Here is a 118485-nt window from a genome sequence, read left to right on the forward strand (position 1 = left end):
TGAGTCACTGTGCTTTATGAAGGCTGGTGACAATGTCATTTACAGCTGTTTAGCATCCCAGTCGAGCCCTCTTCCACGGTGCTCATTACATCAGGGGCAGTGAGCAGTGAGCAGGTGACAGTTCCCTCTGTCATCAGCAGAGCAGGCTCCAGGCCTCTTGAGGAACTGAGAAATGAGCTTGAGGGTTTGTCCCTGGAATATCTTCCAAAGTTGCCTTTTCCACCACTGGCTTTGCAGCCGGGGCACACCTGAAGGTGTCTGAGCTCCGAAGGGTGACTCAGACCTGCAGCTTTGGCATCCTTCTTAGTGTCAGCAAACTTTCCTCCCAGGCACGGGGGTCTGACTTGCCATGACATCAGCTCTTGAACGTATCAGCTGCCTCTGGACGTGAGGGGATGCAGAGGAGGCAGGATGCTGGCCAAGCTGGATTCGAATCCAACCCCTAGCACTCGCCCTGTAACCTTGGGCAAGGTATTTAATCTCTCTCGAAATGTCCTTTTCCTCTTCTGTAAACAGGAGTATGACTCCACTTCACTGGGTTCTTGGAAACATTCAATGCTTGACTCATACTGGGTGCTCTGTACGTTTATTAATAAGGATGAGGACGACCAGTAGGGTAATTCACTTTAGACCTGCTATGCCCTTGACCGTAGCATCGCTTCTGATATTCCTCATCCCTAGAGCAGTGGGGATGAAGATTTATCAGACAGGGTAACAGGAAACAGAAGGTACCTGCAGCAGTGATACTTTATTCCAAGAGAATTTAATAAAGGAATTACTTAAGGACATGGTTTTAGGCCCCAAGAAGGGAGGGTGAAGTGTCCAGAAACTAGCAACAAGAGGAGTGAGGACCACCCCAGGCCTGATGAAGTGGGGGGAGGGTACAGTGTTCCTGAAGCCCTTTGGACCGTGGGATGGGGCTGCAGACGCTGTGGGGGCGAGGGGTGTCCCAGCAGCAGCTGTGCTCACACAGAACTGCAGACCTCTCCGGACCACAGCACTAAGACGGGAGGGAGCAGCCTCCCTCTCCTCCTTCTGTCCCATCTTGCCTGTGCCTCAAATTGGAGGCCTCCAATCAAAAGCCAGAGGGCAGGGAACCTATTGATACCCATAGGGGCCAGCCTCCTCCTGGAGCCCAGATGAGTTTGGAGAAGGATGGAGAATAGATCTGGGGACAAAGGATGGAGAACAAGCAGCACGGACAAGGCAAAGAGGAAGAGCTTGCTGATAATCATCAATAAAACCAAGCTCAAGGGCTTCCCTGGTGGCGCAGTGGTTGAGAGTCCGCCTGCTGATGCAGGGGACGCGTGTTCGTGCCCCGGTCCGGGAAGATCCCGCATGCCGCGGAGCGGCTGGGCCCGTGAGCCATGGCCGCTGAGCCTGCGCGTCCGGAGGCTGTGCTCCGCAACGGGAGAGGCCACAACAGTGAGAGGCCCACGTACCGCAAAAAAAAAAAAAAAAAAAAAAAAACAAGCTCAGTTCATTAGCTCTGAACAGAAAGATGCTTCTCTGATCTGGGTTGTGCTGGAGTGTCTTCAGTTTTCTGTAGGATCCTTATGAAATCCTCAAAATGAATCAGGCGTTTGCTTTCATTTCCAACATTGAGATATATCCCTAGGTACTTTGAGGAAATGGGACTGAGCATTAGAAAATCAAATGAACAGTGCCAGGGCACTGAGACTGAACCAGCAGATTGTAGGGTAGAGTCCTGGCTCAGTACAGCATCCGGTCTATCGAGGAGACTTGTTGAATAAGCTGCTGAAATAGGTTCAGTGTTCAGTCAACAAGTAACTGGTTTAGTGTCTGGTGAACTTTCATTCTGTGTTGTTCTGAGCGCGTGTCTGGGGGCAGTGGGCAGCTGTGTCATATCAGCCAGGTGTACATATTGTGAAAATGGGAGAAGTTCATGAATACCAAGCAAGGCATTCTAGTGGTGGTACCCCAGGGACCCTGAGATTTTTTTGCACCTTCAAGGACTGTAGTAGATTAAACACGGAGGAACTTTCTTGGTGAAAGTAATGTGCTGTTGTTGAAAGAGTCCTGGGGTGAGAGCTGGGAGTGTCAGGTCGCTCCAGCAAAGATACTAACACTGGCCAGCGTTCTTCACACATTTGTTGAGGACCAGGTACTATGTTAAGTGCTGGGGTCACATAAGCACAGATTTTCCAAAACGTGGTAGATACTCCACTGGTGGTACCCATGTATTTATTGAGGTAAAATTTTTGTAACATAAAATTCATCGTTTTAAAATATGCAATTCAGTGGCAGTTAGTATATTCACAGTATTTTACAACCATCACCTCTATCTAGTTCCGAAACATTTCATCATCCCAATAGGAAACACCGTACCCATTAAGGATTGAAAACAATTGTTCAAACAAAGCTTGAACACACATGTTCAAAGCAACGTTGTTCACAGTAGGCAAAAGGTGGAAACCACCCAAATGTCCATCAACGGATGAATGGATAAACAAAATGTGGTCCATGCATACAATGGAATATTATTCAACTGTAAAAAGGAATGAAGTACTGATACCTGCGACCACACAGATGAACCTTGAAAACGTTGTGCTAAGTGAAAGAAGCTAGACACAAAAGGCCACCTATTGTAGGCTTCCATTTATATGAAATGCCTGGAACAGGCAAATCCATAGAGACAGAAAGCAGACAGGGAGTTGCCAGGCACTGAAGAGAGGGGGCGAAAGAGAGAGACCGCTTCACTGGTACCCAGTTTTTTAAACATTTTATTCGGAAGTAATTTTAGACTTATAGATAGAAAAATTGCAAAATAGTACAATGATTTTCTTTATTATCCCTTATCCAGCATCCCCTAATGTTATCATCATTCGTAGCCATAATGCAGTTATCAAGAGCAGGAAATTGACAATGGAATAAGAGTATTAACTAAACAACAGACGTTATTTGAATTTCACCACTTTTTCCACTAATGACCTTTGTCTGTGCCTGGGCCTTATCCAGGATTCCATGCCGCTTTTAGTGCGTTATTTCTCTTTCATCTTCTCTGATCTGTGAGAGTTTGTGACTCTCTCCTTGCCTGTCATGCATTTGAGACTAGAAAAGATTACTGGTCAGTTACTTTCTAGAATGTCCCTAAATTGGAGTTTGTTCAGTGTTTTCTCATGATTGGAGCAGAGCGGTATCCATTTTTCAAATTTGCTCATTAAATATTGTCTTGGTAATAGAAAAATGTAGCTGGCACCTTCGTACCATGATTTCATGGGTGCTCTTCCTTTGGGTGAAGCCATGGTATGTACTTAAGGGAAAAATGAGTCAACTTTAAGGAAAAATAGTAAATAAATAATTGCACAGTATGAGACCGGGGTACAGCACAAAGATGTGAAGGTGGCAAGACTGGTTGGCGGAACATGATATTATTTCATGGAATCGTCACGAGAGCCCCGCAAGTAGATACTATTAATATTTGCCATTTTCCATATGAAGAAATAGAGGTGCAGAGATGCTAAATGTCATGCCCAAAGCCACAGCCAATCACTGACAGAGCAGGATTTGAACCCAGGACCTACAATCTTAACCATGACATTCCCCCATAAGCCTTTCTTCCCACCTCTGTGATGCCAGCTAAGATGCTGTTCACGGTGGCATCATTCTCTTTTTCTCTGTGATTTTATTTCAGGGGAAAATTTGCAGAGCTCTGGCCAGTAAGGCTGCATCAGGTGGGGTAAGGCTGAAGCAGGTGGGAATGTGTCACTCAGTGCCGAGGAAGGGATGCCTTCTAGGGGCTTACCAGGTGTACTGGAACAACCGGAGATAAAGACCCAGTCAGCTCAGGTAACCGAGGTGGAGTCACTAAGGAAAACCTGTAGGATCTGGGACTGTGTATTCCCTCCAGTTGGAGGAAGGAGGCTGGTCTCCACTCAGATCTTGTTGGAATGAGTAGGCACAGACTGGCTTGACATTAAAAGCTCCATTTAGAGGAAAAGGTGTCACTCCATGAAGGGTTTTTGTAAAAATACCAGGTTAAGAGAAGAAGCAGATACGGAGTTAAGGATGACTGTTGTGTGAAGCTCAGTAGCTTTAACCCGGGGAAATGAAGACAGGGTAAGCGTCAGCCAGAGGGCAAAGGCTGGGACAGATGCAGAGAGATCTCAGGAACATGGGCATCCCATCAGACACCTGGACCAACTGGGAGCACCCGTGACAGGACCCAAATCACTGAGCACATCTGCCCCTTCATTGAGCAGGTTCTAAATGTGACCTTCCTTGTCTCTCTTTAAAACTCACTATCTAGCAGGGTCCCACAGGTATTTAGGGTCCCATAAATACCTACAGGGTCCTGGCAAGAAACAAATGAGTGAGGGGGCTGCATGGGGGCTGGGGGGAACTAGAGAGCTCATGCCCTATGGAAAGGGGGCATCACCTCTCACTCCAGCTGTTTGCTGACATTGAGGAATGCAGACCATGTATGAATGCACCTTCCAATAACCTAAGAAAGCCAGAAATTTGTCTTTCGTGTGAAACTTACAGTCATCTGTATGCCTGTGGGCTGTTGTTTGTAAAATCTGACCAGAGCCTTTTTGAAGCAAGTGATATCCTGGCTCTGAAGTAGACAATTTTGTGCAGAACGGTTTATAGTTGGGTGGAAATTGAAATTTCATTTGAAATTGCCATTTTTGTAGGTCACAGAATGGTTCAATATCTGCAGTTGTACATGGTTCAACCTGATATTACCACACTCCCTAGACTGAAGTGTTCTGGTTGAAGCTTCATTCGACTGCAAAAATGTAACACAGGCATTTAGCGGCAAACCGGACCAGTGTTTCACTCGGAGGTCTTCTTAAAAATGCAGATTCTGATTTGTAGGTCTGGGGTGGGGACTGAGACTCTGCATTTCTAACCAGCTCTTAGGTGATGTCTGTGGTCCATGACCACACCTTACATAGCAAGCCATTAGACCATGGCCATCATTGGTGATTTTAGAAGCTCCACTGAGATCCCCCCTCTTCAGCTCTCCTTTTCCTAAATCCAAGTGCTGTTATCCAAATATGTGAAGCCTCATTTATTTCTTCTTTCATTTGTAGTGGGCTATTTATCACTTCTCTGCAATAGATAAGAAGTGAACCAATCCCAGCCCTGCCTTTCTTCCTGGCAACCACCAGCTGGAATGGCCCTCTAGATATGGCATGGGCTCTCCAGTTCCCCACCATCTCCACCAGTCCCTCTCACCTCCCGCCTGGGCTACTTCATTCAATAGCTCTAGACTTGGAGATTGAGACTTTGACATATTGAGCACCTACTGTGTGCCCAGCAATTTGCTGTGCATTGAGGGTCCAACCGTAAACCAGGGAACTGTGATCTCTGTCTTCAAGGTGCGTACATTCTCATAGTTCATTAGAATAACCCTTTCTGAGAACAAAGTTGTTACTCGATAAAAGCTGGGTAAATGAAGGAGTTGTAGCAGGGGTCTCTAGTATGATAGTCTTAAGTTTTATTTTATTTTAAGAACTACATTATCACTTATGGCTGCCTTTAAGCAACACTAAATAAACTAGCTTTTTATCCTAATTATGAAATTGATCTATAATATTTACCTTGACAAGCAACTAGTATGGGGTCTGTGGACCCCTACAGGTCTCTGGGATATCTGAAAATCCTAGAATTATATGCACATCTTTTATGACAATTTGCCCCTAACCCCCACCTATCGGGGTATCCTCAGACCCCCCGTTATCAATCCTGAAGAGGTGAATAGTAATTGGGGACGGTTCACCAGGAGGGGACGGATGAGGAGAGAGTTGACTCCTTGGGCTTATTTTGAATAATCAAGAAACGGTATAGCCAGACAGAAAGGGCATGTACCAAGAAGGCTGCAGCTGACATCCTGAGATTAGCACTGCTGTTGAAAACAGGTCCCTGAGAAACTTTCCTAATTTCACAGGGAAGGCAAGGAAAATGAGCATGTAACCTGAGTTTGAGAAGAAATCATGCAACAGACCTGAATCCTAGTTCTGACTCTAAGAACTTTGGGCAAGTTCTTCCCCATCTATGAGCCTCAAACTCCTCATCTGTAAAATTAAGATTAATCCAGTAACTTCTACTCTTATTGCTTATTGGGTCAAGGAGTGCTTAGAAAATCGTATTAATGCTATGGGCCCCCTCCCCATATAAATTCACATATGCACTAATTGTGTGCACTAAAAGTTTTGCACACAATTCCAGGATTTTCAGGGATTCCTGAGCCCTGTAGGGGGCCCATAGACTCCATATTATGAATCATTGGAATGGAAAACTCCTAGAGTCCCTTTCAACTTCCAATTACTAAAGTTATAGCTGGTGATCAGGCCAGCTGAAATAAAAATACACAGTAGTACCTGGAAAGTGATAAAAGCAAAGACTTTGAGTTGTCGTTATTTGTAGGTGAAGTGATTGCTTAAAAACTCTGAAACTGAACATTCTTGTGGCTAAAATAGAGTTTAATATTTCTTTTAAAGCAAAGATTTTTGAGTTCCTACACACTTGGTTTGAATCCCTGCCATTGACACTAGCTGGATAAACTTCTATGACTTAATTAACATCTTTGAGCCTCAGTTTCAACACCTATAAAATGGGAATAATAATGTCATGTCCTTCATATGGTTGTTGCAAGAATGAACTTAAATAGTTCAATAAAGTTCTTACATATAAAAATGTTCATAATATTAGGTTGAACTCTAGGAAAGTGGAGAATTTGATCATTTACAAAACTGCTAATTCCATATATTTCAACCTAATTAATAAAAATTTAGTAAAAGATATTGCTTTGATAGCTGATCGTTTATTCAGTAAATATTTTTTCTGTGTTTACTAGGTGCTAACATATTCTAAGAAGAGAGTCAATTACATCTTTCAATTCAAAGCACACCTATCTGCCTTAGAGTTAAGTGACCAGCAGATGTATACCAAGCTCATACCTCCTTTGGTGAATTGTTTTCCCTCCTGTCCTTGACCCTTGGCCCTATGTCCATGCTAATACAGGGTAACTGCAAATGCATGTAGCCAATCTGAGAGTCTTGATCTTTTACTTAAGTTTAAACCATTTACATTTATTGTTATTACTGATGTATCCAACATATGTGAGTTATTCCTGCTATTGTAAGTTTGTGTTTTCTACTTAATGTATTCTCCCTTTGCTGAAATTCATTTTTAATTGATTCAAGCCTGTGTGGATGCTGTGATCTATTTACAAGGAACTTTTGAGTTAAGGGAGCGGATATTATCACTCCTCCCTTAAAATAATCATTCTTACTTCTTCTTCCTTCCATGAGCACCTTTTGCCCTCCTCTTGACCCAGCTTCCCTGCACCAGAGGCACCCAAGGATGCCAGGCATGAGGAGAAACTTGGTTGAGTGTCCATTACCAGTGAGTTGCTATTTGGAGGATACTGTTCTTGATGTCCTCCTAAAAATAAAGACTCAACATTACCATTGCAGTTGACATTTACAGTTTACAAAGCACTCTTTCCAGCATCCGTCTTATTTAATCTTCACAAAAATCTTGGAAGCAGTTGTTATTACCTTTTAAATTTCACAAAATGAAATTGAGATTCAAAATATTAAAAATGGCCTGCCCCAGATCAAATACCCAGTAAATGGCACAGCTGGGGAAATGAGCCAAGTCAAGTCTATTTGCTGTAATCCCCCTTAATTCTCAGAATTAAGGAAGTAATGGCATCAGGAAATGTTGACTCTTGAAATATACTAAACTAAATTATTTATTACTACTCAAGAAGGACAATTCTATCAAGTGAGTTTCATTCATTCTTATCCTTTCTTTCATCCCATCATGTTCTATCTGCTTGTAGAAACCAGAGCTGGAAAGTCCTTCTGGACTTTTCCTTCTCTCTAACCCCAGACATCAGTCACCAAATTTTGTTGACGCAACCTCCTAAATATCTCTTAAATCTACCCACTTTCCTCCTTCCTCCCTTTCACTACCCTAATTCTAACCACCATCATCTCTCATCTCTGGCCTGCAGCAGCCTCCTAACTGAGCTGCCAATAGCCAGACTTGCTTTTCCATCCATTTTCCATCCAGCATCTTAATAAAATCTAAATCTAACCACAGAACCTCTTTTCTCAAATCCCTCCGGCATTTGCCATCGCTATAAGAATAAAGTCCAAAATCTTTAACTTGACTCTCAAGAGACTGTCATGATCTAGCTCCTGAAGATCTCTCCAGCTTTGAAAGATGTTGACTTTCTTCTCCAACCACAGTGGACTTTGCCCAGTGCCTCAAACCTGCTCCCTCCCACCTCTAGTGCCTTCTCTCCTCCACCTTTTGCACCCCTTCATCTGGCCAACTCTGTATCCTAACTCTTCTTCCAGGAAGCCTTCCTTGACCACCACCTCTCAGACTATGTTAAGTGTTCTGTCCATGCTCCCATTAGCACCCTGTATTTCCACTTTGTTCTACTCACTATACTTGTCACTAATATCTCTCTCTACTCCCTGCTTCACCCCTGGCTTGGGAGATCTGAGGGTAGGAATGCTGTCTGTATTGTCTATTCTTACTTCCCAGTGCCAAGCTCCTTGCCGACCCAGCTGGGAGCTATGTAAGGGTTAATGAATGAATAGGTGATGTGAATGAAAAAAAAAAAAAAGGAAAGAAGAGAGGAAGGGAAGGAGAGAAAAGGGGAAAGAAAAAGAAAGTAAAAGAGGGTAAGTTTTATCAGGGGTAGAATATATGTGCCATCTCCTTGTAATGACTCTTAAGAACTGTTTCAGAGACCGCTGGTAATATGTTTCCTTTTTATAGTAATGAGGCCACCCTCTTGGTCATGATTATGTTCACATATCTGGGCTGAGATACTTCATTTTCCTCGAGGTGTCATCTAAAAGTAATAGGAGCACCATGCACTTTACATGGATTATCCCATCAAATGTTTTCCCATTCACTTAGCCCCTGTAACTTATTGCTTCTGCTTGACAGATAAGGAGTCTGAGGCTAATAAATGGTAGAGGAGGGTCACAAACCCTTGTCTTTCCAGCTTCAATGCACGTGCCTTCAACCCCTACATGACACTCAAGGTGATGTGGTGTGTCTGTCAAGAGTGGGGGCAAAGGTACATCTGCGAGGATTTTTGTGCCACTGAGGGGGTCCGTGGATGGAAAGAACTTAAGAACCTTCACCCCAAACCCTGGAATTTTCTGTCTGTGGGATGGATATAGTGCTGTACAGCTAGCTGAACTAGTTCATAGAAATGAGCTTTGCAAGATGAAGATGAAATGAAGTTTTCATAATTCCCCAGATCTATTCCAACATAGGGATGACAGCCCTGTAGCTCTCTCCTGCTGATGGACTGGACCACTAATACCCCCACCCCACCCTAGTGGTATTGACTCATCACCAACTTGCAGTGTCTGAGTTTCTGGCTGCTTCTGTTGAGTACGTTCCAACACACCAAATTCTGTTCTTTCAGGATTCTGAGGAGGAGCCGGTGACAGGCTCCCATTCCACTGAAAAGCAGGACCGATCTGTGTGTCCACAGCTCTTACCTGGTCCTTCTGCACAAAGTACTTGAAACAACATATGTCCATTGGGCACTACAGATGGCCAGTAGGATAATGGCTGCTTGCGTTTTAATTATTAGTAACAGGAGTGGGGAGAGTACCATTTATTGAGCACTTACCATTGCATATGGTGCATAGTAAGAACTCAGGAAATACTAATTATTATCTCATTCCATCCTCACACACACACCTGAGGAGATACTATTATCATTCCCACTTTATAGATGCAAAAACTATGACTCAGAGACGCTAAGTGACTTGACCACCATCACAAAGCCACATGGAGAAGCTAGGGTTCAAATCCAAGATAGTCTGACTTCAAAGACCTTGTTCTTTTTTTAAAGGTGATACAGAAACATAGTACAAAATAAATGAACAATATGAAAGAATATGTAATAAAAGTGAGCTTCCTCCTCCAACCCCACCCTTAGCCTCCCAGTCCCCTTTCCCAGAAGCAACTTCTGTTACCAATATCTTGGGTGTTTTTCCAAAGATATTCAGTGGATCTCCAAGCTTCCATGGAAATATAAATGAATACATACAATGGGTATGCAAATATATTTATATATTGGTGTTCTCCACCTTGCTTTTTAAAATTAACAGTGTGTCTTGAAAGATCATTCCCCACTGGTCCTTTTAGATCTAATCCCCCCATTTAATGCCTGCACTGTATTCCATTGCACGGATGTACCATAGTTTATGTAGCAGTTCTCTATTAATGGATACTCAGATTTTCTTAATCTCTTGATATTCTGAACAACCTGCAAGGAAGAGGGGTGTGTGTGTGTGTGTGTGTGTAAGAATGTTTTTCCAGTTTCTCTGTAGGGGAAAGTCCTAAACATTGAATTGCCAGGTCAAAGATCTGTGCAGGGCTTCCCTGGTGGCGCAGTGGTTGAGAGTCCGTCTGCTGATGCAGGGGACACGGGTTCGTGCCCCGGTCCGGGAAGATCCCACATGCCGTGGAGCGGCTGGACCCGTGAGCCATGGCCGCTGAGCCTGCGCGTCCGGAGCCTGTACTCCGCAGCGGGAGAGGCCACAACAGTGAGAGGCCCGCGTACCGGGGGCCTGTGCATTTTCAATTTTGATGTGGATATTGTCAAACTGCCATTCAAAGAGGCTGTACAAAGCAGCGATCGAGGAGAGTGGGGATTTCCCAAAGCCTCCTCTCAGGGTGTGCTTTCAAACGCTGAACAGTCCTTCATCCTCGCCCTCCTGACTCTGATGCTCCTTCCTGCCCCTGAGGTGTGGGCATTATTAGATCTGGGAAGATCACGGACAAACTGTAGCCATGAAACTGGGGGAATTATGTGGCTGGGGAGACCCCCTGGCAGCAGGGCGCCCGTGTCTCTGGGATCCCCAAGACACAGAGCGCCAACTTAACCCCCTGGCTTAGAGAGGTTGGCGGGTTTGTAGCTGTGATTTGCTGGAGTGGGAGAAAGCACGTCAGTTTGATTCCCAGGTGGCGCTCTCTCTGGGGAAAGACTGCAAATTAGCAGTTCCGGGGATGTAAGGAAGTTGGTTGTCTTGCTGTGTTTTGTTGTTTGGTTTTTTTTAAAGAGCACAGTCGGGTTACAGTTTTGGTCTTTTGTTTTTATTGGGGGTGGTGATATTTTGGTTTTTAAGACATGGAGGACTTGGGATTTGTTTTTAAATGAGATTGGAGGGAGATGGGAAACAGGGTCGTGACTTCATTAGAGATTTTGTGGGTGTTCGAACTGAAAACAGCCGGGAGTTCTTCACAGGCTGGATGTTGTTTTCTTTAATATTTAGTGGTAATACACATTAAAATGGTAATACCTGTGATTTTAAAATAATAATTTAAATGATATTCAAATAGGGAAAAAAGGTAGTGCAAAGTCTGTCTCCGTCCTACTACTGATGTCCAATATTCCTCCTAAGATGCAGCCAGTGCTACCCGTTCCTTCCAGAATATTCTCTACATTTACATGTGCAGAATGTATGCATTTGCACCTTTCTTTTTTCACCTAATGATATATCTTGGAGCTCATTTCCTACCTGTAAATAGAGATCTGCATCATTTTTTAAATGAAACATTCACTATACAGATGGGTTAGATTTCAAACGACATTCGAACAGCAAGATGTTAGGTCCTGGACTATTAGCCTAGGTGATCCCCTACTATGACCTCTCTCTTCACATGGTTTGAGGTGGGTCTTCTCTCTCCCCCACTCCTACCCCCATCACACCTAAAATTCCCAGTGGTCAACCTCAAAAAGTGACGAGACGTTTGCTCACTGTCTGTGTCATTTTTCTGGCTTCTTTAGAAAGCAGGAGTATCTTCTGCCTGCCTAGGTTTTAGTAGATGCTCGAGGGGACCTGAGGGACAGTGGGGTGGCAGGGAGGAGCTCTGGTCCAGGAGCCACGACAGTCAGACTCGAGACCTCCATTGCCCAATGGCAGTGCAGTGTGAGCACGTGTGTGGTTTTTAACTGTATAGTAGTTGCATTTAAAAGCAGCAAAAGCAACAGGTGAAATTAATTTTCATAATTGTGCTTAATCCAGTATACCGAAAACATGATCCTTTCAACACGTAGTCAACATTGGAAATTATTGAGATATCTGACATTCTTTTTTTCCTCCTAGTCTTTGAGACCCCATGCAGATTTCACTCTTTTTAAAATTTATTTATTTATTTATTTATTTATTTATTTATTTATTTTTGGCTGCGTTGGGTCTTCGTTGCTGCGTGTGGGCTTTCTCTAGTTGTGGCGAGCGGGGGCTACTCTTCGTTGCAGTGCGTGGGCTTCTCATTGTGGTGGCTTCTCTTGTTGTAGAGCACGGGCTCTAGGCGCACGGGCTTCAGTAGTTGTGGCACGCAGGCTCAGTAGTTGTGGCTCACGGGCTCTAGAGCTCAGGCTCAGTAGTTGCGGCACATGGGCTTAGTTGCTCCGCGGCATGTGGGATCTTCCCAGACCAGGGCTCAAAGCCGTGTCCCCTGCATTGGCAGGTGGATTCTTAACCACTGCACCACCAGGGAAGTCGAGATTTCACTCTTACGTCACATCTCAAGGAACCAGTCACAATTCAGGGGCTCCATGGCCACATGTGGCTAGTGGCTGCCCTATTGGACAGACAGCTCTAGACACCCCCAGCTCTGGCTGATCCACGTTGAATGAGCACCCTCCCCCTCGCTTCTCCAGGCCTCTGCTTCCTTATTTTTGAGTAGGGGAGCTGGGCGATCTTTTGGATTTTAATGGCTGCTCATCATCCTAACATGGGCCGACTTTCAGCGCTAAGAATGAAAAGCCATGGGCAAGCCAGGACAAGCGGTTCTCCCTATTGTAGCTCAATGTCCACATCTGTAAAATGGGGATGATTGAACGTGATGAGTCAGGGTGAGGATGACACCAGGGCAGCTGATGCGGGTGTGTTTGGGGGGAGGTATCATCTTAGGGGATTGTCTTTAGGATTAGCATCAACCCTGGTGAGTGCCCAGCACCCACGTGCTTAGAGCCGGGGCTGCCCTCTAGTTTCCTCCTCTGAACCTCAGTCACCTTGTCCTTCTGTAAAGTGGGGATAAAAATGACACGTGCTTTACAGAGTCGCTGTCAGGATGAAATAAGACACCCATGCAGAGGGCTCAGCGCTGTGCCTAGCACACGGGAAACTCTCCATCACTAGAAACTGCTGCTGTTACCATCCCTCCAGGTGCAGACACGGACCCAGGATGGGGAGTGCCACACCCAAGGTCACACAGCGAGACGGTAGTAGCAGATGCTGGTCTATTGTGGCTCCCTCCTCCCTGGCGGGCGTCCCCAAAAGTCAGCCGTGAATCTCTTCGCAGCAAGATAAATGAAATAAATACACCTGAAACCACTGAACTACTCCAGTAAGCCTGGGTCCAAGTACTGTTTCCATGGTATGTGCTGTGGTGCGCACATGCATGTGATGTGTTTAAAATCACGGCTCCAAAGGTCTGAGCTAGGTTGGCGGGATACCCAGTACCCGTCTTCCTGTATCCAGTGCCTCATACCATGACTGGCGTGAGATTCCGCTGTGTGCTTTCAAGCATAGGGCCCCCTTCTACATGGCACATGACGTACATTTGGAGAGGCTGTGACGGAGGAGAACGTGCACTGAATTAACAACCAGGAAACCCGAATCACTACATATTATGTAACGATAACAGGAAGCCATTTCTTCCGAGCATTTGCTCTGTGAAGTTACTGAAAGCCTTGCACTTACTATTTTATTTAATCCTCCCAGTTACCCAGGGAGGGAGGAATTACTTGACCCATTTTACAGATAAGGAAGCAGAGTTTCCGAGAAAATAAAGAACTCCCCCAGAAACACACAGATAGAGCCAGAAAGGACCTTAAAAATCTTCCCTGTGGCAGAAGGGGGGACAACCACCCCGGGCGGCCCAGGATTGAGGCGGCTCCTGGATACTGGACATTTGCAAAGAAGGACAAGAGGCTCTCCTTCCAGCAGCATAGTGTATTCTTTGGGGATATCGAACCTGATCACGGTCAGCATGAGGATGAACACAGGGCAGCAGATGAAGGTGTGTTTGGGGTGGGGGAAGAGGGATAGTGTCGAGGGATTATTATTAAGATTAGGATTTTGCCCCTGGTGAAGGTTCAGAAGCCACTTGCTTAGGCAGAGAGCTTGTTCAGCCCCACCCTGTCTCTCAGCAGACGCTGAATATCACTGCCTCTCCTAAGCCCTGCCTCTCTCCAGTTCCTTCCAAAGATCAAGCTGTCTTTCTAGGGCCAAAGTCTGAGAAACAGCACTTCAGTTTCCCAAGTTTCCCAAGCAGCCAACAGCCTCCTCTGATTTAGAAAGCGGCTGAGAAAGAGAGAGGAAAAGCTGGGCGTGGCCAGGGAGGTTTGTGGGTTGCTTTATTTCTTTTTTCTTTTTTTTTTTAAAATTAATTTATTTATTTTTGGCCACACTGGGTCTTTGTTGCTGCGCGCGGGCTTTCTCTAGTTGCGGTGAGCGGGGACTCCTCTTCGTTGCGGTACGCGGGCTTCTCGTTGCGGTCGCTTCCCTTGTTGTGGAGCACGGGCTCTAAGTGCACACGGGCTCAGTTGTTGTGGCTCATGGGCCTAGTTGCTCCGCAGCGTGTGGGATCTTCCCGGACCAGAGCCGGAACCCGTGTCCCCTACGTTGGCAGGCAGATTCTTAACCACTGCGCCACCAGGGAAGTCCCTATGTCTTTTTTCTTAAGCCAAGTCCTGGCTCTGTCTTTTGGCAAATTCTGGCCAAGCCAGTGTGGGGAAGAAGAGAACTGGGGGGCCCCGCCTCCCCAAGAGCTCACCTTCAAGTCCCTTCTTGAATTAAAGAACGGAGCCCAAATGCCAAACTTGGACACTCAGGAGAGATCTGGAGGTTCCAGCTGTCTCTGCCTGCAACTAAACAATGAGCATCCTGGGTTTGGTACCCAGAAAAATGGGGCTCCGGGAGAGTTAAGGAAGCAACAGCCGGGGCGGGGGCTGGGGCCCAGGTAGCGAGGTGGACCAGTCCTCCCCAGTGAGGAATGACATAGCGGTTCTGGATGGTTTTCTCTGCAAACCAGAACCCCGGCGGCAAGATGCTGAAAGACACTCCGCCTGTCAACACATGGGCCGCACACGCTCACACACACAGCAGAGAAATGACACAGCACGAGGGCGATGCATGAATATACAAAGAGAGAAACACACACACACGGCGACACCAGATGGAGGAGGCAGCCGGGCTGGGTCTGGGTGTTCATGATCTGCTCACCCACAGAGAGGGGCTGGCGGAGTTGCATAACGCAAGCTGCAACAGGGGCAGGTTGAACTTGCTAACCACCACCCGCCTTGAGGGCGATCCAGGAGGCAGTGCCTCCTTCTCAGGGTGGCATCTGCACCCACCCCCTACTCTCAGAGGCAGCAGGAGTTTATCAGCTGCCCCAGCCCTGGGGCGACCCCGGGAAGTCGCTAAAAGGAAAATAAGGGAGTGTCACTTTGTTATAGTGGCAGGTGGGGGCTCCCTCCTTGTGCGAAGGCATTTTGAGGATGCTGGCAGCAAGGGCTGCCAGGGTAGAGAGGAGACCGGGGCTCGGGCTGGGGGACAGGAAATGAGATGGAGGGATTCTCTTCCACCCCTACCCCCCAACCCCACCCACACACCACAGATCACCTGCCCCCACCCCAGACACGTAAGACACGCTTCCACAGCTGCCCGCTGTGCACGTGCCACAGGTGCACACACCTCACCTGGGCCACAGCATCTCCAACTGGCCTCCCTATGGGCCTTTGTTATCCCATTTACTTCTCTGAGCCTGGGGGAGCTGGTGGGAGTTGCAAAAATCACTAGATTATAAACTTTTTTAAACTAGAGTATCAACTTAAAAGCTCCTGCTCAAGAGTGGGGCAGATTTGAGTTCAAATCCTCCCTTCACCGTCATTCTGCACATGACCTTGGACAAGTCACTGAACCTGCCCACGTTTCAGTCTTCTCATCGGTTGAAGGGTTACTGTGAAAATCAAAGGAGAAAAAAAATTAAGAATGTGCGTGCTCAGCAAGTGCCCACTGTCTTTAGTCTTTGAGGCTTTTTCTTCTTCATTCCACAAATATTCGTTGAGCACCAGCTGTGTGTTTATCTAACAGTCCACGCTTCCTAACGTTTCTCCGTTAGGGTTTCAGACAGTCTGTGGTACACAACTGCTCTCCGGAGTTTGGTGTGGACTCCCGTCTTTGGTATTTATTATACCAGTTTTGGCTTATCACGGTATGGAATGTGGCCACGTCTGTCCTTTTGAACCTGGATTGTCGATCATTACAAAAATGGTCATAAAATCCAGTTGACATCCCTCATCGGTGGTTGCATAGAAGGTGGCGTCATTCCCTGTCCCGTGGGTTTGTTGTGGGCGGGCTTTGGGAGCAGCCAGAATGGAGAGCCCAGTGATCTCTGTCGACCGAGCTCCTGACCTGAGGATGGAAAACGCTGCAAAACTCGGAGAGCCAAAGGCTGCGTGACGGGTTGGAGTGGTGACTTCTTGCGGCGGGAAAGAGATAAGAGAGGTCTTCTGGTTCTTGCCATTTGATTTCTGGGGCTGACTGTCAGTGGTTTCCCCCAAGGAGCCCCTCGGTCTCATAGGGCTTCGATCCTGAGGTTGAAACCAGGCAATATGAAGCTACCTGCAAAGGTATGCCCCTCGAGGAAGAAGGATTTCATTTCTAGGTTGGCTTCAGAACTCCAGAGCATCTTATGGCTAGACTTCTCAGTTGGCTGCGTTTCCCATGTTAGTTTTGAAGGCGGTGTTGGACACTCCACATGCATCTTTCTCTTTTAATTCTTTTCTTCCCCTCCCTTTTTCCTCCTCTTGACCTCAGGAAGCCCCAGATTGGATCTGCGTCTGACGGGATGGCGATGCCCAGAGGATAGTGCCCGCTAGCATGCGTCACCTCTAGACACATCCACCAGACACGTTTGCTCCCCGGTCTGCCTGACCTGTTGCTTAGGGACATGTCCCGCTGCTTCCCCTGACGTCTGCCTGATCAACCATCTCTTCCTTGGAGAATAAGGAAGGAGGCAGACACAGGAAATCATGCCACCGACAGCCCAACGACAATGAGTGAGTGACGCTGAGTTGACGTCAAAGGCAGAGAAAACCAAGACCGAGAGCAGCTCGCTCTCCAGACTCGCCTTGGCCCCTGCAGCGCCGGCCCCCAGCTCCTCCTCTCGTCACAGCCAGAAGCCTGGCCGCTCCCGGCAACATCGTCTCGGCTTGACACATTTTGAGGTCTTCCGACCCTTGGACACTAGACACCATGGAGAATCACATGTTCAGCGTTAAGCAGATCCAACCCAATGTCATCTCTGTCCGCCTCTTCAAGCGCAAAGTGGGGGGCCTGGGGTTCCTGGTGAAGGAGAGGGTGAGCAAGCCACCTGTGATCATCTCCGACCTGATTCGAGGGGGTGCCGCGGAGCAGAGCGGCCTCATCCAGGCCGGGGACATCATTCTTGCCGTCAATGGCCAGCCCTTGGTGGACCTGAGCTATGACAGCGCCCTGGAGGTGCTCAGAGGTATCGCCTCCGAGACCCATGTGGTCCTCATTCTGAGGGGTCCCGAGGGCTTCACCACGCACCTGGAGACCACTTTCACTGGGGACGGGACCCCCAAGACCATCCGGGTGACACGGCCCCTGGGTCCACCAACCACAGCCGTCGATCTGTCCCACCAGTCGTCAGCCAGCAAAGAGCAGACCCTGGCAGTGGACGGGGCCACGGGTCCTGACAATGGGCCGCAGCACGTGCCAGACCAGGGGCAGGAAGCTGGCTTGCTCTCCCACACCAATGGCCTGGCTCCCAGGCCCCCAAGCCAGGACCCTGCCAAGAAAAGTTCTGGGGAGAACAATAAACTGCTCAAAGAGATAGAGCCTGTGCTGAGTCTTCTCACCAGTGGGGGCAAAGGGGTCAATGGAGGGGGACCTGCCAAAGCGGAGACAAAGGACGCAGAAATCCAGGTGGACAGGTAAGCTCCACAGGTGCATGTGTGTGTGCGTGTGTTGTACACGAGCAGGTATTGCGACTGTCTCACAGCCCAGAAGCTAAACTGAGTGTCTCAGTCTTCTGCACACGTACATCCACTCAACCACGCTTGCCTCTCGCCCTGAAAATTGCTGTTGCAGGAACGCAGTGGGCGTAATGTCTGGCACGTATCTCTTGCCGTGACACCCAGAGTTCATAATCCTGGTAGCTGAGGTCCTGTCTTCCAGCAACCCCACAAGGTGGGGATTTTTGCAATCCACATTTCACGAGTGGGGAGACAGAGGGTCAGAGAGGAGGGGCCTTTCCCGAGGTCACCCGGTGATGACAGGCACGTGTACACGGCAGGCTTGGGCGTGGGTGGATGCCGAGGCTCTGGGGAGAGAGAGGAAGCGCAGAGAGCTGAGAGCTGGGTAACCCTCAACCCAGACTAGCTCTCTCCTGGTAATGGCCGGTCCAGTGCAAGGAAGCTTTGAAAAGGAGGAAATGGAGGCAAAGTAGAGAATTGGCCCTGACGCCCCCCAAACGCTGGACTTGCTCAGCTTATATGGGAGCCAAGGCTAGCACTTGAAGAGCTGGGTACCAGCCCCTCTGTATTTGCCAGATTGCCATTTTCTGAGTCTCTGGGGAAGGAGAGCTGGCAACACAGTGGGTGATTCTAGCTCCTTCTCTGGCGAGGAGTCAGCAGCTGGACCAGGTGGTCGGGAACCAGTCAGGAGAGAGAGAAAAGTTTCTCTCCGCCTTCTTCCACTCCCATCTAAGGTCTAGCACTGACCCTACAACCCGCAGTGTTACTAGGCGGACCCTTCTTACTTACAGAGAGAGGCTCAGGTCTGAGCCCCCCGAGAAATCCAGGCCGAGATTTCCCAGCTCCCTCCTCAAGGACCCCTGAGTGTCCCAAGAGCATTTAGAGGTCACCAGGAAGTCCCTTGGGGGCCTGGATTAAAGTAGCTCCCCAAGCCCCTGAATGTATTCGTTTAACAAATGTCTGTTGAGGACCTACTGTGTGCCACACTGTTCTGGCACTGGGATAGAGCAATGAATAGACAAGTCCTCTGACCTTGAGAGTGAATGAAATTGACAAAACCCCTGACCTTTGGAAGCTTACAGTACAGTGGGGAAGATGAAGATGTAAACTGCGTAGACCGTTCGTCATACGTGCTAAGTAGATAAATAGAGCGGGGAAGGGGTTAGGAAGTGTTGGGGAGGGTGACATTTCAGATCAGAAGCTGGTGGGTCTCACTAGGAAGGCAACACGGGAGGACCCAGAGGAAGGGGGAGAGGGGAGGCTTGCAGCTTCATGGGGGAGGGGTGTTCCAGGCAGAGGGAGCGGCAGGTGCCAAGGTCCTGTGGTCAGGTGTGCCTGACACATTTGAGGAACTGCATGGGATCCAGTCCTCCTTCCTGGTGGGGTGGCCCCCACACTACCCTTTGGTGGGCGCCTCAGTCCGTGGAGCCCACCCCGGCCACCATTGCATCCTGGGGCTTTTCCAGCGTCTGACACCAGGGCAAAAACTGAACCAGTGCCAGGGAGACCCCAAGTAGGAAGGTGGAGGCTCTGTCAGAAGGCGTGGGCAGAGGGGAGACAAAGGGCATCTGCTGCCCATCCAGCCCCTGCCCTCCCAGCCACCCCTTCACACTCCTGTGAGTCCTCTGCACACACCCTGGAGCCTTTCCCACACCTTGGGTCCTGTCTCCACAAGAGACAGTGCATCTTGGGCCCAAAACATAGGCCACGGTGTGGGCAGAGCTGGGCGCCCCCAGTGCCCTGCTGTCCATTTCCAGAGCTGGGGGCCAGGATCAGTCCTCAGGGTTCTCCTGGTGGAAGGGACCTGGTGCCTGATTCTCCCTCAACTAGGGAGGTCCCCCAGGCTAGAATCCAGCCCTCAGAGCAGCCACCTCCCAGGGGTCCCTACAGCAACACACCCAGTGGAGATGACGTGTTGAGCCTTGAGATAGCTTCTGGGCAGCCAGCAGGCCCCCCAGGTCTCGCTCCGTGGACTTAAATTCTAAGGCAGCTGTATGGTCCAGAAGCAATCACTGGCCTTGTTTTCCAGGAGGCATTGGAAGTGTCTGTCCTCAGAGGCTCCTGGGCACGGCCTTGCCCCCCTAATCCTATACATGCCCCCCATCCTCAGCACCACCTCTCCCAGGAGGGGCAGCAGGGCAGTGAATGGGGCCATCGCACCGCGTGGGGCAGCTGAGCCCCTGTACCAATGTCCCATGTACTTGCTTCTGATTCTCAGCTGGGCACAGGGTGGGCGTGAGGTGTGAGCCTCAGAAGCCCCGGGGGCTCTATTTCAGTCCCACCCGGGCCCCGGGAGCCTGAATCGCCAGGTATGATGTGGAGAAGTCCCTCCTATCGCTGGGAGCTGGGCCCTCCATCCAAGGAGCCAGCGTGACCGCCTCTCCCAGCTGACAATCCGAAGACAGGACTGTCGGCTGCAAGAGGCCGGAGACAGGACACCAGACTGAGATGAGATCATCGAGTGCAACGAACTTTAATGGGAGCCCTCTTTGTAGCCAAGCCCCAAGGGGCTTCTCCAAACACCATCTCAGGGAAGCAGCCTTGTGTCCCCAAGAGTGAGGGAGGGACACAGCGGTCTGCTGCGGGGCCCTGCTCCCGCCAGACCTATGTTACCACCTCAGGAGGTTACATCTGAGCTCTCAGCTGCCCTCGTCCATTCAGGGTCCTGCATCCAGGGAGCCCACATCAGTCTCACGTGCAGTGTGATTAACCAAAAGTAGCCGAAAAAACTGCTTTGGGGGAGGTATGATTTGGGAGAAAGTGACCCAGGGCAAGTGTATGTCTCCACGAAACCCACTAAGACGAATGGTTCTAAGGTTGAGTAATACTGTGTAATAGCACGTATTCCCCCAGTTCAATGGCTACATGCGAAGCTCCCCCGCCTTTTTTTAACAAATATTTTTAAATGTCCCCTTCACTAACCAGAAGCTCATTCATGGAGCATAATACCTACCCGCACTTTACATTTTGTAAATCGATATAACGCCCTAACTATAAAACAAAGGAGATAGAGCATCAGAGTCAGTTATAATAAAAGAGCCTATAATTTAATATATCAGTGCACAGGCATGGCTCCACCGGAGTGTCACATGTTTGCACCTAAAGATAGACTTGCTGCAAACACGACGGCGTCAAATGCAGATTGACACAGGTGTGTTGTGCTGGCAACTCAAATGCCACCTACAGCGTCACCTTGGTGATGTGATTTTCCAAAATGGTGAATGATTCCTGATAAAACGATGTCCTGTCTTTCTTTGATTTACCCAACAGTTGCGTGCATGGAAAGTTCAGTGTAATTTAAAGCCAAATTTATACAGAAGCCCAAATTGAGATCTTGGCTGAGAAATTGAAGCATGCTTTTCTATCTTAGTGGGTGTCCAAAGTTTGTGTGGCAGTCTGGATCCTTCTTCCTTGAGTGGGTTTGTCGCTGGTATTGCAGGAGGCCCCTCACCACCCCCCACCATGCCACCTCCCTCCCGCTGTGATGCCTGGAGCACTTGCCATCACTGTAACGACCACAAAAGCGCTCCCACAGGTTGCCACACTGTCTGCTCACGGCTGAAATGTGTCTCGTTACGAATCAGTGTCCCAGTCCTCCCAGGAGCCTCTCCATCCAGGCTGCTTTCCAGGGTGGGGTCAGACTGGCATCCCAGATGTTAGATGGCAATGAGGCCAGCTGCCTGCCAGGCCCAGAGCCCCACATCCGGGTCACACTCAGTGTCCGCGGCATCTGGGTCCGAGCGGAGGCTGGGCCGTCACTGGTTCTCAGCAGCGACCTGGACTCTTCTGCCCTCTTGGCCTCATTTCCTTCCTCCGTCCTTCTTTCCTCCTGTCTGTGGACTGATTCCCCTGTCTGTCTAATCCCTTTCCCTCACGGGGCACCCCTAATCCTGTTGTGTGGCGTGTTGGCCCTTATCTGTGGAGAGAAGTGATATTTACTTTAAACACAGTCTCATCCCTTCATCCCAGGGGGGAGGTGGCCCTGGCAGGCGGTGGCAGCAGGTGAGGGATGGTCAGGAAGGAAGGTGGTGATTTGGGGACCTTCTGTGCTTGGGAGCGGTCACTTTAAAATGCTGCATGTCAGAGGATATCCAGGTTGCTCAGCTTGCTGCCCTGAAGGAGGGTTCTAAAGAGGCCAAGGTCTCCGGTCCAGCATCCATCTGGACTAGCTGGTCAGCCTCACCCTGTGCCCTGATAACTTCTCATCCACTCACAGGGCCCTTGGTTACTTACAAGAGTACCTTCAGAATAGTCAACTCTTCCGAGCCTGCATGAATTCAGCTCCCTAAGTAGCACCTGTAGTTTTAGCCCCCGTTTATATAAGAAGGAACTAAAGCTCAGAGAGGTGAAGCAGCTTGCCCAGGGTAACACAGCACTGGCCACAGGATTCTATCCAGGTTCTACCTAGACGTCTTACAGTGAGCGTCTACAGTTAAAGAGAAACCAGACAAGAGAATGTGGCTGGAGGAACGGAAGTCAATTTCAACCCTATAGAATCAGCTTAATCGGGGGAGGTGGCCTCCTTCTATGACAAGCCTGAGTTTTATCATCATCATGTTGGTCAGCCTCTGCTGAGCACTCCAGATGGGGCTGGCCCCAGGCTATGGTCTTTACATCAAGTAATTCACTTTCTCTGCATAGCACCCCGTTTTCCTGATAAGGAAACCAAGACTCAGAGAGGTGCAGTCACTTGTGCCAGGTCACACAGCCAGCCCATGGCAAAGCCAGAACTCGACCCTAAACCCATACTCTTGACCTCTACTAACTTTGTAGATTGCACTGCTGGCCACAGCGCCCTTGACCACTAGCCATCAAATTTCTGAGGACATCAGAATATTTTCTCAGTCTGAAGGGGAAACCGAGGCCCCGAGGTTGTCATCTACTAAAGACAGCCCCCCTGGAGAACTGATCTCAGACCGACCAATGACAGCATTGATTCCAGGACTGTCTGCATTAGAGAATCTCCTCCTAGGCTGCACTTGACATGCCTCATGGCTTTGAATCACTCTGGTGGCATTTTTCAACTAAGGCATTGACTCTGGTAACTTTGTCATCACGCTGAATCTGGGTTCAACTTTTCATTCTCACCCTGAACATTCGAGTGTGAGTGGCTTCCCCAGTCCATCCTTTCCTGGGCGGGGGACCGAGGTCCTATTTATAGCAGTTATTGCTCTTGTTCTGTGCCCTCCTCCCATCTGTATCCCTGCCACCTGGCCCAGTGGGCACCCAGACCCTCATTCTGGGGCAGAGCTATGGAAACAAGCCCGCCCACCTCAAACTGCATGTAACCAGAGGGCTTCTCTCCATCTCTCAGTTGCTGGATATTTATGGAGCAACTATTCCGCCTCAGATACTGTCCTAAGAGCTGGGGATCCACTGATGATCCATTATAGAGTCATATCATAGGCAAGAAATGAATAATAAACAAATAGACACATGCAATCATTTCAGATAGTGATACAAGATGTGAAGGAAGTAATACATTGACTTCAGGAGAAGTGGCTTGGGGTTGGGTAGCACATTAGATCGGAAGGTCAGGGAAGGCTTCTCTGAAGGCATTTATACCGAGGCCAGAAGGTGTGAACCATGTGAAATCTAGGGAAGTGTGTTCCTGGCAGAGGGTACAGCAGGAGCAAAGGTCCTGAGGCAGGGATGAGGTTGATATGTTCAAGGAACTGAAAGGAGGAGGCCCGTGGGGCTCGAGTTCAGCCAGTAGGAGGAGAGTGGGAGGCGGTGAGGTTGGACACCTGGGCAGGGGCCATCAACCATCCCACCACCGGCCACCCCATCCCATCCCCGTCCCTGTCACCCCCCACTCCTTGTATCAGCCATCGTTCTGTGGCTACTGTAACAAATGACCACAAACCTGGTGCCTTAAAACAACACATCTTTATTCTCTTACATTCTGGGGGTCTTAAGTCTGGAGGCTCTAGAGGAGATGATGTTTCCTGGCCTTTCCCAGGTTCTAGAGCTGTATCCCTTGCATCCCTTGGCTTATGGCCCCTTCCACCATCTTCAAAGCCAGCAGCACACCTACCATTTTGCTCCATGGTCACATGGCCTTCCTCTTCTGTGGTCAAATCTCCCTCTGCTTCCTTCTTTTTTTTTTTTCTTTTCCTTGCGGTACACGGGCCTCTCACCACTGCGGTCTCTCCCACCACGGAGCACAGGCTCCGGACGCGCAGGCCCAGTGGCCATGGCCCACAGGCCCAGCCGCTCCGCGGCATGTGGGATCCTCCCAGACCGGGGCACGAACCCGTGTCCCCTGCATCGGCAGGCGGACTCTCAACCACTGCGCCACCAGGGAAGCCCTCTGCTTCCTTCTTATAAAGATAGTTGTAACAACTTTTAGGACCCAACCAGATAATCCAGGATAATCTTCCTATTTTCAAGATCCTTAATTGAAGCACAGCTGCAAAGATGCTTTGTCCGTGCGAGGTAACATATGGGTTCCAGGGACTAGAACTGTATATCTCTGGAGGCTGTTATTCAGCCTCCCGTGTTCATCCACCAAGCCCCCTCCCCGAGCAGTGCTGTGGCCAGGCCCTGGACTGGCCGATAGCTGTCCCCGTCACCATCACCATCAAGTCTCACTGGACTGGGTTCAGTGGCCTTGCTCCTAGATCCACCCGCCGCCACTCCCCCCACCCCGCCCCCTTTGCCACTCACCAGCTACATATTTTAGGAAAACCCCTTGACCTCTCTGGGCCTAACTTAGTTCCTCCATCAGTAAAAATGGTACATGCAAAAGACGAGCCCTAAGATTCCTTCCGGAACAACCGTTCAGGTTCTTCCTGAAGGTCAACGGTAGCCATGCTTATTGCAGACCAAGTACCCGACCGGTCCACCTCCTGTACAGCCATACCTGGAAGGTTTACTGCTGCCTTCGACCTCTCTGGATTACCACTCCAGGAGGAGGAACTGCGACATCCCTTTAGGTCAGAGGTCACATACTGGGGGTTGAAGGTCAGGAGTAGATCTCCCATGAGTTTTATCTGGCCTGCAGAGTTTACTGAAAAAGTGAATTTGTGGCAAAATAGATAAATCAAGAGATTTTACATTAAAACCGATTTCGGGCCTCTCAAAAAAATAGATCAGAAGAGCTGTTAGCAAGAGGTCCACATCCTGGCGAGCCAATCAGCCATGGGAGCTGGGATCCAAACTCAGCCCCAACCCCCCAGCCTGGAGCCTATAGACACAAGCTGGAGAATCGTGCCCCGCTTTTTTTTTTTTTTTAAATAAATTTATTTATTTATTAATTTTGGCTGCGTTGGGTTTTCGTTGCTGTGTGCGGGCTTTCTCTAGTTGCAGCGAGCAGGGGCTACTCTTCATTGCGGTGGCTTCTCTTGCTGCAGAGCACGGGCTCTAGGTGCGCGGGCTTCAGTAGTTGTGGCACGTGGGCTCAGTAGTTGTGGCTCGCGGGCTCTAGAGCGCAGGCTCAGTAGTTGTGGCGCTCGGGTTTAGTTGTTCCGCGGCATGTGGGATCTTCCCTGACCAGGGTTCAAACCCGTGTCCCCTGCATTGGCAGGCGGATTCTTAACCACTGCACCACTGGGGAAGTCCCTGCCCAGCTTTGGTGACGTTAGGAATGAGAGTCATGGTTGTTCCTGAGCTCAGAGGCCCTCGCCTCACTTCTCAGCTACAGCACTTGCCATGGAATTCCCGCTCTGAAGAGCATACCTTTCTCTTTATCAAGAACTTCCCCACCACCACCCCAGGGCTTCCCTGGTAGCGCAGTGGCTAAGAATCTGCCTGCCAAGGCAGGGGACACAGGTTCGAGCCCTGGTCCGGGAGGATCCCACATGCTGCAGAGCAGCTAAGCCCGTGGGCCACAACTACCGAGCCTATGCTCTAGAGCCCGCGAGCCACAACTACTGAGCCTACATGCCTATAGCCCGTGCTCCTCAACAAGAGAAGCCACCACAATGAGAAGCCCCCGCTCGCCGCAACTAAAGAAAGCCTGCACGCACCAACAGATACCCAACGCAGCCAAAAATAAAATAATTAAAAAAAAAAAAAAAAGAACTTCTCCCAACTCCAGCCGGATGAAATCTAGCAGGAAAGCTGCAGAGCGACCCCACACGCACTTCCACCGCCCCCAAGTCTTCCAGCTTCAGCTCAGCTCCCATCATCCACAACCAGGTAGAGGCGGAAGCCAAAGGCCGCTGGAGTGTGGAGGGCGAGAAGGGGGCTGCGGGAGAGCGTGGTGTCTGCCGAGAGATGCAGGCAGGGCTTCCTGCCAGGGCCAGCTGCTCCTTGGCGGCCTCCTCGCCTGCCTGGGCCGGAGCAGGCCGGCCCCACCTCCAGGCTGCGCCCCGCACACAGGCCGGGCCCACCTGCTTCCCATCCTGGGTCCTCGGGGCGGGTTAGCGGTCAGCGCTGGGCCGACCAGCATACGTGCAAACTCCCTGTGGAGTCAGGCCCAGGACCCCCGTGCCCCCTGCATGAGAGATCAGGGGAGCCTCGGTTGGAAGGATCTGGCAAAGGTCCTTGGAAGGTTTAGAGATGCTAGACCAGCTCTTGGCTTGAGTATGATGATCCAGGTAGTCAAGTGGAAGAAAAGGGCTTTAGTTTAGTCCTTGCCAAAAAGCACAAAAAATACTCACCAGGTAGGAGGGAGGGCATTCTACCTGATCTTATGGGGGGAGGGTAAGGGGGGGAAGAGAGGAGCTGGGGGGAGGGTGACATTTCTAACCAGGAGGGGACCTTGCTGCTCACTACAAGAGTCTAGCTCAGAGCTCTCCAAGAGAAGTGGGTCTTCAAGGGTATCCTTGGCCGATGTGGGGTGCTTTTTTTTTTTTTTGCGGTACGCGGGCCTCTCACTGCTGTGGCCTCTCCCGTTGCGGAGCACAGGCTCTGGACGCGCAGGCTCAGCGGCCATGGCTCACGGGCCCAGCCGCTCCGCGGCATGTGGGAGCTTCCTGGACCGGGGCACGAACCCGTGTCCCCTGCATCGGCAGGCGGACTCTCAACCACTGCGCCACCAGGGAAGCCCATGGGGTACTTTTGACGATGCAGATTTCAGGCTTCCCACTATTCCAGACTCTCCAGGGGGTGGGCTCAGGGGAATTTTACCAAGCCCTTCAATGGATTCTGATGCCCCCTGAAGTTTGAGAACCGCCAGACATGACCACATGATGGCTCTGGCCTCGCTGGTCTACCAGAATGCCAAGTCCACTGCAGGGTGGCCCTTCCAGGGCGATAAGGACACTGAGAGTACGTGGCAGCCACTTAGTGAAGGCAGGTTCCTCAGTCCCATCTGGAAACAAGGGACAACTAGTAAATAAATCCTCATAGACCCTTGGGTGGGCGTGGAGCAAGGAACTGGGAAGCATGGGATTGGGGTCCTCGCCTGGAGCTAAGCTGTGCTTCTCAACAGGGAGGAGTATATTTCTCCCCCTGCCCATGGGGACATTGGGCAGTGTCTAGACATTTTTGGTTGTCACAACTGGTGGTGGGGTGATGGGGGATGTTACTGGCATCTAGTGGGGAGAGACCAGGGGTGCTGCTAAACGTCCTACAATGCACAGGACAGCCCTCGCCACAAAGAATGATCTGACCCCCAATATCAAGAGCTCCGGGCTGAGAAACCCTGATCTAAATCAAGACCCCTCAGGCAGCTGGGCAGGACAGAGCCTCGAGAGTACTGGCAAAGGAGAGTCACCACCCAGGCTTCTCAGAAGTCAAGCCAGGCCCCATCCACTTCCATCTGTGGGCTCCCAGGGTGTTGACTTAAATGAAGCAATGATACATTGGAGTGACCAAAATTGCATTTAGCTGATAAATACATTCACCACCTCCGCCTCATTTGGGGGGGATATTTGCTATCTAGATTTGAGGTTCTTCGCGAGTGTGAGGTCCAATCAAATGGCTCCCCTTCCCCATAAGCCCTGTTCACAGCGAGTCTCAGCTGGGAGGACAGCGAGACGGAGACATTTGATTTCGAAGCTTCCTCCCCTTCTCACTGGTGGTGTGATCTCTACAAGTTAATCTCTCTGGGCTTCAACTGCCTTAGCTGTAAATAAAGATAAATTTAGTTCATGTTTGGTTAGTGCTGACTATGTACTAGGCATTTTACAAGCATGACCTTGTGTAACCCCCAGGACAGGTGGCATGTGAAACGGCCCTTGAAGGACGAATAGGAGTTGGCTCTCAGCAGAGGGAAATGAAAGGGCATCCTGGGGAGGGCAAGGATAAATGTAGGCGTGGACATAGTGTGCTCGTTGGGAAGAGAGGAGAGTGGAGATCAGGGCTAAGAGTGATGGGAGGTGTGAGTCTAGAAAGGAAGCAGAGAATTCCCAAATTTCTGGGCTCTGTGAACAAGACATGATATGCAATAGCTCAATGGAATATTACTCAGCCATAAAAAAAGAACGAAATAGTGCCATTTGCAGCAACATGGACGGACCTAGAGATTATCATACTAAGTGAAGTTAAATCAGAGAAAGACACATATCATATGATATCACTTATATGTGGAATCTAAAAAAATGATACAAATGAACTTATTTACAAACCAGAAATAGACTCACAGACATAGAAAAAAAACTTATGGCTACCAAAGGGGACAGTGGGAGAGGGGAGATAAATTAAGAGTTTGGGATTAACATATACACACTACTGTATATAAAATAGGTAAAAACCAAGGTCCTGCTATATAGCACAGGCAACTATACTCAATATCTTGTAACAACCTATAATGGAAAGGAATCCGAAAAAGAATATATGTATGTATAACTGAATCCCTTTGCTGTACACTTGAAACTAACACAACATTGTAAATTAACTATACTTCAGTTAAAAAAAAGGAAATGTCTGAGTACAGACCTCCTGCCTGGGCCCCCTTAAGCCCCCGGGGAAGACGCCCCTTTCTCAGGTGGAAGCCTTATACCCCTTCAGTCTTTAGAGACATTAAGCCTTCGGCCAGCACTGCCCAATGCTATGCCGCTAGCTATAAAGTGAAATAAAATTAAAAATGCAATTCCTCAGTGACAGTAGGCTCATTTCAAGTATTCAGTTGCCTCATGTGGGCCGAGGCTAAAATACCGACAACACAGGCAGACACGGAATGTTTCCATTGACTCAGGAAGTTCTCTAGACCATGCTGGCTTAGAGGAATCTTGACTTTTATAAAGAACTAGCATTTTCTTTTCTCTGTTTTCTGTCTGACCAGCCTGTAAGCAAATGAGTAGTCAAAGCAATAGCAGAGGCCACAGGCTAGGCGCCATAAGCTTTACCTCATTTAACCACTGCTGTAACCCCGTGAACTGGGTATTATTATTAACCCTACTTTGGAGATGAGTATACTGAGAATTAGAAAGGTTCAGTATCGAAAATATCCAAATTCACACAGCTTACGATCAGCAAAGCTAAGAGCTGAACCCAGCTCTACCCAATCCACAGCCCATGTCTTAACCAGTAGGCTGAACGGCCCTTACGAACCCAGCAAGCGGATACCTCCCAGGCTGAGCAAATTCATGGCCATAAACCCCATATTCCCCTCAGACCTGGTTATCACGGACAGACTTGGGGTGGGGGTGGGAGCTGAGAATGTACCTAAATCTACTTCTGATTTTGTCCCCGGGTGCAGGAAACAAAATGCCTCCATGTCAGACGCTAATGGGTGTTCCCTATGGTCCCACATTAAAAATATTCTTCCCCTGCTCATCCCAGGACTGTCAAATAAGTTTGTGCTGACAGAACACTTCAAATGCGTTATTTCAACAGAGGTGTTAAAGGCTTTAAAACAAAAAAAAAAAAGGTTGATAAAAGGAATTCTCCCTGCAGATTCACACAAGACAAGCCATGTGAGCGGTTTCAGAGTTGTCCAGGTAATTTTAACCCTGTAATTTTTGCAGACTGACCTCATTCAGTGAGAGATGTTGGATTCCTTGCTCTTTAGCCCCTGGCTTAGCGTAAGCATCCTGACTCCTTTTTCCTGTCTCTGTTTAAAAACAAAAAAAGAAGGATCTGAGCCGAGCATCAGTTAGACCTAGTTTCAAATCCCAGCTCTGCTGTGTGCTTACTGCTGGACCTTGGGAAATTTACATAACCTCTCTGAGCTCAGTTTTTGCATCTGTAAAATAGGGCTTTTAGTATCTGTTGAGATTAAGTGAAATAACTTCTGTGCTGGCACCTGGTACATTACGGACACTCAAACAGTACTAACCTCCTCTCTTCTCTGCTGAATCCCCACTTATGGTCATGTGATATCCTAGGATCAGGAGTTTTAGAGCTGAGAGGGACTGGAGTGACATTTAGAGCAGCCATCTCAGCAGACAATTCCTCTGTTTATCACCATGTAGGTAAACCATTGACTTGGGAAATGTCTGTAATCAAGAACCACTCCTGGTGTGTTTTGGTGACATTTTAAAGAGGGTAAAACAGAACGTTCCCTCTGACGATTGCAGACCTCTCCAAGCAAGGTGAGCAGAAGTGGCTTTGACGTGGGCCACCAGAATGCTGTGAAACAAAGCAAGGAGGGGGTTCTGGTTAGCCCCCCGCTCCTTGTGAGCAGCCAGAGGGGCCACTTACGGCCTTGTACTCAGAGCTTGGGCCCTGGCTTCTGATTCATCCCAAGTGACTGTCAGCACCAGATTGGGGTTTGGAGGAGATTATGGAGCTAGGACCAGGAGTCCCCAAAGCTGGGAACATGGAACAGAAGGCTGGATACGGCCAGCCTCGACACCTGGGACCAAAACTGAGATGGACCACAGAGCAAGCCACATCACCCAAAGTTGGGGAACAGACAGATACCATAGAGTGAAACTGGACGGGAGGGTTAAAAAGAGGCAGGTCGTTAGGAAGCCGGAGGGCAGTGCTCAGAGGACAGGAGAACAGAGATGAGGCAGGACTGATTGGGAGGTCTGGGTTTTGATGCAAAGTCTGTCCCATTTCAGCCATGACTTCTCTCCATCTCTGAGGATGTTCAGCCTGTGGAATCTAGCCAAGATAGCCTCTTCTTGAACCTACCAGAGTTCAAGGGCAGAGAGTCAGGAAAGCTTCGTTGTTAAGAAGTCAACCTCCAGAGTCAGGAACAAGCCTGGGTTTGAATCCCAACTCCGTCATCCCTAGCTGTGAGCGTTAAGGCTAGTGATTTAAACTCTCTGAGCCTCAGTTTCCTCATCTGATAATGATTGTAAGGAAGATGATGGTGGTGATGAAGATGATGATGATGGTGATGATGTAAGGGGAGGATGATGATGAAGAAGATTCTGATCTGATGAAGGTGATGATGAGGAGAAGGGTGGGAATGATTTGGGCAATAGCGTTGGTGATAATGAGGCAAATGATACTGGTGCTGATGGGGATGGGGATGGTTGCTATGGTGACCATGGGGGTTATGCTGACAAGGAGAAGTTGGATGGTGATGATTATGATGGTGCAGATCATGACAATCATAAAGCTGATGGTGGATGGTGACGGGGGTGGGAACGATGATGAGAAGTGATGGTGTTAGTAAGAGCCTCCACTTCAGCATAAATGTGGAGAGTCGGCTGGGATACCGTGACCTCGAGCGACTTAGCTTCTGTCTCACTTCTGCCATCTTTAAAATAGTCATTAACATTCATACCTACCTCCTACGGTTGTCCCAAGGACTAAACTCACTAAGACGTATGAAAAGTGCTTGACACATAGTAAGTACTTAATAAACGCTGTCGTTATTAATAGTAGTATTATTTCTGTTGCTATGTTCCCCTTATTTTCAGAATCATTCCTGTTGATCCTGGGCTGCTATCACTAGTCGTGATCAGTGCTCTAGACGGCGCTTGTATGACTCATCACCTTGGCCTGCAGGACTGGTTTCCAACCCTATCCCTCTTGCTTCCTGTGTCTTCTATCGTTAAGTTTCGGGGATGTTAAGCTGTCCAGGGGTTCTGCATAGGATTCTGCTAGGAGCAGGGCCCCCTGTGTTCCTAGATGAGGAAATGAGGGAAGAGGGAGGGAAGAACAAAATCTATGTCGTGGTCCTTCTAAAACGATGTCCACAAAATGGGTGTGTGCCAGCCGTCAGTGCCAAGCTCGATGAGCTCACCTTCACGCTTGATCCTACGAAGGGGCAGGCTGCAGGTCCAAAGCTCCCCGTCTCCGTGTAGAGTCAGGTGGGTGAGCCCTGAAGGTTCTGCACTGACTCAGGACTTTCAGAGCAGGGTGGCCAGCCCGTCACTCCAGACGTCGAGTCTTCCTCACGTCCCCTGCCTTGCCTTTCAGGGATCTGGATGGCAAATCACACAGACCGCTGCCCCTCGGTGTGGAGAACGACCGAGTCTTCAATGACCTATGGGGGAAGGGCAACATGCCAGTCGTCCTCAACAACCCATATTCAGAGAAGGAGCAGGTAAGTGGTGGTGCCAGCCTGGCACCCACACTCCATGGCTCCCTGAATCCTCTTGGGGAGGCAAATCCCAAACCACGTGGGGGAGGAAACCAGCCAGTGTAGCTGGAGAGCTGGGGTGGGGAGCCGAGGCCAGGAGCGCTTATCCCGGGCTATGGATTTGGACTTGGGTATGGTTGAGTTTACTTTGAGACCTTGCTAGTTTTCAAATTTTCCTTCTGTTTCTACCAGGAAAGACACTCACATGGTTTTAAATTGAAAAGATATAAAAGATACATGGTAAAACCTTTTTCTCTCTCCCGTCATCCCAGCCACACAATTTCCCTCCCCAGAGGCGAGCAGTATTCATAAATCATCATTTTAGGGGTCCTTTTAGCAATATTTTATGCATAGACAAACAAATACACACACATTATTTTCACATTTTTTTTAACATCTTTATTGGAGTATAATTGCTTTACATTGTTGTGTTAGTTGCTGCTGTATAACAAATTGAATCAGCTATACATATACCTGTATCCCCATATCCCCTCCCTCTTGCATCTCCCTCCCACCCTCCCTATCCCACCCCTCTAGGTGGTCACAGAGCACCGAGCTGATCTCCCTGTGCTATGCGGCTGCTTCCCACTAGCTATCTGTTTTACATTTGGTAGTGTATATATGTCCATGCCACTCTCTCACTTCGTCACAGCTTACCCTTCCCCCTCCCCATATCCTCAAGTCCATTCTCTAGTAGGTCTGTGTCTTTATTCCTGTCTTACCCTTAGGTTCTTCATGACATTTTTTTTTCTTAAATTCCATAAATATGTGTTAGCATACTGTATTTGTCTTTCTCTTTCTGACTTACTTCACTCTGTATGACAGACTCTAGGTCCATCCACCTCACTACAAATAACTCAATTTCATTTCTTTTTATGGCGAGTAATATTCCATTGTATATATGTGCCACATCTTCTTTATCCATTCATCTGTCAATGGACACTTAGGTTGCTCCCATGTCCTGCCTATTGTAAGTAGAGCTGCAATGAACATTGTGGTACATGACTCATTTTGAATTATGGTTTTCTCAGGGTATACGCCCAGTAGTGGGATTGCTGTGTCATGGTAGCGCTATTTTTAGTTTTTGAAGGAACCTCCATACTCTTCTCCATGGTGGCTGTATCAATTTACATTCCCACCGACAGTGCAAGAGGGTTCCCTTTTCTCCATCTAATTGCTTTAGGTGTAAGCTTAGGTTGTTTATTTGAGATTTTTCTTGTTTCTTGAGGTAGGATTGTATTGCTATAAAGTTCTCTGTTAGAACTGCTTTTGCTGCATCCCATAGGTTTTGGGTCATCATGTTTTCATTGTCATTTGTTTCTAGGTTTTTTGATTTCCTCTTTGATTTCTTCAGTGATCTCTTGGTTATTTAGTAGCATATTGTTTAGCCTCCATGTGTTTGCATTTTTTACAGTTTTTTTCCTGTAATTGATATCTAGTCTCATAGCGTTGTGGTCAGAAAAGATACTTGATATGATTTCAGTTTTCCTAAATTTACCAAGGCTTGATTTGTGACCCAAGATATGATCTATCCTGGAGGATGTTCCATGAGCACTTGAGAAGAAAGTGTATTCTGTTGTTTTTGGATGAACTGTCCTATAAATATCACTTAAGTCCATCTTGTTTAATGTATCATTTAAAGCTTGTGTTTCCTTATTTATTTTCATTTTAGTTGATCAGTCCAACTTTGGTGAAAGTGGGGTGTTAAAGTCCCCTACTATTATTGTGTTACTGTCGATTTCCCCTTTTATGGCTGTTAGTATTTGCCTTATGTACTGAGGTGCTCCTATGTTGGGTACATAAATATTTACAGTTGTCATATCTTCTTCTTGAATTGATCCCTTGATCATTATGTAGTGTCCTTCTCTGTCTCTTGTAATAGTCTTTATTTTAAAGTCTATTTTGTGTGATATGAGAATTGCTACTCTAGCTTTCTTTTGGTTTCCATTTGCATGGAATATCTTTTTCCATCCCCTCACTTTCAGTCTGTATGTGTCCCTAGGTCTTAAGTGGGTCTCTTGTAGACAGAATATATACGGGAGGTCTTGTTTTTGTATCCATTCAGCCAGTCTATGTCTTTTGGTGGGAGCATTTAATCCATTTACATTTAAGGTAATTATCGATATGTATGTTCCTATTACCATTTTCTTAATTGTTTTGGGTTTGTTATTGTAGGTCTTTCCCTTCTCTTGTGTTTCCTGCCTAGAGAAGTTCCTTTAGCATTTGTTGTAAAGCTGGTTTGGTGGTGCTGAATTCTTTTAGCTTTTGCTTGTCTGTAAAGATTTTAATTTCTCTGTTGAATCTCAATGAGATCCTTGCTGGGTAGAGTAATCTTGGTTGTAGGTTTTTCCCTTTTATCACTTTAAATACGTCCTGCCACTCCCTTCTGGCTTGCAGAGTTTCTGCTGAAAGGTAAGCTGTTAACCTTATGGGGATTCCCTTGTATGTTATTTGTTGCTTTCGCCTTGCTGCCTTTTTATTTTTTCCTGCGATACACGGGCCTCTCACTGTTGTGGCCTCTCCTGTTGCGGAGCACAGGCTCCGGACGCACAGGCTCAGCGGCCATGGCTCACGGCCCCAGCCACTCCACGGCATGTGGGATCTTCCTGGACCGGGGCACGAACCCGTGTCCCCTGCATCGGCAGGTGGACTCTCAACCACTGCGCCACCAGGGAAGCCCTCCCCTTACTGCTTTTAATATTTTTTCTTTGTATGTAATTTTTGATAATTTGATTAATACGTGTCTTGGCGTGTTTCTCCTTGGTTTTATCCTGTATGGGACTCTCTGCACTTCCTGGACTTGATTGACTATTTCCTTTTCCATATTAGGGAAGTTTTCCACTATAATCTCTTCAAATATTTTCTCAGTCCCTTTCTTTTTCTCTTCTTCTTCTGGGACCCCTATAATTTGAATGTTGGTACATTTAATGTTGTCCCAGAGGTCTCTGAGACTGTCCTCAATTCTTTTCATTCTTTTTTCTTTATTCTGCTCTGTGATAGTTATTTCCACTGTTTTATCTTCCAGGTCACTTATCTGTTCTTCTGCCTTAGTTATTCTGCTATTGATTCCTTCTAGAGAATTTTTAATTTCATTTATTGTGTTGTTCATCATCGTTCGTTTGCTCTTTAGTTCTTCTAGGTCCTTCTTAAACGTTTCTTGTATTTTCTCCATTCTGTTTCCAAGATTTTGGATCATCTTTACTGTCGTTACTCTGAATTCTTTTTCAGGTAGACTGCCTATTTCCTCTTCATTTGTTTAGTCTGGTGGGTTTTTATCTTGCTCCTTCATCTGCTGGGTATTTCTCTGTCTTCTCATTTTGCTTAACTTACTGTGTTTCGGGTCTCCTTTTCACAGGCTGCAGGTTTATAGTTCCCGTTGTTTTTGGTGTCTGCCCCCTGTGGGTGAGGTTGGTTCAGTGGGTTGTGTAGGCCTCCTGGTAGAGGGGACTTGTGCCTGTGTTCTGGTGGATGAGGCTGGATCTTGTCTTTCTGGCGGGCAGGACCACGTCTGGTGGTGTGTTTTGGGGTGTCTGTGACCTTAGTATGATTTTGGGCAGCCTCTCTGCTAATGGGTGGGGCTGTGTTCCTGTCTTGCTAGTTGTTTGGCATGGAGTGTCCAGCACTGTAGCTTGCTGGTCGTTGAGTGGAGCTGGGTCTTAGTATTGAGACAGAGATCTCTGGGAGAGCTCTTGTTGATTGATATTACACGGGGCCGGGTAGTCTCTGGTGGTCCAATGTCCTGAACTCGGCTCTACTACCTCAGAGGCTCAGGCTTGACGCCTGGCCGGAGCACCAAGACCCTGTCAGCCACACGGTCGGAGTGCCTTCAGAGCTGGAGAAGCTGGCCGGCGGTGGCTCTCCTCTGTGCTGCACATTAGAATCACCTGCTTCTTCCTTGTTTTGTCCCAGAGGCAGTGTTCCACAGAGACATACAGTAGCCTTGAAAATAGTCCCAGCTCTGAGATGGATTTTTTTTTTTCCTTTGTGCTTAGTCGGGTTTCACTTGCTCACAGGGGGCCACGTGCAGAGGCCTCACACCCATCTCTTCCGACTGGAGTTCCTAGTGCGGAATGGCTTCCGCCAGCACCTCAGCTCAGGCGGGCCGTGTGCAGAAGTGGGTCGGATGACACTGCAGTCCAAGATGGCAGCCCAGGGCCATGTGCAGAGAGCTATTTTCACATGTTTTTACATAAATGAGAGCACATCATACAGGCAGACCTTGTTTCATTGCTTTTTTTGTTTGTTTGTTTCTTTGTTTGTTTTTACAAATTGAAGGTTTGTGGCAACCGTGCACTGAGCAAGTCTAGTGGTGCCATGTTTCTAGTAGCATTATTTTTAATTTAAATTATGTACATTTTTTAAGACACAAGGTTATTGCACACTTAGTTGGCTACAGTATAGTAGTATGGTACATATAGCATTTGTATGCACTGGGAAACCAAAACTTTAGTGTCACGTACTTTATTGTGGTATTTGCTGTATTATTATTGGTCTGGAAATGAACCCACAATATCTCCAACATATGACTGTATTGTTTTGTGCCTTGTCCTTTCACTTATCAACGTATCTTAGAGATTAGTCCTCATTAGTAGGTAAAGAGTCCTGGTTCTTTTTTCATGGCTGCATAATATTCCATTATATTGCTCTGCCATGTTTATTGAGCCAGTCCTCCAAAGTGGATACGTGGTCCATTGCCAATATTTTGCCGTGACATTGCTATAATGCATGACATTGTGCAAATACCTCATTCACAGATGGGTGGGCTTATCAACAGAATAAATTCCTACTAGCAGAATTGTTGACTCAAAGGTCATATACATTTGTGACTTGGGCAGATATGGCCAAACTGCTCACCACAGGGGTTGCACCATTCCCACCTGCTAAGTAGGCGAATGACTGTTTCCCCACAGCCTCACCAGCTTGGTGTGTTATTAAACTCTTCAGTCTCTGCCAATTTTCTGAGAAATGTTTTAACAGCTGAGTCAATATGGTGAGAGTGGCTAGATCTGGCTAGAGATTAGCAGAGCCTTTTTCTCACCTAACAGACCAGACCAGAGCAACCCTGGCATGTGAATTTCCCACCCCTCCGCTGCACCAGAGCAAAGTATGGGTGGAATGGCCACTCAGCAGGTCATCCTCTTCCTTCCCTCCACCTGTCCCAAGCCCTGGATGGCACAGGCCAGGTTGCCAAGCTCTTTCATTCATGATTAAATGAATGTTTAATCTATGGACAGCACCTTTCACCACTAGCCCACATAAGCAATGACTCATAGCCTCTCTAAGTAGCTTCACAGGGGAGGATGAGACATTCCAGAGCCTCAGTGGGAATTGCTTTCTTTAGCTGCTGATGGTTGGGAAGATAAAGACATCAGGGATTCCACAGTAGGTCAGATCCATGATGCCACCGGCCAAGCACACCCCCTCTTGCAGGGACACCTGGGAATGTTTGGTGGACAAGCACAACTGTAGCCTTCTCTTATGCTGTCCTCAAAAATCCAGGCCATACTGTGAGTGTAAGGACTATTATTATCCATTAATGATTAAATGAACAAATAGAGCTTAAATTTTCTTTACGTTTTCTTTCTTAACTGAAAGGAAAGGGTGTTGCCATAATGCAAACCCTCCCAAGACAAAGGACAGAAAGAGGTAGCCTCAGGCCAGATCCAGGCTGTAGACATGATTTGTTAAGTCTGTACTATATTGTCCTAATTGACAATTTATGTTTGTACTTTGAGTTTATTGCCAGTGTTTCAAATTTTCATGTAATTATCACATTTACAACTTATCTTCCAAATGTGGACAGCCTAGCTACATTGACCCTATATTCTTATGGGGCAATAATCTGCCTGGACTGAGTAACAGCTGTTCCCACTGCACAGGGTGTGTGCTCTCCAGTTTGTCTCAATTCCCACCACTCTCTATTGTGCCCCTCTCATTACTGCCAACTGTTCATTGTCATTTATCATAACATTAGTGCTGTTGGTTTTCTTATAATAGGATGAAAGTTAAATCTTTTCATATCCATGTCTTTATTATAAGTGGCAGGTAGAGATTGACCAAGAGGTTCACACATTTCAGGAAAGATGCGAAAGATTTCATGTTTGTGAGAATGAAGAATATTCTTATGTGTTTAATATGCAACCATGTGTTCTGTCTTGAGATTACCCAGCTGGCTTTACAGATTTGCCTTACCTACCTGCCCCCTCTATGTATCAGAGTTTGGGATTGCTGGTCTGCAGTAACCCCTGAGATCTGGGGTAGAGGGAAGAAGCAGAGGAGGCCTTGACCCCACCAGAAAGACCCTTAAAGTCCTGCTGAAATTTGAGTGATAGCACGATTATGGCTATTTCAGAGGGTCCATATTGGTTAGACAGTGACAGCTTGAAAAACATAAACTTGAACTTCAAGCCAGAGGAGTAGGGTTCAATACTGGGGACAGGACAGGGAGATTAATAGGACCAGAGAGGGGCTTCCCTGGTGGTGCAGTGGTTGGGAGTCTGCCTGCCAATGCAGGGGACAAGGGTTCGAACCCTGGTCTGGGAAGATCCCACATGCCGCGGAGCAACTAGGCCCGTGAGCCACAACTACTGAGCCTGCGCGTCTGGAGCCTGTGCTCCCAACAAGAGAGTCCGCGATAGTGAGAGGCCCGCGCACCGTGATGAAGAGTGGCCCCCGCTTGCCGCAACTAGAGAAAGCCCTTACACAGAAACGAAGACCCAACACGGCCAAAAATAAATTAATTAATTAATTTTTTTTAAAAAAAAGGACCAGAAACCTTCTTTGCAAGGCATCATGATGAAATGATCAGTATCTTAGTCTATTTGGGCTGCTATAACAGAATACCATAGACTGGGTGGTTATAAACAACAGAAATTTATTTCCCACAGTTTTGGAGGCTGAGAAATCCAAGATCAAGGCACTGGCAGATTCAACGTCTAGTGCAGGCCTGCTTCTTGGTTGATAGACAGCCATCTATGGCTGTGTCCTCACATGGCGGAAGGGGCAAGGGACCTCTCTGGGGTTTCTTTCATAAGGGCACTAATTCCATTCATGAGGGCTCCACCCTCATGACCTCATCACCTCCCAAAGGCCCCGCCTCCAAAAACATTACACAGAGGTTGGGTTTCAACAGATGAATTTGCAGGGGACATGAACATTCAGTCTGTAGCAATCAGGGGGAGGTGCTGAGAACCTGCCTTAAGGCCTCCTCTAAAATGGAAGTTCCATTTCCTTGGAGGAGAAAGGGTGCTGGAGAAAGGGGAAAAGACAGTCTTCCTGAGGTTAAGACAGCCAAACAGTTTTAGACATGGGAGCTCCTGGAAGCATGACATACAGACCAGCAGTGCTTGGATTTACACTCACTCCTTTATCATTATCAAGTCCTCACTGTAGTCCGTGACCCAAAAAAGGTTCAAAATCACTGGCCTGTGAGATTATCCAGGCTCTGCTGTCTAAGACTCAATTTTCCAAATGCCTCTCAGAAATAGAGCTGAAAAGAGCTGGAGACCCAAGCGCTCAGTTATATTGGAGTCCCAGTGCTAAAGAAACAGCCCAGCTACCTCCTGCTAGACACCCTCACAGCCACAGTGCTCAGAAATGTTTCCCAGACTGAGCAAATAAACAGAAAACCCAATGTGTTTCTTTCTGACCTGAAAGACCAGCTCCTATACTTAGCCTCTTCTCTACCTGCTCAAAGCCACTTAACCTGGAGCTCCTGGAATCAGCTTCCTTCCTCCCAGTTGTAACCCACATTTGCTGCCTTTTTAGGCAACGGTGGAGGGGGTAGCGTTGTTAATAACACAAAGAGAGACCCAGCCACTACCTGCCTTCCTGAGTCACAAAGAGACAGGAGCTGGTGGAGGAGCAGCTGGTCTGCCTTTTCCCCAAGGACTGGGCAAAAGGCAACAGAGCCCAGGTGACGCAGGGCAGATGCAGGCTAGACATGAGAAAGAACTTCCTGACTCAGACGATTGTTAGGTCCCTGAAGGAGTAGTGTGGTCTGTCCTATCCTCTTTGATACTCTTGTTTGTCCAGACTCAAGGAAAATCGAGCCATAGAGGCAACTTCTCTTAAATTAGCCTCAGAAGGCTGAGATGTTAATCTTTACCTAGTGGTTATTTCTCTTGCTAATAGTTTGGGTCAGCAATAGGTAGAGCCAGTGAGACTCAAGTCCCTGGTCACTAGAACACAGTGTATGAATGACTCTGTGATGCTTATCTTTAACATCCCCTTGCAAATTGTATCTGGCCTGGGCTGGTGGATGGAATGAATCGTTTCACCCATAACACAAAAAATAGTCACCCAATATCTGCCACCTGCGCAGCTCGGGGTGGAAGCAAAGGTGAGCAAGCATCGCCCTCCCTGCCCTTGAGACCTTCATGGGTGAATGTGAGGAGACAGACACATGGACAGTGCAATTAATCCTAAAATAGAGAGGGACACAAGACACTGTGGGAACATAAATACCTCAGGCGGTATCAGGAAAGGTTTACTGGAAGAGGTGACATTTGATGTGGGTTTTGATGATCATGTAGGAGTTTGCCTAGAAGAAAGTGGGGAAAAGCATTACAGTTTTAAAAGGAACAGCGATGGCTGATAAACTATGTTTCTTTTTCTTGCTAAGGATTATTATTTGATTGCTGAGGTTGTCTTTGATGCTAATACCACCTGAGACACATATTGAGTTTTGACACTTTCTAAAAGCCCCTTACATAATAACCCTCCTAAGTGGAAATGCTACCCTAGATTAAGGACATGAGAAAGTGCTGTTTGTTCATTCCCCCGCAAAACCTTAGGATTTGAAACAAGCCCTTCTCTGCTTCCCTTCTTATTAAGCATCTATTTTTCTTGCCTGTCTGATTTGCTTTCCTAAGGGGTAGGGGTAGAACCGTGCCCTGCTTGGGAGCAGAACGTCTATTTTCAGATACTAATTAAGCATCCATCCAATCCTTAGAGGGTGCAACGGGGGGCCTGGGCCTGGGGGAAGTGGCATTTCCATTTGGGTTTCTTCCTTCTTATTCAGCCCGCTGCCCCTCTCTCCAGCCTCTTACTGACAAAGGCAACAAGGTAGTCAGAGAGATGATTCTTATTTTGAAATCTCCCTCCCCACCCCATCCCCACCACCTCCTCAAGAACCTGGCATTTCCTCACCCCTGGGGACATAGGGCTTGCTAGCTTTCAAAATGTCAGAATCTGCTGAGAAGCTTTTCCCTATTTCCAGGTAAGTGTCAGCATCACCCCAGCCTCTCTGCACAGCTCCAAATTATAAGGCAAAAGGGGAGTGCTTATGGGCTCTCAATCTTCAGAAGTGTCCAGGGCCCCTCTGGGAGTAAACACCCCAACCGGCCAGCTGCTGCTGGCTTTGCTGATGACCAAAAGGGGCCAGCCAGACCCAGCCAGGCTGTGTCTGGATGAAGGCAAACCAGCAGAGTCCTCTGCCTCTCAGCGACAGCCCAGCGTGCTGCAGGGAAATCTTGTAAGTCAGCCCTGACTCACTGCATGTAATGATGTCGGGATAAAAATAACAATAACGCTGATAACAATGCTACCCTGCAGGGGGTGTGGTCATTCTAATCCCTGGACTCACGCACAGAACGGGGATCAAGAGCTCAGCTATGGGGTCAGCCTAGGTTCCTGGTGACCGTGGTCAGACAATTGATTAGCATCTGCGCTGAGGCTCATAGTGGCTTATGGGCTCGTGGAGTAGTGGGGAGGAAGAAATGAGATACTGTATGAAATGATAGCATCTGCTGTCACGATAAAAGCTAACATTTGTTGAGCAGAGGCAGGCACTGTGCCAAGCACTTTAGATCCACAGCCTCATTTCATCCCCAGCCCAACCGAATGGAGTACTGTTATCGTTCCCATTTTACAGATGAATAAACTGAGGCCCAAAGGGTTGAATAGCCTGAAGAAGGTCACTTGACTAGTAAGTGGGCAAGATGGGACTTGAACCCAGGCCATGGAGCCCTAGAGCCACTCTTAACTCTACAAGGCCTGGCACAGAATAAATGCTCCAAAAAAGTTCATTAGTGTCATTATTATTGTTGTTGTTGTGATTTGGCTAATTATTATATTGCTGATCTAGGCATCATATTGCTAATTTAGGTAAAGAGGTATTGCTAATGATTATATTGCTGATGTGAGGCAGATAGGGCAAGAAGCCCTGTCCCCATTTTGCAGATGACACCCTTGTGGCCCAGAAAGGGAACGCGACCACCCACTGAGTCTTGGTGACAAAGCCACGTCTCTTTCCCTTTACGATGACATCGTCATCCCTGTCAATTGTTCAAATCAATGATGTGTATGGCATTTACCTCCTGGGGCCAAGCTCTAGGAATACACAGAGCAGGGAGCAGTGAGACCTAGATGGAAAAAAAGGAAACTTCGAGGGCCTGGATTCCAGGCCCAGCTCTGTGGCCTATCAGTTGTTAATTTGGGGATAGTCAGTTTACTTCTCAGAGCCTCCATTTCCTCATCTGAAAAATGGGTTACCATGAGGAGTCCATGCACTAGTGGATACGCAGTGGCCTAGCTTGGGTGAGGCACAGAACAGGCATTTACTGAATGTCACTTGAAATGAAATTGAAATGATCACGGCCCTTGAATTCAGAGCCTAGAAGTCATCTTTTCCTCGAGTATTTGTCTCAACCCCCAGAAACAACCGGTCTAAAGACAAGCTCCAGACACAGACACACACACAGCAGTGATAAGTTATCACACTGTGATAGTTGCGGTTTCGTAGACTCATGAGCAGATGTTCCATGCAGAGCCCACCTGGCTGGCTCTAGCAGATTCCACTGGCTGCATTCAGGGTACCTTCCTGGGGGGGGGGGGGGGGGCCTGTCTCTAAGCACTTGAGAAACTTCTTATGTTTTGAGATTAGTTTCTCTCTGTGGGAAAGTGCCCCCAAATCCCTAATATAAGTTGCAATTAAACCCATTTCTGCCCCCAACTCTATCGGGCCAGGTATCCTTTGCCCTGATATGGCTCACGACCAAAGTGAGACACTCAGGTTGGATTTTCCCCAAAGCATTTTCAATACCCCCGTCCCACTTCCTTGAGTTACCAGGGGTTCCTGGATTGCCCTCAAACAGGGCGCAAAGGATGCTCTCCGGGAATTTATGTTGAACAGAGTCCCTCAGAGTTCCCAGCGGCAGCAGCATCCAAATCTTGCTGATGTTTCACATCCCTCCACCCAGACCATCACCTGCTCAGTGACCTCCAGGGTCTTCCTAGGTCACTTAGTCAAGGGACCAGCTTTCTATGACCTGCTGCTGTAGGTAGGTGGTCTGAGCCAGGGTGGAACCAGGAAGTGGGGCCTATATTGATGGGTGTTCGGGTTCAGCCCTGCTGGAATTTCCACATTTTTTAAAAAAATAAATTTATTTATTTATTTTTGGCTGCTTTGGGTCTTCGTTGCTGCACGCAGGCTTTCCCTAGTTGCGGTGAGCGGGGGCTACTCTTCATTGCGGTGAGTGGGCTTCTCCTTGCAGTGGCTTCTCTTGTTGCGGAGCACGGGCTCTAGGCACGCGGGCTTCAGTAGTTGTGACTTGAAAGCTCTAGAGCGCAGGCTCAGTAGTTGTGGTGCCCGGGCTTACTTGCTCCACAGCATGCGGGATCTTCCTGGACCAGGGCTCGAACCCGTGTCCCCTGCGTTGGCAGGTGGATTCCCAACCACTGCGCCACCAGGGAAACCCTGCACGTATTTTGTTAACTGTTTGTTTTAATAGTGAATATATTCAATGCAAGCTGTTTGAGTGTTGTCCGTGTAGGACAATGACATTCTAGCTCAGGAAATCAGTGACTCCAATCTGTATGCTCATTTATGGCATCAAACCACATTCAGATTCTTTCCCCAGATAGGCCGAGTTGGGTCAGAGTCATTTTTTCCTCCTCTATTTACAAATGGATATGAGCTGCCAAAGCCACCTTCACATGGAGATTCTCGGAAGTCCACAGGGCCCCACCCCACTTCTATTTTCTGAGGGTCCCAGGATGTTTAAGAGGTAAAAAGTCCAAAACATGATCACCAAGCTTGTTGTGCATTTTAAATATTTACATTTAGCAAGTTAATGCTTTTAATAAACACACACAGTACAATGCAATAGAATAGGGATGGGCCACAAGATAATTACAGGGTTTCTCAAAATTAATTCATAGTGTACATTCTGGTCTGGCAATGGGACCAAGTTTAAAGTTGTCTAATATTCTGATCATCTTGTGAGATCATTGTGACTACAAGCATCACCTCATTTGGAGAAAGCAACAACAAGCTAACTTCAAAACCCCTTGGGACTTCCCTGGCGGTCCAATGGTTAGGACTCCGTGATTCCACTGCAGGAGGTGCGGGTTCAATCCCTGGTCGGGGAACTAAGATCCCACATGCAGCCCTGCAGGGTCAAAAAAAAAACCTCACCTCCAGAGGCCCTTGTCTGTGAACCCAAACCGTGACGAGTCTGACTCCCAAGCACCCCCTTCTGTAATCATCCTCCACAGACTATGGAACACGGACCATTGAATCAGGGGGAAAGAGAGAGAGTGGGGAAAGAATAAGCCATTTCAAGCTTCTGTGGAGTTATTATAAAGAATGAATCACTTTAGAAATCATGCTTTGAATACACTACAGGGAAATTATACTCCAAGGTACTTAACGCTGTTGGTTAAGTTTTATAAGTAGCAATTTTTTAATTGCACGGGTGGGTGTGTACTTGCTGGTTTGCGGGCCCGTGGTTCCAGAAACTGAGCTGCCACAGCTCCCAACTGGGTTATACCTGCTGCTCTGAGGGGTGGTACCCACAGATTGGAACAGTGCCGCCTGGCGCTGCAGCTAAGGGGCTGCAGCATGGTGTGTGGTATCCAGGCCCTGGTTTGGATGGCCCGCTGCCCGGCTCAGCCCCAGCGTGCTGCCCTCATTTTACAGCAAGCCAAGCAGGGCAAGTCGCTGAAGGCCTACGAGGGAGGAGCTGGCGCTGACACCAACAGTGAAAGAATGAGAACTTACTTGCTTTGTACAGGTTTGGGCCTCAGCTCCTAGATTCGTTTCCCAGAGCTGTTTTCAGGAGGAAGCACCAGAAACTGGGTGGCTTAAACAACAGGAATTTATTAGCTCAGAATCTGGAAACCAAAAGTCTGAGATCAAGGTGGCTACGGGGTTAGTTCCTTCTGAGGGCTGTGAGGGAAGGAGCTGCTCCAGGCCCCTGTCCTTGGCTTGTAGATGACGGTCTTCGTGTTCACATGGCGTTCTCCCTGTATACGTGTCTGCCTCCTAATTTCCCCTTTTTGTAAGGTCACCAGTCATATTGGATTAAGGCCACCTTAATGACCTCATTTTAACTTAATTTCCTCTTTAAAGACTCCAAATAAGGTCACATTTTGAGGTCCTGGGGTTAGGGCATCAAGGTATGAATTGGGAGAACACAGTTCAACTCCTAACAGTTCCTAATATGTCCCAGTTTCACTGTGAGCCTCCTGGCTGTGACAGCCCACAATCGGAGGAGGGCAGGGTGCCTGGCCTCTGTTTCTAGATCTGCCAGATTCTGATGTCTAGCATCTATCTTCCTGCCTCTAAATCCTCCCTCCACGTTCCCCCCACTTCCACTCCTTACTTCCCGACGTCTGCTAAAAGGCTCGCATCCTCCCACTTACCTAGACCGGAAGCCTCCAAGTCATTGTTGACTTCGTTCTTTTCCCTCCCATCCTCTCATGCTACAAGGCTCTTGTCCGGCTTCTGGCACCCCAGCTCCCATCTCCTGCCTTCCTGTCGTCTGCTCCTGCAGCTGTATTTTCCACCCTCCAGGCCCCTCCCCTGCACTGGTGCAGCAGCCCCCTCCTGGGTCTCTGAGCCTTCACCCTCTCCCTCCTGTAGTCCCAGCAGTCACATACTTCCTAAAATTCAGCTTCGATAATGCCACCCTCTCCATAAGGCAGCTTCTCCACTGTCTACTAAATCAAGGCCAAAGTCTTTGGCTTAGCATTTAAGGAACTCCACAGTTTTGAACTGCATTTATTTATTTATTTAAACATCTTTATTGGAGAATAATTGCTTTACAATTTGAAATGCATTTAGACCTTATATTAAATAGCTCAAGCTGCCAAAACAACAGCCACAGATTCAGCCGCGTAAACAACAGAAAGTTGTTTCTCACAGTTCTGGAGGGTGGTGCCAGCATGGTCGCATTTGGTGAGGGCTCTCTTCCTGGCTTGCAGACGGCCACCTTACACAGCCTGTGCACACAGGGAAAGAGAGAGCGCGCGATCTCTCTTCCTCTTCTTATGAGACCACTAATCCTATCAGATTGGGGTCCTGCCCTTATAACCTCATTTAACCTTAAGTACCTTCTAAAAGCCCTATCTCCAAATATGTCACACTGGGAATTAGAGTTTCAACATATGAATTCGAGAGGATACAATTCGGTCCATAGCAGACCTCAAATGAACATGTTGTTGAACACGTAGTGTGTGCTGGGCACCGGTCTAGAGACTGGCAAAAGAGCAAAGTGGATGGTGAGTAGGCAAAAAACTGTATCTATATCTAAACATCTATAAAGATATATGTAAATCTATATAAGATAAAGAGATATAACTACGTACATTCATGTGCAAATACATATACACTCATAAACTACAGGCAGTGATAAGTGCTATGAATAAAAATAAAGCATGATAAAGGGGCAGAGAGTAACAAGGATGGGACGCTGTTTTAGAGAATGATCAGGAGTGATCTCTGACTCAGCAATGTTTAAGTGGATGGAGACATAAGTAAGATAGGTTAGCTTTCAGCCACTGGAATTTAATCCTTCAAATCAGGAGTCTGCAAACTTTTTCTGTAAAGGAGAGGATAGGACATATTTTTGGCTTTGTGGGCCATCCCATCTTAGTCTCCATCACAACTTCCCCACTCTGCCCTTGTATTGCAAAAGCAACCATAGACAATATGGAAACAAACAAGGTTGGCTGTGTGCCAATAAAACTTTATTCACAGACACTGAAATTCAAACTTCATGTAACTTTCACCTGTCATGGCGCATTATCCTTCTTTTGACTTTTTTATTCAACAAGTTTAAAGTGGGAAAACCATCCTTAGTCCATGGGCTGTACCAAATTAGATGGTAGACCAAATTTGGCCCATGGGGCCACAGTTTGCAAACCCCTGCTTCAGAGCATGCAGCTAGAAGATGCTTCTCCCAAGAGAATGGGGATCACTGTAGGGCCTAGGACACAAGTCCCTGGCACATAGTACGTATTCAGTGTGTATTTGTTGAAAGAGAGAACGCAGGGAGGGAAGGAAAGGGACAAGGAATGAGGGTGCCGGGGCTCCTACAAGCTGAATTCCTGGCTCAGGGCCCCAGGCTGACATGACCTCACCTGCTGTCTCCTCTTGGGTTGCGAGATCATTTCCTTCCATTTCCTCAGGGCCTCTCTGCAGGCTCCCCAAGCAAAGAGGTGTTGACAAAGCCTTTGAAATGCCCAGGAGCTCAGAGCCTCCTTTGCAAATTTAGGAACAGGCATGGAGGAGCCCTCCCATAGAACCCACTGAAATCGAGTCAGTGTCTCCCGCGATCTGAAAAGCTTCCATTGTCTACCCCAGACACAAATCCAGAAACAAACACACAGCCGCAGCCCAAAGTCCACTTGTGCCCCATCCCCAGCTTAACAACCCACAAGGGCCACTAATCTGAATTTTTAGCTTAGGTCCCCACTCAGAAAAGTCATTTGCATCCCCCATGCAGACCCCTGACTGCTATATTAATCTCCCCATTTGTCCCCTCCTGCGTCATCTAATACTACTGCTGGCTAATTAAAACATCAAAGCCCAAGTACAGCAGCCCTGCCAGAGGCCTCCTAATGCCTGGTTTCAAGTGGGCAGTTCACACAGCCTGGGGTGCGGGATGGCACACCTCGCGCCTGAGCCCCCCGTTACTTGTCTCGTAATGACCACCCCTCGCACATCTGGACCCTCAGCACGTGGCCTCTTTTACTGCCTGTTATCTCACTCCCTCCACCCTGCCAATGATGGCTGCCTGCCCACCGGCCACACCCCACCCCTCTCTTCCTCCCTCCTTGTCAGGCTCCCCACCCTCCTGCCCTCCTGTCACCTCCACGGGTCCTGGGCCCGACCCCACCACCAACACCATGTCTGTTATCCCCACTGTGGGATTCCAGCTGCCCCTCAACCTCCAGGGTGTTAAGAGAGAGAGTTTCTAAACGGGCTAAGTGACGCCCTTGCCTAGGGAGGACGGCTGGGGTGCCTCCCACGCGGGAAAGGTAGGACTTTATTTTCTCAAGGATGCAGGTCATCGGCACAATCAGAGGAGTTTGTCACCGCAAAGGCCTGCCCAGAGGTGCCCTCCATCACCTGGACATCTACTGGAAGACGCAGGAGTGGAAATAGAATCCGAAGTAAAGAAGTTTAGGTTGTCTGGACGGGCCTTCCAAGGAAGTGGAGTTTGGGCGTGGCTTCACGTGGGGACATGAGTAAAATAGCTTAAGAGTTTAGCAGGATAGAAGGGCAGGTAGGGAATCTGCCTGTTCCCTGTTAGGGAGCTCATTGACATCATTCTCCTGCTCCCGGGGTGGCACTACAGCAGTAACGCTTATAGCAGTAGTCGTTGTAACAGGACTACGAGTTTTACTAGTAGCAGAACAATGATACCAATAGTGATGAGGAATGGCTACCATCTAGGAGAATGTTGCAATCACCCCAATGAAAGATGATGGAGGCTTGGACAGGGTGCTGGCCAGCAGATGGAGAGAAAGGGGACCAAATGGATTCTAGAGTTACTTAGAAGGCTAAAATGGATGGGAGTCGGGGATGGATGGGGGGGTGGGAGATAAAGAGGATGATGTCCAGGAAGCTCCTCCCTGTGGCATATGCACAGGTGGTGGATGGGTGGTGGTGCCCAACACTGAGATGGGAGCCACTGGGGATGACTGGGTCTGGCCAGAGCAGGGAGGTGTGGAAGGTCCTGAGTCACAGTACCTTCCCGTTGTTCTCTGCCATGGCTCCCTGCACTGTTCTGGCATGATCTCTAACAGTGACATGCTGTCACCTGCCTCCTGTTCCCCAAACTCCAACATGGCAGCATGGACGCTTCAGCACAGAGCTCCTCTTCCTCGGCCGGAAAGGTGGCCATGCCTCTCACTTCTCTGCCAGCAAGACTGTGCTCCCACTTCTTTGTCTGGTGAACACCTACTTATCCTTTGGGTCTTGACTTAGAAGTCAAATACTCTGGGTCAGGCGCCTCTTCTGTGTGCTTCCGCAGCCCCCTACCCGCTGCCAACGTCCCGTGTTATGACACCCAGTTCAGTCAGTTATAGTGGTTCATTAAATCCCCATCCCCATTGGACTGTGAACTCCGTGAGGGCACAGATCCCATCTGTATGTTTGTCACTGTAGCCCTGGCCCTTACTGACTTGCCTGGCACATAGGAGATATTCAATAAACACGTGTTGAATGAATGAATGAGTGAGTTGTGCGTGATCGTCAAGAGGCAGGATAGTCGAACAGTTCAGGGCATGGTTTCAAAGGCCAGACTGCCAGGCTTTGACTCCTGGCTCCAGCTTACTAGCTCTGTGGTCTTAGACAACTTAGTTAACCTCTCTGTGCCTCAGTTTCCTCATCTGTAAAATGGGGATGATGTTGCTTGGAACATAGCAAGTGCACATTGAATGCTGGTTTTCAGTAGTTGTCCTTCAGAGTTCCCTGTGATTTCTGTCCTAGGCTTAACCTGATTTAATCCTAATTCACAGCTCCCTGCCAGCCTGAGCACCTCCAGGCTGATGAGCCGTGGACCCTGCCTCCTTTCTGACTTCATCTCCTTGTACTCATCCTCACTCAATCACTCCAGCCACACTGGCCTCCTTGCTGGTCCTTTGAACTGAGCAAACTCATCCCTACCTCAGGGTCTTTGCACTTGCCTCTTTCCCCTCCACTTTGTCACCATTACCTCCCTCTATATTATATTCTTATCACCACCTGAAATTGTATCATCCACATATTAGTTTACTTATTATTTACCTCTGCTTCTCCCAAAACGATGCTCCAGAAGGACAAGGATCCTGACTGCCTTGTTCACCTCAGTGTCCCCAATGCCTAACGGTGTCTAGCACATAGAAGGGGCTCAGTAAATACAATTTGAATGTGTGAATGCCCTGCCTCAAGGTCACTGCCCACTGCTCTACTCTTTGGCCTGAGTGACGCAACATTGTCTCATCTTCTCCCCTCCGTTGCTCGGCCATTGCACCAGGGTGTGCCTGCTGCCTGTCCCTTAGAGCTGCTGATGCTTGTCTGATGCACGAGCACACCTCTGCCCAGGCAGGTAGACAACCACTCAGAAACCCAAGACAGAATATGATCCTTATCGATGAAGTTCATAATGGATGGGCCAACATTTGTCAGCCCAGGCTTATCCCCGCTCACCTACTGGACAGTTTGCTTACAGAGGTGAAGATAAATGGAGCACTGAAGACATTCAAGATGGAGAGAACAGGGGCTTCCCTGGTGGCGCAGTGGTTGGGAGTCCGCCTGCCGATGCAGGGGACACGGGTTCGTGCCCCGGTCCGGGAGGATCCCACATGCCGCGGAGCGGCTGGGTCCGTGAGCCGTGGCCGCTGAGCCTGCGCGTCCGGAGCCTGTGCTCTGCGACGGGAGAGGCCGCAGCGGTGAGAGGCCCGCGTACCGCAAAAAAAAAAAAAAAAAAGATGGAGAGAACAGTAAGTGCAAAGGCCTGAGGCAGGGACATGTTTGGCCTTTTTGAAAAGCAGAAATCTGAAATCGGGGGAAAGTATTCTATGCTTCAAACCTTTCTCACATAAACTTTTTGTTTTCCCAGTACTTGCCCGGAATGGTGAGTTCAGGCTATGGCAGGAAGGCCCAGAAATCCAAGTAACTTGACCCAGCCTCAGGTTTGATTCCTCCGCCCTGAGGGCTGTCATCATTTGAAGACACTGACAGTGTTCTTTCAGTCACTTATTCATTCCACAAACTTTCATTAAGTCCCTGCTAATGTGCCAGACCCCGTGCTAGACTCCAGAGAGACCACCTTTGAGTTCCTGACCCCTCTCCCCAGAACAGAACCTGAACCATTCTTCCACGGTGCCTCCTTCAGCACAGGTAGAGGGACCAAGTTCTCAGCTACCTTGTACGTGTCCATCCCAGAGAGTCACGGACAGTTGGTGACTGGCGACAGATTCCAGGAAGAGCATCACCTCTCCCCATCCCAATGGAAACAATCTTCCAGTGCCCTCAAATGCATAATATCTCATCTTTATTCTCTCCTCCAGCCCCCCGCCTCGGGAAAACAGTCTCCCATAAAGAATGGCAGCCCCTCCAAGTGCCCTCGTTTCCTCAAGGTCAAGAACTGGGAGACCGATGTGGTTCTCTCTGACACCCTCCACCTTAAGAGCACGTTGGTGAGTACCCCAGCGAGGGGGAGACCAGGGTTTCTCAACCCCAGTGATATCCACACATGGGACTGGGTAATTCTTACCGTGGGGACCAACCTGTGCATTATAAGATGTTGAGCATCACCCCTGACCTGTGCCAGCCAGATGCCAGTACTCCCCCCTCACCAAGTTGTGACAACCAAATATGTCTTCAGACATTACCAGATGTCCCCTGGGTGGGAAATTCACCCCCATTTGAGAACCACTGGTGGATACTTACTTGTGCAAATGCTTTTTATTTGTGTCCCCTTGTACTCAAAAGGGGAGTTGCTGGTTCTAAGTACATTCTTTTTCTCTCACCCAGTCCGACCACTGATGGAGTTTTGGACAAACCCTTCTTGGTTTTCAGTCTGTCCTCTAAATTTTATATATTTTTCAGTCAATCAACCAATCTGTTGTTTTACATTGTTCTGGAAAATGGGCCTCTTGGAGGAATGTTGTATCAGTTAGCTATCGGAGTGTAACAAACTTCCCCCAAAATTAGTGACCTAAAACAACCACCACTTATTATTTTCCAAAAGCCTACAGATGGACTGTGTGGTTCTGCTGATCTCATGCTTCTGCAATCATCTGAGGGGTCAGCTCTCGGCAGGCTGGTCTAGGATGGCCCTGGCTGGGATAACTCAGCTCTGCTCCATGCGGCCTCTCATCTTCCAGCAAGCTAGCTTGGTCTCCTTCACATTGCTGTTTGCAGTGTCCTGAGAGAATGAGCAGAAATGTGTAAGATCTCTTGAGGTCGGGACTCAGAATGGGCACAGTGTCACTTCTGCCATATTCTATTGGCCCAAACAAGCCAATATTCAAAAGGAGATTCAAAAGGAGATTGATTCAAAAGGAGAGGGAAGAGATTCAAAAGGAGAGGGAAGAGGCTTTACCTCTTGATGAGAATTGCTGTAAAGTCACATAGCAAAGGCTGTGAATACAGGGAGGGGAAGAATTAGGGCTATGTTCTGCAATTAACATCCCACAGACACATTCTAACAAGTTACTATAATCACTCTACTAGCTCCTTCTTGATCAACATGGGATCAAAACATATTGGGGGATTCAGCACCAATGGTTCTGCTTCCCAGGGAATGACAGTCACAAAGCCCCTCTCCCCCCAGTTAAGTGGAGCAAACACATTCAGGACCTTAAAGTGATGCTTGCCCTTTCCTTACCTGGGCTGATAACCAGGTCCAACAGTGATTAGAAGCTGGTATGTGAGAAATCCGCGTTGGGAATTAAAGCCGGGGAAGCCCCACCATGAATGTCAGATCCAGGTCCCCAACCCTACACGTGCCACATTGGGTGAAATGAAGCAATAGCCCAAGTCTCTTTTCCTTCCAGGGAACGGGATGCACTGAGCACATCTGTATGGGGTCCATCATGCTTCCTTCTCAGCAAATACGAAGGCCTGAAGACGTCCGCACAAAAGAACAGCTCTTCCCTCTTGCCAAAGAGTTTATTGATCAGTACTTCTCATCAATTAAAAGGCAAGTTCATGTCTACACTGGGAAGACCGGGTACTGGGTACGAAGACTTCAGGTCCAAATGTGCAGACAGTTGAACCAAGACCTGAGCATAAGGCCTCTGCCTGCCATGCACAGAGGTCAAAAACTGGTGGCCCAAGGGCCAGATCTGGCCCCTAGAAGTGTTTTTGTTTAGCCTGCAAAGTGTTGCTTAAATTTGAAATTTTTCAAGCAATTCCACGCCTGGGTATATTCCCTAAAGAAACTCTCACACTTGTTCACAAGAAGGCCTGCATAAGAATGTTCACTGAAACATTGTTAGAATAGGAAAAACAATTAAAGAGCCAACTGGAAACAATCTCAACTCCATTGATAGGAGAATGTGTAAGTAAACTGTGGCATTTTCTGTAATGGAATACTATACAGCTGTAAACATGAACAGGTTAAAACTCTGCATGTTCATGGAAATGAAGCTCCTAAATAACTTTGAGCAAAGGAAGAAAAGGACAGGCTGTAGAAGGATACGTTCAGGACAGCCCCATTTACATAAACTTTCTAAACATGCAGAAAAATACTATACGTGATTGAGGGGATAGATACACAAGTGGCAAAAATATAAACAAAAGCATGAGAATGCTAAATGCCACATTCAAAACAGCAGGCACTCCTGGAAAGAAAGTAGGCTACGGTGCAGAGTAGTCCCCAAGGAACTATAATATATTTTCTTATTTATTTATCATCTCTTAGGCTTGGGACATGGGTATCCATTACATTATCCTCTATACCTTTTTGTAAGCCTGAACCTTTTCATAAGAACTTTTTAACTTTCTAAAATTCAGTTTATTGCCACCATTTAAAAATTAGAAGAGTTGCCTTTAAAAATCAGATTTCCAGTTTCTCTTGAAAGAAAATCTGGCAGTACCAGGCCCCCATTCCTATCAGACAACAGCAGGCTAGAGCAGAGTTGGGGCTGCCCCCTTTGGACCAGGCGTAGGCTCACCTGTTTGCTGCAGTCCCCATCCAGCCGGTTCAGTCCTATGTACACTGCCGGGCCTTTGTAGGTGTTTGAGTTTGCCAGTCTCTGCTTTATGTTGAAACTGTTGTGTCCAGATATCAGTCCAGACTCTGTGGCTTCTGGCCTCCTGTAATAGCTCACTCCTTCCACCAACCTCTAATTTAGTAGAGAGGGTGATGCTCCCATGTCTCTTTTCTCTTCCCTCAGATTCGGCTCCAAAGCTCATATGGAGAGGCTGGAAGAGGTGAGCAAAGAGATCGAAACCACCAGCACCTACCAGCTCAAGGACACAGAGCTCATCTACGGGGCCAAGCACGCCTGGAGGAATGCCTCCCGCTGCGTCGGCCGGATCCAGTGGTCCAAGCTGCAGGTGAGCAGTCAGGCTCAGATACTAGGAAGAGCTCTTTGGCGGGGTTGCCGGGGGAGGAATGAGCTTTGAAAAGGGTCAGCTCCTAGCAAGGGCACTTGGTGGCTGTGGTGAACTCTCAGATGGTGACCATGGGATCCCAAATTCTCAGATCATGACTGTATCTGGCTTATATCTTATTTAGCCCAAACAATCTTTTTTAAAAATTGAATCTGATGTCTCTAGGTAGGGCTTATACTCTCCAGTTTACTGCAGACCCCACTTGCCCCTTTTGTCTTATACCTCCTCTCTTGCCTTATTTCCATTATCTGCCTACTCCCTAAAAGCATTAGATTCTGCGTCCCCTGGTGTGATTTCTTTTCCTCTAGGGAATAGTTTCATTTTGGAAGTAGATTAGTTATCAATCTTGGGGTGGGGGGCGTGGGGGTGGGGTGTCTGGTTTTTTTGTGGTTGTTTTATTTTTTTTTTATTTTTTATATATTTTTTGTGGTACGCGGGCCTCTCACTGTTGTGGCCTCTCCCGTTGCGGAGCACAGGCTCCGGAGGCGCAGTCTCAGCGGCCATGGCTCACGGGCCCAGCCGCTCCGCGGCATGTGGGATCTTCCCGGACCGGGGCACGAACCCGTGTCCCCTGCATCGGCAGGCGGACTCTCAACCACTGCGCCACCAGGGAAGCCCCTGGTTGTTTTATGTTTAAGTCCCTAATCTCTAGGAACCTCATAGGAGATACAGGCAGCCCATTTAAAGTCCCTCCTTTGCTCAGCATCTCCTTCCTACATTCGCTTACACTCCATGCCTACTTTTAGGGGATTTTTCCTGGTTTGATTGGCCATAGTTATTAGGGTAGAAAAAAAAGATAAAACCCAGCCCGGGGCTCAGTAATGAGATGCTCACTACTCCAGGGGCGCAGAAGCCAGGGTGGGCTCTGGGCGCTCCTCCATTGGGAGGGCTGCCCTGGGGGTGATGAATGGGGAAGGAGGAGGTGATCGCTCCCACGATATACTCCTTGCAGGTGTTCGATGCCCGCGACTGTACCACGGCTCACGGGATGTTCAACTACATCTGTAACCATATCAAGTATGCTACCAACAAAGGGAACCTCAGGTGAGCTGACCCGCTTAGGGGAGCGGAGTCCGATGTATCCCCATTGTTGACCCTTGGGTCTGGCATTCACCCCCCTGTGAAGGAAATGCTCCCCCTCTTTTCCCGGGGACAGGTGTCAAGCCGAGAGAGGTAGCCTGGCATCCTCGTTCTAACCAGCATGTGCCTTCTCTTCCGGGAGAAACAGATTCCCATGTGGTTTGCGAGACTACAGCGACCAGAATCATGTTTATTCCACAGTTCGGTATCACCCAGCGGAGGAAACAGGAAGGGATGTTTCAGATTCCCAGGAATAGGAAAATCCCATTGCCGGTGGTGACCTGCTTTTACCAGCTCCTGCTCTGTTGCCTGGAGCCGCCTCTGAGGCTCCCTGGGTTTAAAAGGCAATTTCTCTTCCCGCTGCCGTGGGGACCACCGTTTCTGGTTCCACCAAGCTGAGCCGCACCTGGGACTCCTCTTGCCCCCCGTGAAGAACAAAGCCACAGGATACAGGCCAAGGCAGGAAGGCGCCAATGTGAGCTGCTGGCTTCCACACTGGCAAGTCTCAGCTGGGAGAGGAGCAGCTAGAAGGGAACAGCTGGGGCCCCCGCAGGCAGGCGGTGACAGTTGTTAATCCTACTCCCTCAGTCCTGCCCCTGCATCTGTTCCCAGCAGCTGAGGACCAGCCCCATCTTGGGGCCATGGAGGACCACTGCAGGGATATTCCCACAAGCCCTCAGGCTACACTGAGCTCATCCCCAAAGTGACCTATTGGCATTAAGCATGGGCTTTCTTGGACAAGTCTCTTCCTTGAGAAGGAAATGGTGTTTGCCAGCTGAGCCCACCAATAGGAAAAGACCCTGTAATTTAAGCCCAGGGCCTGCTTGGGAAATTAGTATTCAGATCTTTTTCCTAAAAGACCTCACCCCTCAGAAAACGATAAAGAGCCCTCCTGCATATCCTAACATTAAAGGAGGGCCCCGTCAAGGTCTTGGCCTCAAGGAGTTTATGGGTTATTTTGGTAGTTTTCAAATGGTGCTGTGATGGGGTAATATGGGGCGCGGATCGCCAAAGGGTAGGCAGTGCACCTTTACTTTTTTCAATTCTGTATTGGGGGAGGGGGTCTAAATGAGATATTCTATTGATGAAATGTTTGACTAATTTTTTTTTTTTTACAAGTTTGAAACTACACATCTGGACACGATGAGAGGCCATAAGAGAATGTATACCATGTATAGAAACTATCTAAGCATAAAGGAGGAAGGTGGACAAGGGAGATGAAGGGAGGGAGAGAGATGTAATTCAAACAGTACAGGGCAGTAGACTTGCCATTTTGCGACATTATGCTTAGCAGGATTGGGAGATGGGAGGTGTAAACCTGTTCCATGTCTTCCATTGGGCTCATTCCCACACACAGAGTAAGCATCCCACCCGAGTTTCTAAACACACTTTTTAAATATATATAAACAAACACAAACAGGCTTTATCTGCTGCTCAACCAGAGAAACAGCCGTGTGGTTTAATGCTGGAGGGAAATGCTCACAATTTTACTCAGTCTGTGTTCATCTCCAACATGGCACCTTCGCTAAGAGATGTTTAAGAGCATCTTTGGCTCTATATGACTTCCGCCTTCAGCCTGGGTCCTAGACTCACCCCGAGGTGTGACACACCACTCCCTGCAGCATTAAATGCAATATTGTCTTGTGCAGACAGTATAACCTAAATGCGCTCAAAGGGAGGCCCTGGGAACTAGATAAGACAGGGGATGCTGTGTGGAGAAAGCAAATTTGAATCTGGCCTTGAAATTGGGTACATGACAGCAGAAACAGACTCCAACCAAGGGAGCAGCAGGGCAGGATTCCAGGGGCAGGATGTGAATGGGAGCAGATCTGTGAGCTTTGGGTTGGACCTATGATGTCATCCCCGTGTTGACACAAGCCAGGATGTGGTTTCCATAGCCTAGGATTTGGTCCGTGGATGGAACTGATGGGTCCAGGTAACAGGAGCTCCTGGAAGGAGATAATATCAAACCACTTCGTGAAAAAATTACTCTCCTTTCCATTTGTTCCAATCCTTCTGATGGTACCAAAGAGGATAAGGCATCATTATAACACCTCTCCAAAACGCCGATTTCCCTTTTTTGTTTTTTTTTTTCCTTCGGTACACGGGCCTCTCACTGTTGTGGCCTCTCCCGTTGCGGAGCACAGGCTCCTGACGCGCAGGGTCAGCGGCCATGGCTCACGGGCCCAGCCACTCGGCGGCACGTGGGATCTTCCCGGACTGGGGCACGAACCCGTGTCCCCTGCATTGGCAAGCGGACTCTCAACCACTGTGCCACCAGAGAAGCCCTGATTTCCCTTTTAACAGAAAGGGAGCAGGGCTCCAGTGAGGTGCCTTCCGTAGGCAACCACATCTTTCTACAATTTAATAACAGTACACGGTCACGGTTGCCTGTCTAGGTGGGCAAGGCCAGGGGTGATCTTCAGTTTTCTTTCAAAGTAAAGAAATATGAGTACAAATGGAAGTTGATTTCTTATTCATCGTACGTCTGTAGACTTTGCTGTGGTACAGGGGGTGAGCAAATGGGGCAATAAATAATGATGGTGGTAAAAGAAAGACTAAAACTGGGAATCAGTGGTGAGCTCTTAAAAGGAAACAGGATCTGATGGTTTTTTCCCTGAGGATTACCTGCTGCAAAAGAACTTTCTGGAAAACTGGTGCAAGTCAAGATTGTTTGAAAGTCTCCAGTTAGAGAAGCATTCTCTTTCCTTCAGTGAGCTGACACCAGGCCTCCTATCCTCCACCCTTCCTCACCCAGCGGTCCAGTGGAGAGACAGAGCAAGGTCCCTCCCCTTCCAACAGCTGCACCGTGGGCCCTGAGCCTTATGCACTCATTGGCCTGGGCGACACTTTTTCCAGTATGTCCCCAAGGTGCAAGCCCAGCCCTGGTGCCAAACGTCCCCCTCTCTCCGCCACAGATCTGCCATCACCATATTTCCCCAGAGGACCGACGGCAAGCATGACTTTCGAGTCTGGAACTCCCAGCTCATCCGCTATGCTGGCTACAAGCAGCCTGATGGCTCCATCCTGGGGGATCCAGCCAGCGTGGAGCTCACAGAGGTGCGTGCCCCCAGTCCTCCCCCAGCTGGTCTCTCATCCTCCCAAACTGTCTTTATCCACAGACTTTTCTTAGTTTAATATTATTGTAGGGAGAGTGGTCGGTGAGGTACAGCTTACTCACCTCCAGAGCTCCTGCTCTGTTTGCCTCTAGTCCTGCTGGTTCTGCTACAGCTGGTCATTTGGTCATTTTCAGGCCATTACCTTGCCCGACCCTCATGATGGGAACTATTGCCCCATTTCACAGATGAGTAGACTGAGTCTCACCAAGGCCAAACACATTATCCAAGGCCACTAAAGGAGCAGAAGAAAAGCTAGAAGTACAGTTCCAATCTCCTGCCTTCCCCTGGGAGGAGAGGAACTGACATGTGGAAGCCATGTCTGGCATCATCTTTTCTGAGTTGGGTAATATGTCAGACTCATACCCTTCATTCATTCATTCATTTCCTTGTACAACATTTCTACCTACCCAACCCCTCTCTGGACAGACTGGACTCTCCAGTATCACCACGGTTGCTGGCAGCCCAAGTCAGTTCATAAAAGCCACTAGGAACACGAATACCACCTTCTCCCCATCCAGGGCTCCTTCCAGGTGGTGATGTGGACAGATAGCACAGGTAAGGCCTGGAAGCTTCTGCCAGCTATGCCCACAGGAGACATAATAGGCAGAGCCCACGCCTGGAATATCTCACACACACAGACCTGGTACCTCCTTTATTTGTCACCCACTCAGCCGCCATTCTGCTTTATCTTCGTTCTTTCCTCAAACCCCCCTCAAACTCCACCCCACGAGGGAGCTGCTTAGGCCAAGGGCTACCGCACACCCTCATGGCTGCTGACTTCATTTGCAAGTGGCTTTTCTTACTAAAATATTATTATCCTGGGGAGGGGACTATAACCAGGGCGACCAGGAGTCAGACCTGTGTCTTCTAGCCTCAGCCAGACTCTCTGCTCCACTTGGCTGACCTCTAACTGTATACTTGGCTGACCTTGTCCTTGTGGCCACCGGAACAGAAACACCATGGCCTCTCCCTCTCCTTCTGTCTCCAGAAACCTCACTGACACAACATGTTCTAAACCCACGCTTCTGTGCTTCCTCTGTCTACTAACTCAGCAGAAAGAGTCACCCCAAACATAACCACAGAATTGTAACTTTCAAAACCCCTCACCCAGTACGGCAGCCACTGGCTGCATGTAGCTAGTGACCACTTGAAATGTGGCGAGTCCAAACTGAGACATGCCCTAAGTGTAAATAACACGGTCTCAGAGACAGAGAACAAAAAAAGAGTGGAAAAGATCTCATTAGTAATTTGTATCTTGATTACCTATTGAAAAATAATATTGTGGATAATATCGGGCTAATCTATTTCTATTTGTTAATAAATTAATACATTTATTGTATTAATAAGTATAGTTAATTTTATGTTAAACATCTTTAAATATATTAATTTTAATAATTTATTTAATAATTTATTATTAAACAGTTGGTGTTTAATTAGGTTATATATTATAAATTTTTATATTTTATTGGATTAATAAATGAATTACATATTTAATTTTAATGTCAAATATACTATTAATATATTAATATTATTACCATTAATATATTAATATATGCCATATATATTATATATATGCCATATATAATAATATATTAATACATAATGATATTAATATTTGATACAGTAATGCTTTAGCACAGTATTAATAAATTACTGTTACTATAATTAATTACTATTACTATAATTAATATCGTGCTATAATTCATAATTATTTAATTTTTTTTTTTTTTTTTTTGCGGTACGCGGGCCTCTCACTGCTGTGGCCTCTCCCGTTGTGGAGCACAGGCTCCGGACGCGCAGGCTCAGCGGCCATGGCTCACGGGCCCAGCCGCTCCGCGGCACGTGGGATCTTCCCGGATCGGGGCACGAACCCGTGTCCCCTGCATCAGCAGGCGGACTCTCAACCACTGCGCCACCAGGGAAGCCCCATAATTATTTAATTTAATTAAATATTATTGAAATTAAAACTTTTGTAAATGATATATTACTTAAATTATTTTCACTGGGTTTTGCTCTGGGTTTGTTTTTTTTTTAATTTTTAAAATGTGGCTGCTAGAAAATTTTAAATTACTATGTGGCTCGCTTTATATTTCGATAGGATAGCTGCTCTAACAGATGCATTTTATGTGGTCATTCTGAGACATCTGCCCTCATCAAATCTGGTAGATTTTCTTCATGTCTTAGGCACCGGATGCAAACACTTCCGGAGCAAGTGCGTAGGCGTGCCCAACCCTGTGCGAGGGCACCACAGATGCACGAGTCAGTTCAGCCCTTGCTCCCGGAGTTCCCAGTTGGCAGGGAAGACCTGGAAAACATAACCAAGTGAGGGGCTGGAGGACACGTTTGCTTTCTGTCCCGTGGGACCACAGACAGTTATACTAGTTACGTGATGATGGCAGGGAGAGCTTCATAAAGAAGGTGGCCGTGACCCAGAGCCTCCAGGGGGGCTGCTGGCAGGCTTGCACTGGCACCTCTGCCCCTCCCCCCATTGCTATTGTGTCTGGAGGGTCTGGGGCATGGTGGCCTGACCTGGCGGGTCTGGTTGCAGATCTGCATCCAGCAGGGCTGGAAACCCCCAAGGAGCCGCTTCGATGTCCTGCCACTCCTGCTCCAGGCCAACGGCAATGACCCTGAGCTCTTCCAGATTCCTCCAGAGCTGGTGCTGGAAGTGCCCATCAGGCACCCCAAGTAAGAGGGACTGGCATGGGCTGGGTGAGGGTGGTTGGATTTACCCAGTGCCCCTCTCTACCCAACCCTGCACCCCCGGCTCTCTCTGCAGCCCAGACGGAGGCTGAAAGGGGGTCTTGGTTCCTACCCTCATCACGGGCCAGGGCAAGGTGCGCTCCCTCAACATCAATAATTCCTCCTTCACCAGCCTAGGGACCACCATCTTTTCTGAATCAAAATCTCCCTCCTTATAAGTCAGATAGAGAAAGACAAATACTGTATGATATCACTCATATGCAGACTCTAAAAAATACAACAAACTAGTGAATATAACAAAAAAGAAGCAGACTCACAGGTATAGAGAATAAACTAGTGGTTTCCAGAGGGGAGAGGGGCAATATAGGGGTAGGGGACTAAGAGGTACAAACTATTATGTATAAAATAAATAAACCTCAAGGAGATATAGTAAAACATAGGGAAGATAACCAGTATTTTATAATAACTATAAATGGAGTATAACCTTTAAAAATTGTGAATCACTATATTGTACACCTGTAACTTATATAATATTGTACATCAACTATACTTCAATTAAAAAAAAAAAATCTCCCTCCTTACCCCACTCCTAAGCCATCAACCTGGACCTGCCCTTTTTCCAACCCTAAGGGCTGAAAGAGCAGAAGCCCCTCCTGTGTCGTTGTGGGCACAAATTTTAAATAGAGGGAGCCATTTAAAACTCTATGTGACCTGACGCAACTCAAGGTCAAAAGCAATTTGGGGCCAGGATGGGGCTGTGAGGGCTGTGGCCAGCAGCACAAATAGAATTTACACTTTTCGAGAGTAAAGAAACTCCACAGTAAGACCCTGGCCTCAGGGGCAAAATTGATGGGGGAAGCACCAAAAAAAAAAAAAAAAATCAATCATCAAGATAAATAGTATTTTAATGTAATATTTTTTAAAATAAAAATTAACTTTTTAAATCTATCAAAACTTTAAACAAAGACCAGGTTAGGGCTGAAATTAGGGTGAAACAAGTGAGGCGAGTTAGGGCAAGGTGGAAGCTTGTCTTTATTTAAAGTTTTTATTTTTGTGGGGTTATTTTTGCGATATGCGGGCCTCTCACTGCTGTGGCCTCTTCCGTTGCGGAGCACAGGCTATGGACGCACAGGCTCAGCAGCCATGGCTCACGGGCCAGCCGCTCCGCGGCATGTGGGATCTTCCCGGACCGGGGCACGAACCCGTGTCCCTTGCATTGGCAAGCGGACTCCCAACCACTGCGCCACCAGGGAAGCCCTATTTAAAGTTTTGATACTTTGTTTGTCATGGATTTTTTTTGCATTAATTTTGATTTTTTTTAAAAAAACATTGAATTAATTTGGAATATTGTGTAAATAAATTAATAATATTGATATTGATCCCTGGGTTTGTTGGTGCCTCCTTAAATTTTGCACCCAAGGCTAGTGCCTTACTTGCCTCACCCTAGTCCAGGCCCTAGAAAGGGAGCAAGTGTCCTGAGGCTCCTGACACTGCCCAATATCTGGAAACTTACCCAGTCTCCCTGGTGAAACTTGGCCTTCATTCATTCATTCACTCATTCGATACTATTCATTATTCCCAGTCTGGGCCAGGCATTGTGCTGAGTTTTGTAGGTGACTTGGTCCGGGCCTCCATGGTGCTTTCAGTCTCAAGGAGGAGATCAGTTACCCAAATAACCACTTAATTCCAATAAAGTGCTGCAAAATAAATTTTATGGTACCTAGAGGCATAAAGCTTCCTGACCCAACCCAGATCAGGCATAAGGGAAGGCTTCCCAGAGTCAATAGCATTTTAGCTGAGAATGGAAAGGTAGGTAAGAGCTGAACAGGCACAGAAGGAAAAGAGAAGGAAGGAACTGCCGTGCAAAGGTCCTGAGGTCAGAAGGAACTCAGCAATGCTCACTTTCTCCTGGATTCACCTTCAGGGTGGGTTTAGGAGATAAACAGCAGCCCAAGGCAATGGTTTCCAGGCCTGGATGTCCATCCAAATCACCTGGGAAACATGTTAAAGTGCATATTCTCAGGCCCCAGCTGTGGAAGCTGTGATCCTACAGGTCTCACATGAGCCCAGGAATTAGATTCTGGTATAGTAAGTCCCAGTCACTCACTGGCATTTCAGCATCCCCAGACTAAGGATATCCCGCCTGTGTGTCTTCCCATGAGGCTCCTGCCCCATGGTGAGCTGGGCTGTGTTGCTCTCTGCAGGTTGGAGTGGTTCAAGGACCTTGGGCTGAAGTGGTACGGCCTCCCCGCTGTGTCAAACATGCTCCTGGAGATCGGCGGCCTGGAGTTCAGCGCCTGTCCCTTCAGCGGCTGGTACATGGGCACAGAGATTGGCGTCCGCGACTACTGTGACAGCTCCCGATACAACATCCTGGAGGTGAAGTCCCTTCTTGGTCGTCATGATGCAGAAGCAGAAGGCAAAGGGGATGGGCTCAGCTGTCCTGTCCCACAACTGAGCTTTGGGGCTTGGAAACTAGAAGAGGTTAAAACAGAATCTGCAATTCTGGGGATGCCCCCTGGCCTTTCTGAAGCCTTGCATGGCATTAAGAGTATGTGTACTACAAAAAAAACAAAAAAAGAGAAGAGTACGTGTACTATGTGCTCGGCAGCACTCCAAGCACTTTGCGTGTATTAGGTGCTCATTTAATCCTTACCACAACATCCAGGTGTGATAATTCCCCTTTCACAGATGAGGAAACTGAGGCCTTTGGGAGGGTTAAAATGAGGACGAGCTCAAGATCATACAGCTAGGGAGTGGCAGAGCTGGGATGTGAACCCAGTCTGGCTTTTTTTTCTCCCCCCCCCCAACCCCGCCGGCAGTCTGGCTTTATGATCCGAGTTCATACGCATTCCACTGCACTGCCTGTCAGTGTCAAGCCTTGTTAGAAGGTTTTGAGAACGACCCATGAACATGGGACATTTTTGGTCTCTTTTCTTAAAAAACAAGGCTTGACAGTGATTCCCCACCATGTACATTTCTGGGTGGAGGTTCTGATTCTCTCCAGGGCTGAGTCATCCTGATCTACAAAAGAGTGCTGAGGCGGACTGCTCCCTGGAGCTCCACTTTGGTGAAAGCGTCAGGATTGCTGTGGTTTTGTCAGCAAATGTTGTCTGGAACCACAGTCTGCTGTGATTGGCCTTGTTTCAAAAGAGGACACTGAGAAACAGAAGTTAAATGCTGAGCCTACGTCACACAATAAATAAAGCACAGGGCAAAATTCGAACTCGGAAACAAGCATTAGGTTTATACTGTTAAAATCCATGGGTGTTCACCTGGGTGGACCTTAAGGGCATTATGCTAAGTGAGATAAATCAGACAGAGAAAGACAAATACTACGTGATCTCACGTATATGTGGAATCTAAAAAAAGCCAAACTCCCCAAAACAGAGAGTAGAGTGGTGATTACCAGGGGCTGGGGAGGCGGGGCAGGAGAACTGGGGGAGATGTTGTGGAAGTGTACAAACCTGCAACTAGCAGATAAATAATTCCTGGAGATTTAATGCACAGTATAGTGATTATGCTCAACAGTGATACTGTTATAAATTTCAGAGTTGCTAAGAGACTAGATCTTAATTGTTCTCACCACAAAAAAAGAAATGATAATTATGCGATTGGATGAAGGTGTTAACTAACCCGACAGCGGTAATCATATTGCAATATATAAATGTATCAAACCAATATCTCTCACACCTGAAATACACATAATGTTATATGTCAATTTTATCTCAATTTTTAAAAATTCCATGGGTGCTGGCCTGGAAAACAGAACCAGGGGTCCTCAGCCTCGCCACACACTGGAATTACCTAGGGAGTTTTATTATGCTGGGGTCCCACTCCCCAGAATTTGGATGAAAGTGCTCCAGGGTGGAGCCCAGGCACCAGTAATTTTCAAAGCTCCCCAGAAGATTCTACTGGGAAGCCACTGATTTATACAAACTCCTGGCAGGAAAGGAAAAAACATTTCCAGGCAATTTCCAGAAATGTGGCTCAAGTAATATTTGGGAATTTTTAAAGTCATATATATATATTTTTGCACTTTCTTGCAACTAATTTCTATTCTTTTAACCAAAATAATGCTGTAGAAGTAACAATAGCAGCATGACTGGCTGTACACACTCTCTTCTTTTATAAAATAACTCAAGTTTTATATGTATTTGTGTAAAGCAGTGAATTTCTTACTCTCTGTGTTTGTATCATCGCTAAAAGACCCCAAACAGACCCTAACACCTCAGCCTCAAAAGAGTAAATTAATGTCTGCTTTCGTGATCCCTGCTTACATTTCAGTTGCAAAGAGTAGTCACTGGGTAACTTAAATGAGACACGCTCCCACCCCAGCCTTCCAGTTCTAACTGCCATTATGTACAAATGTTGACATCTGGGGCTGGGAAGCGATTTACCCAAACTTGAGAAATTGTCACATTCTAACCCCATAATGAGACCTAGGTTCCCACAAGTGACTAGAATTGACAGAGGAAGTGAGAAGCCAGGCTCTAATTAATGGATGTGCTATTGGGTCTTCCCTACTCCTGACATCAGCTTATCTGGAGCTGTAACCTAAATGTCAGGAGTTTTTTCTCCAAGTAGTTTTGCCAAAGGAATCTTCTGGCTGGGGAGCCGCTCCCAGGTCTTGGGCGTTAGGCATCTCCCTGGGCTCCAGCCCCGAGGCCAACTGGCTCTGTGGCCTGTGAGCAAGTCTCTGCAGCTCTCTGAGCCTCAGTTTCCTCATCTGTCAAGTGGAGTAGGCAGGCATCCCCATGAACTCAAAATACCCATGATCTAGATTCCAGGCAGTAACCACTCTGGAGGTGGAACAGGATGGGTGGAGAGCTTTTCCTACTAGAAAGCAGCTCATGTCACTCCCAGACCCACATCTCTCCTTAAAGTCCCCCAAAGACCCTCCTCATCATATTTGGAATAAAATCCTCACTCCTTAGCACATCTAGCGTAACCAGTCCTGCATCTCTCTCTCACCAACTCCCCCTGGCTCCCTACCCTCCAAATACACTGACCTTCTTTCTGTACCTCAGCGCAAGCCTGATCCCACCCCAGGGTCTTTGCATATGCTGTTCTCTCTGCATAGAACATTCCCTCCCAAGATTTACAAATGTCTTGCTCCTTCTCATCATTTGGGACTCACCTGTATGCCACCTCTGCAGTGGTCCTTCCCTGACTATCCTGGTTCAATTCATCCTGCCCCCATATCCCTCTTTATCCCATTTCCTCACCTTATTTTCTTCCTAGGAATTAGCACTCATCACAATATTAACTATTTCTCTCCCCCACTAGAAGGTAAGCTCAATAATAAAAGGGCCAGCCAAGTCCCTCTAGTCTCTTGATGTTACCAGTGGGTCCTCAATAAAAAAAAAAAATTTGAGTAAGTGAATTAGTCTGCATATGAGTTGATGAATTAATTAAGAATTTCATTGGTGACACTAGCCCTGTCCCTCTTTAGTCTGAAATCCAGAGGTGCCCCAGCCTATGAGTCTGTGTTTCCTTCCCCTTTCAGGAAGTGGCCAAGAAGATGAACTTGGACATGAGGAAGACATCCTCCCTGTGGAAGGACCAGGCGCTGGTGGAGATCAACATCGCAGTGCTGTACAGCTTCCAGGTAGCGCCAGGGCACACCTCCTGGCTGCCAAGCCTCAAAGGGGAACTAAAACGTTTCAGAGTCTCGGGGCAGAAGGTCAAGAGCTCAGCTTCCAGGAACCATCCTTGCAGGGATCTGCCTACCAGTGAGGTGTACTTCCCATCATGCATGCCTTTCTCCCCATGATGCATCTTGGGTGGGGACCATTTGAGAAAGAGGCAAAAAGATAGGGGTTTTGTGACTTGTTGCTTATGATTTCTTTTTTTATTTTTTATTTTTTTTTTTGCGGTACACGGGCCTCTCACTGTTGTGGCCTCTCCCGTTGCGGAGCACAGGCTCCGGATGTGCAGGCTCAGCGGCCATGGCTCACGGGCCCAGCCGCTCCGCGGCACGCGGGATCCTCCCAGACCGGGGCACAAACCCATGTCCCCTGCATCGGCAGGCGGACTCTCAACCACTGCGCCACCAGAGAGGCCCTGCTTATGATTTTTTAGAATTGAAATGACAAACATCTGGGACTTCCCTGGTGGTCCAGTGGTTAAGACCCCACACTTCCACCGCAGGGGGCATGGGTTCCATCCCTGGTAGGGAAACTAAAATCCTGCAGGACGCGTGGCGTGGCCAAAAAAAAAAAAAAAAAAGAAATGGCAAGCGTCATCTGTGTCTTGCCACTTCTTAGGCATATTCAGCCTTTCACCCAACAGAAACAGATACTCATCATCAGCATCAGAAGCATAGGTGCCCCAATGCATGTGGCTCCGTGATAAATGCTATTACATACAGTGTGATAGCTTTAAAAATTATCGGCTAAACCATGACACTTTTGAGAGCAAATGGGGGGCACCACTAATCATTGTAACAGTACAAAGACATAATCTGGGATTCTCCTGGGCAAACCAGGAGGCCCACAGAATAGAGGTCACTCTCTGTAGCAGAGACCAGCTCTGTCCTCTGAGGGTGATGGTTTGGGAAGCTAGACCCTCATAGACATACATGGGAGGCCTCCACAGGCAGTAGAATGAACATATCAAATCATGTATAGACATGAATATAAACCATAGGTCCCCATGTCAGGAATAGGGAGACTGGGTATACTGGGGAATGTATATCCCAGGGAAGAGACCAGTTGAGATGGGATGAGGGAGAAGGAGGCCCCCTCCCTTCCCTCTCTACCTTGGAGGCGTGAAGTTTTAGGAATTGTTGAAAATGAAGGAGGGCTTTGGTGGACTGGTACGAAGATTGGCGAGCCAGAGGCAGCAGAGGTGTGAGTGAGATGAATGATTGGAAAAGAAAAGTGCAGGAAAGGGACAGAGTTTTGTGGGCAGAAAGGGAAGACACTGCCTGGGCAAGGTGAGAATCCAAGCCAGCCGACTACAACGGGCCCTGCAGCTGGGTTACGCGGACATTCAGTCCACCCAGCTCTGCTGTGATTGACTTGTTTTCATTTTAATAAACTCATCCTTATTACTTAAAATTGTTTATTTTAAGAGGATTTTGTGTCACCATCATAAATGGAGAGCCAGTACCATTTGCCATAAATAGAAGAGAATTGTAAATTTAAATAAATATATAAACAAATACACACAGGGAAACAACACAAAGTTGTTGGATTCTAGTTGCCTGAGCTTCCGCTCTCATTAAAAAAAAAAAAGAGAGAGAAGGAGGAAGGACAGAGGAAGATTGGCAAGAGAGGTGTTTCTCCCGGGTCTAATCAGGATTGAAAGAACAATGCAGAGAATCACCTGCCTAGAATCATCTCCAGGACCAGCCTTTGGGAAACACTGCTCTATGGGCAGGGGAGTCCCAAAATACCCCAGCTGCTCTTTCCTCCTGACTCCTTGTCCCCTCTCCTCCCACAGAGTGACAAAGTGACCATCGTTGACCACCACTCTGCCACCGAGTCCTTCATTAAGCACATGGAGAATGAATACCACTGCCGGGGAGGCTGCCCCGCTGACTGGGTGTGGATCGTGCCCCCCATGTCTGGCAGCATCACCCCCGTCTTCCACCAAGAGATGCTCAACTACCGACTCACCCCCTCCTTCGAATACCAGGTCCTGCCCCTCCCCACCTCTTTCGTGCTGTCTTCAATACCCGGTGTGTGTGTTATGATCAGAGCACGTCTCAACTCAGACTTGCATTTCGGATGCTCAAGTGTGGCCCCCATGTTGACCAGCACAGCTCAAGCTGAAAGACGAATGGAGATGAAATGAGTAGTCCGGGGTCACGAGGAGAGGGTTTGAGAGGGATTCTGTGGGATGAGTGGGAAGGTCTAGCCGGACAGTGCAGGGAGGCTGCACCAGCCACTCTGTGCCAGGACCCCTGGGGTCACCACTGACAGAATCGTTCCCTTCAAGGGCTAAGGGTTGGACGTAGCTGGACAGCCACAAGCCCCCAGGGAGCCCTGAGCAACTCCCAAGAGGAGCCAGGGTCCCTCACTGCAGTGACAATAGTCCTCTCTTCCCAGCCTGACCCTTGGAACACCCACATCTGGAAAGGTACCAACGGGACCCCCACAAAGCGGCGAGCCATTGGCTTCAAGAAGCTGGCAGAGTAAGTCTCCTAAAGTAGGTGGGGATGGGGGATGGATGTGCCCCCGCATTCAGAGAGCCCCAGAAAAGAAGGCTGGAAACATGCTTGCACCCCTGCCCTCTTGTGTGACATGATTTCTCCATTTTCTCCAACCCCCTCGTGCCTCCTTTGCCTCCGAGTCTGGGACGCAAACATCACCATGACTCTTCTCTTTCCCAACCTCACTTTCCTCCCCCCACTTTCCTAAATTCTTGTCCTGGAGACACAGTTGTGTTGATAAACCAGCTCTCCAATTAGTAAAGTTGGCCATAATAATGATAATAGATTTGTAACCTTTGCCAGTTTCCGTGGTGTAAATACTCCCACTGTGGCCAATTTCAAGGTCTCAACAGGAAGTCACTGAAGCCAGAGTCGGGAGGAGCTAGGACAAGCTGGCTCCAGCCCACCGCTGCCTAGAGAGGCCTCTCGCCCAGGGCTGGGTTTCATTTCACTCGCTCAGTCACTCATTCAGCCAACAAACGGATACTAAGTGCCTACTCGGTGCCCGGCACTGTGCTGGGCTCCAGAGATGCCATGATGAGCCAGATAATGTGGTCCCGCCCTCATGAAGCTCACAGCTACCACCAAGGAACGATTCATGGGGCCATAAAATAGACGTCAGCCAGTTTGGGAGGTCAAAAGGGGCTTCGCGCAGGAGATGACAATTGAGCTGAAGAATGAAATGAATAAGACTTCACTGAGAAAAGGAGGGAGGGAAGCGGGTTAGGGACCAAGGCTTTTGAAGAGTAATTGTCCTGAAGAACTCGTGGTCAGCCAGGGGACCGGCTGACAAGTGGGGTGGGGTTCACAGATGGTTTAATGGGGATGCCAGCTTTCTGTCTACAGATAGAGAACTCCCTGATCCACTCAGCAGAGACCCTCCATTTGGAGCTCACTTTTTGGCAGAGGGGCTAGTATGCACCGAGCTGCTTAGTCACTTTCCTCAGCCCCTTGGGTCCAGCTCTCAACAGGTGACTGGTAGATCTTGCAGGGACTGAAACCTGGATCCTGGCTCCACTAATGTGGTCCACAGGATCTCTCCCTTCTCTCCCTCCCTCCCCTTTCTTCTTCCACCTAACTTTATCTGCGGCCAGGCGAGAATGCATCAGCAGCCATTCTTTCCCTAACAAGAGCATCACAAATTCTCAGGAACAGCAGCCTTTGGCTTCAGTTCAGTTCAAACTGTTTCTGAGGGAGGGAAAAATCTAAAGAATTAATTGCGCTGTTAAGTTCGGGGTAGAAACAATGGGAGTTAATTATAGATGCTTTTTTACAATCCGATCATTCAAAGGGAACCCTCCAGGCACCTTTTATTCTCTTCTGTTTCTCCCCCTTTAGCTCCGCAGTGTGGGTGGTTTCCCTGATTCTAAAAAATGATGAATTTACCACCGATAATCCCCAGGTGGGGGTAACTAGCAATTTGTCTACTCAGAGATTCCTAGTTAGAACAGGGATGCTTGCTCGGAAGGTGAACCCAGGCATTCATAGATGGGAAGGAAGAAACACTGGTTCTGAATTCTCCATTTAACTAGAAAGAGCCTCGACTTGACATTTAAACTCCCCAGGGCTTTGGTGGTAGCAGTATGTTTAAAATCCATTCCTTCTTTTGATAGATACATATTTAGTGCCTGGTGAGTTTCAGCCTCTGCAAGACCCTGGATGTGCATGGCTGCTTCAACCAGACTTGGTCCTTCCTTTGTGGATTTATGAACCTCTAAAATCCCTTCTAGCTCAATACCTGCTGATTTATTAGTGATTCGTTCTCTCTCTCTCTCTCTCTCTCTCCCCACCCTCTCCCCCTCTCTCCCTCTCTCTCTCTCTCTCACACACACACACACACACACACACGCACGCACACGCTCACACACACACATGCACACACACACGAACGTAAGCCCCATGACAGCCATTTCTCTGTGTTTCCATTCCTATAACAATACCTGGCACATAGCTAGGCACTCAACAAACACTTGATGAATGAACAAATGAGTGAAGGAATGACTCATCATCTTTTGGGGCAATGCTTGGCAAACCAAGGTTCTCAAGACCGGGATCAATTAATCAAGTAACAAACTAATAAAACTAACCATGTTAGCTCGTGACCAGTTGGTCTGGAGTGACTTAAGAAAGGGATCAATATGGCACCTAAACTTGCACTTTGAGTATCCCTGAAGGCATCAAAGATTAGGAGAGAAAGTTCATGGATCATGGTTCTTGCCCAAAAGTCCCAGTGTGGCATCCTCCCTCCTTTCTGCATTTCCCATTTTCCTCTCCATCCTCTCCCCTCCAGAGCCGTCAAGTTCTCAGCCAAGCTGATGGGACAAGCCATGGCCAAGAGGGTCAAAGCTACCATCCTGTACGCCACAGAGACGGGCAAATCGCAGGCTTATGCCAAAACCCTGTGTGAGATCTTCAAACATGCCTTTGACGCCAAGGTGGGTAGGGGGCAGTGCCAGCTCTCTGACCCTTCATGGTAAAGTTGGGAAGGGGAGAGAAGGAATTCAGCAAAGAAGAATCCTTTGAGAATGGGTGATAGCACATCTGAAGATGCCCATCAACTCACTCACGCACATTTGCATATATTTCAGCGGACTCTGATGCTCCTCTCCCTGGGAACCCTCCAGGAGTCCGGGAATTATAACCCCCATCCCAAGAGCAAAATACTAGAAAGTTTATGAAAGACAATTCTGGAGTCAGTTTGGGAAGCTCTGCCTTTAATACAATTCAGTGGGTTTCTTTGCTGCAGGAATTCTCAGAGCCTTTAATCTGCATGTACGTGTTATCATTCCCAGAAGAGGAGAGAAGAGAATATAAATGTTTCCCAAAGATCTTTGCTTATGGATCACTTACTTTTTCTTTTTTTTTTTTTTGCGGTACGTGGGGCTCTCACCGCTGTGGCCTCTCCCGTCGCGGAGCACACGCTCCGGACGCGCAGGCTCAGCAGCCATGGCCCATGGACCCCGCCGCTCCACGGCATGCGGGATCCTCCCGGACCGGGGCACGAACCCGCGTCCCCTGCATCGGCAGGCGGACTCCCAACCACTGCGCCACCAGGGAAGCCCGGATCACTTACTTTTAAAGAGCATCTCAGGAGACTAGCCTTCCCTAGAACCTACTTTGAGAAATGTTGCTCAAGTAATGCTAAGATATAGGGCAAAACAATCTTTCCCTGAGGCGGGGATCTCAGACCTGTTTGGCCCAGGTCCTCCACACTGCTGTACGGAGGATTAGAAAGGAAGCGGAGCAGACAATTGGTCAAATCCAGCTGGGTCGTTCCCAGCCTAAATGTGATCAAGAAGATTCCAGCATCCTTTGGTTGTAAGAAGCCCAGGAGTCTTAATCAAGATCTGTATTTACGGGGGCTTCCCTGGTGGTGCAGTGGTTGAGAGTCCGCCTGCCGATGCAGGGGACGTGGGTTCGTGCCCCGGTCCGGGAGGATTCCACATGCCGCGGAGCTGCCGGGCCCGTGAGCCGTGGCCGCTGAGCCTGCGCGTCCGGAGCCTGTGCTCTGCAACGGGAGAGGCCACAACAGTGAGAGGCCCGCGTACCGCAAAAAAAAAAAAAAAAAAAAAGATCTGTCTTTACTGACAGCCAACCCATTGCCCCAGACTCTCTGTAGTCCTTCAGGCCACAGGTGACCACAGAAAGGTCCCACACTGCCAACAAGCTATTAGTTCTACCCACTTGAGCCCATGGAAATAGTGGCACCCAGAACCTTTGGATCTCCTTCCAGAGGAGATGGCTCAAGATGACTCATCTTCTTCCTCTCTCTCTTCTCTTCCCCCATCACTTTGTTCTCTCCTACCCCTTCTCTCTTCTCATCACCTTCTTCCTTCCTCTCCCCACCCCTCATTCTGCCACGTAGGTGATGTCCATGGAAGAATATGACATTGTACACCTGGAGCATGAAACTCTGGCCCTGGTGGTTACCAGCACCTTTGGAAATGGAGACCCCCCTGAGAATGGGGAGGTGAGATGAGCTTCTACCTGTTCTGGCACGTGTTTCCATCAGCAGAAAAGAGGGGCATCGGTTACACCTGCTATTCAGTAGCAAATCCTCCAAAGCCTCAAAGCCAGTGACCTCAGTTTGGGTCCAAGTTCTGCCAAGATTGGACAATTCCAAGTCTTCGGTCTATGGGTGTCCACTGACTAGCCGATCCCTAGTGAAAACGCTGTCACCCGAGTGAGCTACCTCTTTGGAATGGATGCTGCAAACAAGAGCTTGGTGTCCCCTGCTCCAGATGAAAGAAGCAGGGACAGTATTTTTGTAGAAAGCCACAAAGGGGATTTGTGTGCTGGGGGGAGGTGAGGGGAGTCCACACCTGTAGCCCTTTATAAACAGCCCTCTTCCACATGCAGCACTGCTGCCCAGCCTGAGCCCCCGACGCCCTGGCCCCCGGGCATCAGGCTCCCCTTTTGCCGGTTAGGTCCCCAGAGCCTCTCCCCGCCCCCGTTCCAGATTTCATCACGCCTGCCTCACATTTTGCTTGTCTCTTTCGGCCTCCAGAAATTTGGCTGTGCCTTGATGGAAATGAGGCACCCCAACTCTGTGCACGAGGAAAGGAAGTAAGTGAAAGACCCGCCAGTGTCACATGACACCCCGTGAGGGTAACTGAAAATTGTCTTTTGGCATCTGGGGCTCACATCTGAGTTCTGGGTAGTTTTGTGACCCGAAGTTCATTTGTGACTGATTTTAGCCGGTGGGCGTCTATCGTCCTCTGGGGCAGATTATTTGGTCTTTGGTCTCTTCACAGCCCTGTGCCTCAGTTTCTTTTTCCATCACCCTGGGTTTATTCCACCTGCATGAATTTTCTAATCTGTAAGAATCAAATTAGAAAACAGATGTCAGCGTCCTATGAAAAGTTGTGCACTGTGTAAATACCAGTTCTTACCATGGCCGCCCTTTGGAAACGTACATTCAGAATCAGTGAGTTTGTTTCCCTAGAACTTTTCCATCTGATGGAGTTGCATCCACTAACGTGGAGGCTGACCTCAAAAGATAGCTCGGGAATTCCCTGGCTGTCTAGTGGTTAGGACTTGGCGCTTTCACTGCTGAGGGCCTGGGTTCAATCCCTGGTTAGGAACTATAGGATCCCACAAGCTACACAGTGCAGGCAAAAAAAAAAAAAAAAAAAAAAAAAAGGATATCTCATAAGGTGAAAAATGCCTGAGGTCAAAAGATGTTCCTGGTAAAACGGCATCTAACATGGTGTTCGGTTCTAAAGATATTTCATAAGGTGACAAACACCCGTAACCAAAATTACCCTTGAAAAACCCTTAAATCCCCCCGAAGTAGAGAACATAAGGCATGTGCGTACAGAGCTGCCTTTCTGTGAGAGCACCTCAGTGTTTCCTCCACCACGGAACAGGTCTTAAGTTGGGCATTGGATGCCATGGCTGGCTGGTGGTTAGAGACTGTGTTCTGCACAGCATCCCTCTTGGTTTTCTTTCAGCCAAGCACACGTTGCCAAACTTGCCTACATTCCATATCCAGGGGACAGCTGAGTCCCTGGTGGTCAGCCTTCCTTCTGTGCTCAAGGCCAACATCTTAGTCCTCCCTCTCCCTGCCTCTCTCCTTCCCACCCTATCCTGGTGGCCTCCGGTAGGTCCCCCTCACCCCTCCTTCAGGGAGAGATAGGGCACCATCCATTCTCCCCTCTAGGTACCCGAAACCCTTGCGTTTATTTCCCCGTAAAGGGCCTCCCCTCCCCCGAGGTGACACAGAAGTCCACGGTCTGGCTGCAGCCCGTGACAGCCAGCGCAGGTAGAACATGTGTGTGCGCGCACTCGCCTATGCGTGTGCGTGCACACGAATGTGTGCACGTGTATGCCTTGCGTTCACGTGTGTGCATAAGTGGTGTGAGCGCTTGTGTGCACGTTGGTAGGTATGTGTGCGCATGCCCAATGCTGCAGCAACCAAGGCCACACCCAGGTCTCAAGGAGACCTGAGTTCTAACCCAGGCCGTGACACTAACACGCTGAGTAACCTTGGGCAAGCTGCTTGACCTCTCTGGGCCTCGTCTTTCTCATCTGCCAAATGGGGAGAAACTACCTCTGCCCCAACCACCTCTGGGAGCTGTTGCAAGGATCGAAGGATAATAACAAAGAGGAAAGCATTTGGAAAAACCTCAAGCCTCATACAAACACAAGTGCTGTTATTTTTACCCCACAACCGTCAACCATCCTTCCCACACTAACAACACAGCCACCCCCTGATATGTTACAGGACTTATTTGGAGAAGTGACTCAATGTGACACTATTTTTAGGGCAGCAAATACACTTACATATATTTAGAACTTTCCTGATGCTGGAGCGAAAACTTTGAAGAACATCCAGCTTAGGAACCCTGCTGCCAGAACGTGCAATTTCTTTTTTTGTCTTTTGCACTCAGATTTGTGTGTTGAGCTTTCGTGTTTGGGGTTTTGATTTGAGGGTTTTATGGAGTTTTTTAGTTTGGGGGTTTATTGTGTTTTGTTGCTCTTGGAGACATTTTTGGTTTGGTCTGGTTTGGTTTGGTCTTTGCCTTATCTGAGAACAAGACTTACCACTTTTAAAGGAAAACTGGAAAACCATTCATGGTTGGTTTTTTTTTTAAATCTCGAGGCTCCTGGGCCTCTGGTGCTGAGGTCCCAATGACATCTTTCTTCCCCTTTGAAACAACTTCATAAGAAATCCATTCTCTCTTCAGGCTGTGTCCGTGCTGAACATTTTTCGGTTTACTTGAAATGTGAAATGTGAGAGACCCTTGAAACGTCTAAAGACCAAAACTTTATTGAAAGAGAATGTTGTGATGGTTACCAGTGGGGAGAGGGAAGGGGGAGGTGCAAGATAGGGATAGGGGATTAAGAGGTACAAACTATTGTGTATGAAATAAGCTACAATGTTATATTGTACAACACAGGGAATATGGTCAATATTTTATAATAATTATAAATGGAGTATATAACATTTAAAAATGGTGAATCACTATATCACACACCTGTAACTTAATATCGTACATCAGCTATACTTCAATTTTTAAAAATGGAAAAAAATTTTTAAAAAGAAAGAGAATGTTGAATGGGGTAGTCCTGCACCATCCAATAAACCTTTCTACAGGCATATAAATGTTCTGTATCTGTACCATCCTGTACGGCAGCCACTAGTCACTCATGGCCGTTGAGAACTTGACACGAGGCTAGAGCACGTGGGGAACAGAATGGTTCATTGTATTGAATCTGAGTGAATTTAACTTGAAATAGCCACACACAGCCAATGGCTACTGTAGTAGACAACACGAGTGTAGTTCTTGGCTACTCAGTGTGAGGAGAGGAGACCAGCAGCATCTCCTGTTAGAAATGCAGAATCTGAGGCCCTACCCTGGACCTACTGAATTGGGATGTGCTGCTTAACAAGATGTCAGAATGATTCCTGTACTCATTAAAATTTGGGAAGCAAGGAAACGTGGTCTGATGGGCTAAGGAATGGACTGTTCTTTCTTTCAAGTGTGGTCCGAAACTTTTCTCTTTTTTTTTCAGTTTTAATTTTTTTTTATCGAAGTATAGTTGATTTACAATGTTGTGTTAATTTCTGCTGTACAGCAAAGTGATTCAGTTATACATATATATACATTATTTTTCATATTCTTTTCCATTATGGTTTCTCATAGGATATGGAATATAGTTCTCTGTGCTGATACAGTAGGACCTTGTGGTTTATCAATTCCGTATATAAAAGCTTACATCTGCTCCCCCCAGCCTCCCACTCCATCCCTCCCCCCACCCCCTCCCCTTGGCAACCACCAACAGGTAGCATCAAACGATGTCTAGGTGTCATTTTTGGCAGGCAAGGGTGAGTTGATACATTCTAGACAAAGCCATAGGTGTGTTATGGTCTCACTCAAGACCCAAAGGAAGGCCCTAGAACCAGGACTGGTGATTTGGAGAGCCATCGGGTGTTGACCCCAGGAGGGGGCTCCAAGCCAGAGCTCACAGACTCTCTTTCATCTTGGCAGGAGCTACAAGGTTCGTTTCAACAGTGTTTCCTCCTACTCCGACTCCCGCAAATCATCGGGCGATGGGCCGGACCTCAGAGACAACTTTGAGAGTGCGGGACCCCTGGCGAATGTGAGGTGAGCGAGGGGCCCAGGGTGTCAGGGACGACGAAGGCTCTTGCGGAGCTGGACTGAGTTACAGAGTGGGCTCTTTCTTGGAGGCCGGGGGTGGGGGGGTCTCCCTTCCATGTCTGTTTATCCCTTGAATAACCAGCTGCACTCTGGCTCTTTGGGGACATCCTGCCCCCATTAAAGCACACTGCCTGGACCCCTCCTGTGACCTCTTCCTATCACACTACTTCAGAGCCCCTGTCACCCAAGTTTCACCCCATCACACAAATTTCACATCATTTGTGCTGAAGGATGTTAGTGCCCCGCACGTCACTCAGCGAGCTCCCTTTGTAAGTGCTGTTACTGGAGAATGAACTTGAGTTGGTGTCCAGGAGTCTCAGAGTTCAAGTGAAAGTTAACACAGGTTAATATCTACTCCTTTTAAATCTACATTCATGCTTTTCATCTCATTCTCCTCTCTTCTGGGGACACACTACCATGACCCAGTGGTTCCCACCCTTGGGTGCTCATCAAAATCACCTGGAGGTGTTTGCAGTATACAGATAACCAAGCCCCACTTCCAGAGATTCTGATGTAGTTGGTCTAAAATTGGACCCAAGCATTGCTTTTTCTCTTTTTTTAAATCTCCCTAATTGCCTCCAATGTGCAGTCAGATTCAAAAAAATACTGTCCTGACCCCGTGTCACCCTAAAGCATAGTCACGTCCCATGAGAGCGTTTTAGATGGTACATGGACAGAGGTTTTATATTTCAATGGTTGTGAATATGATTTAATGGGTATTTGGAAAGAAAGAAAACTGGATGTCAAGCCCTTGGTTTGACAGACATTGGTTAAGATGAGGCTTGATGTAAGCAGTGTTGTTCAGGCCCGGCCACGAATCTCTTAGACCTTCACCAACTGAACCTTCTCCACACCGGCTCAGGACAGTGCTTAGCAGACGATAGAGATCACAGGGTTCCTAGATATTCAAGTATTGTTTTCATCGGTACCCTTTTTTTGGGGGGGGGGGGGCGGTGCTGAGTCACGCGGCTTTCGGGATCTTAGCTCCCTGACCAGGGATCGAACCCGGGGCCATGGCGGTGAAAGTGCTGAGTCCTAACCACTGGACCACCAGGAAAGTGCCCATCAGTACGCTTGTTAATAAACTTTATTTATTTAAAGTAGTTTTAGCTTCACAGCAAAACTGAGGAGAAGGCACAGATTTCCCATATACTCCCTGCCCCCCCGCACCTCACCCCACCCCCACCCACACACACACAGCCTCCTCTACCATCAGCATCCCCCACCACGGTGGTGCATTTGCACAACTGATGAAGCTACACTGACACACCATTGTCACCCAGGGCCCATAGTTTACACTAGGGTTCACCCTTGGTTCACCCTTGAACTGATGGGTTTTGACATCAGTTCATTTTCTTTAGCTCGACGTTGAAACATCCATGGTTTGATGGTCAGACCTATTTTTCCCTTACTAAATCTACCATGGCATAGAGCTGGGGTGGGCAAACTACAGCCCATGGGCCAAATTCAGCCTGGCCACTGTATACTTTTGTACAGACCATGAGCTCAGACTGGTTTTTACAGAAGAACAATTACAATTTATTTGATGATAGAAAACATTACCTTTGAACCCCAATTAAGCAAAATGCTATCCCCCCAAAAAAGAATTCCATTCTTCTCATTAGTAGACATATATAACTAAAAAATTGTACCCAGCAACTATTATTATTGTATTTTTAATTTTGTCCAGAATCATGCAGGAATATATTCTTTTTTGTCATATGGGTATCTACGTAATAGCTTTGATTTTCCTTCTTGTCCTACAAGCCTGAAAATATTTACTGTCTGGCCCCATGTATAATAAGTTTGCCAACTTCTGTTTTGGAAGCTTAAAATAGGAATTTTGAAACCATAAGATGAAGACTGTGATGAAATGTGAACCTAGGAAGTGGCTGTGACACAGGCCTTCAGGTGCATCAGGAAGCTTGTTAATGAATGAATCACCCAGACCAACTCTTAGTGAACACCAGTGGGTTTGAATAGCCAGTGAGTACAAATTAAAAGCAAAGTAAACAGCACTGCTAAGTAAATAATAGTATGGGTGGTAGTCAAGTATGGCGGATGTCTCGAACGTAGTAACTATTGGAGGTTCGGGGAACAACCAATAGTTGCATGGTTGACTAGCAAGGCATGACTAGCGCGAAGAGTTTCCAAATCTGTGTTAGGCTAAGGGATGGCTGGGAGGCAGAAGTGCTGCTTCCTGCATCCTTTAACCAGTCCTCTCCTGGCCACCTGCTCCTTCCACCTGTCAGGCCACTGCCCTGCGGGGAAAAGGTGAGGAATCCAGCTAAAGGAGGATTGTGGGTGAAGGACTGCTGGGGAAACATGCTACCTAATCCCACATCCTTCCCTTGGAAAGGCTCTGGAACCCCGGGGAAATAAGGGCAGGAGAGGAGAGGAGAATGAGATGAAAAGCATAAATGTAGATTTAAAAGGAGTAGATATTAACCTATGTTAACCTTCACTTCACTTCTGAGACTCCTGGACCCCAACTCAAATTCATTCTCCAATAACAGAGGGTCCCTTCCCAACTTGCCCCACCTCCTTCCCTCATCCTCCGTCGCAATCTTTCACCACCCTGGCTCCATCATTCTAAAAAAGAGATTCGAGAGCAGAGCCAGACCCTGTAAGGAGTAGGCTTGCCTGAACTGGCAGTCACCACGGAACCCTCCAACATGGGAAAGAAGCAGGTTGGGGTGTTGTTCGTATCCCACTTATAAACCTGTCCATCCAGTCCCAGTGAGGTCAAGACCCACAGCCAGGACCAAGTCCTGGAAATGTGACATCAAGTCTCTGCAGGACTGAGGGGCCACCTGGGACACAGCCCCCCACTGCCCAGACTTCAGAAAAATCTCATTAACTTGACGCCCATTGATTCAAACACCGACACTTTCTTGGTGGTATCTATGCAAAGAGATTTTGTGAAGCAAATCGATGTCACAGATATTGCAAGGGGTGGAGCCAGCACGTTTATAAACCTTTCAATCCCTTTTAGAAGAACCTGTTTACACACCAACACTGGATGAGTTAATGACAAGTCCTGATCTCCCCGTTAACACAGGTCCCCTAGAACTGCTATGCTACGGTTTTCATTCTCTTTGTACTTAAAACTAACCTGATTGGATCATGAGTAGAGTCAAGTCTTCCTCTAATGTAGACTCATTTCCCCAATTAGTCCAGCTTAGAAGTGGACACACAAGAAACAGCCAATTGTTCTGGGTCACCACTGTCCCCAACTCATCCTCCTTAGGACCAACTGGGACTTCTCTCCTGAGGACAGTAATACCTAACAGAGACCAGAAGGAAGGGAGAGCAGGGCTGGGGGCTCCCAGGCTTAAAGACGGCCTTCCCCAGATGGGCTTGGGGTAGTCTGACCATCACGGGCTAAACACCATCCTTCTGGAGATACCAGCGGTCTTTGTCTGCTTGGGCAGCCATAACAAAATACCATGCACTGGGGGACTTCAACAGTAGAAATTTATTTTCTCACAGTTCTGGAGGCTAAAAGTCCAAGATCAAGGTACCAGTAGGATTGGTTTCTGGTGAGCCATCTCTTCCTGGCTTGCAGACAGCCACCTTCTTGCTGTGTCCTCACATGGCCTTTCCTCTGTGAGCATGTGGTGGGGGGAGAGAAAAAGGGAGAGCTCTCTGGTGCCTCTCCCTCTTCTTAAAGGACACCAGTCCTATTGGATTAGGGCCCCACCCTTATGACCTCATTTGACCTCAGTTACCTCCTTGAAGGCCCCATCTGCAAATATAGTCACATTGAGAGAGAGTGCTTCAACATATGAATTTGGGGGGACATAACAGTCCATAACCCCAGACACCCCCCCACAACGCCGCCCTAGTCCCCTAGCCTGGAACTTCTGTTGTCTTTTTGGCAGGTTCTCCGTGTTTGGCCTTGGCTCGCGGGCGTACCCTCACTTCTGCGCCTTTGGACACGCCGTGGACACCCTCCTGGAAGAGCTGGGTGGGGAGAGGATCCTGAAGATGAGGGAGGGGGATGAGCTCTGTGGGCAGGAAGAGGCTTTCAGGACCTGGGCCAAGAAGGTCTTCAAGGTAACCATCTACCCAGATCTCAGAGACCCAGGGGGAGAAATCATGTCCCCAGTGACCCCCAAGGACAGAGTACCTAAACCATCAGAGATAGAAGAAACTTGAGAAAATCCTTGGTACTTCCCTCACGTATCCAACCAGGAGACAGCTTCAAACAATTCAGATGAGTTTGGGTGGTCCTAAGATACACAATTTCCAACCAGAATCCAACCTCCTGCATTAAGGGTAAAGAGTTGGTCTATAAAAAATTATAGAGTCTTGGAATTTCAGGGCTGGGAGGAATCCATCCCTCACTCACATTTGGTAGACAAGTAAACAAAAAAAACATAGTGTTGGTTAACCAAACCAGGGGGCCATGCCTCGGGCTGGATCTCGGATCTCACCCGTTTGTCTGCTTCGACAATTCTTATTCCTCTTGCGCTAGATCTTCAATGACCTATACGGTAGCCACTAGCAACAAGTGATCATTTAAATTTCAATGTAGACTAAGTAACATTCAATATGATGAATGGATACATTAAATGTTGTGTGTCCGTACAATGGAATATTATTTGGACATAACAAGGAATGGAGTGCTGATGCACGCTACAAGGATGAACCTTGAAAACACGCGCTGAGTGAAAGACCCCAGACACAAGGGACACTTACTGTATGATTCCATTTACATGAAATGTCCAGCATAGGCAAGTCCATAGAGACAGAAAGTAGATTCGTGGTTGCCAGGGGTTTGGTGGCGGGAGTGGAGAATGGGTGTGGCTGCTAACGGGTACAGGGTTTCTTCTGGGTTGAGGGAAATGTTCTGAAACTGGATAGTGGTGGTGATTGTACAACCTTGTAAATAACATATATACAACTGGATGTACATTAAGTAGAATTTAAAATTCCACTCCTCGGCTGCACAGGCCACATTTCATGTGCTCAACAGCCACTAGTGGCTAGTGGTTACCATATGAGACAATTAGAATGTTTCCATCACGATAGGACATCCTATTGGAGAGCGTTATTCTAGATATGAGGTCGAGAATAAACGAGCAATGGTCTCCATGTGCATGTGGGGCGTGGTGCAATTGGCCATCCTGGGGAAAACAAAAAAGCAATGAATGTGGACCCACCTTTACCTGCTCCTTCTTTGGCCCTGGAATGTCTTGTTTTCAGCAGCCCCAGAAGAAAGGGGACTGTGCAACCTTCTGTCAGTCAGTTGACACTTTTCATCCTCACAAAGGAGCAAAAGGGGAAACTGAGGCCCCTGAGCTATAAGGATATGTGAGTGAGGAGGCTGTGTTGATAAACTTGTGCCAGCATTTCTTCCTAGGCAAAGAGAACCAAGATTACTTGGCTCTGTTTATACCTGGAGATAATTGTGTTGTTCTTGACTTCAATCGGGCGACATTGGGCATCCCAGAAGCAGGGCCTGTTATAAGCTATCATACCCTTTAAGCTATCGCATCCCTCATGCTCCCAGCCAGCTCCCAGCCCTACCAACCACTAAATCTACTTTGTGTCTCTATGAAATTGCCTATTCTGGACACTTGATATGAATGGAATCATAACACGTGGTCTGTTACAACTGACTTCTTTCACTTAGCTTAATGCTTTCCTGGTACATCCACATTATAGCATATATCAGGACTTCATTCCTTTTTACAGCCAAAATAATATTCCATTTTATAGATATACCGTATTTTATTTCTCCACTCATCAGCAAATGGACATTTGGATTATTTTAAAATCAACATGAGGCCCAACAATGGTATTAAAAAAACCTACCTTTGAAAACCTTTGGAATTATCCATGGTTTTTAACCTCCAAAAATCTGAATTCTGGACAGTAATTCTTAGAATCAGTAAAGTTGGGGAACTTATGAACTTGGCAAAAAAAGAAAGAGAAAAATTTTATACGCAGGTATCCAAACATGTAATATATTCTGCCTTCACTATAGTTTTTAAATCTTTAGAGGAAGATAGGAAATTTCTAAGGTTTTTACTTTCTTGTTTAATGTTAAGCCTCTGCAAAAGTTGGTTTTAGAAATAAATGACATAAGAGAGTTACATATTAAATAGAGGTTAGGTCCCAAAGTCAATAGTAAATGTGGTATGTCCAGCCCATCAAAGGCACTCAAAAAGGGTGGATTGGTTGACAAGTGGATAAATGGATGGAGAGAAGGATGGATGGATGGAGGGAAGGAAGGGAGGAAGAGAGGATGGAGGGAGGATGGGTAGATGGATGGAGGAATGGATGGATGGGTGGATGAATAGAAGGATGGATGGATGGATGGAAGGAGGGAGGGAAGGAAAGGAGGAAGGGAGAAAGGAAGGAAGGGAGGAAAGGAGGATGGATGGATGGATGGATAGGTGGATGAATGGACGGAAGGGAGGAATGGAGGGAGGGAGGGAGGGTGGGTAGATGAGTGGGTGGATGGGTTGATGGGTGGGTGGATGGGTGAATGGGTGGAGGGATGGATGGATAGGAGGATGAACGGAAGGAAGGAAGGAATGGAGGGAGGAGGAGGGTGGGTGGATGAGTCGGTGGATGGGTTGATGGGTGGACGGATGGATGGATGGATACATGCTATGACTTGGAGCTGTTGGGAGGCACGCTGCTGGCTGAAAGAGGTCACTGAAAGCCCCGTGTGTGCCACAGGCAGCCTGTGATGTGTTCTGCGTGGGAGATGACGTCAACATTGAGAAGGCAAACAACTCCCTCATCAGCAATGACCGCAGTTGGAAGAGGAACAAGTTCCGCCTCACCTACGTGGCCGAAGCTCCAGAACTCACACAAGGTACCTCCCACCACGCACCTGGGGAGACGTTCCTGACAGCGGGGGGAAAGGAGGACAGGAGTTCTCACGTCCGAAAGGTCCTTGGCGAAGGTGGGCTTCACTGCTTTGGTCTCCCTTAGTTCAGTCCTCCCGGTGAAGAGAGGGTCAGGAGAAGCTGGAGACCTTTTACAGACAGCTGTTTAACTCCATCACAGGAAGACCGTTGTTCTTCTCCCCCCAGGTCTATCCAGTGTCCACAAAAAGCGGGTCTCAGCCGCTCGACTCCTCAGCCGTCAAAACCTTCAGAGTCCTAAATCCAGGTAGGAGCACCTTGGCCCCTTGGGGTTCCCCACCTGTGCCCCAGATGCCACCCACAACAAGGAAGGAGGACTCCGAGGACTGGCTTCCTATTACCATTCTAAGGGTCCTCGAGACCCCCTTGCCACCAGCATCTTGGTTTCCTGCTTTCCCTTTGCCAAGCTCCAACCTGCAGGGATGAAAAAAGTAAATGGTGACGATCCTTGTGGAAAGGGGAAAGAGAAAGGTTTTTTGAGGACTTTTTAATAGAGACCACGCCCTTTTCAGACTACTAGTGTTCATTGTAATGTGCATCTTAGTCAGAAATCACTTAGTGCCGACATCTCCCTGTGGGTAATTCTTCTCTGCTGTCCTGAGAAATGCCTGCTCAGTCTCTGTTTAAATTCCTCTGGGATGACGGGAGGTTTATTAACCTGTAAAACAGCCCCGTCTGTGTTTTGAGGTCCTGATTGTTAGAAATTATCTTCCTATTCCTTATAACCAAAGCAAATGTTCCTAGCACTTCATTTTGATCCTAAATTGCACTCCCCAGTGACACCCAAAACAGAGTCAGTTCTTCCAAATGAGAGAGCTGCCAATAGCCAAGGACAGTGACCAATCTCTCCCTGGTCCTCATTCCTTCCAACTGTTCTTCCTGAGACCTGGTTTCCCAAACCTTTTGCTTTAGTAAAAAGACACACTCTGGGGCTTCCCTGGTGGCACAGTGGCTGAGAGTCCGCCTGCCGATGCAGGGGACGTGGGTTCGTGCCCCGGTCCGGGAACATCCCACATGCCGCGGAGTGGCTGGGCCGTGAGCCACGGCCGCTGAGCCTGCGCGTCCAGAGCCTGTGCTCCGCAACGGGAGAGGCCACAACAGTGAGAGGCCCACGTACCGCAAAAAAAAAAAAAAAAAAAAAAAAGACACACTCTGTCCTGCTGGAAATGTCATTCCCAGCCCTGGTCACAGTGCAGTGGAGGTCCTGTGATCACTACCAAGTGCACTAAGGCTATTATTACCATCCCCGATCTGGATAGGATGCTCTAATGCCGCCCAGGATTGCAGGTGTTGTCCTAACAGCCATGCTGCTCTCCCATTAAGCTTACGTCCTTGCTGCTCGTGGACTTGAAGTCTTTTCAGAATGATCAGGCCAGGTCTCTGCATCCCTCTACTTGTATAAGTAAATTTTTTGGCAGTGAAGAAAGCCTTTGCATTGATCCCTGTTGAATGGAATCCTTTTCACTTTGCAGTTTGGGCCCATGAAGATCTTTTGAGATCTTGATTCTTTACCTGGCACAGTACAAAGGGAGGGCTCTCCAGCTGGACAGCCGTGGGTTCTGACCCCAGTGCTGCCACATGTCAGCTGTGTGACCTTGGGCAAGTCCCCTGGGTCTTCTGAACCCCTGTCTCCTTACCTAAACTGAGATCGATGGCTATAAAGATGGCCAGTGTTTATCTAGTACTTTCTGTGTTCCAAGCACTGTTTTGAGTCCTCTCTGTGCAGGATCTCCCAGAGTTCTGACCAGCCCAGAAGTAAGTACTAGTATCATCCACGTTTTAAATATGAAAAATGACAATGAGAAAATGCAAGTGACCTTTCAAGGCCACACAGGCTCAGTTCTCTGACTCCAAGGTCAAAATGCCAAATGGCTATACCTATGGCCTCACCAGCATCTCAAGGCTGCTGTGAGTATTAGAAGCAACACACACAAAGCAACTAGCGTATCCCTCATTCCCGTTACTATTCCTTACCCGTCCCAGCTTCATACACCTGCAAATTTAGTATGTGTGCTTTCTACGTGGACTTAAAACCTTTTTTTAAAATTGAAGTATAGTTGATTTACACTGTGGTGTTAATTTCTGCTGTACAGCAAAGTGATTCAGTTATACATATACATACATTCTTTTTTTTAATATTCTTTTCCATTGTGGTTTATCATAGGATATCGAATATAATTCCCTGTGCTATACAGTAGGACCTTATTGTTTATCCATTCTATATATAAAAGCTTACATCTGCCAAACCCAACCTCCCACTCCATCCCTCCCCCACCCCCCCTTCCCCTTGGCAACCACAAGTCTGTTTCTCTGTGCCTGGACGTAAAACTTTTGATAAAGTGGTCAACAGGATGGAGCCCCAGGGCTCTCATGTTCTCTCCCAGATCCTCAAACACTAAAGAAATGGATTGGGAAATTAATCCATTTGAATAATTAGTTAAATGCAATATTCAGAGCATAGTGATCTCTGATACAGAAAGGGACTCATTTGAAATATGCATCGTACTCCCGATTTCCATCCTGTGGAAAAGTACAACTTCAGTAGCATTGGAAGAGAAAGGACTAAGAATCTACTGGGAATTTCTTTCAGTGACAAACTGTGAAAGCCTAGATCACAAAAATTACTCCCCAAACCACAGTACATAAAAAGCAAGGTAATTTGCAAATGTTTTGATGCTGAGTTGGACTGAAGTCCCAGAATAACCCCCAATCCACCTCTGGAAAGGACAGTTAACTCTGAGTGACTTACAAGAAGATATTTCAACAAGGTTAAGAACCAGAAGACAGTATTAACATCAGTTACGGATTAGCTCAAAAAGGACCAAATGGTGTCTAGGCGTTTAACTCTTTAAAAGCGCACTCCATAGCACTGCCTATTTTCAGGCTTACTACCATTTCCAGCTTTATACGGTTGTTGTTTTGTTTTTGTTTTTGTTTTTAAGAATAACTGAGCAAAAAAGCATGACTCTCCTGTTTTCCCCTGCCCAAGGCCAAAGTCGAGCTGTTTGAGCCGGGAGACCATAGCAAGATATCATGTATCACACACCCACCACTCCCACCCCCAACAAGAGACCCTGAATTGCAAGCAAAGTGCTTAAGAGGAAATAAGCCACCTTTTGAAGGTGATCCTTGCAACTCTAAAGAGAAAAGTGACTGCAGTTACTGCCTGGCCAGGAAATAAGTCTTCTACATACGGCAATTAGCAAACAATACAGAAAAGAGTATAATGGAGCACTAATGGGTGGGGTGTGGATCATAGGTCCTAGAAGTCAGAAGGAGGAGGGGAAACGCCTGGTAGGCTTTAGATAGGCTAGTGAATAGAGGGGGGACATCTAAGAAGAGAGAATAGGAGCAAAGATGCTGAAGGGGCCCTGAGAGCTGGGGTATCTCAGAGAAAGATGGGACATTATAACGGAGAGTTCTTGATGGGAGAACTCTTAATTCCCAGCTACCCTCTGATAAAATTGCTTCTCTCCAGCCTTCACCATCTCAACAGAAGACATCAACATCTGGCTTAAGCCCAAGACTTAAGCATCCTCCCTGCCGCCTCGCTTTCCCTCCCACCATCCATCCAACTCTCAGCTGGTCTTGTGGGTCTTGTGTTTCAGCTACATCTCAGATCTGCACCCACCACCTTAAAGCAAGGCCACGATCGTCTGTGATCTGAGTGCCTGCCATAGATACCTAACTTGTCTCCCTGTTTCTTGACATTTCTCTCAAAGATCCATTTTCCAAATAGCAGGCAGACTGATCTTTTAAGAATGTAAACGGAAGCCTGTCCATCCACAGCTTCACATCCTCCAATAGCTTCCCACTGGACTTAGGAAACCTTCAAACTCCTTTGCCATGACAGGTCATGACAAGACCCTCATGATCTGGCCTCTGCCTAGCTCTCTGATCTCCTCTGTACCACCCACCCCTGTGTTGACCCCTCTTCAAAACACTCCAGGCTTCTTTCCCTTCCTCAAATGTGCCACACTTTTCCCAACCTCAGGGCCTTTGCACACGCTGCTTCCCCTTTCGGGAACACTCTTCCCCCAGATCTTTGCATGTCCGTTCCTTCTCATTCTTCAGATCTCTGCTTAAATGTCAAATCACCAGAGAGGCCTCCTTGGCCATACTTATCTGCCAGGCACTTAGCCCACTGCCCCCACCCATCAGCCTCCACCCATCCTCATCCCCAGCCCCATCTGAGATCTTTTTAAGTTACCTCTCAACGAGAATCAGACCCTTTGTTATCTTTATCCATCCCTCTCTCACCAGTGCCTAGAACAGTGCCTGACACTCAATACAGATTTGTTGAAGGTATGAACCTTATTCACTCAAACTGCTCACAACAGACACTGTTTACTCTTTTCCTTGAAGAATGAACATGAGCTAATTTTTTTTTTCCGTTTAATGCTGGACGTTAGCAGACTGTTCTTTCATCTGCGAACCTGTCATTGAACCATTGCCAAGTGTGTGTGTGTGTATGTGAGTGTGTGTTATGCTCCTGGAGGTGAATATAAATACATCACAGGCAGGGGATACTCTGGGGGAAAGGGCTCAAATGGCTCTGCCTTCCCAATGTTGCCCTTTTTCCCTCCCCTAAAACTTTTCAATGGCCCGTATGTGTCCCAAGCTTTTTTTTTTTTTTTTTTTAAGGCTTAGAAAATCCTATACTTAGAAACCCACAGCAGAACTGAGATGTAGGACAATTAGTCTCCAGGCTACTGCTACCCACTGGGGGATCAGCTTCCTGCAAAGCTTCAAGGACCAGCCCGCTGCCCACCACATGGTCCTAGGGCCATGCAGCCATTCACTGCCGGGACTCTCCACATGCCATGCCTTGGTCAGCGGCTTGCAAAGTGTCCGTGGCCAAATTCCCAGCAGAGCCGGGGCCCACCTTGTGGCCCACCTGCCAGCTCCATTCCCATCCCTGCCTCTTATCCTCCAGACCACCTTCGGCCACGGTCAAGAGGACTTCGGGGAAATGGCTGTGCGTGTGAGCCAGCTCAGCGAGTTCGGGTCCTCCGCATTGCTATTTTGTACTGGCCAAAGGAACAGAGGCAGATATACTTCTGAAAGAAATCATGATGATCTGGGAGAAAGTAGGAACTGATCTGTGGGCCTTTCAAAGGCTTCCCCTGGTAGGCGCCGGAGGCTCCCAAATTAGCAACCCCACAGCGCCCTCTGCTGGTTGTCAGCCTCTGCCGATCCCCTTCCTGGAGCTGGCAGGGCGTGATGATGGGTGCCTTGCTCTCCAGGAACCAAAAAATTGGTATGAGCTCAGAACAGAATCAGTCGCGCAAGCGCATTTAATGGGTAAGATCAGTGCCCCAGAGAGAACAAAATCTTCCCCGGGGAAGGAGAGTGGTACCCCACACCCCACCACCATCATTCACAATTTCAGTTACCAAGTTCCCCCCCCCCCATACTAAGGACAGGGGTGCCATGCAAAATATGCCAGCACAACTATTTTTAATAATGGCGGCTATTTGCAGCACAAAAGGGCCCTTGGCTGTGCCAAAAACTCCTTTAAATAGCGAGTCCCATTGGTCTATTCAAGTGCTGATTTACATACCGCGGAGAATGTAGAAACTTCACGTTGAATATCAAGTGTCTCTGTCAACCAAAAACCAGTTGGCAAGGAAGAAAACAGAGGATCTGAAAATGCGAATGTAACTCAAAGAATACAAAAACGATTTGATTTACCAAAGCGCGGTCATCCATCCCAGAGTTTTCAGGTATAAAAATGTGGTATATCTGTACTAAAACTTTAAAGAGGACCAGAATAATCCTAGTCTGAGAATTCATTCTTAGCACAGAGCTCCTGCACTTGAAATCCCAAAATCAAAAGAAACGGCATGACCTGGCAGGCATCAACGAGTTTCTCTCTGGGTTTTCTCCTTAGTTCCGTAAATTTTATAATACCATGGGATTTGTGCACAACGAGAACCTGAGTTTAAGGCCAAGTTCTTTTCCCTTTTCCATGACAAGATGAGGACGCTGGTTGCAAAAGCGGGTGGAGCTTGGGATTTCTGGGAGAGATGGAATTTCACAGAATGGGGACATCATTGCCTGTGGCTCCAATGGGCTAGTGGTTCCTGGCAGAACTCTGATTGGTACGGAGAACAGAGCCTATTCCAGTAGCTGGTTAATCCTGAGGGTCTGAGGTTCCTACAAACAACAAATGTTTTTTGAACACCTACTATGTGCCATGCACTGTCCTAGGTGCCAGAATAGAACAGTGGAAAAAAAACAAATTCCTTGCCCTCTAGAGTTTACATTGTCCCGGGGGCCAGGGGGCAGGCAGGGGGGACAGACCACAAAGCATGTAAAGGAGTAAACTCTGCTGGAGGTCAGTTGATGGTAAGTGCTATGGAGGAAAGAAAAGCAGGGGCAGGGAGCCAGGAAAGCAAAGATGTCTGGGAACTGAACCCTGGGGTGCTCCAGTTAGGGGAGATGAGGAGGAACTGGCAAAGGAGACTGAAGAGGAGCAGCCAGAGAGAAGATCAGGAGAGCCTGGGATGCTCAAGAGAAGGGTATTGAGGAGGAGGAAGTGGGCAGCTGCGTCCAGTGCTGGTCGGATATGACCACAGTGAGCGCTGGGAGCTGGCGCTCGGATCTGCCACGAGGAGCCCGTGGGTGACCTTGCTGAAAGCCGCGGCGTGCAGTGATGGGGCCAGGAGTCTGATTGGCCTGAGCCCCAAAGAGAATGGAAGGAGGGGAGTTGCAGCCGCAAGGACAGACAAAGGAGCCGAGGAGGTGGGCAGAAGCTGGTGGCCCTCATCCCACTGTTCCCCTGCTCTACCCTCCAGCCGATCAACCATCTTCGTGCGTCTCCACACCAACGGGAATCAGGAGCTGCAGTACCAGCCTGGGGACCACCTGGGCGTCTTCCCCGGCAACCACGAGGACCTCGTGAATGCCCTGATCGAGCGGCTGGAGGACGCACCCCCGGTCAACCAGCTGGTGAAGGTGGAGCTGCTAGAGGAGCGAAACACGGCTTTGGGTAACTATGGCTGGGCTACACCCAAGGGTGCTTCCCTTCTCCAGGGAGTCCCAAAGGCAGTGGGTATCTGGGGAAGAGGAGACTTGTCTTCTCAATCACCATTCCAGGTAGGAGAGTGGGTCTCTGTCACCCCCAGCTTACGAGACTGAAGACTCCTCCTTTCTCATGGTTAAATAACCTTGGCCCAACTGGCTAAGCAAATGAATGTCCATGAAGCTAGGACGCTGATGGTTCATCTTCGAGCCAAAGGGGCTTCTACCTTCCTTCATCAGCTAGACACTGATCTTAGCAGAGGCTACTCGTCTAACTTCCTTCATCACCCCTGCCTCACTGCCACCAAGTAAAGAGCAACTGGAGTCCGCCCATGCCTCCTCTTAGGATCCAAAGGCACCCTATAAAGCTCAGTGGTCCGTTGGGATTGAACCATATTTCTGACCAAATTAGATCAAGTCCCAACCTGTTTCAGGGACCATCCTTGACATTCCTATTAAATAACTTTCCAAGGTAAATGGGTCTCCGTGCTTCATCTCAGTAGCCGCAGGTGAGCTCAGAACTCAGGTACAAGGAACTGCAGTGACCATACATGGTAGCCCGGGCTACAGTGACACATCCCCTCTGCCAGGGAGCTAGGACACAAAGTCAGGGCAGAATGTGAAAACAGTTTGTAGCCAAAGCCTTATTGAAAATCCCTTAGGAAGGTACCACTTTAGAGAGACATACCTTCTCTTAATAAATCCAACCCAGACAGTTCTTTCTCCATGTTGGAACAGTACTTTTTATCTTGAAGTAGAGGCTTGTGTGTAGGGGCTGTACTGGAGTAAAGTAAATAGAAGCAGTATTGCATAGTAGTTAAAACATGGTCTGGAGCAATACTGTCTGACTTTATGCATTTGTGCTGTGTGACCTTGGGCAAATTCCTTAACCTTTCTGTGCTTCCATTTGTCTCAACTGCAAACTGGAGATAATAATAGCACCCACCACATAGGATTGTGATGAGGATTAAATGAGTTAATAATATCGATTGATTTTGGACAAGCTCCTTGCATACAGGAGGTGATCACAGGGTCCCCAGGACCCTGGGTATAGATGAGGGACATGGGAGGTGGACAGCCGAGGGGTTACTTGGCTCTGGGGCAGTCCGGCTCTCCAGACCCCATCCTCAGTCCCAGAAGCAGGTCTGGCCTCCCTAACTTGGACCTAAGCCCTCGGAGCCCAGACTCTCCTCCCCGACCCGTCTCTCACCTTCTCTGTGCCTCCACAGGGGTTATCAGTAACTGGACCGATGAGCATCGCCTCCCACCCTGCACCATCTTCCAGGCCTTCAAGTACTACTTGGATATCACCACGCCTCCAACGCCACTGCAGCTGCAGCAGTTTGCCTCTCTGGCCACCAGTGAGAAAGAGAAGCAGCGTCTGCTGGTCCTCAGCAAGGTGGGTCCCTGGCCACATACATACAACCTTACCTCCTCCTCGTTGGAGAATTGTATAGTTATTGCAACAGTTGTCCAGCAGATGGCAGTCTTGAGCGAGGGCTGCCATAGTCTAGTTTGCAGGTCACCACACTGGCTAGTCCATTTTGGCTAATCTTGCCCATCTCCCTTCCTTCTAACTAAGGTCTAACAGAACGAGAGAGCGACCCCGTTGAATCTCAGAGTTCTCTGGCTACAGTCGAAATTGCTGTTCTAACTCTTTTTCCTCCTGCCTTTGGAACCCTTGAGCCTCCATTAGTTCCATCAGAGCCCATGCTTAGAAGAAAAAGAACTTGAGAGAATCCCCCAGTGCCCCGTTTTAAAAATCAGCTTTTTCAGTGCTGAAGAGCTATAGGTATGACTTCAAGATAGAAGAGACCTCTGATGGTAAGGTAAACCCAAAAGCACAGCTTCTACCGCCCTCGCTTAGACACAAAGCTGCAAAAACAATCCTAGCTGGGGGGCTTCCCTGGTGGTGCAGTGGTTGAGAGTCCGCCTGCCGATGCAGGGGACACGGGTTCGTGCCCCGGTCCAGGAGGATCCCACATGCCGTGGAGCGGCTGGGTCCGTGAGCCATGGCCGCTGAGCCTGCACGTCCGGAGCCTGTGCTCCACAACGGGAGAGGCCACAACAGTGAGAGGCCCGCGTACCGCAAAAAAAAAAAAAAAAAAAAATCCTAGCTGGGAGGACCACTCAGATTTCTCCCAGTGGGGCTCCTCCCCAGTAAGCAAGCCACCAGAAAATGATGGTTTCGCTTTCTTCTGCTGTGCAGGAGAGGGCATCAAATGGTGGCACAGGAAGTGCTGTTTTTAATTCAGGGAGTGCATCTTACTTAGAAATATGAAAATAAGCACCAGAAAAAAACACTTAAAAGAACTGTACGTGGTTACCTCTAGGGAGTTGGAGAGCATTATCTTTAATCGTAAGTTTTGAAGAGTTATTTAACTTTTTAAACTCTGTACACACATAACTTTGATTTAAAATGTTAAGTAACGGAAGGGGGATAATCTGAAGAGGGAACAGAGCTTGCGCTCTTTGCACAGGATTATTTAGAGTAAAATTTGATGTAGCTGTGTGTGTTAATCCGCTTCTTCCAAAAAGCGCAAACTCCATTAAAAGAGCGGGGATTTTTTTATTAGGGGAAACACCTGAGTGAGAGAAAATGGAAACAGAGTCAGATAAGACTGAGAGAACCATCAGACCTCAAAACAAGCCTGACCCCAAGTGAAGGAGAGGACAGAAAGTTTGAATGGAAGCGTGTAGGATCAGATCCATGTCAGTTTTCAGGGGATGTCAGTTTCAGTGAGCAGCTGCTGGGGCTTTTGGTCAATTGAGCCCCAGCAGCTCCAAGTCAATGAGGCTGGGGGTCTGGAAAGCACATTCTCCAGAATGCCATACCCTATCAGTAGAGCAAGGATGGGTTTTAGGAACATGGGGAAAAGCTTGGTTATACAATGCACTGGTAATAGGCTTTACCCCTCCTTAAAATCTGAGCCTCCTATAAGCTAAGGGCAGCTTCTAAGATGTAGGAAAAATAACTCCAGAGCCCCAGAGAGTTCCTGTGCTCCCTAGTAACACCTGGGCTTTGCTGTCAACATGCCCCTGAACATGGTCCTCCACACCCCAACCTGTTCCTTCGGGGCTGTCTTTTACCATCTTGAGTGTGACCCATACACTCCGAGGATACACCTCCAGCCTTGCAGACCCACAAATCACACGCCTGCAAGTCATGACTCCCTCCACAGGGCATTTCTCTTGACCTTCGCAAATGGCAGGAGAGTCTAATATTAGGACCACAGATTCTGGAGCCAGACTGCCTAGAACAGGGGTCGGCAAACTTTTTCTGTAGAAGGCCAGGTAGTAAATATTTTAGACTCATGCTCTATGTGTCTCTGTTGCAACCATTCAACTCTGCCATTGTAGCACGACAGCATAGACAATCCTTAAATGAGTGGGCGTGGCTGGGTTCCAATCAAACTTTATTTGTGGACACCAAAATTTGAATTTCATGTCATAGCCTCGGGTCATGAAATAGTATTGTTGTTTTGATGCCCCCCTCGTACCCCCAACCATTTAAACATGTAAAAACAACTCTTAGCTCACGGGCCGCACGAGCAGGTGGTGAGCCAGATCTGGTTTTCGGGCTGAAGTCTGCCACCACCTTGTAGCCATTGGACCTCTATATCCCTCAGTTTCCTCATCAATAAAATAGGGATAACAATCAGATTTATAAGGTCCTTGCAAAAATGAAAACCTGGCCCAGAGAAATTCCTAGGCACGAGTTAACTGTTATTATTTGTTAATTTGCCTTCTTCCCTGGACCTCCTCAAGCGTTCCTTGGAAGTTTGCTCCAGGGTCTGGCTGCGAGTTCTTTTCTGCCCCTCTCCTTGGTGCAGGGTTTGCAGGAGTACGAGGAATGGAAATGGGGCAGGAACCCGAACATCGTGGAGGTGCTGGAGGAGTTCCCATCCATCCAGATGCCCGCCACCCTGCTCCTGACCCAGCTGTCGCTGCTGCAACCTCGCTACTATTCCATCAGCTCCTCCCCGGACATGTACCCCGACGAGGTGCACCTCACCGTGGCCGTTGTCTCCTACCGCACCCGAGGTGGGCAGAGGCGCTGGGAGAGCCCCCGGGTCTGCGTTTCCCCCCCTCCAGGGGCGTCTGCACACCTGCCTAAGCTTCTGCCACGTCCCAAATCCTGGGGAGGTGACCCACCCCCCAAGACCAGGAAACTTGGAAAAGAAGTAGAGCAGCAAAGCGTCCCCTTAGGCAGAGCCAGCTCTGTGCAGAATTAGGGAGGAAATGAGATGTGCATCTGGAGGCTCTCCAAAAGCCTGAGACCTCCTTCTACTCCCTTCCTCCCCTCATACCCCCAACGCAGCAGCTAGAACAAGCCACCACCACCCCTTCCCTCCGAGGGGGGAGCCCTCTGCTGCCTGATGTCCAGCTGGCTGTAGGTCAGCCGGATAACCTGACCTCTGCACCCGTGTTTTCCTCCTTGGTTATAGCAATTAAAATGCACGGTGCCTGGGTATTCCCAGGCCGTCCAGTGGCTAGGACTTGGTGCTCTCACTGCTGGGGCCCGGGTTCAATACCTGATTGGGGAACTAAGATCCTGCAAGCTGTGCAGTGTGGCCAAAAAAACACACAAACAAAGAAACAAACAAAAAACGCATGGTGCCTGAAAGAGCTCTGAGACCGCGGTCCTGACAGGCCACCGAGAGCACATCGATCAAGGCCCTTTCAGTGGGCACGATTGGAATACAAGCCACCCCTAACCACCAGTTTCACGGCCATGAGCCCACCCCAGCTTCACCATTTCCTCTTCCCCGTCAGAGGAAGGGATCTACACGGGGAACTCCAAGGCAGAAACTTGGTGTCGGGGCTGTGAGCCCTCTGCACTGGAGGATGGGGGGAAGCCGGGGCCGGGGGGAGCATGAGGGACAGTAAATCAGCCAGATCACCTCGGTTATCCTGTTAGATGGAGAAGGACCAATTCACCACGGCGTGTGCTCCTCCTGGCTCAACCGGATCCAGGCTGACGAAGTGGTACCCTGTTTCGTGAGAGGGTGAGTGGCGCATGAAAAGAAGCAGCATCCCAGATCTGCATCCTCATGTCCTGAGATGGGGCGGGTGGACCAGCCTGAAGGGTTCTAGAGAGATGGCTGAGTCCGATGGGACTGAGATCAACGTTCAGCATCGCTCCAAGCTGTTAAGGAAACAGGATCGTGGGGGCAGAGCAACATAGCAGAAGCTAAGCAAGTCCTCTAGTCAAGTTCAGGTCAGTGCATCAGATATTTATCAAGTGCATGTCCTGTGCTAGATGGGGCTACAGTAGACGACCAGGCAAAATGCAGTTTCAGCCTTCGTGGAATTTGCAGACTAGTGAAACTTCTATCCACAGTCTGCTGGCCACCCCATGTGTTCCCAGTTTCTTAGAGACCAGGAAGATTTAATTCTCTTCCCTGTCAACCATCTTCCCCTTCCAAACTCAGTTTTAAAGGATATTTCTGCCCATAGCTAACAATACCGTATTGTGCTCTTTAAAGTGTGTTAAGAGGATAGGTTTCACGTTAAACACATTTTTAATCGGAGACGTATTACGGCCAGAGGTGTTAGTTTGTGTAAAAATCCCCTGGTCAATATGTGTTAAGTGTTCCTACCTCAATCAGTCAATCAAATAAAATAATATAGCTTTAAAAACATAAAAATAAAAAAATAAGGGATATGTCTGAGCTTAGGCCCACTGTAGTTACCTTCTTTATCAACTGATAACTTCCCTACCTAAACGGTGGGCTCGGCCAGCCATTTTTCTCAGCTGTTAAGGGTAGAATGGTCATGATATGGTCCACGTACCATCAGCATCAGAATCCCGTGGGGTGCTTCAAAAATGCCGAGTCCTGAGCCTAGACTTACCGCATTGCCCAGGAATCTACCTGGGCACATCTGGGTGATCTGGGTGACCACAGACCCTCTTTGAACGTCCCCACATGATTCTTTTGTACATTGAAGTTTGCAACTCCCTGATTTGGGAAGATCTCATGGACGGTTAATTCAGTGGTTCTCAACCTGGGGTGATTTTGCCCCCCAGGGGCCCTTGGCAATGTCTGGGGAGATTTTTGGTTGTCACAGCTGGAGGGTGCTCCTGGCATCTAATAGATAGAGGCCTGGGTACTACTCAGCATCCTGCAATGCACAGGACAGCCCTCATCCCCGAGAGGTATGCTGCCCCCACTGTCAGGAGTGCTGAGGCGGGGAGACTCTGGGTTAAATCAACCCCACACCCTCTGTGGCTTAGCTCAGCAATGGGGATAGTTGGGAAATGGAGTGATAGCCAGACCCTGAGGACCCAGATTAATGGGACCTCCCACCCTGATAAGGGCCGCCTGACCCCAGCTGAAGAGCTTTAAGCCCCGTTGTAGTTCTACCCAAGACGGCCATCTGGTTTACCTAAGACCCAATAGTTCTTGATCAGATTTGAGCTCAGCAAGGCGTCTGACTCTCTCTTCCTTGTCCAGAGCGCCCAGCTTCCACCTGCCCCGAAATCCCCAAGTGCCCTGTATCCTGGTCGGCCCGGGCACAGGCATTGCCCCTTTCCGAAGCTTCTGGCAGCAACGGCAATTTGATATCCAGCACAAAGGTGAGTCATGGTCTAGCAGGCACACGGTTGCTACCCCCTGGACCTGGGGAGGCCCGCCTGTGTCCCAGCATCCCGGAGGCGTGGTGATGTTTTCTCTGCTTTGTGTCACTACCCGGGGACGGAGGGGGAGCATAGTAGTGACCAGACCCATGGGTGAAGTTTACAGTGTAATTCAAAGGACCTGTCCAAACAAATCGTCCACACAGCTTGTTCCAAGGCCCGAATTCCATCCCCAGAAGACATTTCTTGGACTGTTAAGATAAGACCCCCATCTTAAAATGTAAGCAGCCCTAGAAGGGGTAAGCGTTAAGCCTTATCCAACGGCTGTGTGTTCACGGGATGGTTCCAAAGACTGTCATTCAGGAGCAGGGTTTGCTGTGTGAGAAACATAACAGATCAGCTTTGGGAGGAGAGAGAGGAAGAAACCCACATTTCTGACATGCATTTAACAGGGATTTACTGAGCATCTCATGAATGCCAAACACTATTGTAGGCACTAGAGGCGCAGCAATGAACAAGACAGAGAAACAATTTAAAAAAAAAACTTGCTCCGGTGGAACTGTCATTCTAGTGGAATAGCTAACATTTACAAAGTACAGTTGACCCTTGAACGACATGGGTTTGAACTGCATGGTCCACTTAAACGCAAGCTTTTTTCATTAAATACATATGTATAGTACTACACCATCCGAGGCTGGTTGAGAATCCGCAGATGTGGAACCTTGGATACAGAGGACTCGCGGATACAGGGGGCCAACTATAGAGGACTCGAGCATCAGTGGATTTTGGTATCCAGGGCGGGTCCTGGAACTGATGCCCTAGGATACGGAGGGACAACTGTACTCACTGTGTACCAGGCACAGGTCTAATGTTTTCCATTTTCTTCTTACAATAACCCTATGAGGTTAGACGCTATTATTATTTCCATTTTGTACTTGGGGACACGGAGACATAGAAGTTATGTAAGTTCCTCAGCTTCACACAGAAGCTGGAATCTGAATCCAGGCAGTCTAGTTTCAGAGCTTGGGGGTTTAGCAGTACCCAGTGGTGGGGGCTTTCCCAGAGGAAAGACTGAGACCCAGAGAAGAGAGGTCTGCTGAAGTCTGAACACACTTCACCTACTCCCCTCAGCGTGTGCGCATGTGCGTGTGTGTGTGTGCGAGTACCTATACCGCCTGCCCCAGGGTCCGGGCACCTCTACCCCTGTAGCACGTGCTAAGGTTCTGAGCACCCCTGGCACCACCAGCCACCCCCGAAATCAGGCATCAGAGCTGTCGGTGACAGGAGGTCTTCCCGGTCCCCAGGAATGAGTCCCTGCCCCATGGTCCTGGTCTTCGGGTGCCGGCAGTCCAAGATAGACCACATCTACAGGGAGGAGACCCTACAGGCCAAGAGCAAGGGGGTCTTCAGAGAACTGTACACAGCCTACTCCCGGGAGCCAGACAAACCAAAGGTAACCCCCAGCCTGTTCATGGCCCCCCCACCCCAGCCCAGCACACACACGCGCTCGTCCACCCATGCAAATCCCGTTCCCAGAAACCCCTCACCCTTTCTGCATTCCCCTCCGTGACATTGCTCTGAACTTCAGGAAGCCTGGAGCCTAAACATTTGACTTAAAATATTGAACAGCCCACGTTCTATGATGCCACTTCCATGAAATAGCCACAACAGCCAACTCCATAGAGACGGAAGAGCTGAGGCGTGGTTGCCAGGGGCTGTGGGAAGGGGGGATGCGGAGGGTACGGGGTTCCTTCTGGGGGTGATGAAAAGGTGCTGGAACCAGGTAGAGGGGATGGTTGCACGGCACCGTGGATGTGCTTGGTGCCCCTGCGCTGTATTATACGCTGGAAAACACGCATCTGTTTTATGTTATGTGTGTTTTATCACAATAGAAAGGATTTTAAAAATTAAACAGGGAATTCCCTGGCGGTTCAGTGCTTAGGACTCCGCACTCCCATTGCCGAGGGCCCAGGTTCAATCCCTGGTCGGGGAACTAAGATCCCACAAGGCATGTAGAGCAGCCAAAAAAAAAAAAAAAATTAAACAGCCCATGAGAGGCACTCCAAGTCAGAATGGGCACAGCCGCAGGACTGGGGCATGCCCCTGCTGGATCTTGGGGTTCTCAACTGGACCCCCAGGGGTGTCCCAGGAAAGGAGCCAGGATAGCAGGGAGGGGGGCACTCAGAGGGTCTGGGCAGCAGCTACGTGACCTCTGGCATGGAAGTTCATCAGCGTTTCGGTAGCAGGTACAGCTGCTGAACGTACCAGCTGAATGTCGGGCTCGCCGGGGGGAAGCTTCCTGGACAAACCAAATTCCCTGGAGGCTGCATTGTACACTCCTTGTGTCCACCTGACATTCTCTTAGCCCCCCTGTTATTCCAGCAATTCCTGCAGCAGCTGGCTTGGCCCAGGTGTAACCTGACAGCCCCTTCCTGACCCCCATTTCTTGCTGTCTGTCCTGGGGCTTCTCTGGCACCCCGGCATAGGATGCCTGCAGTACCAGTCCCGCACCTAGAAGTGTGTGGGAGTTAACACCCCCTGGGTGACCACAGGCCATCGAAGAGAGGAGCGGGGAGACGATGCCCCCCTCTACGCCCCTCCAGGGGATGGCTCTGGGGGGCGTGCTGCATGATTCCAAAGAGGGTTCTCAGCAGAGGTGAGCTCCAGAGTGGGGAGCAGCTCGTCACACCCTCAGATCGGCTTTCCCTCCTCTCCTGCTTCACTCTTCCCAGTGCCCTGCGTCACTGCACAAAACATAGACCTGCACACGAGCCCCTGTGTCTGACTCGGCTCCTGGGGTAGTGGGGCCCGGGAGGGAGCTACACAGGATTGTCCTGCAGCCCAGCTCCTTCTCACTGGTCCCCCTTCTCCCTGCAGAAGTACGTGCAGGACATCCTACAGGAGCAGCTGGCAGAACCCGTGTACCGAGCCCTGAAGGAGCAAGGGGGCCACATTTACGTCTGTGGGGACGTCACCATGGCGGCTGATGTCCTCAAAGCCATGCAGCGCATCATGACCCAGCAGGGGAAGCTCTCGGTGGAGGACGCCGGCATGTTCATCAGCAGGCTGAGGGTGAGTGATGGGCCAGCTCCTGGGATTCCTTTTCTGGCATCCAGCTTCCTGTCTCCTCTTCCTCACCCTTCCTGTCTCAATGACTAGGGGACCCATGATGACATTCCTGCTTTTTCCCATTTATGACTGGGGGTAGAGGATACAGGTGGTCCCAAACCATAGTTGAGAGAGAAGGAAGGATGGTGGGACATGCAGGTGTGTGTATTAAATATGGTAGGGAGCTATGATGTGTGAAAATAACAAGTGGGTGGACCACTGGGTAGCTAGATGGAAACCATCCTAACCCAACTTTTCCCGTCCCCAGAAACAAACTGCAGCACTGCTCTGTGCAGTTGTGCAGGTTGGGCACTGCACAAAAAGGTTTGTCCAAGGTGGGCAAGTGGGGGATGAAAGCAACCCCATGCTTGGCTTCCCAAGCAGTGCACCTTGGGAGGAGGGTTGCCTTTTCCTAAGTTGCACAAAGGCTAGTAGCAGCCCAGTAAGCAAAGTCCTAACTGTGGCCAACTGCCCCAAATAGAATAAACTGAGTCCCAGGCCTCCGCAGAGCTCCAGGGGTGATCCCATTCTTCTCCCTGCTTCCCTAAATGAGCAGCAATCAAACATGTTTGCAGAAGAAGCCCTTGCTCTAATTCTGACAATAAACCCTACTAGGTTAAAAACAACAACAACAACTTTCTGGTAGAAACGCCAGAGCTCCAAGGAGAGCTGCAGAGCCCTCACCACTCTGTCTCTTTGGTATGAGTCTTGAGAGACGCTTTCATAGATTCTGCAAAACTCTACAGAATGAGGTTGAAAACCACCCCAACTTAAAATGAATCCACTCTACAGATGGGCAACTTTCTTCAAAACCTTTGGGACCAAGGATGCCAGAACTTAACTCTTCTGCATGCGTGTTCCCCAACCACTGCCTCTCCTCAGCAGGGAGGTGCCTTTTCCCCTTGTTTAATGCTCAGCGACACTGCCCTCTGGGATAGTCTTAATGCCCATCCCTCAGTCCTGCCTCAGGAGCTCCAATGGCTCCAGAAACTCCCGGATGCCACAAGTTCATCCTCACTCGTGCTGTTTCTTGAGTTGTCTTTTTTGTTTGTCTGTTTCTGGGAAAGGCTGAGCTAAGATGCTCGCCGTCAGAAGAACTCCTATGTTCAGAGAAGTCTCCACTTTGCCAACTGTGGTATTCCCTGAGTGCTAAGTGGGCACTTTGTCTTTTCTCCCATCTCTGCTGGTCTCTACAGGCTGTGATGTTTACACTGAACCCAGCCATGCCCAGATCTGAACTTGCAGGAACAAGGAGGAGGGAGGAAAGGGGGAAATGGAGAAGTTTCCACTGGACCCCCTCAGCTCTTCTATCCTGAGAATCCACAAAGCAGCAGCATGGTTCTGGATGGGAACAAAAGGGTTCTTTGCCAACTGGGCTTAGAGGCCCTGCGCCCTAGAAGGCAGAGGGTCTTGCTGAAACAGAGTCTTGGAGACCAAAGGGGTCTCTGGGGGCCCTGCGTTACACCTCGTTTCTTTTTTCTTTCTTTCTTTCTTTTTCTGGCCGTGCCGCAGGGCTTGCAGGATCTCTTAGTCCCCCAACCAGGGATTGAACCCAGGGCTACGGCAGTTAAAGCACCGAGCCCTAACCACTGGACCACCAGGGAACTCCCTACACCTCGTTTCTTAAGGAACCGTCTTCTCTAGGAATATTCCATTCCAGGGTATCAACGTGTCTGCCCTTCTCCTTGCCCCTGGCTGGCATTTGAGGTCTGTTTCCTGGTTGTTTCTGTCCCCTAGGATGACAACCGGTACCATGAGGATATTTTCGGGGTCACCCTGCGCACATATGAAGTGACCAACCGCCTTAGATCTGAATCCATTGCCTTCATTGAGGAGAGCAAAAAGGGCACTGATGAGTAAGCTGTCTCCACCCCATGGGCGGGGTGGGCAGAGCCCTGACAAGCAGGGATGTCTGATTTCATTGACCATGGCTTTCCCACAGTGGGGTCCCCAGACCAGCAGCATAAGCACTTCCTGGGAACGTGTTAGAAATGCAGATTCCCAGGCCGCCCCAGCCCTGATGAATCTGAAGCTCTGGGGTCAGGGCACCGAATGGTTTGTGTTTTTATGACCCCTGGAGGGGATTCTGAGTTCCCCTCAAGTGTGGGGACCCCAGCTTTGGATGTTAACTTCCGCCAGGGTGCCCCCAGTTGAGTGATGGCTCTCACCACTGCAAAATTTGTATTCCTATTCACCGTTCCTAGCATTTACACCACCTCCCTCACCCACAGAGCGCCGCTAGCATTCTCACTGACACAAATCCGATTGCTATTAATTTGACAATTCCACTTGTCCTCTAGAAATTGCTGGAAATGGTCTGAGGTACCACAAAACTGGGACTGAGTCTCACTATTTTAACCTTACATTAATGCTGTGACATGTCACCCTTGATTGTGATCTCACTCCCCCCATTCTCTGCCACAGAGCACCTCGAAACCACCACCGTGTGCCCCTTAAATTAGGTGGGAATTCAGCTGCTTCGTTTTCAGTAGCCTAGGGCACACACACTCCATTCCTTAAGCATCCCCATTTTTTTTCCCCTTACGACAACACAGTGGTCTCAGAAACATACTTTGGTGTCCAGCAGGCTGACATTATTGCCTCGAAGATCACATCTCGTCCTGGTTTGTTGTGTGGGTGAGCAAGCGTTCATTCATCTGTTCATTCATTCATTCATTCACTCAAGATGAGCCAGGTCCTGTCCAAGGCACTGGGGCTGACGAGGAAGTGAAAGAGACAAAGCCCAGAGCTCAGGTGCTTTTCCCTGGGTCTGTGTAAGGAAACAGAGCAGCCTTTGCTCCTCTGGCACTAACTCCCTCCCCACTTCTCCTCCTACAGGGTCTTCAGCTCCTAACTGGACCCTCTTGCCCAGGTGGATGGCGGGGTGACCACACCACTGCACTCGGCCAGGATGGCTGCAGGTTTCGTAAGCACGGACACTGCTGAACCTTTCCTTGGGGCCCGCACATGGCCCCCGCTCTGCCTCTTGTCCTGTCTCACCTCTCAGTGGTTTCCTGGCCCTCTTGGGTTTTCTCCTTGAGTTTTCCTGCTGCAGTGCAATGCCTTCATAGTCCGCAGTGGCTCTTACAAAACTGTTTCCCTCTCTCTCTCTTTCTGACAAGGGCAAACCACCGCTGCATGAAACCACTGGGACATGGCTGTGGTTCGTGTTAGGGTGTTTTCTGGGGTTTGCCCTGGAGAGGCTGCAGGGACCAGACGGAGGAGTTTTTTGAGCTAGTCCCTCAGCCGTTCAAATGCCCCTTGTCCTTTTCTATGATGACGTTCTGGTTGTGTATGTGTGAGCGTGTGTTGGGTCTGGGTCTCCCTCCGTCCTCTTGCTCATGCAGGCACGTCGCCTGCAGACCCTCAGTGCCAAGAAATGTGCCCCAGCCCCTACTGGGGCCTCACACATCCATAATTAAGGGTCTGCGCTGGCACGCCTGAAACGCTTGGAAGCATCCTAACTGTCCTGGTTATATAGGGTCAGGGCACGGAGATGGGGTGTGATGATCAAGGGGGAAATCTCCAATGAAAGGGGAAATCACTGAATTAGATGCATGTAGATGCTGGCCCCAGTTAGCGGAGCCCTTACTGGGAAATGAACCCATCTGATGGACTGGGCAAACCTGCTCCCCAACCCCACGCACCCCAGGATCCAATCAGGATCGCCTGATTTGGCACTCCCACCCATAAGACCAGAAGTAATGTTGTCCAAGGGAATGAGCTGGAAATAAGAATCTTCCCGTCTTTGCCACCGGCTAACTTTGGACAACATCACTTGTCCTTAGTTTCCACTAATTGTAATGTTATGAAGCCAAAAAGTATGAATGGATCAAACTTTAAAGTTGTGTAGATTGAAAACGGTATCAAGGAAGAATATCACTGTTATTTTTTTATTCCCCCAAATGGGGCTTACTGCTTCACCCCTGGGGATAAAGTAATGGAAGCCGCTGAAAGCAGATTAGGTTGGGGAGGGACTCCGTCATGAGGTATCTCACGGCTTCCTCTACAGGACCCCAGCCAGGGTGCGGAGTACCTGCCTTCGTGCATTTCGTCTTCTAAAAGGGATCCCCCCAATTTTTAACCTGATAAGATAATTCTGACAAATAAATTATCCTCAACTCAGATCAAAAACAGGCAGGAAAGTCTTTGGTAGGAATCAGGGCAGGTACAGTTTCTCCCAGGCAGACCTGAGAGAGTTCATCTTCTCAGAGGCAATGGGGTGGAAGGGTCCCTTTCTACACTTAAGTGCGAAAAATCAATGGTGAGCAGCGCCCAGAGGGAGCAAAGAAGTTCCACTGACCCCCCAGGAACCGCCTTCCCGGTGTTGAAAGGCAATCAGCCAGTTCTGATCTTCCGTCTTGTTTTGTTTTGTCTTGTCTGATGGAAAGACAGCTTTTTCTTTCTGTACAGCACACGGGCATTTCTTTCTTGATGCTCAGTTTGGAGGCCTGCCAAAGGGAGAGAGCCCTGGCTCTCTCTGGAAGGGCCTTAGATAGGGGGTGCCAAAGAGGTGTCCCCAGGAGGGGACAACCTTAGAGACTCTGAAAGACAAAGGGCAAACTCTATGTCGCCTCTTTCCACCCTTCCCGGCAGCCCCTGCTGGCATCGCATCCCTGGCACTCGGAGTTTGCCTTCATGCCAGTTATGATTTCCCCGCCTGCCTGCCTTTGATCCTGTTTCCTCCATGGAGTCACAGGCTTCCATGGCACAGAGACCAAGCCCTTGGCATGCTTGGCCGACCCTCTCTGACCAGGAGGGAAGCCCATTCTAAACCCTTTCTTTCCTGCAAACATGATTCTGGCCAGTAGCTCTCCTCCCAGAGGCTTCCTTTCCAACCCTTTGAGCCTTTTGGAGATACCCTCCTAAGATGTCACTAGCTCCCCAGGGACTGAACCACTGTGTCCAACCTCCACCATAGAGGGATTAATCAGTGCTCCCCTTTCCAAATCAAGCTTTATGCATGAATGCTTTTGCATCGCCAAATAAATACTTACGAGCACTTATTCCATGCCAGCCACCTTCTTCATATAGCCCTGCCCTTCTAGTAGCAGGCAGACAGAGAAAAATATCATCTTGCTTTATCAGGGAGTCTAAAGAAATGATTATATCACCAGGATTCATCTTTCTTCCCGAGAATGATTATTTTGTGGCTTTTTAAGTAAACACCTTTCAACCCTCAACAGAAGCTGCTTCATAACTCCTGGCTGGAGGACAGGAGATTGGTCTGATGTGTTTCTCTCATTTGCCAGAATCTCTGATACCAAAAGCCTCGCTGTAATGAACCTATCAAGAGGCAGAGGGAGCGGAGCCCTGATTTCAGGTTCAGCTCTGATCCAGGGTGGCTAAATGCTGCCCTCTTGTGGTGGTTTGTAGTTCAGTCCCAGTAGCCTGCCAATTTTGGTGTCACAGCAGGTGAACAAAAATAGGGTTGCCTGGGCACTTGGGGGTTGCCTTAGTTGCAGGCCTCTTATTTCTCTTGTGCTCTCTTGAATTGGGCAGCAGTAGCTCCAACTCCGCTTAACAAAAGTGAGTTTGGCCAGGAGGGATGAGACATTCCCTGCCACAGGAAAGCTGGAGCAGTCATGTTCTCCTATTGTCACTGTGAATTCTGTTCCTGTACCTTGTGTTGCAAAAGAAGCAGAAGTCGTTAAACTCCCTGAGAGGATACAGGTTTTCCCTTGGTTTCTATGGCGTGAGACAGCCAGGTATCTTTGCTTTGGGGGAATGCTTCAGACCCACCAAAATGGAGTTTTAGAAGCAGACCTGAGTCCAAATGCTAACTCTGCCCCTGTTTCTGTAGACAGCTGTGAGCTGGTGACCTAACCTTTCTGAGCCTACACATCTACCTGTATCACAAGGTGGATTAAATGAGATAATGCCCATAAAATGTCCAGTTACAGTTCCTGGCCCATTATAAACTATCAAATTTTGTTTCACTTAATCTATATCATTTCTTGCCTCTCCAGTATGCAGAAGGCACCGTGGAGTGTACAGAGCAAAACACGTTTCCTCTCTTATAGAAGGTTACGATCTGGGATGCAGAGCTACAATTCTTAGAATCTACATGCAGGTCTGGGGTTTGAGCAATCGGTGGAATTCCACCAGCAGGTTTGGGGAAAGGAGATTGCCAGGATGTAGGAAGAGAGAGGGGAAAGACACAGACAGGGAGCATGCAGGGTAAATTGGGGCTGGCTTCAGACATGGCCCAGCTTTGGAAGGCTGCGGAAGGTAGGGGTACACTGCGGAGATAGGCAGGGAACAGACAGAATTTTGTCAAGGGATTTTGACTTTATTTGGTAGGCAACACAGAGTCCTTAGGAGTGCTTTTAAAAGGGGAAAATAAGGTGATTTGGGTTATGCTTGGAAAAGAATGTTCTGGCTACAGCACAGAGCCTGGATGGCTGACCTGTTGAACTATTGGTTGGTTATTGCAGAAACCCAAGGCTTGAATGAGGGAAAGGGCAGATGTAGGGATAAAGACATTCCGGGGGTTGAATTACCAGGACCTGGACTCCGACCTGTTGTGGAGGATGAAAACAAAGGGAGAGTCAAGAGTGTTGCCTCTAGGCTGAGAAATGGGTCTCAGGAGAAAAAAAACAGGCTCCAAGTAAAGCTGAGTTTTCAGAACTGACATGATAGCCAGCTTCTCCCCGAGTCAACAGGGTGGGTCCTTCCAAGGTCCAGCCACGCCTAGATGGGCAGAAAGAGAACTGACCCCGGGCCAATAGACATCGGCCTTAGAACACGGGATTTTCTTGCCGAACACACTCTCAGCAGCCCCCTGCTTTGGGCTTCCAAAAGGAGGTCAGGTTTTGCCCTAAGTCAGGTTTGCCACAGGTGAGATTCTCTGACCCAGATCATGGTGCAAACGGCTCCTGCCAGAGTGGGCAAGCTGATGTCTGGACCCCCTTACCACTACAGCACTGGCCCTTTTAATTCATGCCATTAGGGAAAGCATAGACTTAAGATTTTAAGCCGGCCATGTTTCCTTGTATATTTCCATCGCCCCTGCCCCCGATCTCCAGCATGGCACTGTGCCCACCTTACCCTCGAAGTCTTCTGTCTGAATCGGCACGTTAATCTGAGACTGCCTGCCGGTGACAAGGAAAAAGAAATATTAATCTGGGCTTCCCTTGGGACCTGCCCACACTCCCTGTCTTCTGCCAGCCCTCTCCTGCATCCAAATATGCCATTCGGCTCAAGAATTACAGGCCAAGAGCTGGGATGGAGGATAAAGGATCTGAGAGGCTGAGGGAGTGACCGTGCCCCCCAGGGACTCAACACAGATGGTCCCCACACACGTGAATTTGGCCTTTGGGGACTAACGCCAGCCTGGCCTCTCCTCTTCCACAGCCACCCCAACTTTGGTCCACCTGCCGGTCCCCGCCTGGTGGCACAGACACAGCGATATGTCTCAGATGCAAAGACCCACGTAAACTTTCACGCCAGGAAAGCAGGGGCTGTTTGGGGGTGTGGGTGGGGTCTGTTCTCTATTAATACTTGTCAGAGCCGCATGCAGGGGAGGTGATCGGGAGTAAATACGCCTCGGTACGTTTCTGAGTTTGTTGTGTCCTAGAACGTCTGAACGGTCTGAGCAAGCGGGGCATGCGTGTCTGGTCCAGAGCAGAGCCCGTTCTTAAAGCAAGTGGCCCTGACAGGCAGGAACAGATCTGCCTGAAGATGCATCTTTCCATAGTTTTCTAGAAAGTGACGCCAGGACATCAAAGTGCCCAGACTCGGCTCCTAGGAGACTCTGGTCCAGGGTCCATCAACCTCAGCACTTGGCATTTGGGGCTGGGGAATTCTTTGTGGTGAGGGCTGTCCTGGGCATTGTAGGGTGTTGAGTGGCACCCCTGACCTCCAGCTACTGGATGTCAGTAGCAGTCCCACCCCACCCTCACAAGTCGTGACAACCAACTATGTCTTCGGACGTTGCCAGATGTCCCCTGGGGGCAACAGAATCTCTACCGGTTGCCCCAGGCCTTCTCACCATCCACCTCCTGGAATAGGCAGAGCATTTCTCAGCCCAATGGTTTTCTCTCCATTGTCTGCCGCCAAGAACTTGGAGGATTTCAAAAGGGAATGAAAAAGTGTGGTTCTGCCAACTCCTGCCCAAGACAGAAGGATGACAGCGCCGATTGCATAAGCTACTGTGCCCTTGGCATCCAGTTCTGATGAAGGCCCACGGAGGCCCAGCGCCCTCCCGTGCCCCCCCACCCCATCTCCACCCTGTTTTCCGTGTTGTCGTGTCATCGTTGTGATCGTAAGACCCACTCCGGGCTCAGCAGTGGTTACCTGGGGGGCGCAGGGTGCGGGGAGGGGGTCGCCCTGTGTTGCTGCACCAGTGGTGGTGGGTTTCCGTTCCTTCCGGGGCTGGGGAGCCAGGGAGGTGGGCCAAGCCGGTGTCACCTGTCACTGAACGCGCTGCCAGAAGCTCGGACCTCCCCCTACCTCTGAGCTCTCAATGCTGCTAATCTCCGCCAAGTGTCCCATGCGCTCCAGCACCTTCTCGAAGGACTGACACCCGCCCCATGCTCTCTGCGAGGTTGTCCAGGCTGTGCTCGCCGCATGCTCTTCTGTATAATTCTTATCTTCTAATTTGATGGAATTCAACAAAAGTTTATTTATGCCTGTTTGCATCATGGTCAAAATATTAAAAAGTGGACTTGACTGACCGTGGTCTTTTGTTTGATTTGCTTGGAATTTCTCTTGTCTTTGCCCACTGCAGTGGGCCGGGTACCAGGAAGCCCAGTCTGAGACAGAGGCAGCAGGAGGCTGAATGGGGGGCGGAGGGGCGCTCTTGGGAAGGCGGGAGGGGAAGCCTGAGCTGCAATGTTGTCTCAACAGAAACTTCAGCCAACGCTGCAGGGAATTCTGAAAATGGCCTTTCAGAGCTGTCCCGATTTGGGACAAGAAGCCCTCGCTCTCTGCAACAGAAGCCAAGCCCCAAGGGCATGAGGGCATTTCCAGCATCCAGAGAAGACCTGCTGACTCCTGACATGGATCTGGAGGGTACTTCTCAGCATCCTGTCCACCCTCCTCCCTGACACCTCTGCCCCCATCACAGCTGCATCCCTAGAAAGGACCCCCAAAGAGACGGAACCACCTTCTCCCTCAGCCCTTCTTCCCTGTACGACAACCCTGAGATCCTGAACCTAGTTCCTGACTGGCTACAGACCCAGTTCCAAAAGGCAGAGACTTCAAAAGCCCTAAAAGGACAGACGAAGAGGAACCGACCCCAAATACCCTGATAGAGTGGCCACTGTAAAAGGATCGAGTGGGGCGGTGGGCTTTATCCTGCCCTTCTGGGCGTGGCCATTTAGACGCTGGGGCATTCTGACCTTCACACCTATTTCCTGGTCAGAAAGCACAAAACATTCGATATTCAACCTTTTAAATGACAGAGTTATTTATCCAACAGCAAACACATGGTTCCTGGACACCTCTGCCCCATCCCTGAGCCTCAGGCCCGAGTTCAAACATGAGCTGCAGATCAGAGAGGAAGCAGGGATGCTTCAGTACCCGGACCCACGCTCTCCTGCAAAAATGAATGAAAATAATGGCTCACAGTCATCAAACGCCAATCTCTACAAAAATACTTTGACACGTTACCATTGCTCTCCTCAATTTAAAACCTGGGAAACTAAGGCGAAAGCAGGTCCGCAAGTCAACATAGCCAGTAAATGTTAGATGTGGAGTTTGAGTCCAGACCGTCCGGCTCTAGAATCAGAATTTTTAACCACCACCTTGTTGTGGACCAAAAAAAAAAATGTCGTCTGCCATTTCAGTAAACAAAGAATGTTCCCTGCCATTCTGGTAAACAACTCATGTTGCCTGCCATCAAGCCATCGGCCTCTGCAGCCCACCCCTCCCCCATGGCATACCTGCAAGGGGAGTCCGGATGGAGAAAAACAAGATGCTGGCCCTGAGAGTTAAGATGTAAATCCAAGGAATAATTTCCATAAGCCCAGACTGTTCCATCTTCCCATACATAGAAAAGCACTAAAACCATTAACTTGAGATAGCTGGAGGTTTGTGTGTGTGTGTGACTAGCAGTAATCTTTTGATATTTGACTACATGTTTGTTTGGGTTTTTTTCAGCAAAAACGCCTATATATCCTGGCTCCTCCCTTACTTCTTTGGAACAGTTCCTCAGAGCTATCCGAGAGGTGCCTTCCCGGGCTAGAGTGCTCAGTAAGGTTCCACATAAAACATAATTCTCAACTTTTAGGTTGTGCATTTTTCTCCAGTCGACACAGTGCTGCTGCTAAGAGACCGTCACAATTCGAATCCTGGCTCCTCTACTTCCTAGCTGTGCAACTTCAGATAAGTTGCCTAACCTCTCTGTACCTTCACTTCTTCACTGTAAAATAGGCTGTGATCATTTTGACTTCATTGCATTGCGATAAGATTAAATGAGTTAATAGAGGCAACACACATATAACATGATGGAACGGAATGGAATGGAATGGAATAGAATAGGATAGAATCGAAGAGTCCTATACACAAGTAAACTAAGGTTCTAGCTCTGGTTCCTTCCAACTTTCTCAGCCCTTTTCTCTTACTGAAGCTCAAACAGCCCCATCTTGATGCCATTTGTCATTTGATACTTAGGCACTGCGTTTCCCAGACCACCTGCCATCACAGGGGCCACTGGTTTTAAAAGCCAGGTCCTGGCCTCTCCCCACACCTGCTCATTAGCGCTCGCTGGGGATAAGGTCTGACACCGCCCACATTTTTAACCAGCTCCCTTACGTGATTCATACACACACTGGAGTTTTGACAAGCCCAGCCTCAAAGGTGGCTGGGGACAATTTAACATTTATATGCATCCCGAATGGGGTGGCTTCTGTTGCCTGGCAACCAGGTGAAAAAATCCAAGTTTACACCAAAACAGAACCTTCCCAACCACAAATCAAAAAGGAGAAGGGGATGGAAAACAAGTAGGGGAGGAGGGAAAAAGGATTTCTGAATCACTGCAGATCATTACAGAATATGGGCTTTGCAGTCAGTTAAATAGTAAAAATGTACTTCTTATTTTTTTCATTGTACCCTTGGCAAAATCGCCAAGGAAGCAAAAACAGGGAAAGTATTTACAATCGATATAGAGCTTAACCCACATCAGTAAAAGGAAATCACTTTCGCAATAGCCTCTTGAGGAAAATAAGATTAAGTTAATCAAATAGCAGAAGATTAAAACCAAAGTAATTAGTAAAGTGATTTTTTTTTAAGTCTCAAATCTTTTGTATTACTAGACCTGGGGACAGGGTGGGAGGACAGGGGTGGGTGGTCTCCTGGCTTCTCGGCATCTTGGTTTTGTCAGCTGGAACTCAGAGTCGAGGTTGGAAGTTGATATTGGAAGCCCCACTCTCTCCTCACTAATTTACTGTTTCCAAGAATTTTGAGATCTTCGAGGGTGATGAGCCCCACATCTCATAAGGATGTGTTGGGGAAAAGAAGCTATTAAATGCGAGAAAGCCTCTGAGACATACTGTCAACTCAAGGTGTAGTGTCTGTTGCATTAATTAAACATTACGCAGTGAGTAATTGAATCACTTTCATTTTGAAGGCTTTAAAGAGTCGCTAATGGAAATGCAGTTATTAGCAGAAAAGCCTCCAGCAAAATCGGCAGGAAGAGAGACACCTGTTTCATGTTCCTCCAAGCTGGTGCTAATAGCATCGTCTTCCTTGAAAAGCACACACTGCCCCCAGATTGCCTTTCCAGAAACATCTCACCTTCGCTCAAAGGCATTCGGGGCCACCAGGGACCAGAGGGGGAAGACCAACCCCTCCGGCCAACACTCAGTGCCCGCTCTGGCCACAAGCAGCCTTTGGGTTTCTGTTTCAGCCACTGCTCCATGCAAAGCTTCACTGATTCGCCCCAAGGTCTCTAAACACAGCTTTTATTTTCCTTCTGGCTGGCCTTTGCCTCCGGCATACCCCCTACCTAGAAAGCCCACTTTGCCCTCTCACCTCTGCGGATCCCACCTCTGTTGCTGAGAGCTGGACTCAAGCACTGCCCTTTCAGGGAAGCCCTCCTCTACCCACCAACTATACTTCCTGCCTGTACCAATCGCTCAGCATCATGGAGGTACTGCTTTGCAATTGTGTGTGTGTGTGTGTGTGTGTGTGTGTGTGTGTGTGTGTGCGCACTTTACCTGCTTCTATGTAACTGTTAACCTATTGTCACAATAATGCTGAGTGACAAACAGTTACAAAATCTCCCTGGCATACTGCTTTATTGCTGCAGAGGTTGGAGTCATGCTGCTATGAGCCAAGGAATTCAAATAGCCTCTACAAGCTGGGAAAGGCCAAGAACTGATTTTCACCCAGGGCCTCCAGAAGGAACATAGCTCTCCTGATGTCTTGATCTTAGCCTCGTAAGACCCATTTGAGACTTCTGACATCCAGAGCCATAAGATCATACATTTATGTTGTTTTAAGCCCCTAAGTTGTGGTAATCTGTTATGGCAGCAATAGAAAAGTAAAGTCTGTATTTAATCTGTGTTGATTTCTTATTGCTGCTGCTCTAGGGAAGAATCCATTTCCTTATGTTTTCCAGGTTTTAGACGCTGCCCACATTTCTTGGCTTATGGCCCAGCATCACTCCAACCTCTGTATCCATCGTCACATCCCCTCTCTCTGACCTTGACTCTCCTGTTTCCCTCTTATAAGGACCCTTGTGATTACACTGAGCCCACAAGATTGTAGAGGATAATCTCTGCATCTCAAGATTTCTAACGTAATTACATCTGCAAAGTCCCTTTTGCCATGTAAGATACCTGTGATATTGTGGTTTATAATAAGAAAGATATATTTGGTCTTGATCCTATTTCTGGCACAGAACTCCTAAAGTTCTTGGAATCTCCTGTGATAAGAGTGACAAAGGTGTCTTGTTATTAACAAACCCCTTTCAGCCACGCCTGACTTTATGTTACTGCAGTGATTTTTGGAAAGCACCTGAGGAAGGGGCTCGTTGCCAGGGGAACCAACCAGGTGATTAGAGGGTTGGAACTTTCAGTCCTATGCCCCTGACCTCCTCGGAGGGGAGAGGGGCTGGAGGTTGAATCGATCGCCAATGCCCAGTGATTTAATCAATCATTCCTATGGAATGAGGCCTCCGTAAAAACCCAAAAGGATGCGGTTTGGAGAGTTTTCAGGTTGGTGAAGATGTGGATATTTAGGGAAAGTGATGGGCTCAGGGAACACAGAAGCTCCACACCCTTTCCCCATACCTTGCCTTGTGCATCTCTTCCATCCGGCTGTTCCTGAGTTATACCTTTTATAGTAAACTGGTGAATCTAGTAAGCAAAACGTTTCTCTGAGTTCCGGGAGCCACTCTAGCAAGTTAATCAAACACAAGGAGGGGCGTCATGGGGAGCTCCGACCTGTAGCCAGACTGGCAGAAGCACAGGTGACAACACGGACTTGCAATGTGGCTTCTGATGTGGGCGGGGCCGGGGGGGAGCAGTCTGGCAGGACTGAACCCTTAACCTGTGGGATCTGTCTCCTGGTCGAGAGTATCAGGTAGATGGTGTCAGCACTGAGTTGAATTGTAGGACACCCAACTGGTGTCGGAGAATAGCTTGGCAACGTCGGGGGAAAAAAACCCACACATCGTAGTAACCTGTTCACAGTTTCTAGCGATTAGAATGTGAACGTCTGTGGGAGCCATTATTCAGCCTACCATAGCCTACTCTCTGGCCCTCAAAGATTCACTTCCACCCCGTATGCAAAATACATGCAGCTCAATTGCTCTGCACTCATAGGATTAATTCACTCATTCATTAGAAATATAAGGAGGACCTAGTATGTGTCAAGCTCTTTTGTAGACATCGGAGAACAACCAGTAGAGTTCACATTCTACTGGAAGGAGAGAGACATAAGTGGTTTTCTTGAAGAGTATGTTAGATGGTGATAAGAAATTTTAGAGAAAAACGAAGCAGGGCAGAGTGACAGAGGGTTTTAAATGAGGCGGCCAGGCAGGGCTTCCTCAATTAGGTGACTGAGAAGACTTGGGCGGGTGAGGGGAAAAGCCACACACACACCCAGGGGTGACCGGGCAGAGCTGTGTCTGTACGACAGCACAAAACCTTCTCATACATCCTGGCAGTACCTTCAGTAAATATTTGAGCAAAATGGGACAGAGGCCCTGCTTTTACGGAGGTTACCTTTTATAGGAAGAAATGTGTTTATCATCGAATTAATGATAAACTTTGGGTCCCACATCCAAGGTGCCTTCTTTCCTCATTCTACATAAATGCCCTCCTGTTGACTTACAAGTTCATCCTGTGTGTTCCTTTTCTAAAACAGGGCCTCCAGGGAATTCCTTGGCGGTCCAATTGTTAGGACTCCAAATTTTCACTGCCGAGGGCCCAGGTTTGATCCCCGGTTCCCTGCAAGCTGCAGGCATGGCCAAAAAAAATAAAATAAAACAGGGCCTCCAAACAGTAAAGCTTCAGGCCCCTACTGACTGTAAAAAGAAGCACAACCTAAAAGCTTCAAGTCGTGTTTTATTCGGGGACCTTACTGAGGACTCTGGCCTGGGAAGGCAGCCTCTCAGATAGCTCTGGGGAACTGTTCCAAAGTGGAAAGGGAGGAACCAGGATATACAGGAGTTTTTGCTGAAAAAACAAAACATGTAGTCGAACATCAAAAGATTACTGCTAATCACAAAAAAACAGACATCTCAAGTTAATGATTTTAGTGCTTTTCTATATATGAAAATATGCAAGGGTCTGGGCTTATTCAAATCATTCCTTTGATAGGCATCTTAACCATGTAGGGCCAGTACCCTGTTTTTCTCCATCCTGAATCCCCCTCAGGGTGCACCATCGGGGGCAGCTGATGGCTTGATGGCTCCAGCATTCTTTGTTTACTGAAATGGGAGGCAACATTCTTTGTCCACACCCCGAAAAATTGGCCCGTGCTGGTGGGTGAATCTGATAATCACACCAAGGTGTGTATTATGACAGTTTGGGAGTGTGTACTGAATGAATAAAAGGGGTTCTGCAAGGGCAGAGACAGAAGCAGACTTAGTCTGTGGTCAGCAGACATGTGTTTCTGCAGGCAAGAGCTTGAGTTAGACCTAAAGGACGAGTGGGAGCTGCAGACACTCCAGGAAAGTGGCCCTGGATTAGCAGGTGGGAGGGAGAGTCTAGGGGCTGTATCAGAAGAGAAAGGATGTGTTTGTTTATTTCGAGAACGAGGAAAGCCATAGAAGATGTTGAGGGGGATTGAAATGGTCTCTCTAGTTGGACTGTGGCGATCTCGTGGGAGAGGAACATCGAAGTCCTCCAGCCAAAGATAACCAGAAATACACCGATGGTCCACAAAGATAGGGTTATTCTTTTGCTACAGCAGGGAGAGGGCACCCAGGAGGAACTCTGGGGAGTCAAGGATTTGGGCTTTTGCTAGGGAATTTTAAACAGGAACTCAGGTAGCGGGGACGAGCTCTGTGTTAAATACAGTCAGCAGTTCAGCGAAAGGGTACATTAAAAACTTAGAATTTTCCCTGTTGCCAAAATGGAAAGAGACACATTCCCTCCTTCCTTTCTTAGAGTATTTCCTTGACAAATTCTGTATGTGTAAATCTTTCCTCTGTCTCTTTGATACAGATGTAAATCTTTTCTGTGGGTGCTACTTTTATTTTTTACTATGGTAAACTGTACATAACAGGAAATTTACGATTTAAATATTTTTAAGTACACAATTCAATGGCATTAAGGGCATTCCTCTTGTGTAACTGTCACCACTGTCTCTTTCCAGAACTTTTTCATCACCCTAAACAGAAACTCTGTACCCATTCAGCAGTAACCCCCCATTCCCTCCTCCCTCCCAGCCCCTGGTAAACCTCTCATCTACATTCTGTCTCTATGAATTTGCCTATTCTAGATGTTTCACAGAAGTGGGATCATACAGTATTCGCCCTTTTGTGTGAGGCTTCCTGTACTTAGCATCATGTTCTCAAGGTTCATCCATGTTGCAGCACGTGTCAGTGCTTCACTCCTTTTTATGGCTGAATACTACTCCACTGCATGTCTACCGTACATTTTGCAAATCTTTTCAAAGGCTAAATAAGCCTCTTGCCAATGTCACAGCCCAGAAATGTTTCTCTTAAGGGCCTGGGAACCATCTCTTTGAAATGTAAATATCAAGGAAGGTAGTGTCCTTTTCTCCCTGCGATGTGGGAGTCTAAGCGCTCCATTTCAGGCTGTAACCACCAGCTTATCACAAAGATGAGCAATTTTATTATTCCTTGAGACAAAGGCAGGTAGTACAATGTGTACCCCATTTGCCAGGTGACCTTAGGATGAACTTGGAAAGAATAAACTAGGGAAAGTGTGATCAGGTCCTCTTACTTTTTAAGTGAATGGTAATTTACAAGCCACCATTAATCTCAGAAGCATGTACACGATGAAATGTTTGGCTGTATACAAAAGGGTGGGATTTCTTTCTGTCTTTGTAATCTCATTAGCAGGTTACCTGCGATGTGCATCACCATCTAGTTTAATGCTTGTTCAACAATAAAACTGTTCTCCTTTCCTAGGGTTTGGAGAGGATTTTCTGGATCGGCAGGAGAGTTTAGTTTTAATTTGTCATTGAAAAGAAATCCATAGTCGTTCACAAGAATGTCTTACCAACCACCTGTGCAGCTGTGGGGGTCTGCCTTCCACTTAACGGGCTGCAAACCTTACCGAGGTCTGCGTGTCACCAAGGCTGATATTCACATGGACTGGGACAGTGGCTGAGGAGACAGAGAAGGAGATAGATTTGAGAAATATTAGGAGTGATCTTTTAGAGAAGAGAATTGCTTTCCTGTTCCCACAAAAAAGTTTCTCTGAAGAAACTGAGGCACAGAGAACTTAACCTCTGTTGGGCATTTGAATACAGGTAGTGTTTC

General features: G+C 48.3%; 1 protein-coding gene across 1 annotated transcript; it reads left to right on the forward strand.

Moving 5' to 3' along the window:
- Positions 1-17291: 17291 nt before the first annotated feature.
- Positions 17292-103439, forward strand: NOS1 (nitric oxide synthase 1). The gene is made up of 28 exons (XM_060029297.1): positions 17292-17995; positions 32249-32375; positions 51696-51824; positions 53187-53332; positions 54531-54693; positions 55703-55794; positions 58749-58890; positions 61498-61637; positions 63857-64031; positions 67162-67263; positions 69102-69296; positions 69710-69795; positions 72104-72248; positions 73679-73783; positions 74321-74379; positions 75476-75577; positions 77808-77924; positions 81863-82037; positions 84675-84813; positions 85034-85112; positions 91666-91859; positions 93121-93290; positions 95725-95935; positions 96813-96900; positions 98350-98471; positions 99776-99924; positions 101349-101543; positions 103317-103439. Exons 1-28 carry the CDS (start codon positions 17292-17294, stop codon positions 103437-103439), a joined length of 4374 nt encoding a protein of 1457 aa, XP_059885280.1.
- The last annotated feature ends 15046 nt before the right edge of the window (positions 103440-118485 follow it).

This window comes from Delphinus delphis, chromosome 13 (assembly GCF_949987515.2).
Source record: "Delphinus delphis chromosome 13, mDelDel1.2, whole genome shotgun sequence".
Classification (NCBI taxonomy): Eukaryota; Metazoa; Chordata; class Mammalia; order Artiodactyla; family Delphinidae; genus Delphinus; species Delphinus delphis.

Excerpts from the sequence above, each read along its gene's own strand:
- NOS1 (XM_060029297.1), top strand. The coding sequence starts at position 17,292 with ATGGAGAATCACATGTTCAGCGTTAAGCAGATCCAACCCAATGTCATC. Across the intron at positions 82,038-84,674 it reads GGGCCAAGAAGGTCTTCAAG|GCAGCCTGTGATGTGTTCTG; the intron begins GTAACCATCTAC and ends TGTGTGCCACAG. Across the intron at positions 101,544-103,316 it reads TGTTCATCAGCAGGCTGAGG|GATGACAACCGGTACCATGA; the intron begins GTGAGTGATGGG and ends TCTGTCCCCTAG.